The sequence below is a fragment of the Simochromis diagramma genome, unplaced genomic scaffold (assembly GCF_900408965.1).
Source record: "Simochromis diagramma unplaced genomic scaffold, fSimDia1.1 OVJJ01000822.1, whole genome shotgun sequence".
NCBI lineage: Eukaryota > Metazoa > Chordata > Actinopteri > Cichliformes > Cichlidae > Simochromis > Simochromis diagramma.
In genome coordinates, this window is record NW_024387520.1 from 8,852,494 (window position 1) to 8,993,723 (window position 141,230).

General features: G+C 42.2%; 7 protein-coding genes and 1 long non-coding RNA gene across 13 annotated transcripts; 3 read left to right on the forward strand and 5 right to left on the reverse strand.

Moving 5' to 3' along the window:
* The first annotated feature begins 5,365 nt into the window (after positions 1-5,365).
* On the forward strand, positions 5,366-13,688 carry klhl22 (kelch-like family member 22). Of its 2 annotated transcripts, none has more exons than XM_040019532.1 (8): positions 5,366-5,671; positions 5,932-6,192; positions 8,379-8,544; positions 8,637-8,948; positions 9,060-9,469; positions 10,925-11,117; positions 11,249-11,482; positions 11,794-13,688. In XM_040019532.1, the coding sequence occupies exons 2-8, from the start codon at positions 5,945-5,947 to the stop codon at positions 12,133-12,135; spliced, it is 1,905 nt and encodes a 634-aa protein (XP_039875466.1). In that variant the 5' UTR covers positions 5,366-5,671; positions 5,932-5,944; the 3' UTR covers positions 12,136-13,688. The 2 variants fall into 2 exon arrangements, with proteins under 2 accessions (XP_039875466.1, XP_039875465.1); XM_040019531.1 differs by having other exon boundaries at positions 5,367-5,671; positions 8,637-8,960.
* A 3,796-nt stretch (positions 13,689-17,484) lies between these two features.
* Positions 17,485-20,906, reverse strand: tbx16 (T-box transcription factor 16). Of its 2 annotated transcripts, XM_040019016.1 has the most exons (9): positions 20,319-20,906; positions 20,054-20,210; positions 19,858-19,960; positions 19,300-19,464; positions 19,065-19,211; positions 18,907-18,977; positions 18,697-18,779; positions 18,398-18,611; positions 17,485-18,303 (listed from the first exon to the last, which is right to left on the reverse strand). In XM_040019016.1, exons 1-9 carry the CDS (start codon positions 20,332-20,334, stop codon positions 17,871-17,873), a joined length of 1,389 nt encoding a protein of 462 aa, XP_039874950.1. In that variant the 5' UTR covers positions 20,335-20,906; the 3' UTR covers positions 17,485-17,870. The 2 variants fall into 2 exon arrangements, with proteins under 2 accessions (XP_039874950.1, XP_039874949.1); XM_040019015.1 differs by having other exon boundaries at positions 20,054-20,906.
* Positions 20,907-25,812: 4,906 nt separating this feature from the next.
* Positions 25,813-66,168, reverse strand: cabin1 (calcineurin binding protein 1). The gene is given in 40 exon segments (XM_040019098.1): positions 25,813-27,685; positions 27,768-27,970; positions 28,100-28,261; positions 30,717-30,978; positions 34,625-34,699; positions 37,321-38,007; positions 38,117-38,213; positions 38,300-38,463; positions 46,198-46,311; positions 47,968-48,145; positions 48,147-48,363; positions 49,273-49,452; positions 50,176-50,241; positions 52,564-52,775; positions 52,873-53,033; positions 53,165-53,254; positions 56,230-56,400; positions 56,633-56,894; positions 57,091-57,236; positions 57,404-57,610; positions 58,495-58,656; positions 58,817-58,932; positions 59,037-59,190; positions 59,306-59,548; positions 59,627-59,815; positions 60,073-60,210; positions 60,298-60,485; positions 60,750-60,822; positions 60,969-61,186; positions 61,278-61,411; positions 61,518-61,695; positions 61,796-62,103; positions 62,910-63,059; positions 63,175-63,304; positions 63,397-63,577; positions 63,672-63,806; positions 65,072-65,185; positions 65,305-65,397; positions 65,510-65,540; positions 65,992-66,168. Coding segments are annotated over 40 exon segments (6,786 nt in total). The 5' UTR covers positions 66,045-66,168; the 3' UTR covers positions 25,813-27,541.
* LOC120725963 lies at positions 53,758-55,866 on the reverse strand. The gene is made up of 2 exons (XR_005694269.1): positions 55,834-55,866; positions 53,758-53,880 (listed from the first exon to the last, which is right to left on the reverse strand). It is a non-coding gene; the product is annotated as an uncharacterized LOC120725963 (long non-coding RNA).
* A 2,753-nt stretch (positions 66,169-68,921) lies between the features above and the next one.
* LOC120726259 (neurofilament light polypeptide-like) lies at positions 68,922-71,563 on the forward strand. Its single transcript, XM_040019704.1, is given in 5 exon segments — positions 68,922-69,545; positions 69,547-70,068; positions 70,222-70,346; positions 70,466-70,869; positions 70,977-71,563. Coding segments are annotated over 5 exon segments (1,860 nt in total). The 5' UTR covers positions 68,922-68,930; the 3' UTR covers positions 71,171-71,563.
* Positions 71,564-77,947: 6,384 nt separating this feature from the next.
* Positions 77,948-116,606, forward strand: dock5 (dedicator of cytokinesis 5). Of its 3 annotated transcripts, none has more exons than XM_040019203.1 (51): positions 77,948-78,205; positions 86,196-86,279; positions 86,501-86,541; positions 86,659-86,714; positions 86,989-87,085; positions 87,251-87,399; positions 87,541-87,676; positions 87,768-87,925; positions 90,966-91,047; positions 91,626-91,755; positions 92,480-92,552; positions 94,677-94,819; positions 94,978-95,103; positions 95,235-95,359; positions 96,785-96,883; positions 97,112-97,184; positions 97,308-97,411; positions 97,669-97,849; positions 98,195-98,292; positions 98,374-98,463; positions 99,742-99,842; positions 99,974-100,108; positions 100,202-100,313; positions 100,726-100,796; positions 101,025-101,131; positions 101,268-101,404; positions 103,143-103,238; positions 103,423-103,521; positions 103,826-103,996; positions 104,108-104,208; positions 105,375-105,433; positions 105,686-105,840; positions 105,994-106,079; positions 106,469-106,625; positions 106,759-106,799; positions 106,881-106,971; positions 107,107-107,229; positions 107,559-107,648; positions 108,175-108,279; positions 108,561-108,702; positions 109,744-109,825; positions 109,937-110,021; positions 110,194-110,280; positions 110,404-110,580; positions 111,962-112,045; positions 112,127-112,264; positions 112,508-112,680; positions 112,855-112,978; positions 113,175-113,334; positions 113,544-113,662; positions 113,795-116,606. In XM_040019203.1, exons 1-51 carry the CDS (start codon positions 78,163-78,165, stop codon positions 113,894-113,896), a joined length of 5,598 nt encoding a protein of 1,865 aa, XP_039875137.1. In that variant the 5' UTR covers positions 77,948-78,162; the 3' UTR covers positions 113,897-116,606. The 3 variants fall into 3 exon arrangements, with proteins under 3 accessions (XP_039875137.1, XP_039875138.1, XP_039875136.1); XM_040019202.1 differs by having other exon boundaries at positions 77,949-78,205; positions 112,834-112,978; XM_040019204.1 differs by lacking the exons at positions 109,744-109,825; positions 109,937-110,021; positions 110,194-110,280; ... (6 more) ...; positions 113,544-113,662; positions 113,795-116,606 and having other exon boundaries at positions 108,581-108,702.
* Positions 116,607-118,955: 2,349 nt separating this feature from the next.
* On the reverse strand, positions 118,956-123,601 carry LOC120726007. The gene has a single exon (XM_040019207.1). It carries the CDS (start codon positions 120,495-120,497, stop codon positions 119,553-119,555), a length of 945 nt encoding a protein of 314 aa, XP_039875141.1. The 5' UTR covers positions 120,498-123,601; the 3' UTR covers positions 118,956-119,552.
* Positions 123,602-123,732: 131 nt separating this feature from the next.
* Positions 123,733-128,430, reverse strand: vsig8b (V-set and immunoglobulin domain containing 8b). Of its 2 annotated transcripts, none has more exons than XM_040019206.1 (8): positions 128,296-128,430; positions 127,939-128,018; positions 125,937-126,097; positions 125,610-125,808; positions 125,211-125,363; positions 124,973-125,095; positions 124,655-124,793; positions 123,733-124,565 (listed from the first exon to the last, which is right to left on the reverse strand). In XM_040019206.1, exons 2-8 carry the CDS (start codon positions 128,009-128,011, stop codon positions 124,313-124,315), a joined length of 1,101 nt encoding a protein of 366 aa, XP_039875140.1. In that variant the 5' UTR covers positions 128,012-128,018; positions 128,296-128,430; the 3' UTR covers positions 123,733-124,312. The 2 variants fall into 2 exon arrangements, with proteins under 2 accessions (XP_039875140.1, XP_039875139.1); XM_040019205.1 differs by having other exon boundaries at positions 127,939-128,033; positions 128,296-128,429.
* Positions 128,431-141,230: the final 12,800 nt, after the last annotated feature.

A 141,230-nucleotide genomic window follows, 5' to 3' on the forward strand; every position in this document is an offset into this window, starting at 1 on the left:
TAGTTAAATGCTCCAGACCAGCAATCTGACAAAATGTGTGTTTTTATAGCAGTGCTCACAGTTGGTGAAAGTAATTTGATGACATGCAGCATGTGGCTGATATTTACTGTTTTATGAAAGCATTAAAGGCATGCTTAGTTTTTCGCAGAAGTGCACAAAGTGGGATTGTATAAAGCTGTGACCTTCTGCCAAGTTTTAGATTAGCTTAAGCTAACCTAAAAAGCTTAAGCTAATATAAAAAATTCACTGTATATAAGACACATAATCCATGTGATGTCACCAATTTGTTAGCCACGTCAGTTGTGAAGCCTCAAGCTAAGAGCAGTTTAGCTAAACCCAATGTAGCGTAACATATAATATTTGTATATTTGTATCTTCTAATCTTTGGTATTTCCCTTACTTAGTTCACCTAATTTATCAGTCTCCAAGCCACAGCCATAATGGAAAGTTTGCAAATAAGGCAAGCTAAAAATAAAACTCATTTCAATTTTGATTCAAGCTACTTATAGAATTGCTTTTCATATCATGCGGTAACCTAATTTTAAAACAAATAGACTGAGAGGGAAAAGAGAAATAAATAGACAAGTGAGGAGCCCGAGATTGGGGTCTATTAAATCATAGCTGCATTAGCGGCAGGCTTTAGTCCCTCTGACCCTCTTCGTCTAATTCATATAAATGTTCTGCATGTCCTCTCTGCTTTCTCAAGCCACATATGTATTCTGCTCAGCTCGTGTCTGTGTGCAGCATGCACAGTCTTTCTTGCCGCCTGGCTTTCGCCTCCCTGTTCCTTGTTGCTGGTGAAGGATTCCTAATTTACACTAATATTGTCACTGCAAATAGAATGGTAGATGTCATACCTCAAAATAGCCCTCCCCCCAATGGCAAGAGGTGAAAACTGAATTCAGAGGCAGCATAATATGATAGCGGGGGGACAGCAAGTTGTTATTGATCCACTCAAGCATTTGTTCAATATGAGTCTGCTGACACATGGCAGATATGACCATCCGCCCACTCGGGGGTTCTTGGCCACTGCTACATCGCCTCTTTGCAAGATTCGGAGAGGATGCCAGTCATCATGTGTTGCTGTATGAGGCTGAAATGTTTAAAAGCATCATGCATCACTGATTGTGTGATTGTGCTGTGTCCAGCATGATGCAATCAAATCATATCATACACATGCAAAACCAGAGACATAAAGACTTTTTTATTTCTTAGATTTTCCATTTGCAGTATAGGCAAACTGTAATATGGCACACAGGCTGTGCTTCTCCTTTGAGAGCATGTGTCAGAGGACAGTCCAGTTGAGTTATCAAGCCTCTGCTTGCTGTCTTGTATAATGTTCTCCACAGGGAAATGCCCAGCTCCTGCTAAGTGTGGGCCATGTGTGAAAAAGCGATGATCCACCCACTGTCTGTCACTGCAAGACGTTATAAGCTATAAGGCTGCTGCCCTGCATTTTACGATGTCTGAGTGAACAGTGCAGAAAACTGAGTGACTTGTACTCTCTGTTTTCTTCTTTTTTATCGAGAGTGAGTGAAATCCTTCCACCCACAGCAGCAAACACAGTTGGGAGGCTTAAATATTTCACCATTATTAGTTTTCTCTAACTAACCCAGTGAGGCAGTGAAATATCTCTGCCTTTTCCAGAGCTGGCTCAGACCTCAGTGACAGACAAACCCGAGGAAGGTCGAGCCACTGCTTTAGCTGACTTCAGCAGCTAATATGGTCACTATTTTCCCATGCTGTGTTAATTCTAATCATTCCTCAAAAATGTGTTGTTGTTGTTGTTGTTTTTTCTTTGTATCCAAATAAGCCCACTACAGTGTCCAAATGTGATTTCTCACCACATGATTTCATAACGACAACAAAATACTGACACAGATCTGTCCAAATCTCATGGCGGTGTAAATGACCCTGTGCTGTTCATCATTCTGGGAGAGCCGTGCATCACAGAGCAGCCGTCGCCCCAAGACAGTTGGCTTCACCAAACAACAACCTGAAAAGTTTTGTCTTGCAGGATTGTGGTGTGGAGGAAAATTGATTGCTCGCTTCAAACAGCCAAGTAACCCTGGGAAAATTGCACCTGCCACCTCTGTCAGTTTATAACCACCCTTTCGAACAACACACACAATTCACCTGGCACTGCTCCTGCTCCTTTGTAAGCCGTCTAATTTTACAGTCTCGCCATGCATTCTTTGTGCTCTTACGACAGGTTTTAGCTCATACAAACTTTGCAGCTGTGGTTCTCAAAGTATGGGCAACTGGCCACAAGAGGTCCTCACTAAAATCTGATGTGCCCTCAAGGTTGACAAAGAAAGATTACCCTGTTGTGGATTTCATTCACCTGCAGTTAGTGTGGTACAATGAAGCAGGGCAAACTAAGCCTTCCTAACAAATGCATCTTGCGTCTAGACGTATGATTTAGTCGTAATGGATTACAAACACCATCAAGATGTTTTTATATGATGCATTTTTCCTTTGGTGCACTCAACCGTATGCTGGATCCCTAAATAAGCCCTCAGTCATCAGAACTTTAAAGCCGTTCCTAACGATGCCTGCTCTTATGGATTCAAGTCATGTGTGCAAGAAATATTCACTTTTCTTCTATTTTTATGTTTTTCTACCACATTTTACAACTCACATCTCCTGCGCCAGACTGAAGATGGCAGTTAGTTGGCATGGAAACCGTTTTAGATGGGGCGCAGGTAGAATGAATGGCACCACTGGAGCTCCACTGTCCCAATCTAATCAGCTGTATTGTCTGTTGGTCTGCCAGCTCCTTCTCTTATCAGATAAAGTATAAGGGGGCCACACCGTGGAGCATACCTGGTACTTTAACTTTTCTTTTTCCCTTTTTTTGTCCATCAGCCTGCTGAGATGCAGGCTGATGGACAAAAGACATGCTGTACCTGTCCTTACTGCAAAACAGGCTCAATGTTCAGTAACAGCAGCATAAAATGCCTTCTTCGAGGATAATTTTGATGAAGATTAATAATAGTTGCGTGATTTGCGTAACAGGGTTGCTAATAAAAGCTCAAGGTCATGGACTGGGCCAGTTTATGTCTTTCTAACTGAGTGTTTGTGGTATACATCCACAGTTAATTCTGTAAATGCTGCCCACTTTGTTTTCATTATGTTGTCATTTCTCTTCCTCTTCCTATGTGCGTCGTCTGCACGGTTTAATTTAGTTTTTTCCTGATGTGAGCAGATGCTGCTGTGCTGGTATACTGGAATGCTGTACTTTCTGTAATACCGCACTTACTATACAAAAAAGCAGGCTTTTGGATATTTCACACCACAAACTCTTTTTTTACTCAGTGTCCACCTGTTATTATGTAAATCCAATTCGCAAGACATGTGAAAATTATTAAGCAAATGCTTGTCTCTTTGAAGTGATAAGTGTGATCTGCTTGACACCGGATGTTAGGAGTTAAAATGAAAAAAAGACTTAGTGTTGCCGTACATTATCAGCCTGAAGTCAGAGGGCAAATAAAAGGCAATATTGGTTTTGTAAAAACTTCATTGCCTGGTGACATATTTTTATTGTGTGTGTGTGTGTGTGTGTGTGTGTGTGTGTGTGTGTGTGTGTGTGGTGGGGGGGAGGGGGGGTTGTAGTGATGTCATACCACAGTATCAGAGATCAGAGTACCGCTAATGAAATGATTTGCTTATATAGCCAATTAGCTGTAAAAATAAATAAATAAATAAATAAATATGAAAATGTCTTCTCACAGTTTTTTTTAATCAATTTGGTCCAATCAGTTCTGCAAAGCCTAAAGGCAGGAGAGAAATAAATGGAAATCTGCAACAACTAATTGATTAACTGAGTGCTGGAGTCTTTCAGGTCTAGCGGTTGAAGAATGACGCTGACAGAAATACAGTAGTGTATATGTGGTGCCTATGCTTGCTGTTCAGACAAAGGCAGCAGGATCTATTATAGACAGGACTGTGGGAGGGCACTTCTTCACCCAGATGGAAAATATATATGCAAACAAAAATTCATTTGGTGTTTATAAAGGGCATTTCTACACCCGGGACAGAAACCCCTCGGAGAAGCCCCACTCTCAATTTTCCCCGTGCACCGTGCTGCTGTGTACAGTGTATTGGACAGAAAAATACATCAAGTGATGGATTATTCCAGCAGTGTTTTTTTCCTTTCTTTTTTTGCAGGTGGGAAAAATAACTGCTCTGAGTGTCGGAGAATGATGTATGCAAAATGAAATGTCAGCAGAAGATGAATGAAACTGTAAAGCCCAAGAAACATGGAAGCCACAATAAATTAAAAACAAAAAAAGCATCATGACTTGCTCCCTTGGAAAATCTATCTGGTAGCACATGCTTCTAAAACTGTGGGAAATCAATCTGTGATGAAGGAGAGCAAAAATACTGGAGGCTTAAAAAAAAAAAGAACAGATATGGCTTGAAGAGCTTTATATTATCTTTTTGCATTGTGTAGCCTAACTACTGCTTTTTAATCGGTCAGTCTATGTAAGAGTTCCCAAAACACAATAAAGTAAATTGTATACAATTTTCCCTGAGCAATAACCTTACAAAAATAAACACAAAAGTGGGACAAATTAGTAAATATGCTAATTCCTAGCCTCTGGTGCAGGTGTGACAGGTAGAAGCTTCAAAGTTGTTTGAGAAGGAAGCAGCGCCATCTTGTGTCAGAAAATATCACAAGCATGTATTTGTCTTTAAAAGTAGTGTTAAAGAAATTTTTATTCATATCATTTTAATTTCTTTTTTAAACGGCTAGATTTAATATAATGCAGATATTTTCAGAAAAAAAAGAATATTATTGATCATTTTAAGAATAAAGTCGAAATTTCAAGAAAAAAGTCGAAATGTGCAGATTACAGTTGTTTTGAGACAAACTGCCACGGCTGCTCTATACTCTCTACAAAATGCCTTGTGTAGCTGAGTTAGTGAAGAAAAAGAAGCCGTCGTGTGATACAACATACATCCTCTTGTTATACTAAGGTGTGACCATTGATCGCATCTGTCCATTACCAGACATTTCATTTTGAACAAATCCACTCTTCTAAGCTTGTGTGTGGGTATGTCTGACCAGATGCAACTTTCTGCACCATTTTTTCAACTGTAATCTCCACATTTCGACTGTTTTTTCCTCCACATAGATTTTCGACTATAATTTCGATATTTCGACTTTATTCTCAAAATGATGTTTGTTTGTTTTTTCTTAATGTGGCCCATCGTAAAAATGATCATGTCTACACACTGAACACTCATTTTAAAGGAAAAGGTGGAGCTCTCGCTTTATTTCTCGGCAATGTGAAAGATTTCTCTGATTGGTTTGATTTCAGAAATGGGTGGGACATAGCGCAGCAATGACCAATGGAAGTTGATCTAATCCAAAATACCAAAAAGTAAACAGACTTTGTTTTTATGTATCAGGTGCAACTCAGTTCGCAGAAGTGAAGGTGTTCCTGAGGCCGTGTAGTATTAGACACCCGTCTGGTTTTGAACAATACGAGGACTCTTCTCTGTGCAGTCGCTTTGGTTGTGTTTTTAAGCGTACATCCTGCTGATACAGAGTGCGTTGCACTAGCTGGCGCGCTAAGTAGCCTCTAGCTTGTTTTGGTTGCTGTCTTTTAAACGAAAGTAACATTAGCTAACAGCTCTGCCGCGGAGTGACAGCTAGCCGAAGGTAGGGAGATTTGTTTGTAATTTATGTGCTTTCTAACAGTTCTTTGGGTTCACGTGTGGTATTTATCGGGCATTTAATGTGGTATGATTCTGTAATTTCACACTGACTGTGCAGTGCCATTTGCAAGCGAGCATTGCCACCCACACCGCCTGTTTAGCTTCTAGCTACATTTTTCATCCTGTTTGCACCACATGTCGCTGTGCTGTATGATTCCACTTTAGAAGTAAAGTGAAGGCAGCTTTGCGTGATGTATGTATCAGGCAGACAAACGCGATGAAGCCCGAGCGCCGCTGTGCTGTCATGGCTGAGGATGGAGCTCTGAGTCCAGTAGGGGGACGCGCCGGGTCATCAGGCCGCCTGCGCCGACAGTCCTACAGAAGTTCAGAGCATTTCTGCAGCCTGCTGGACGGCCTACTGTCTCTCAGACACAGTGGGACCTTGTTTGATGTTGTGCTGGTTGTGGAAAGTCGCCCAATACAAGCCCACCGTATAATATTGGCAGCCTCCTGTGATTATTTCAGGTAAAACCCACAGGAGTTATTTTTTGTTTTCTTCTTCACTTTGCTGTTTTCTCTCTGTGCACACGACAGTACTGTATGCAATCTTTTGTGCCTGTTTCCACAGAGATCCAAAATTATCATACAAGAGCATTCATATGCATGCCATTGACCATCAAAATAGTCAGCCACCTCCAGGCTAGTGAATGACTAAGTTGTTTCCTATAACACACACCACAACATATGCTAATGTGTTTACTAGCAAATCTGACCAGTTACTCTGGCACCCCCGTGTCACAAGACACAGCCTAGGCATTTTGCACAGTCCAGTTGAAACCAAATGTATCCTCAAGCTCAGCAACATTGTCATATGATTACTAGTGGTTTGCATATTTTGGGTTCTGCCACCAGTCACATGATTGCTTGAACCTCAGTGCTTTGCCCTCAGAGGCCTTGAATTGCACCTGTGATTTAGTCTTTCCCTGTGTACTGTAGTCACATCAAAACTTCTGTGGAGGTGATTTAACTTTTAAAAAAAATTAAAGCGTTCTTTCTCTGTGATATAACTCTGGTTTGTTTTTATTAGCGTCTAAAGCAGGGGTGCCCAATCCCGGTCCTCGAGAGCTACCGTCCTGCAGCTTTTAGATGCATCCTTGTTCCCACACACCCGAATCAAATGAATGGCTTGTTATCAGGCCTTTGCCAAACATGATGGCATGCTGAAGAGGTAATCAAACCATTTGATTCAGCTGTGTTGGAGTAGGGCTGCATCTAAAAGCTGCAGGATAGTAGCTCTCGAGGACTGGGATTGGGCAGCCCTGGTCTAAAGCCTAAAACTTGAAAACATTTACTGGTAATAAAACCAGTGTCACTTGTTCCTTTAAGTCCACTGCTTACAAGGTCACCATAGAGCTACTGTGACTGGAATACAAATGTCACCACCAGATAATTTCGAGTGTATTACTGTGAGCATAGTTACTGTGCGGTAATGCTATAGATTCAAAAACGTGTAAAAACCTAACTTGTTGGTATTTGTTCCTGGCTATCTGTTCGTCAGATCACAGTCAGTGTCTGAGCATAAGTGTTCTTATTCACTTGAGTTACTCCATAACAGCCTGGAAATGTTAACAACAATGGAAACATTGCGGATGTCTGTGTGAAGCAGAGATAAAAAGATGGACTCGTCAACCCATTCTTCTGTTCATTTTATTAACTGCTTATCCAATTCTGGGGCTGGAGCCTGTCCCAAATGTCATAGGGTGACAGGCGGGATACACCCTGGGGACGCTGCCAGTCCGTCACAGGACTCCCACAAAGAGAAATAAACAACTACACATACATTCACACCTGGAGCTGGTTTACATTAAATAGTTAATCTAACATGCATGTCCTTGGATTGTGGGAAGAAGCCACAAATTCACACAGAGAACATGCAGACACAACCAGCTGGCAGGTTCAAAGCAGGAACCTTCTTGCTGTGAGGAGTCAGCAGTGATTTGACTCACTCGCACTCAATGTAGGGCAGCTGGTTCAGCTGATTGCAACATTGCGCCTGATTTTGACAACACAATCAGGCCCAATGTTGCATCTGTGTTTTAATCTCCCCAAATGTTTCATCAGCTAGTTAAACCAGTCAGGTGACATAGCTGCAGTTCGTTTTAGGTCTGTGGTGAATTTTACTTTTACTTGCGATTTCTTTCCTACGTCATGTCTCAAACTAAAACTGTAAGAGAAACATTTTAGACGTTTCACTGAAAACGTCAGCCTGTAGTTTGCATAAGCCAAGAGTCAATGCAACATTTTTGTTCTGAATGCTTGTTTGTAGTCAGTGCAGGACTGCAGAATATTTTCAGGGTAATGCAACGTGTCAATAAACTCCCAGGCTCTGCTCTTGACAGGTTGCCCTCTAACCCCCTTACAGATAATGATTTTCCATTAAGCATTGTCAAATTCAATTTAATTTCACTGGTAAATATGACCTTAAAAGTGCGTATATAGAATAATCAGTTATATTAAAAACAGTTTGTTGGCTTATCCTAAAATAAGTTCTTTTCTCCCTCTGCTGGCACCATTTTTGCTTTTTCTCCTATACATTTGAATTCAACGTTCTTTGAGTTGCTACATCTCTCCCTTATGATAGGGTGTGAGTCTTATCATTACTGGGCGACCAGGATGACCCAGCATAATACTTTATTACCCTTCTCCACTAGGGGGATGTTTGCAGGAGGCCTCCGGGAAACACAGCAAAAGGAGATTGCAATTCATGGAGTGTCCTACATGGCCATGAAGAAAATACTTGATTACATCTACACGTCAGAGATTGACTTAGACCCAGAGTGCGTGCAGGAAGTCCTGATAGCTGCCACACTTGTACAAGTAGGTGGTTGTTCCTACTTATTTCTTATTCTGTTTTTTTTTTTTTTTTTTTTTTTTTCTCAGTTAACCTGTGCAGCTTTTGTGTTTTCCAGCTCGAGAATGTCATAGGCTTCTGCTGTGATTTCCTTTTCTCTTGGATGGACGAGAGCAACATTTTAGAGCTGTATCACCTGGCCGATCTCTACGCACTGCAACAGCTGAAGGCCAAAGTGCACTCCTTCATGCTCAGCAACATTCAGACGTTGTCCCGAACAGATGTGTACCGACAGCTGCCCCAGGATGAAGTGTTCAGTGCGCTGAGCAGCGACGAGCTCCAGGTGAACAGCGAGAATGAGGTGTACGAGGCAGCGCTTCACTATCATTACAGTCCCGAGCAGGTGGAAACTGACCAGGTGTACTTGCAGGTCAGTCCAAAGGTGTGTCTGCATTTATACTCATCTATCTAAATAAAGCACACATCTTAATTACACTCTATTAAAGTGTTGCATTTATGTTTCTGTCTCCCTCACCTGAAGGACAATCTCAAGATGCTTGACGCAGTGCGGTTTTGCCTGATTGAGAAGCACATGTTACAGAGATTGCACAACAGACTGAAGCACTGTCCACTGAAGGATTCTGTTTCAGCTGCACTGCGTTACCACGAGCAGGAGCTCCTGCAGCCTGTCCTCCAGACTCCTCTCACCCAGCCGCGGTCCACTTTCCACTGCATACTGGGCTTCGGGGGAATGTTTAGTTCCAGCTCCCTCGCATACACCGATCACCTGTTTCAGGTGTTTCACCCAAGCTGGGGGGAGTGGAGGAGTCTCACTGCAGCTCACACTCCCCGGATGTCCAACCAGGGCATCGCCGTGCTCAACAACTTTGTTTATCTTATCGGCGGGGACATGAACACCAGTGGATTTCATGCAGAGACCCGCTGCTGGAGGTGAGAGCCTATCATACGCCCTTTATGTTTCATTTTTGTGGTGGAGTTAAAGCTGCAGCTGATTAATCTCATTAATCAGTTTATTACTGAATTTTTAAATTAAAAATACAGGAAGCAATCTTACAGGAGGCTCTGGACTTTCATTTGCATGATTTGATCCTCGAGACGATAAAAGGAAAGGAAGGAAGGAGTTTGAGGATCTTTGCCAGCAGATGGAGTTTGCCTAGTTGTCATGGAAATGTAGATTTTCCAAGTTACAGTTATTCAGTATCTTAAAGAACTTTTTCTCTGTGTTTGCTTTTTAAATGATGTGTTCACAGTTTATATTTTGACAACATCCGTTTAGGTACATCCACACCTCCAGCATTCACAATACTGTGGTGATTTGGGAGCTTTGAAAGCAGACACAGCTGCAGAAATATCAGGGAGGGAGTTTTCTTCTGGACAAGCAGAAAATGACTGAAATCACACACCTTTTGTGATTTCATCCTTTTTTGCTCAGCAATCTCCGGTGATGTTTGATGCTCTCGGCTTGTCTCCATTATGTTGCAGAATGACTGCCTCATACTCAGGTGTTATTTTCAGTGACGCTTTCACATGATTGTGAGCCCGAGCAAAGAACTCTCTGGTCTTTCAGAGATGTTCTTTAAGTAAGCGAACCTGCTCTTCCTGTTTACCGGTCTGAATGGTCAATATGATGTTTTTACACTGCTGTTCTGGTGAGGGAGATTATCTTTACTAGTAGTTTGCCACAACAGCGACCAACATTAAAAGGGCTCAAGCATTAATTAGATGCAAATGGGGATACAGGTTTGATTCAAGTAAACTAGACACTGATATTTATAGTTTAATTTAGATGCTTTTAATTCAGTGTAAAGATACTAAATACATCGCTCCAGGGGTGTTCTCTGATTCACAGTTACTGTGGTGGAGGATTTCTGAGCAGCTGTCGGTCTCTGGAGGCGTTTCTTTGGCTGACACATTACTGATGTTACTTGCTGGCGTCAGATGTCTTACTGATTTGTGCACCGCATCATAAAGTCATGGAGCTGAATATTTGTAATTTCTGAGCTTTAACACCAGTTGACAGGGCTGGTGGGAGGTGGAGAAATGAAGTGGGGGGAAGAAAGTTGACTTCATGCTGAGACTTTGCACACAAACATCCCCAACTAAAAATCATTTACTAATGTTGCCAGTGCCTTTTTTATATGAACATTGGAAATTGGAGAAGTGAACTGAGTACAGGTTAGAGTAAAGGGGATTGGCTCATTGCTTTAAGATGAAAAAAAACAACAACAAAAGAGCTGCTAAATCCTTAAAGATTTTTAAAACAATATCAATAGAAGCCTAACGGTTCTGTTTTGTTTTAATAGAGTTTCCACTTTGCTTCCAAATGAGCTCATCTTTCTTATAAGGTTCTTCTTCACCGTTCTGAGACTCGTCTGCTCTTTCCAGATACGACCCCCGTCACAACAAGTGGCACACCATCCAGCCTCTGCAGCAGCAGCATGCCGACCACTGTGTTTGTGTTGTGGGCGGCCATATTTATGCCATTGGAGGACGAGACTACAACCACGAGCTGGAGTCGGTGGAGCGTTATGACCCACACAAAGACACATGGGAATTTGTGTCTCCTCTAAAGAGAGAGGTATGGAAACCTGAAGGTGTGAAAGATTGAAAATGAGTGCATCTGATTCTTCTACTGTCCACATGATGGCGCTGCTTACTCACATTTGTGCTGAGACCTACATCCAGTGTAATACTAGTCTACCCTTTCAGGTGTATGCCCATGCTGGAGCAGTGGTGGATGGAAAAATTTATATAACGTGTGGGCGCCGAGGCGTGGCGTACCTCAGAGAGACTTGCTGTTTTGACCCAGCAGCCAATCGCTGGACAGGGTGCGCAGAGGGCCCGGTGGAGCGGGCGTGGCACGGCATGGCAGCCGTTAACGGCCGCATGTACGTTATTGGAGGAAGTAATGACGAGCGCGGATACAGGAGGGATGTCCTGAAGGTATCGTCCTGAGTGATCGCAGCTGTTTATCGTTGGCTCTTTGCTTCTCATGCAGTTTAAAGTATTGCCTCTTTTTCAGCCTGCTCACCTCTGTTTTTTCCTCCTATAGTATGAATTTAAATGTAAAAATATTCCACGGCCTTTTCTAGACCGACATTATTTTGCATACTAATACAGGCCAGAAGCTTTGACTTCTCAAGCTAATTAAATTCTGTACGAGCCAGAGCAGCACGTTTTGATGCTCTTCCTGCTGTACTTTTATGAAATAAAAAGTCATTTATTGCTCGCTTTATTTTTTTCTTCAATTTCAGGTAGCGTGCTTTAACCCCACAGCCAACTCCTGGTCTTTAATGTCCCCCCTCCCTGCGGGCCACGGAGAACCCGGCATAGCTGTGCTGGACAGTCACATCTACGTCGTGGGAGGGCGTACGCACGACAAAGGCAACAGGATGAAATACGTTCACGTGTACAACGCCGACAAAGACGAGTGGAAAAACGGCACGGAGTTCAAGGCGCACGTCTCCGGCCTGGCAGCCTGTGTGGCGCTCATGACCCCCGCTGTGATTGCCCAGGCCAGAAGCTGGGAGCAACGCACCAAGGCTTCGTGGGAAGAAGTGGACATGGACAGCTCAGATGACTCAAGTGTGGACTGAAGCTGCCGTGTTAATTGGATTCCATCATCATCAAGGACCTCCTTGCGATCTCTTTCTTTCTTTCTTTTATTTAACTCTGCATGTTGAGTTTCAGATGTATTTAGTTTTTTGGGGGGATCACATGCATGTTGACAACTCGGAGTGCCTCTGAACCAAAGGTGTCATTCAGGACCTTTTTCTTATTTCTCTGATCTGACCTTAGATACTCTTGCCCCGTCCGGGAATCTCTTCTCTGAACAAATGTTCACGCTGCTGTTTGTTACTGATCGCTCGTCATAATTTCCTTAAAACCACCGGTGTTTCTGCGACGCTTATCACAGAGAGCAAAGGACGCTTTTGTAGCTATGCAATAACATGGTACTTTGGAGTAAAGACACGTATGTGGGCTTTTCCTTTAAGACTGTGGGGCCCCGAGTTATTACTGTGGGAACAGTATTACTGTGTGGCTAAATAAACATAAAAGCAACATGTTGCTCACTGCTAGCAAGGACAAGTCTGTGGCGAGACTGCCGGAGAAACTCAAAACCCGACGATGAATCTCCACCGAAATCCACAACTACCAAAACAAGAGAGCAAAAACTATGACCAGGCATATCCCAGACCAGAGTGTGCTCTGGTGTGACAACTTGAAGCTGAATGGGTCACAAAGCCACTTGGAGATTGGAGAAGTGACTTCTTCCTTATTTCTATTTTCTGCAATGTCACACACTGAAGTTGTATTCTGTAGTAATAACAGTTCCTGTTTCTCAAAAAAAAAAAAAATACTATAAAAGCAGTTTTGCAAAAAACAAAACACAAAAAACCCAAGCACGTGTTTTATCTGTGAAAAGAATGGCGGGGGTCACACAGTTAAGCTCTCATTAGTCCTCAGCTGGTTCTCTGCATTGTCAGTGCACAACAATAAACATACAAGAAGTGGGTTTTTGTCTCCATCCCCCAGACAGCTGCTCAGTGGAGCTATCATCTCTCCAAACCTCTGAATGATCGTTATGTTTTGCAAATATCGTGCCTTGTTTTCTTGCTTTCATTCACTCTTAGCCTGAGTTTATATGTGATCTGCGTATGTCTGAACAGAGACGAGCCTTAGCTATTGTGCCTCTGATATCATCATATAAATAATGAATAATTCCAAATAATAATTATTTAATTTATTTATGTCTGTAGCTGGATAGAGGAAGGGGTCTACAGATTGAAGTTGCCATTTATTTGTAAATGAAATGTGAAAATTAACCATTATTTTTGTGCATGTGTGTCCTTTCACTGATCCGCTCATCACTTGAGCTTAATCGGAATCCTCATGATGGTTTATTTCAGAATATTTGTCTTCACCGAATCGCTTTGCACTGTGTGTGTGTGTATGAGAGAGTGTGAGTGTGTGTTGCCATGGTTCATTGCAAACCCTGTTTCACACTGGACTCAACCACTGTTAACGCTTCATTTGAACCCACGTAATTGTAAATGTACCCATCTTTTCCACATGATTTGCTGGAAACACTGTCAAACATATGCAAACAAGATAACTTTTTAAATTTGATTAAAAAATATATATGTCCTGCTTTTGTCATGTCTGAATGTTGTATAGGGAAAAGTATTACATGGATTTAACAATGGACTGGATTTTGTGCCAGCGTTGAGCTGGAAGCACCATTTATATGTCTTGGGGAACAAACATCTACGGAACTGAAACTGACTTCTAAGAAAAATTAGTTTTTGTTTTGTTTTTTTCCTTAAGAAAAGAAGAAGTAATTGCTGAGAAAGTTACAGGAAATTGTCAGGCGTGTAACTAAGAAGCAGATGTTTAGGCTTGGACAACTCTCTGACTTGAGTTTGTCTTTTTTTGTTTGTTTAATTTAAAGCCCATTTCATAAATCTAACGTCAGCTCCCAACAGTTGATTGTGCTCCTTGTTTGAACTGCTGCCTCCTGCCTTTTATTCCTCCCAGTCTCTACCAGTTCCTCTCCATTTGGCTCTAAACTCCATCAGCTTTATGAAGGCTGACTGCTACTTTCCTTTCTGAGGCTGTTTCATCTACATCTGTTACCCCCCATCAGCACTAAGTGTGTGTGCTCCCTCCCACACACCCCTCTCTTTCACACTATTGTGCCAGCCCCCAGCAAGTAGTCTGGCAGGATCTGCTGACATCAGCGCTGGACATCCAGGATCTGTGTTTGTGTTTACGCATCAAATCTCTGTGTTCTAAAACTATACTACCACCTCGGGGCCACTTAAAACGTACAGTCACGCTCTTAACCGCGTCAGCGGCCGTTACAGACATCTGAGTGCGGGTCGATCTGGTGCTCTTTGCTGGACCATTATCAGAGCAATTAAAAGGCCCACATTAGCCTGTGATGTAGAGTTATGCAGATTAAACCCAGTGGAGTTGAGGATGTGTGAGCCGAGGGGATTTTGCTAAGTGCTCACTTGTATCCTCTACTTTCTCCTGCTCTGCAGGAGAGGAGGAAGTCAATTCAATAGAGAACAAAGAAAGTCACCTGTAGACGAAGATCTGGCCTGCAAAACATCGCCTATCATTGTGTCGCAGACGATTTCTCGTCTATATGTCTAGACTGGAGTGTAGACATATAAAGTCATAGGGGCCATAGGGGGGCTTTGTCTTTATATCGTGGAGCATAAAACGATGAGTTTATCATTTATGTTTGCACCAGTATCTAATAGGGGTGGGTTTTGATAATCGATTTATCGATTAAAATCGATTCTAGCTCGGATAACGTGATATCGATTCATTAAAATCCTGAATCGATTTTTTAATATAAATTTATTTTGCCCGAAATGCCAGAATCTCAGGTGAAACCTCACAAAATTTCAACAACCACCAAACAGCTAAAACAGTGAATGAGAGCAGGAACACAATACTTCAAGAACAGTTTCCCATCTAAAAATCTGTTTTCTGCATTATTCGCTTGCTTGTTACGCACAAGACTGCCGTTGTTTACAGGCTGTCGGCTGCTGTTTTTTTTCCTTTTACTTACTTCCGAAAAGAAAACCTAATTTCTGCTGTTCAATGGGCTACAGAACAAATTGAAACTTTTTTAAATTATGCAAAATGCAAAACGCTTAGCTGTGTCTCTAATAAAACCGCTGTAACTTCAGAGGAAATGTCCATATGTTGATTAACGGTTTTCTTTCGTTTTTGATCTACTGCAGAATATTTTTATAAAATCCCACGCCAGGAAAATCACCTTCAGGTTTTTCTGTGTTTTATCTTCAGCTACTTTGACACAAAGGCATCTGCTGTGATGCTTACACCTTTGATAAAGTCTTGCGAGTGTCAGCTTCCTTTTTATAGATACAAAAATATGTAAATGTACTGATCTTAATTATAATATTTCTGACTGTCTGAGGCAAAATTTCCCAGATACAAATCGAATTGACTCTAATCATGGATCGAATTGATTCGGGACCTTGTGAATCAGAATCGAATCGATTCTAGAAATCAGTGACGATACCCAGCCCTAGTATCTAAGTAACCCCTGTTTTTGCTTGAAGTCCTGCAAAAAGTTGTATTATGTATTTTGTATCACAAAGTTTTTTCATGCAGTTGCTGAACATTTGGCCTGCTTTGCACTTTCCTCGTGAACTGTTCCCAGGTGTAATTTGTATTTTTTTTTCACATGTATTCATTAATTTATACTTTAATTACTCAGAAAAGATTTTTATAAAGTAATAAAACTGACCATTGTTTCTCTCTTTTTTTACTTATTTGATTTTGCATGTCTAAATTACATGTGTAGTCCAGACCTATTTAACTGTATGCAACTTGAGGGTCTCATTAGTATGACACGCATGAAAGATGGGATTTTACTGTTGTTAACATGTTATTAGACAGATTATGAGACCATATTATGAACGGAGACCAGCTGTGACATCACCAGCTGTAAGCAAATTAACGTAATGCACTGACAAGTATTTTAGCACATGTTTTTGGCTTAGAACACAGGTTTCCTGCAGGTGTAGATGGCATGAAGACAAATCACCCTTGTGCATTCATCCATGCAGTATGAGCCTATATTCACCTAGTTCAACCCTTTAAAGTGTGAAAACCTCAAAGCCTGCATGGAAAGCAGCTGCACAGTTTGCAAGTCTCCTGATCTTTATCATCAGGTCAGACAGATTTTAAAAAGTTACCTTTTGTAACAATGAGTCGTGAATCTGTTTGCAAAACTCTCAGCTGCTACTGTAGATTAATTAAAATGCAACAGAAATGTTAGTTATTGTGGGCAGAGGTAGAAAATGTGGTGATGAAAGCAAAAAACAGATACAGTCCTGTTCCTGTACAACGGAGCCCAGGGTGGAAGAGGTTAAGCAAACTGTTTCTCTGAATCTGAGCTCCCTCTGCTCCGACCTGCTCACCGGGCAGTCAGATTCCTGTAAAGATCAGCCTCTTCTCGTCCTCATTAAAATGGGCAAATGAAGTGTGTTCAGCAGGAGAAGCCTGTGGGTGGACAACGCCAGTTCAGGGAAGCACTCGGATAATGAATTGCACTGGATAAAATCCACACTAGACTTGGGTTTCTCCTGAAGGATAATTCCCCCCCCCCCACCCCCCCAACCACTCTTCCTCTTACCCCCCTTGGATTTTACGAAAGTCATTAGCAGCCCATATCCCCCTAAGGGTGGAGACAGTGGGTTCTGCCTGTGTTTTTCAGTTGTGAAAAGGAGCCAACAGCCTCCCCCCCTTTTCATGCTTTTTAAGGCTCATTGACATGGAGAACGAGGGCCGTGGAGATGCTTTATGTGCCGCTGGGTAAACCACAGCAGGTGACCCAGAGTCGCAGTAACACAGCGTCTTTAATGCATGCTGTGCTTGTCGAAACTACAGAGTATAGCCTCATTAGATCAACAAAAAGGAAATACAAACAAACACCACCAAAGGCTGCGGCTCTTATCAGGGGTGGCCAGGTACAAAGCATGCAGATGTGCACCCACTGGGAGAAGGCCAAGGAGTTCAGGCACTTTTACAAACTCTTATCCATTCAGTCAGGAGACTGGCTGCATGCGTGAACATCGACTGGGAGGAAATCAAAGTCAACGGGCAGATGCTGGTGTGAGAAATAATTAAAGGGTCACAAGTAAATAAAAAGGATACGATTCTAGAGACACTCCACAACCTTTGTTGTCACAGTTTTGTTTGAATAGAAGAAAAATGCATATGAGTGAGATTCAGGATAGAAAAATATTTGTTTCATACCTCATATTGGTCTCTTTTTGTACACTTTCATATCTCAAGTTAATAAGACATCAGTGTAAAAATGATATGGATTCACACACAAGACTTCAAGTCCAGAGACTTTTATTTATTTTTTATGTTTTTTTATGTCACACCACAATTTGACAAACAATAATTGCACACAAATGATTAACTCTTACATTATTATTCTTAGCTTTTTACAAAAATATTTATTTACACTGGGAAATGAGGTGAAATGCAAAATAAATAGGTTTTTTTTCTTTTTTCAAACAATTAAACCACAAACTTGAGTTGCACTCAGCATTAAATGGCCGGTTTGAATCCTGCCAGTCGGGGCAGCAGACAGAGCCACTCCTTTTTCTTATTCTCTCCTCTCAGTTTTTCTCACTCTGGCTGCAGGGTTGGGGCCCTCAGCCTTGTATAGTCATGCGCTCTCACAGCTGTGAGTGCCGGGATCAGCTTTTTGTTAAGATGGCATCATAAGCAGCAGCGGTAAAGTAGCTCTCAGTTGACGGTGGAGATTCCTTCACCAGCACGAATAAGAGAACAGCGGGTACTGGCTCCACTCGGCCACGTTGCCATGGTGATAGCTGTGATGCACAGCTTGCGTGGTGTAGTCAGTGGTCAGATGATGAGGAGGGGGATACTGGGAAGGACCTGGGCCGCCCCACTGGCCCAGGGGTTGCTCGGTGCTGTAGGGGTTGTAGATGTGGTGACCGATGACCCCTGGCTTGCTGGCCTGGGCCACAGACATGTTGAGCACCCCCGTGTAGTCCTGGGGGCCCGGGAGGTGCTGGGGACCACAGCTGGAAGGGCCAACCTCACGGGCCTTTGAGGAGTCGTAATCAGGGACCGTGGCTATGTCGGGAACTCTGGACTCAAAGCTGCTGCGTCCGGATCCACTGTTGCTGCTGCCGATACTGGAGGAGGGGGACGGGGACTTTCCATACTCATGGAACCTGGGGAGTAAAAAAAAAAAAGAAAAGAACAAATATTGATTGGCATTCATCAAAACAACATGATTATAATATGATCCGCTGCATCGCTGTTTACCTGTATGACTGGTAGGAAGCTGGAGTAGGAACAAGCTGCTCTGTGCTGTAGAGATCTCTTGTGTCTGCCCCAACAGGAGAGTCAGTCCTCACTCTGTGCTCTCTCTCAGCATCCCAAGGAGAGTAGCGCTCCTCTTTGACACCATCCTCTTGTTTTCTTTTGGGCAGCTCTTCATCCTCTCCGTCAAAACCTTCATACGAAGACTGGCAGAAGTCTGAGGAGCCACAGATCATCAAATGAGAGGAAGAACAAAACAAAAAAAGCATCAACATGAAGAGAGAAGAGTGTGAAAGCGGTACCTGGTGGACTGTCTTCTTCAGAGTTCAAAATGTCTGATGCCTTGGTCCTCTTCTCAAGGCATGATGGGTCCTTGTTGGCACGTCTGCAGCAGTAGATCAGTTATATTAAAAAATTAATACAAACTACAATACACTGAACAATAAATGAGCTCAGATCCTTTCAAGTCAACGGACCAAACTGGAGCTTTTGCGTTGGCATTTTAACCTCACCTTTTCTTATTAGTGCCTTCATCCCGGAAGCCTTTTGCAAATGGGTTGTGATCGATCTTCAGCTTTGTAATCTGCAGGAGAGGGAGACACAAAGTCAAAGTTAAAACTTTGTGATTTGTCTCTCGGCACACGGCATACTTGCAGTGCTAGAAAAAGACCTTAGTGTTCTGGTAGGCAGTGACTGCAGTGAAGGAAGTCTCCGGGAAGGTGAAGGTCTGGAAAACACTCCAGCGCACACTGAACAAGTCGTCTGCCTGGACAATGTGGAAGCGCGGATGGTAGCGATGCATGGAGTGCAAAATGATCTGCAGACAAGGAGGCCATGATTTACAAGCACTGCTGAAACGTTCGGTCTAAAGACGTCAAAGTGTTGCAGATGTTGCTTTTACTCACATGGCCGTGCTGGTCGAGCGTGTTGTTGGTCAGCTTGAGCTTGAGGAAGGAGACGGACTGCTTCATCCAGTGACTCCCTGGTGCTGGAGAGTCTGGGTGGAGGTAGGTTCTGCAGGGAGGCTGAGGTTCTGCTTTTCCTGCCACCTCCCACTTCTTTTTATTCCACTGTTGGAAGGAGACACATGAGTCAGTCAATTTGAAAAAGGCGAGTAGCGGAAGAATTTTCAACTCCTTCCTTTTCCACCATAGACTGGAGAGCGATGGCTGGCCCGTACCACCCACAGAGATGGGGAGGGGAGCGGGGGGGTAGTACAGTGGGCTCACAGCAGGGGATAGAAAAACAGGAAGAGATAACATCCTTTGATGTACAATGTTGGAGGTGTGTGTGGGGGGGGGGGGGGTGGGGGTGATAAACAGGGGATGTCTTGTCTGGGGCTAGTGGCTACCACTTTGGGTTATCTACAGCCAAACCTATGACTCTAGTGAGGCCTTGGGAAGTGAATTTTCTCTCATGCATGACTCATTAATACACAAAGGAGAAAGCTACTGGTGTCTTACCTTATACCTGAAACCATCCTCTGGGACCATGTCGACCAACAACACGTACTTGGCACATGGAATAAGCCCGGATAGATTCACTTTGCAATGTGGAAACATTCGCCTGGTAAACATGGGAGAAAGAATGAGTTCTGTAAAAGGTGGGGGAGCAAGGTGTGAACATTTAACATTTTATTTTATTTTTCTGTTGCCCTACCTTCCCGGTTTAGTGATGATCATCTCTGTCCCTATTTCATGGAAGGTCGTCCACAGTTCAGTGTCCTCCAGAAACATCCTGATATTGCCCTGGAGATAGGCATCAGGTCCGGGAGCTATGTGGGCCGGAGGAGGCCCGCTGAAGTTGGACTTCAAGTCTAGAAGAAAAACACAAATAAGCATTTTTTACTGGAAAAACTGGTAGAAGAAGACACATGTGTGCTTACGGAGGCAAAGCTGATATTAAGAAGTAGTCATCAACTCACCTCTGATGGACTGCATCCTTTGGATTAAACTTGATATGTTTTTAACTCAAAAGGCTTAAAAAAAAAAAAAAACAACGAAAGAAAGAAAAGACAGAGAACTCAGTACAGGTGTGTGATATCCAAAGTGTGTCTTCAGCTCTTCTCTGTCTCCTGGGTCTCCTTCCTCACATGCAAAAGAAAAATCCAACAGCCCAGGAAGGAAGTCAGAAGGTCAAATCAGTCCTCGCTGCAGATGTTTCAGAGATGCTGAGTCCTTGCAGGATGGTATGACCATGACTTTTAAGGGTAGCCCTGGAGTGGGTGGGGCCAAGGAGGCCATCCTTTTGAAGTGGCACAATGATGGGTTGGAGTCCAACTGTGATTGGAGAGTGCTGGAAATCAAAGAGACTTAACAGAGGCTTGATACCATCCCCACAGGAAGGTGGGGGGGTGAAAGAAATGCATCTTTATTAACTGCTAAGAGACTTTAAAAACAAATAGAGATGGACTTCCGTGCTGCAGAACACATAACTCAGTGCAGCAAAACCTGTGTAAATATTTCCCACACACACACACACACACACACACACACACACACACACACACACACACACACACACACACACACACACACACACACACACACACACAGAGTCTGCTCATGAAAATGTCATTTAGTGTGTTTGTGGTTAGAAAAAAGTCATTATAAGTCATTTGGCACAACTGAGAGAAACACAGCTGAAGGTCTGTGTAAACGGGTTAATGCACTGCGGTCTGTGCGTGCATACAGGTAGGGTCTATTTTTTTTTTTTTTTTTTACATTTTTCAGAAAATCAGCAGTGTTTTCAATAGCTTAGTTAAAGTACACAGGCTTTTCTCATAAATACATTGCATAAATCTGACATATTGGTCTGGAAATGCACACATACACACACATATACGTATTTTCATATTTTATATATAATACATTTTTTCATGATCTCCTTTACACTTTCCTCACTTTCCATCAAAGGCACCCACAGCAGTGGGTGGGAAACTCTATGTAAACCCATAATGACGATGACAACATGCACTCTTTCTGCAGGTAACTTTCACCTGAGGGCTTTGTGTGAAGCCTGCCAGGTAGTGAAGACTGCAAGGAAGGAAGGGGTGGTGGGGAGGGGTGTGTGTGTGTGTGTGTGTGTGTGTGTGTGTGTGTGTGTGTGTGTGTGTGTGTGTGTGTGTGTGTATGTGTATTCAGGTGTCTAGACAACCCCTGATAGATAATCTCATTAAACTGGTTTCCCTTGAAATGAGCACGTTTCTGCAGCATGGAGAAAGCCCAGGCAATTAACAGCCAGTTAGCACCAAAGGCCCAAGTCAGCCTTGAATGGGACAGGAGGGGTCAGAGAATAAAGACCTGGCACAACAATCCAGCCATCCTCCAGCCCTCCACACACAGGACAAAATCTACTGCTGCGTCTTTGCTCGCAGGCCCGTCTCCTCCTGCGTCATGCCACTCGCTGCAGGCAAAAGAATTTATTAGAAAACTGCAAATATTTGCATAGAAGGGAAAGAGAGAGAAAACCACAGTTTCCCTTCTTGCCTCCACCAACACACACACTCACAAATTTGAATTAAGTGAGTTTCACATCTCATTGAACCTCTTTTTCTTTTTCCTAGCACAGACACATCACTTCCAGTCAGGTTTCTAATTGTAATCCCATGTATGTGTGCTGCATACAATGCCTTCTGTAGGCCCAAACCCTTTTACTCCCACACACCAAGGAGTCTTTTGTTCACGTGTGACTGTATGGATAACAGCTCTGGGCACAAAACTGCGTGTGATATACGAGCGGCTTTTACAGGTGAGGAGCGAAACACAGAGGTGGGTTTATGAGACAGCAGAATTGGCAGTTGGGTGTGCATAAAGAGGCGTGAGAAATAAAGTCTCCCCTGTGAAAGTATTGAGCAGCCTGTTTAAGACTTTTGTGGAGGGTCGATGTAGAGTAAAGAAACAAAAAGGAGGAGGAGGGGGTGACATTCAGCTTTTAATGATACACTTAAGAGATCGTGGTCTGATAATTTACCTATGTTAAATGCCCTGATGCAGGGCTCTCCACTCTCTCTATGGAATTGGCCCTTTCCCCCCCACCTTATGTGAAACACAAATACACTGTTGCTCTCCACACTTCTTCTCTGGTGATGTTTCAGGGGACCAGAGAAGGGGTCACGCAACTTTTTTGGCTGTTTGTCAGCAACGCGAAGGGCTGAATTCTCTTTAGATCACTTCAGCTTTAGCAGAGGAGAGCATGTCAGCTTCAGAGCGGAGGTGTACATTTCAGCAGCGGCAGTGTCAATCCCATTACGCAGTGGTTCTGAAGGCGACAGGTGTGACTGCTAAAGGCCTCGGTGCGGGGCCAGGCGACAAAAAGTCAGGGTGTACAGAGCCATGACAGAGAGCTTATGTAAGAGCAAGCCCAGGGGAGATTTAGGCTGGATGACAAATCAGGGAGCCTGTCTGGAGAAGACTGATAGAGGCTGCCAAAGCCCAAATATACTCCATGAATAAGGCTTTTTTACTAAAGAATGTTCGAGGGTGACAGAAAGGGTCTCGCGCTGCAAAAAAAGACTTATCAGAGATACACTGTGTCGCAGTGACTCCTACTCCCAGATCACCTTCAGCAGAGCTCTCTACCTACCAGGTGTCAGTCTTTGGCCATTTGCTTTAACTGCACAGATCTCCCTGTGCTCAGCATTTAACAGCTGCCAATATACAGCCAGGGCCGAGGGATCAGACGGCTCTCTGGCAGCCCAATAAAAAGCCCCCTTGAGTGCAATGACGAGAAATCTCACACCTTTTGCTCACATTAGCCATGCAGCGTAGTCCTTTTGATGCTAAATCAGCCACATTGATCGTTCCTCTCATTCGTCGTGTTAGTTGCCGGCTGCTGTCTCTACAAACCACTCAATTTACTTTAGATCGTTGGAGGTGCTGTGTTATGATTGGTCACTTTAAGAAAAAAGTTGAGGAAAAATGGGAGAGAGGATCCTTCCATGCCCCCTCTGACATCCCTGTCCTAAATGCAGAGTGGCCGTGATCTCATCTACACAAACTTGGGGCTGGGGGACCTCACATTTGGTCCACCACATAAGAAAACAAATCTCACATCTAGCTTGCCTGGCAAAGAGGGCAAATGACAACTTCACAGCACTTCATAAGAAACCCCTGGAAGTTGCTAATGAAGACTAATGGCTTCCCTTGTGTCGGAGATTTCACACCACTGTGCACAAGCCCTTTGACCGCAGTCAGTGTGGTCAGATGGCTGCAGGAGTTCAGAGGCTGTGCAGCTCCACCACCAGCAGGAGGACTGAAAGAGGAGAAATCCATCTTCACCAGAGCTGAGTCTTTGGAGGTGCACAGTGCCCCAGTTGTGAATCTCCTTAAGGCAGATGTGTGACATTGTACCAGATGAAAAGAACTCAATTTCAGCTGTCCTGAAATGAGTTTTGGGAGTTTTTGGTTTTAAGTTATTTGATCACAACAGAAAATAAAATGCAGACAACGGGAAATAGTGGGAAATCCAAGTCACCATGTGTGCCCCCCAAAGGTTTGTGCTTTCTTTAAGTGTGGGACATTTATACTGTCCAATGAGAGTTGTTTGTAAGGTGTCTTAACACTTCTATGCTGCTTTCCTCTGACTAAACAGAGAGTTGACTCAACATTAGAGCAACAGCCTCAAACTGCACTCATAGTTGTCAGATTGCTTAAACGTGACTTTGTTACAATACAATTTGTTAAATGTGTTACTTTGTCTGACGTGAATAATAAATGCTTATGTAATCTATTGTAAATGTATTATTAAAAGGACACTCATAGGCCATTTCATTAGGTACAGCAGCTTGCTCGCACCAATATCTAATCAGCTAATCACATAGCAGCAAGTGAATGTGGTCAAGATGACCCGCTGAAGCTCAAACTGAGCATCAGAATGAGGATGAAAGGTGATTTAAGTGACTTTGAATGTGGCATAGTTGTTGTTGTTGCCAGAAAATCTGCTGGGATTTTCACACCCAACCATCTGTAGAGTTTACAGAGAATCGTCAGTTTTTAGGGAGAAAGATGCCTTGATGTCAGAGGTCTGAGGAGAATGCTTTGAGCAGTGAGGCAACAGCAACTCAAATAACCACTTGTTACATTGAAGGTAGAAGAGCATCTCTGAATGCATGTTAAACCTTGAAGCAGATGTGCTACAGCAGCACAGGAGTGCAACAGGTGCCACTCCTGTCAGCTAAGAACAGAAAACTGAGGCTACAGTTCGCTGGGGCTCACTGAAACCGGGCAACAGTAGGCTGGAAAAACGCTGCCTGCTCTTACGAGTCTTAATCTCTGCTGCAGCTTCAGTGCGCAGGGTCAAAATGTGGTGTAAACAACATGAAAGCATGGATCCATCCTGCCTTGCGTCAGTGACTCAGGCTGCTGCTGGTGGCGTGATGATGTGGAGGAAATTTTGTTAGCACAGTTTTGAGCCCTTAGTACCAACTGACATGCCGCTGAAACCCCACATCCTATTGCTGCTGACCATATCCATCCCTTTATGACCACAGTGCACCCATCGTCTAACAGGATAGCACACCATGTCACAAAGCTCGGACCATCTCGAACTGGTTTCTTGAACATGACAATGAGTTGTCGTGTACTCCAATGGTCTCCACAGACACTAAATATTAACTCGACAGAAAACATCTGGGATGTTAATATGAACCAAAATCTGAGGAAGGATTCCAGCATCTTGTTGAATCTGTGCCATGAAGGTCCAAACCAGTACTAGCAAGGTGTAGGTAACATAGTGGACGATGAGTGTTTGTACTTGGAAATAAAACTAACGTACAGTTTCAAAAAATGTTGGGGCGCTGTGTAAAATGCAAAAGGCATATGATAAAAAAAAAAGAAATAAAACTGTTTATATTATAAAGAAAACACATCAAGAGTTAACACTGAGAAATCACCTAAAAAAGCATCTCAGAATGAATAAGGTTAATTAGTAACATGATTGGGTATAAAAAGAACATAAGACAGGCCGAGTCTTTCAGAGGTAAACGTGGGGAGGAGTTCACTGCTCAGAGTTCATGTGCGTAAAACTTGAACGTAAGCAGCAGGTTTGAGAAGGCACCATTAATATTTACAAGACTAGGAGTGACACATTCTATTATGCAGACTGCTTTCAGGGAAATCATCGTTTATTTCAGCAAGCCAACGCCAAAGCACAGTCTGCACATGTCACAGCAGCATGCTTGAGTGCTAAATTGGGCTGTCTGCAGACTAGACCAGTCAGCCAGTGAAAACATTTGGTGCCTTAAGAAATTAAAGATAGAACAAAGGACGCTCTGAAGCCTGAAACATTATGATGCAAAAGTTGGAAAATATGTCAGCAGTGTTAAAAGAACAAAAGAACAGGTGATGCAACAGAGCGGTCAACATGCTACAGTCTCCCCCAGGGTGCTGGCAAATTACAAAAAAAATTAATTTTTAAAATTAATTCCATTCAGCTTTTATTTACATTTTACACAGCATCCCAACATTTCTGACGTCACAACTTTTTCAACAATCAAGTGAAGTCAAGCAACAGCATGCAAGTACTTACACTGTATGATGAGAATCTCCATCCGCACCATATCAGTCTGCATCCACGACTCTTGTAAGTTACAGCTGGTTTCCCCAAACAAACCATCTAATTTGATGCACACATTGCACCTGATAACAAACAGCACACACAGTGCAGATCATGTGTTTCTCAAATATATTTTTGGTTTGACATCTATAATGCATTCAGTCCAGACACAGAGAACAGTTCCACTTCAGCAGCCTGCACCAGAGGGGAGCTGGGCGAAGCTCGAGCTCAAGCCTTCGACCCGCTCGCCCTCTTTAGCCGCGTTACATTCCCAGAAGCTCGGCAGAACAATAGAAAAACTATCTTACACCAAAAAATAATCGTGAAATAAAATACAAAACGTTTCTTCTTTTATCAAGGGTGATAGTTTACAATTATTCACTTGTACGCTTTCTTTGAAAAATTATGTTTTAGACAACTTTCAAGAAACATAATCAGTAAATAACTTTCTTTAACATCTTGTATAGAAAACAAAACAATCTTTAAAAAACATTCTATTGTCTTCCTCTGAGTTAAGCTAGATTGTGACAAATTTACCAAAATGGTTTCAATGGAAAGGCATCGGGATTAGAGAGTCCTCCTCGGGACGCGTCAAAGATCGGGAAAGATCACGAAAAGTGCTTCTCGAGCTTAAGAGTTGACCGCTGAAAACCAAAACATGTCGGAAAGATACTTGGATTTTGATACGTACCAAAAAAAAAAAAAAAAAAAAAGCAAATTTCCAATAACCCCTTCCCATATGAGTACAGATCAATGCTGGTGACATGGAGGTCCATCCTGGTAAGAACTGTTCCTCTTAGCTACAAATGCACATAAAAGGAAAGAAAGAAAAAAAAAATAGTACAAGGAATACAGCGAGTACAAAAATAGCGCAAAGTTAAGTGCAAACTGAAAAACATCCCGAATGTTAAGTGTAAACATTTTCAACCTGCTACATGTCATGAGGCCGCGTGGCTCGTTGGCTCCACGGGCGAACATCAAACGCAGCCGATTGTTCTTGTGTCCTTTGAAATATTTCGTGTAGCAATGCATTGTGTCCTGGAGATGAACGTCTCATGCCCAAGTAAACTATCAGAGTGGAGGACAGCAGGTGCATGCTGCTGAGCGCCCATCCAGACCGAGGCGCCTCAGTTCGGTGGGCTCGTGAGACAACTGGAAAGCTGCAGCTTGGCGATATAGTTAGCACACAACATACGAGAAGATGCATAAACACGGGACTGGCTCGCTTTAAAGGCTGATTTTTTTTTTTTCCTTTTTCCCCAAGTTGTCAAAGGAGAGCTCAAAAAGCTAAAGAGTGATATGCATAAATGGCACATTACAGACATGCTGTGAGACGAAAGCCATCATTGTCTGTCATATACATCATCACCAGAGCAACACTGCGACATGACAGCCGATGAGAATACTGCAGTGGGAGTGCGGGGTTTTTTGTTTTTGTTTTGCAATGCACGTGAGGGGACAAGAGCATCAACACAGACAGCTGCAGAGGTATGAACATCCTGGTTTTTTTGTTGTTGCTTTTAAGAATTGGGGGAAGTGGAGTTTGGCAAAGTCAGGCCTGGATGTGTCATGAGTTCAGAGGCCTTCCGAGGCTCAGATGTCCATGTAGTCGTCCTCCTCGTCCGACTCGCTCTCCAGAGACGACTCCTGGCTGGATGTCTCCTGCACCTCCAGTGCCGGCTGGGTCAGAGTGTCCTTTTTGACTGTGGCTGCGGACTGGGACGACAGGATGACGTTCTGTACAGGAGCAGACAGCAGGGGTCACTGTTGAGCGCTGGGACAACAGAGAGCTGTATGCGTGGTAATTGAGAGTGCTTACCTTAAGTCTCTGTTTGGTTTCCTCTGAGATGCTGCCTTTGGGGGAGAGAAGCGTGGGGGTCGGAGGCGTTACTGTGATTTCTGGCGGGAACTTGGTAACGGTGGAAGGGATGAAAAGCTTTGGCATGTTGGGCGGAACTCGGGAGCGGATTCGGCTGGGGTCTGGAAGCTTTGACTGGTCATTGCTGGCATACTGCTGCTGGTCTGAGAGAAAGAGCGTGGAAGAAAAAGAAAGAAGGCGTGCACAGTCACTAACGGTGCTGTTATGTGCATTATCTGTTGAATCCAATCTACGCATGTTTTTGTAAGAAACTTTGATTCTTAGGTAATGACCTGGGCAAGGTTGTGTTGTGCTACATGTGGCAGTTTCCCCCTGAAACCAGCCTGCTGCTGATTCCTGCCCCTGCTGGGACACAGTGGCGAGTTTCATCTGCTGGCAAAGGTGCGACTCCTGCTGTCGGTACAAAAGTCCCTCTGCAGGCTCCTCCCGCTCCTCTGCGAGCAACAAATAACATGTTAGGGATCGATTCGACCCAACAAAATACTTTGCAAGTGCGCAAAAACTGTGCTTTAAATTTACAAAACAAAACAAACAAATCAGTGTATAAAAAGAATAAATATTGCAGCAAATTGTAAAATGTCAGCTTTTATAGCAAATCAACTGGACACTGACAAGAAACATTTCTTTTCAGAATGGTTTCCAATGCTTTTGATTTAAAGTTGCGTACCATTTCACTTCCTCTCTGCTTTCCTTCTTTAGCACGATTAGAGGCTGCGCACGCACGCACGCACACACACACACACACACACACACACACACACACACACACACACACACACACACACACAGAGAGAGATGTGTTTTTGACTAGGGGTCCCATGAAAGTCATCAGGAACACTCACAAGCGACTGATTGTTTACAGGTAGCCGATGAATGAGGGGATTATTTCGTAAATAAATCTCCTTATATTTGGCATTTATTAGCAGACAATTGACAGTAACAAGTTTCCCTTTGATTGGGACCTCACAGCCTCATTCATTAGACAAGCATTTGTAATGAATGCAGGAACACTGCTGCTAACACTAACTGCAAAAATTCCCCCTGCAGCTCAGACACGGACACAAATATGAAAACAAAAATTATCTAATACGTTTTCAGTCTTCACCCATAATGTTGCCTAGGAAACCGTTACATAACACACATCAGTGCAGTGCTGCTTCATACCGACAAGTGTGTGTTTGCACGCACATGCAAACACACTTTTGCATGTGTTTTCAGACTTCAAAGGTCATGCAAGTTTAGGAAATGGACATGAAGCTATACAACTTCATAATATGCAGCTCCTGGTTACGCTCTCGCTAAATGAATGATGAATGCAATTCAATAAGTAATAATAATAATCACCAGTGTGTCACGGCAAGAGATATTTGTACTTCAAGGGCAATTTCTAATTCTCACACTAATGAGTCCATATGAAGTTCTGTTTAGGTGTGAAAGTCATGAAATGGACCCAAAAACCAAGATAAATATTGACATGTTGGGGAGCTGCCAGTTGCCAGCAATGGTCGCCTGAAGTTGCCTTATATTGTAAGACCAAAAACAAACAAACAAAAGAAATAAGAAAAAAATAACAAAAAAACAAACAAACTCCACTCTACAATATTTGTGTGTGTGTGTGGGGGGGGGGGGGGGGGGGTGGTGCTGTGGGGAAGAACAGGAAGAGACCTCCTGTAGAAGCAGGTTCAGGGTGGGGCAGCCGTCTGCTGCAAATGGTTGGACAATGATGGGAAGCAATGTTCATCAAAATGACAGGCATGACAGAGAGACGAGACACACAAAGAACCCTGATCTGAAATCTGTGATGGTGGTAGAAGTGTAATACCCGGTATTCTGAGACTTAATTCAGCTTTATTAGTCAAACATAAAAAACCCTAAAAAACTACTAAACTGCAAGTTGCCTTTGTCTTTTTATATTTCCGTTATTGCGTTCATGGTTGGTGAGTTGGTTTGGCCACATGTGTTTTCTTCTCTGTACACAGACACACATGAAAGATTCACTGGTTCTAAGCTGCCTGCAGGTGTGAATGTGAATGTGAATAATAGTCTTTCCTGTGACTGACTGGCAGCCTCCTTCACTACCACCTGGTTAACAGCTAATGAATGATCAAATGTTTCATTCATGTCTGTCAATGCAACTTAAACATCCCTATGTGTATTCATTTTCTGAAAACTGAATGAGTTCCAACTCGCAGTATCCATGTCTGTTATTCTACCTGTGTAGTAACCCTGAGGGAGCTTGCCCCTTGAAAATAAAAGGTTCGTTTAAACTACCTTTCTGTGTCTTAAGAGTAGAAACAGGTAAGAAAGGCAAAAGAAAACAAACAAAAAAAAAAACTTCGTCAACAACATCATGATCGTCGTCAAATGTCGTCAAATGTCGTCAAATGATTATTCTAACTAACTGATGCTAAATCTACTGACCACAAAGAAAAGGTTCACACACTGAATTTGCATACTACAGATTCAAGCTCTCAGCCTTTAGAAATGTCAGTTCTACTCATCCTAAAAACCTAAAGAGGAAAGAATGACATGTTTTGATAGCAAACACGAGATAAGCTGAATATTCATTATGAGATCTGCGGTGATTAAGCCAAAGCCTTCGAGGAGCTCACGTAGGCACACAGAGTCACAATCTGGAGGATGTGAATTTCTCAAACTCTTGTTGGTGGACTGACAAAACCCAAAAGGCAAAACATAACCAGGCCAGAGCTTGCTGTTATGTAACTGAGCTGCTGAAACCCACAGGCGCCCTCTGCTGGTCACATAGACACTGTAGTATCATTAGAAACTGGAGCTCCACTTAAAGCAGCAGAATTTAATGGAAAAACTGCATCGATTTTTGTCTGCAGAATCAGAAGATTTGATGTGTGTGGGAGGAGGCCGCTGTACCTGTCTGTGGCAGGAAGGCCATGGCTGCAGCAGAGTGGCTGGCTCCTCTCCTGTGCTGTGGCTGATCGTGGAAGCCTGAGGTCTGAGGTCTGGGCAGCTTGCTCAGGGGCTCGTACACCACCTTGGCTTGGCTGTCCTGGGTGGACAGCGGGTGGCAGGTGGAGTGGCTGACCAGGACGGGCGTCGGTAGGGAGGCGGGGAAGAAGAGGTCTCGTTGCTCCTTTGTGTACTTAGGTGTGGTCGGGGCATCGCTCGAAGCCTGCTGAAGACAGAAAAAACAAAAAAAAAGACAAAGCAGTGTTCATGAGGAGGTGTGACTGACCTTGGCTAACCACCCCCTACACCGGCAGACTTCTGAGTACTGTACATCCTCTCCCTTTGAGACAGATCTGCTGCGAGACTCATAGAAGCAGAGTCGATATTTCTGCACTTTTCAAACACACATCAGCCGTGCTAGTTTTGCCTCTTTCACACAACAAGTAATGAATCCTTTACAGAGTTTCGATGCCGCTCCTCGGGGTTTCACGGGCTGGCAGCACTTGCCCGCTGGACTGTGTGTTGGGTTATGGTGAGCTCAGATCTGAGCCACTTTGGTGGATGTCCTTTTGAGGACCACTTATAAACACAAGAGCTGCACAAACAACCTATGACAACAGCCGCCCTGCTCCCACAGCCGCTGTCATGGCAACACAGAGGAGCACAGTTAAAAGGAATGAATACACCTTCTCCTCTAGTTTTTATATCTAAATGGATAAAAAGTTGGATGAAAAACAGCTTTTCTAAGCACATGACACACAAGATGCTCGGTCTATTGTGCAAACCGAGCCAAAATGTGAGACATTCAGGAATGAATTCATTTCATATTGACTAGAAGGCTACACCGACATGTACAGCATTAATTATGCAGGGATGGAAAAGAGGCAAATATGACTTCATACTTGCAAAAGAATCTGTCAAAGCTAAACTGCATCTGCTACAGCTCTGTTAAGACATCTAGGGTCATAGTATATATTCTGTCATGACAAGTGGCCTTTGACAGATATAGTACGTTAGCTCAAGAAAATTTGGCAATAACAGAGCTCTCGTTCCAGTTCTCCCTGGGTGTCTGCAGGGACATGAAGTCAAATTGTGCTCGGCTTCACAGCTGCGTGCAGTGAAGCTTCCCATGGGATTCACACAGCAGAGAACAGGCAAAATTAAACAAGTAGAGTAGCCTTCCCAAAGCTTGGAGAGCAAAAGATCCTCCAGCCCAACGCAGAGCAGCACAGTAGCTTCAAGCAAGCAGTAGCTCCGTAGCCGGCTTTGATGATTCATATCTCATGAATTAAACATCCCCAATAGAGACACCAACAAGTCAGCTGGACTGTGCGCTTAGAAAAACATTAGATTGCAGCACGTAGCATGAAGCCAGTATTCAGGGTTGAGCGTTCCCGTGTGGTCGAGGTCCAACAATGAACCGAAAGACTGTTCTCTGTCATCACAGATCGGGCTGTCGATCAGATTAGAGCCGCGGCAGATCTTTCCAACACAGAGGAAACAAACTTTTTCCATTAAACTGCCCTCCAAAAATGAAGCAATACTGGCATTTCACTGTGAAGCAAACAAAACATATTTACTAAAGTAAACCCATAATGTTCCAGCTCAAATACAGGAGTGTTTTTAATAAAATACCTCCACCAATTCAGTGTTATCCTTATTTAACTTATCCTGGGCTTTTGTATAGCCCCTCAGTTCACATTCACCAGTTGACAGCAAATTGTATGGACTCCTCCAGTGAAAACAAGACAGAGGACAACACAGCTGATTTTCCAGCTCAGCACTCAAAGGACTCGCTCCCTTTCCCTCCCCCTCCCCCTCTATTTGTGGGGGCTTGAAGGAAATGTGTGAATCTGCAAGCGACAGGGAAAAATAATATTCCTCAAGCTACGATCTACATTACCCACCACATACAAATGTAAGCAAATGCAAACCACGACAGGTGATGGTGCCACAATAATTACACATTAACAGCAGTTAGATAAGACTACAGAATGAGCTTTGATGTAGAAAAGCACCCTCAGTTTTTCACATCCTGGGCATGCAAGGACACTCACCAGTGCATACAGGCCACCTATCAGAGTAATTCACTGATTTTCCTGGCTCACAATGGGCCTTTGGGCAGATGACTATGCACATAGTAAAGGCAATACGTCTGTATTAGCTTATATGGGAAAAAAAACTGAGGTGGTGGTTAAAAAAATAAATTACAATGCCGGTGATTTTCCTTTGGCTCTGGCAGTCAGGCGGCATGACTGTGTCTTGTTAAGAATCCATGTATGAGCTGTTAAGTATTAGTCATCCAATATAAATGATCATGATGAAATAAAGTGCTCAAATTTAAATTCTTTTTGAGTGTGGATGCATCTGGGTTTAGGCTTCTGCAACCGTAATAATGGCATTATTTAGACATCATTTCAATTTTCTCACATTTAAATTATTCTAAACTGAAATAACATAAGTCAGCATACAGTCCCCGAAGTGAGCTAAAGGCTCTTTACAGCGTTTTTTTCTACTCTTGGCTCTGTGTGATGTCAGTGAAATTGAATTTCTGTGGCATGCTGTTTATGAAGTGCAGCAAATCAGAAATAAAAATGTCTTAAAGGGACATTGGTCTTAAAGGGAGAGGATCCCTAGTTAAAAGACAGATGGTGAACTGAGGTTGCTGCACAAAGGCCCAGTATAAGTTAAATAAGGAATTCACTTCTTTATGCACATTATAATTAGCCTCTTTAAGGTAAAAAGAAGATAAACAAAATAATGTGAAATTAAATACATGTAGATAAAAACAAAAATATAATTTACTGCTACTAATTAACAACTGTAGTTTTTACACATGGCGTCTTCCAGCTCTCTGCAATCATCTATGAGTCAAGCGTCGCGTGGAAAGTAGACAAACGAATAAAAAGACCAAGATGAACAAAAGGAATCATGCAGAAAATAAGATGGTGCGATCGCTGAACTGGGGGAAAAAAAACACAGATTTATTTTGCTTACAACTGTGGTACACATGAGCCTGAAGTTCAGGGAACATCACCGTGACAACAGGATGTGGGCAGAGAGACCCTTGATGACTGTGTGGGCAGGAGGAGGGATGAGAGGAGGGGGGGGGACACTGAACCAGAGTAAGGCAGAGCAAGTAATGATTCGATGAGGAATCCGTGTACTGGAGGCAAAACTGAGATAACGTGCTTAGGCACTAGCTGATTGTCTGCGATTACACAAACACTAAGTATTTACTCATTTCTTTCACTTTATCTTAAAAAATGAAAGACGACATATGCATATTGCCTGTGCAAATAAATAACCTGAATATCAGTGCCACGCTGAAAATGATGACAAGTTTGGCAGCGACTGAGTGAGGCTGAAGGGACAACAGGGAGCATTCACACCACGCTTTGGGCTATATTTAGCACTGGCAGGCAGGAGCAGGTTAGACTTGAAGTCTGGGAATTACCAAGTTAGTCATCACTTTAGCACATTTTACTACAGATGCTGCACACTTAACCCCACACATAACACAGAACATATATTATAACAAGTGCTATTATGAGCTAAATCAGCAGACATGTAACACTAGAATTAAACTTCCTGGATTCGCCAGATGGGTGAGCTAGACGATTGTAGTTTATCAGACATTTCTGGTGTCCTGTTAATTTGTTTTGAAAGAAAACCTTAAAATTTGTGTTTTGCTATGCAACGCACATCCCAGGATTTTTCTTTTTTTTTTTGCATGATCTTTAATAATGAAGGAATAGACCCATAGTTAAGCACGTGCTACAGGGAGCTACACCACAAGGATGAGGGAAAATGTGAAGATGTGGGTGTAGCAGAAAGGTGGCAGATGAACATGCTGAGTTACAAAGGTTTACCTGTCTTTGGGCAGAAGTGGCCAACTGTATCTGACAGAACTTCACAGCCTGGTCCAGAGCCACATCCTCATCAACCTGAGACAGGAGAAAAGGCAGAATAAGGATTTTCGAGCAGAGGAACGCAGTGTATCTACAGATAATCAGATTCCACGATGTCAACTTGTTCACATACGTTTCCGTGCAGTATAAACACAGAAGCAATGATTATAGTACCACAAATTCATCAGATTTCTGAAGTGACCTGTCCTGAGAAACATACAGTGTTAATTAATCCTCATACACCAACGCCAAACCGACAACAACTTAATCTGATTCTGAGCCAGCACGATTTTTTCTCTCCTCAGCTTTCGCATCTGATCATTAGCACAAGTAAAGAAAGGCGTAGTTCAGCTGGTGGATGTGTGGGAGTTGGCAAGCTTAGCTAGAGAACAACACCGCACACTCGAAGCTGGAGTAGGCAGCCAGGTTTTGGCATCTTCGGGGACACAAATTGGATAATAACCTTTCAGCATATTGTAACTCAAGTACTCTGAGAAAGATCTAGAATCTACCACTGATTGTTTTCAGGTTTTAGAATATTAAACCCCGATTGGAGAATTGGGGCAATCACAGGTCTTTGTTGTCCAAATGTTTTCCAGTTTATAGGCATGTGTTAAAGGTCCTCCGTGACTGCGAGACATAGTTGTCTGTATGAGTTAAGCAGACAACTTTCACCCAGAGGAGTGGGCGTAAGGCCTGTGAGAGGACAAATATTTAGGGGGACTTTATTTTTCCTCTATCGAATTTTTGTCTGTGGCAGCTTTAACAGCTGCGTGAGCATGTTTACAGCGACGTTCGCTGTCTGCAGCAATTCAGGGACCCCCAAAGGGAGGGAATTTACAGCATCCTCAATCGAGTTTTCAAACTGCTTATTGTAGAACGAGACTGAGTCAAGCTTCAACATGTCACAGAGGACAGCCCTCTGCTTTCATCTCTAGCTCTCTGCAAACTCTTTACTTGTTGAACTTCCTCCCCACAAACACACAAGGATGCATGTGTGTGCATGCTTATTTGCCAGTTAGAACTTCTCAAAAATCCCTTATGTTTACCTTTAAAAAAAAAAAAAAAAAGGTTAATCTTATTAATGCAACACCCCCCCCCCCAATAAAAAAAAACAAAAAAAACAACAACCACAAAACAAAACAAAAAAGCCCAAAAAATATCTGACAGTTATGGAGGACCAACACCACTTTCTAGAGATCTGTAATGGCATCATTAACAGACAGTGTTTGCAAACAATTGAGAGCATTTGAACAAATTCTGAACCAACGCAATGTTCACATGATGATGCGCATTTGAGGATCTTTTTTGAGGTAATAATGAGCAACCAGTATTCTCTACTCGTCAAGCTGGAATACTTTGATGGCAGGAAATGCTCAATCTACATACACACTTAGTGGGTTTTTGTTTTAACACCTCAGCAGAGAGGTTAGAGACTGAAAAAATGTCTTGAGTGTGATATGCAGCACTGCTGACATAAACAAAAATGAAAAAAATCAAAAGGTACAAAATATAACCATGTGCAGGTGTGTTTTGGGGGGGAAAAAAAGAAAAGAGAAAACAAAGCATTTGCAGTTTGTGTAAGTAGGTACACAACCACAAGATGGCTTTGGAAAATGTCCAGGCTTATTAATTGCGTGATTTGGTGACAGGAAACATGTTGCGTCTGGCTCTGGCTTTTAGGTACGGCTCTGAGAAAATTATTCTCTAAGCTGTTTCTTAAAGAGCACAGGAAAAACAATCTTGCTGCAAAGCTAAGCGGCCAGAAAAACCAAGCAAACGATGCAGACAGTAAACCACTCGATTCAATTTTTTATCTCATTCTTGCTGTATTTTCAAAGTTTATATTTTTCCAATGGAAACCACATGGCTATTCTATTTTAACTATCTTAACATAATTCATTAAAAGAAGCCTTCTGTTTCTAGAAATATCCTACAAAGTTTCTATTTCTGTGTATGCACTTTGTCACGGCACACTTTGCATCAGTTGTGCTGGCAGTGTAAAAACGATCTTTCATTATCAATTATACTTTGATGGCAAAAACTAGCCGGGGCTGACATGAGAAAACAATTTGCTTTTCAGTGCAGAACCTGATATCAATATATATCAATGTGAAAAGTTAAGAGGCCAATCACAGGAATTCATAAAGTGAAATGTAGTGATAAATTTCACTGTATCTTTAAATCAGCAGTGACTGAGCCAAAGTGGTTTTTGCATGCTTTAGAGATGGATATATATAGCATGAGAGAGAGAGAGAGACAAGCCAAAGAGAGAAAATATGGCTATTCCTATTTAAAAACACCAAACTACATTTAGAGTCAGCAATCTATTTTAGAAATAACAGCAAAAGGACGGGAGACACCGAGGTTGAATTTGGGTTACTCAGAGTAAAAACAACCGCACCTTGAGCTGTATTTGCTGCAGAGCTCGAAAACTCAAAGTGGGAAAGTCCCTGATTGTCAGTAGGAGTACTGTTACTAATTCAGTTAGAAAAGGGGTTTCCCGAGTCCAAATTATTTTAGGAGGATTCTCATTAAGAATGTATGACTTAGCAAAATATCATTTACAAAAAATGCAGTGCGGTTATTGCAACAATAATGTTACCTATATGTGCACAGTGAAGACATGTGGTGTGGCACATCTGCAAGAGGTCTACCTGTTTTATGAGCATATAAGTCTCTGACATTATCTTTTCAATGCGCCCCAGGTCGTAGGTCATGACTTTCTGGCCTTGTTGCCACACTCTGTAGGCATCAAGCAGGAGGGTTTTTCCAGACTCTACATCCTCTAGAAGTTTCCTCTTCCTGTTTGGCTTTCGTAGTAACCCCTGATCAGTCCCACTCGCTGCCACGGTGATTTTGGGTGCTGAGGCTTGAAGCTGCTGCTGTCTGGAACTGATACTTAGCTCCTCCAGAGAGAGTTCTGGTGTCCGGCTGATGTCAGTGACTTTCTGCTGAGGCTCAGTGCCACTCACTGAGGTCTCAGCCTGTGTTTGGGTGCCCTGAGAATCTGTGGCATTAGAGGGTTTCCTCCAGTGGCAGATGTCCAGGTCCATGGGTTCTGCAGGCCCTGCTTTATGCCCCTCATTCCCAGGAGTCTCTGCCTTCCCAGGGTAGCCCTCCTGAACCTTACTCCCTTTATCTATTGACGGTAGTGGTGATGGGGTGAGTTGCGCCTGGGAGGCTTCTCTTGGACCTGGATCAGTAGCACAGGCGCCCTCTGTGAGTCCAGGCTTCTTAGGCACGGTGTGTTTGCTGTCATCTGAATTGGGCTTGTTGGATGTGTCTGTTGTGGTCATCTCCCCCATGGAGGGCGCAGGCGCTTTCTGAAGCTGCTCAGACACCTGAAAAAGAACAGAACCTGTCAAAACATGAAGTGGGTGCATGCCAAATGGGTAAAACACTGAGTGGCTCTCGGCCGTGCATGTGTACAGTGGGCTGTAGTAGTCTTACCCCAGTGAGACTGTTCAGATTGTCCTCCAGGACTTTTACAGTTAGGAAAAATGCTCTCTTGGCCAAAACCTGGCGATCAACATCCCGTAAATACTTCCTTCAGAAAGAAGGAATAGAGATGTCATGGAACGAATAAAAGACATATGACAGAATTAACATCATCACACAGAACGTGGTGCTTACTTTCCCTGGTCAGGGGTTCTCTGCAGCATGAAAGAGACTTTCAGCAGAGTATCGTGATCCTTGAGCTGAGACAGCACCTCCAGCAAGAGGACAATGGATCGGTTCATATGAGATGCAAAACTACCCGGGCGATCAATCTCATCTACTGGAATACGCCAGATGCCCTGGACAAGACAAGGAGAAAACAAAGGAAAATGCACAGTTAGGTTTGACTATTTTACTCATCATTGTTGCTAGCAGTTGGAGTAGGAACAGTCAAAAGAGACAGTGCAGTTACCCAAGAGTATTTCAAACTTCCCAGTGAAGCCAAATGATCTCCAGCAGCTCAAACAAAAGTTACCGCTCAATATTCCAAAAGTCCAATTTGTAAAATTCTGAAAGTTTGTGTTTTTATAAATGCTCTCTGCTGCTATTCTAAGTTCTCAGAGGCATGTGGAGGGCATGACACAACGGAAACAATTAACGGGGACATGTGGAAAAGCTGAAAGAAGGTAGTGGGGAAAGCAAGAAAAATTAATGTGACTGAAACACATGGCTTTCAAAGAAGAAAGCCCTAATGAGGGGATGGAAAGGCTGCAGGAGAGATCTAGCGGTCTAGCTTGCCATGTAGGAGATATTAAGAGAGAGGGGGGCTTTCTCTCTGGGTGCACATGATGGGCAGTCTCATTAGTGCTCAGTTCTGTCCAAGCAATGAAACAGACCAACAGACAAGCTGCCAACAAACACCGTCCTCTTTTTTCCTCCCCCCCTTCTTTTTTGTTTTTTTAAATGGAGCACTCCACCTTTTCAGTGAGCACATGTCCACTCAGCAGGTAAACTGAGGAGAGGATCTGCACTCTGAAGCTACTGATGCGAGTGCAGATGGTGGCCTAGGCAGCACACAGGCTTCAGTCGCAAAGCACATGGCACATAGTACAGTTACAGATTCAGTGTGTGTGTGTGTGTGTGTGTGTGTGTGTGTGTGTGTGTGTGTGTGTGTGTGTGTGTGTGTGAGAGAGAGAGAGAGAGAGAGACAAATAAAGATGACCATATCAGGATGGAACAAAAACAAATGAGATGGCTCTATCAGCTGCTGGAGGCATGGGGAGCATGGCGCTCCTCCTAACAGACCGCTCCAGATTGTCAGATGACATTTTCAAATCCACCAGAGAGGAACAAAGCAGGAGAGATAAACCTATCAAAACAAAATCCATGCTTGAAGATGCACCTAGAGCCTTTTAACCTAGAAAATTAAATGAAATGCAAATGAATCCCAGAAAACCTGATACATGTTGTTTTTAAGCATTCCTAATTTCTGTTAATACTTTTGTTGTACATAGGAATCTTTTTGGACTGTTTTGTAAGCAACTTTCGTGATGATAATTAAAAAAACAAAACAAAACAGAGGTCAGGAAAGAAATCCCACGAACATTGCTCAAATGTCTGCACAAAGACAAGAAGATTTATTTATGATGTCATGCGACGCAATCAGGCCAGGCTTGGGAAGGTTTTTAACCTTTCAATGCACAGATTATGAAAAGCCTCCAACATTTCATGGAGAAGAGTTGTTCTTTACAGTAGCATCCAACCTCAGCAAATCTGTTTAGGGAAGCAGAGCCATGGGTTTACACAGATTATGAAGCAGCACAGCATCTAAAGCAGATTTGTAAGACTTTAACTGCAATAATTTTAAGCATCTTTTTTCCCCCTTTTTGCTGCAGAAAATATGAACACTGCTTGATATCTGGAGCTTAAGCCCAGACGTGGCCAGTAGATCACGTAAGAATCAGGCAAGGGGTAAGACGCACAGCAGACAAACTCATTCTTTAGATGTGTTTTTCCAATTAAATAATAAGCTGGTTAAAAGGGAAAAGCAGAAAAAAGGCAAAAAAAACACTATTGGACTTTACAGTTAAACTGAACTGGGGAATTCTTTGTTTGCAAGCCAAATAAAAAAAAACTGGCTGTCTTATCTGCTTCATCTTCTCATGTGTAAACATGCCATGGACAAGGAAAGGCACGAAAAAAAAAAAGTAAAAAGGCAGGAAAGTTGCACAAATTAAGCGTTGCTGTGTCTTAAAGCAACCAACAGTCACTATCCCATGTTACATCAACTACAGTTTCACTATAACCAACTACAACTTTAGATTGTACGATTTTGAGGGGTGGGGGGGGGGATCCAAGATGGCTGGTCTCCTGCTAAAGCCATGAGCATTTGGCAGGTTGTTGGTGTAATTTTATATCTTCCTAAATTCTTCTCTGCATTAGTCCTGACATGAAGAAATCAGAAGAATCTAAAGAATAAAAGACTCCAGGAGTGTCCTTTACAGTTCTGTGCAATCTAACAGAAACATCACAGATTTAAAAACAGCTCTACTCCAAGGTACAGCTACTATAAACACAAATTTGCGCTCGATTTTGAGAAAAAAAAAAAAGTCAGAAGGAACGAGAGGAGGCAACTCACCATCACCAAAGAAAGCTACTCCACGACGCCTGTGTTAGTATTCTTTTGGACAGTTTCCTGTTGGTGGTGGCAGCACCAGCAGCGCCTCCACCCTGAAAGAGGCTCACGCTCTCAGAGCCAGGGGTGGGCTGCATTTGGGTGCTAGGGCAGCACGAGCTGCAGAAGAGGAGAAGAGGGAAGCACAGCTGCACATGGCAGAACAGGAAAAGAGAAAGAGAATGGCAAGAGGAGAGACTGTGCCGGAGTCACGGCCTATAAGCTCAGTACGCCACTGACAGTAGAGCTGACTCGTTCTTCTCCTGATTTCAAACCCTGCCATCTCAAAACAAAAACACCCACGCACTCCATCTCCGCTTTCCCCCTGACCCCAGCCTGCTGGAGTTCTCCACTCCCCCTCCCCTTCTCTCACTCACTCTCTCTCTCACTCTACATAGCATACATCCAATCCTCGTAGGTCTACGCCAGCCAATTGGAGGCTGGTGGAGAAACTCCCGCCCATTAGTGCACACCCACACAATACACACAAACAGGGGAGTGCCAGAGAGAGAGAGAGTAATGAGGAAGCAGAGCAATAGAGTGAGGAGTTGAGTAGAGTGAAAAAGAGCCAGGGGGAGGGGTAGAGCGTGATCAGCCTGAAGACAGAGCAACAGGAAAAGAACAAGAGAACATAAACTGGCTGAAAAATGAATTCAGTGCTACCTCATCTGTGTAGTGTGATGCATCAAGAGGATGACAAACCAATAGTGAGAAAGGAAAGGCAAAACTAGCAGAAAAAAAAAAAAAGTCCCTCAAGGTTTGTGTAAGTAAAGCCCTCCCCCCCGCAATCAGCCACACAAAACAGTGTGAAGAACGGTGCTGCCTGAACAGATTGTGTTGCGTACACATATTTCCTCAGTCAGCCAGCAGCACAGCAACAGCAGCCCTCACCTTCTTGTTTTCCTCTCCTTTAACTCTGGTCGTCTCTCTCCAGCTGGCCACCAAAAACATACTAAGGAAACACACCTTGTTTTTCCCGCTTCCTGTTGTGAGTGTAAAAAGAAGTGCTGAAAAATATCGAGCTCGCTCAATTACAGAGCAGGAGAAGGCAATGAAAAACAGACTTGCAGCCAGAGTTAACCCTCCAACATGCAAATCCAAATATCAACTTGTACAAAATGAATTCATTGGGCCAACACGCCTCCTCTAAGAGAGGCAGAAAACAACCCCAAAAAAAACCCAAAACACACACACACAACAAGGTTCTCCTAAGTGAGGCTCCACCTACAGCACGCTGCACAGCTGAACACACAAATGTTTGAGTCATACATCAACTGACTCAACTGTGTTACCCTATAATATAACAAGACAGCGAAGCTCACCTATAAGCAAAGTTAGATTCAAGTGGTTGAAATAAACGTGAATGTTCACCCGACACACACGCACAAAAAAGGGTATCATTTCAAAACATGACAGAAGCGGAGTTACGTCTGTCTGAAATATAGCAACAAGGACGCCCATTTTCTCTGGAGCTACGTGAGTGGGTGGAAGAATATGCAAGTAAGATGAGTGCGTGTGTGTGGCGGGGGAAGGAAGGAGGTGGTAACTGTGCCTGAGTGAATACTCAGGGACTCCTCACGACTACTCAACAGTAGTCTTGTAGCTAAAGCCGCCTGCTGTTACAACAGCATTACAAGAAATATCATTACAACTCAGTTTTCTCACTCTGTAAACCACTGTGGAAATAATGGCTACAATAATCCCACTACATGCCTGTAATGACGACACTGAAACCAAACAGGGTGATTTGGAAATTCAGAAAAATCTGTATGTGATGTTGATGTTACATCACATTATCTGTATAGTTTAAAGGGCTGACATAAGATATACTGAATCCTGTTACTAATGCGTCTTTGGTGGCAGCCGAGTCTGAGTTTATAACATGCTCACTGGATTATAAACATGTGACATCACTTGGGTCATAAATAACAAATTGCAGACTAAAGAGGAAACATTTCTGCTTTGTATGAAGTGTGACAATACACACATCAATAATGTAAAGCTAAATTATATATTGGTATCTGCTACCAAATTTAATCATTATTCAACAAAAACATATAGTATGTTATACTCCTTGTTTGAATGAAGCTTCCGAGCAATGCGTTTGGGCTAATAATATTTTCAAACCCAATAAAACTGACATGGGACTTAGTCAAAACAAAGTGTACGTGTTGCTCCCTTAAAACCAAACTGCATTTTATATCTATTCCCTGCATCTGAAAAGCCAAACATTTTAAAAATTAGTTTAATTTAATTTATACAGCGCCAGCAACACCAGTCGTCCCAAGGCTTTTTATATTGTAAAATAAAGACTCTACAGTAATACAGAGAAAACCCCAACAATCAAACGACATTCTCTGAGCAAGCACTTGGCGACAGTGGGAAGGAAAAACTTCCTTTTAACAGGAAGAAACCTCCACTCCCTGAGCCTGGTTCTGCTGAGGAGAAGAGTAAAAGAGCCAGAGATGAATAATTAATGATTAAATGCAGAGTGGTGTATAAACACAGAGGTGAGGTGAGTTAATGCATCATGGGAATCGCCCATCAGTCTAGGTCTATTGCAGGATAACTAAGGGAGGATTTGGGGTCACCTGATCCAGCTCTAACTGTAAGCTTTAACAAATGGAAAGCTTTAAGCCTCATCTTAAAAGTAGGGTGTTCATCTCCCAAATCCAAACTGGGAGCTGAAGAGGGGCCTGAAAGCTCAATGCTCTGCCTCCCATTCTACTTTTCAATATCCTAGGAACCACAAGTAAAGCTGCAGCCTGAGAGAAGTGCTCTGTTAAAAATAAATGAATAAATAAAAGAGAATCTGTCTAGACAGACATTTATGCTTCTTATGTATGATTCTTTCTGCAGATGTACGTGCTTTATTAATGCGTTTCGCTTCTTCTTTTCTTTCTATCACAATTACTTTAATGTCATAATCACATCCCACCTTATACTGGTTCACTTGTGCTGACAACCACACTGATAAATTATGCAGCATAACTTCATCTGGATCATTTCTTTACAGCAGTATGTAGGTTACTTTGTGCAGTTAATGTAACCCTGCCAATGCGAGAGGGAAAAGTAGGGCATCATGACCTACATTAGGGAACTTAGTATTCACCAACAGGCTCAATGAGGTGTGTACTCAGCTGAGAGTCAAGTCTCTTTGACATCAAGAGGCGCCACGCATCATGCCACATGTTTGATGTAATCACACTAGCACATCAGACCTGCTGCAGATGAAGACATGGCTTGAACACACAGAGAATATTTAAGAAAAAGTCACACTAAGTGATTAGTTTGTCTCAAATGCAGCTGTTGACTGTCTGCTGAAAATTACTCACCTAAAGGTATAGTTTTCCTGAACGGTTCAAATCCACTTCAAGCCAGCAAATCTGTGTGCGCCTAAACTTAAAGACTAGGGGAAAACAGGCATTTCTCATTCATATTTAGAAAGGTTTAGATTGTCTTATGGCAGATACAGAGTACTTGGTTCAAAGTGAACAGTAAAGCTCCAACAGTTGGTATGCTAGGGTGGCAGGTTTGTCTACAGAAGGGGCTCTGAAACAACCCAGTGGGAGCCAAAGAGCAGCAAAGCTTTCCTCTAGCTCAGACCTGGCCCTCATCGTTTCCACAGTCAGTTAACATTCTGTAGCCGACATTTGACTCTACGGCCCACACAATCAATTATGTCCAAAATAAGGTTCACTGCTAAAACGTGCCTGACAACTGAATGATACAAGGTGCTGACATGACGTAACATTCTGTTTGTATTATCTGACATGTTAGTGAGTCTTTACGCTTTGACAAATCACACAAAGAGCAAATAAAAAAGTAACCTTTTTTCTGCACATGCTGAGAAGGCATAGTATGTGCTTCAAGTGAAAAGAGGTAAACAGACTGACATGCAGAACAGATGACAGATTCTGACAGTAATCTCCTCCTCTGGTACCCAACAGAGGTCTCATAATTCTGAAAGGCAGATAATGCAGTGATGGCCCACTGTGTGACTCAGATTATAGTAGTGCTTGTCTTTAGTGATCCATATATAGGGCTGATTTTTGTGAATCCAATTGATTCGTGTGTGTAAACCTAACTATGGAATGCCAATTATTCACAGCAAGCTGCACAGATCACCGAGTCCCAAATGATCTGAACACTTAATGTCAATAAATGTTCTTACGTTCTTATGCTGAGGCTAAACTTTATACAGATGAGACAACAACCACCTGGGTATGCATGCAAGTAATTTGGGATCTCTTATGTGACATGATTCTGCGCCTGCACATTGTAGATTGTAGTTGTACAGAAATGTGCTTAAAGAAGCTAGCTGTTTGCCATCACGTCACCCATCGGTTTCTAAAGATTTTCATGCCTGAACACAATACTATAAAATACTAAAAGTTTGCTCAGCAAACCTGAAGCACAAACCTCTTTGACAATCAATACAATAAGCCATAATTGTCAGATAACGGTCTAAAAAAACACCACAAACAATTTAGTGATTGATTAAAAGTGTTGCGATGATATTCCCAACCTGAAGCCTTAGCAAAATCCAAATGGATTAGTCAATTTAAAAATAAAAGTAAACAGTAAAAACATGCAGTGGATATGTAAGGGGAAAGTACCCATAGCAACAGAAACCATTTAATTTTGTACCTGGCTGTAAAATATGCTTTTTAATGCTTTAGTTGGTGAGTGGGATTGACTCGTTTTTGGCGCAAGTCTTACGTGGCCGCAACAAGAACTGCAGTTTTTTGCACTTCTGTGTTTTCAGTTCCAGAGGCTGCTGCTTGTTTTAATGGCATAATAATAACCCTCTTATAAAACATGCTCACATTCAGCAAAAGGCAACAACTAAATGCCAAGTGTTCAAAATGGAGTATTAGTGGTAGATATGGCCATTGTTTGTATATAATCTACAGCTACACACAGGTGCTACAGTCTGAAAAGCATCTTGGAGAAGTCTGTTTCGTATTTCTCTGATGTGTTTATAGCACTCAAGTTTTTCCTTCTCATTTGTAAATATTGTAAAAGATAATGACTGTAAATTTTGTGGGTTGTTCAAAATTTTAGGTTATATTTATTAGAATACGATGTGGAATATTCACTAAATTAATTTCAGCATGCTTGTACAGTCATAACCCGGCCCCATTATTTATGCAATATTGGCCTTGATAGCCATGACTCACGTAAAATATTTTAACTTTAAAATAAAATAAAAAAAAGTCTTTGGTGCAAATGCTTGATGGTTGGCAATAAATCGAGTGATGAAATGGCTGTTCAAAAACACATTAAACATGTGGTGGCTTAATGACATATTAAAGGAGGAAGTGTGTGTGTGTGTGTGTGTGTGTGTGTGTGTGTGTGTGTGTGTGTGTGTGTGTGTGTGTGTGTGTGTGTGTGTGTTTAGTGAACTCTGACTTACATTGAACAGGTTTGTCTTGTTTCTTTCACAGAAAAGTCCTTGTGCTGGCATGTGCTTCAGCTGTTGCCATGGGACACTGCTTCCTAGCAACACATCTCTAGCCCACTGTAGGTTCTGTGTCGGGAAAAAAGCAACAACATACATTCGAATGTACAACATTTATCTGTTTTTTTTAAAATATATATACACACACACACACACACACACACACACACACACACACACACACACACACACATATATGAATAACGCATGAAAAACATTTGCAATGTAAACATCTTTTCATATCGAGATGACTCACAAACTAAGCAGTGCCTAACCAGTGCTCTGTTGAAAACAAGATTGGAAACCACCACCACTTCATGCTACCTGTCACAATCCCACTGCCCATAGCATAAAATTAACAGGCTTCCCCTCTTTCCAAGTTTGAAATGTGAGAATAAAAATGACCAGCCAATGTAAATGGAACAGAGGCTTTTAATACTCAGTGTGTCACGTTGTGGAGGTGTCTAAGCAACCTGTGGCAACAGCATCAAGTGACTGTCATCCACTCAGTGCCGGGGTACATTTGCTTTCCTCCATGTTAAACCTCAAGGAAACCTTACCAACAGTTTCCTTGAGCCTAATACTAACTAGGTAAGCCTCAGTCAAAAGTTATTGTACACTAAACTGAGTCTAATGGAAATTTCCTTTACTGAACTTGATTTCAGTGCTTGTTTAGACTACCGAGGTCAAATGAGGATATAGAAAACACCTAACACTTTACCACACCCAATTTACCTTTATTCAGTTTGGAGAAAGACTGTATTTATCTAAGAAAACAAAAACTAAAGTGGTAACAGAAGGTTGCCATCTCAAGTAAAGCTCATTGCAGTCTCCTTGTGCCAAACTGGCTGAGAGAGCACTGCGCACCACCCACACACACCTCTGCCCACAAAGCCTCATAGCCAACACAAGCTGTTTCAGCAGCTCATGTATCACTGCAGAGCTCACAGTCCCACAAGAAAACCAAAGAAAAACAAAGAAATGGAAATCACAGCTCTGGTGTAATTACTATAGAAATACAGATAAATACATAAGTAATTGGAGAGGAACCTCATTTTTTTATTTTCATTTCATTTTAGTGTCATCTTTAATTACAGCTGTGTTGTCTGTGACATCTTTTCCTGAGTCCCACATTTTCCCACAGGCTTACTGGACAAAGCAGCTTCACTTTCAAACCTGGTATGTTTTATTGACATTTCATGGTGTTGGCTTGAAATGCTGAAGTTGCATTCACTGATTTTCACAAGAACATGTTAAAACATGGTGTCTATTCAGGTGAAGGCAGCCATCCAAATGAAAAAAACAAAACAAGCCTATCAGTGACATGAGATGTCTTAGTAGAACCTGGAAGACCGCCAAAGATATAAAGACAACTAAGGCGCAGTTCTCTGTTACAAGACCAAATCAGGCACATTCTTGAAGAGGTAGTAGAATAATACTGAACAGTCAAAAGGACCCTAACCCTTTTATGAACGTAAATAGCACAAGGTTAACCTCAAGTTGTAAATAACTGTTAAAGATCAAGAAATTAACAGCCAAAGTAGACTGGAATAATATTATTTTGACAGATGAGACTAGATTATAGGATCAGAATGAGCAGAAGAAAAGAATATCTCCCTAGGAGAAGGAACGGAAGGGCTCACGATTGAAATCACATGACAGTATCTGTCAAAACTGTTGGAACAGGCATGTGGCTTGGCCATCAGTTAACAGGGCTGGACTGACCTGATGGGTCTTGCTGTTTGCATAGAAGAAGGCCAGGCGGTAGAGACTCTTGTAGTGCTGAGGGAAGCGCCCCAGACAGAGAAACAGAGCCCGGACACACATCTCCACCAGCATTCGTTTCTGATCAGGATGATCTGGAGGCAGGGCTTTGGGCACTTCTATCACCTCAGCGGGGGGGCTCGGGCTTCTTCTTACCCTCGCTGGCCGGGGTCTGGGGGGTGGCCTGCTGAGAAGATGCTGGCTTTGGAGGTGTGGCTGGCACAGGCATCAGGTTAGGACAGGGGTCCGAAGAGACTTTGGGAGCTGAACCCTCAGACACAACCACCACCACTGCTTCGACTTCTTCCTGGATTACTTTCTCTTCTGTCTGGATGCCATTGTGCTCACCACGTGAGGCTAAGATACAGCACAAAATCAAAACTTTAGACCCTGAATTCAGCGCAAAAGTCTCAAAGATTTCAGTTCTGGGGCATTTGGTTAGGTCAATGTTGATAGAAACAAATGTGGTTTTAATGCTTGGGTTACACAATTCTTTGGGCAGGAAACTAAACTTTGATTGTTTTAATAAATAAACTGGCCAATTATTAGCATTTTTCTTTATTATGAGTCTCAAAACAACAAGCTTTCAGTGTTCAAAGACATTCACAGTCCTGCAGTTTGTTTGCATTTGTTTACCTCTAAGCTGAGATTACGGAAATTTAAAAAATGCAGCAGTTAAGTATCCATGTTGTAGTTTCTGACATGTTTATGAACTTGAAGGGGAAAATATCAAAATTCTTTCTACCCAGAAACACCTACATAACCTAAAACCTTCACAAGCTAGAAAGAATTTCCCCCTCTTGCAATGTCAAAAGCAGATAACCAATAGGCTTTGACCTAAAAAGTCCCACCCCTTCACTTCCTGCTTTATCTGAAGTGAAATGAGTGAAGTGGAAGAGCAGAGCCTTTTGGGATCTCTGCAATGTTCAGGGCATAAGTGTTGCTTCCTTTGGATTCTGGCTGAATTTTATAGCAAATTCAACTCTTTCTCACTGAAAGTCCACAGGCTGTTGGCTCGAAGTGAGAGAAGGAAGATGTCATTTTTAAGTGATGTTATGATCTATTTAAACAACGGCAAGAGAAAACAATAACTTTCAAATAAAATTTATTTCATATCAAACACTAAGTTTGTGTTTTTGTTCCCTCATTTGGGAACCTTAACTACACGAACATTTAATTGAATAAAAATCTTCAAAATGCTACTTTACGGAGGAACGGGCCAACATGTGCCTGAAGCAATAAAAGGCTCATTTAATCTCTGATTACCTGTGTCCTCAGATGCTGGCTGGCCATCCTTTACCGGGGTTGTACTCTCTGATGACGATGAGCTTGCTTTCCCGGAGGCGAGTTTGTGGCTGCTGTCTTGTGAGCTAGCAGGGTCTGTGAAGGCATCCTGAGTGGAGTTGGAGTCAGAAAGCAAGACAACCTCACTGTCCTGACTGCGTTCTGGCAAAACAAACAAAGAGGGGGGAGGAAAGGAAAAAAAAAAAAGAAAACAAGGGTTATGCTGCCAGTTGCATGGCCGCAGACAGATAACTTCAGTATTTGGGATAAAAATGGAGAATTATACATATTTGTGAGTTTTTGTGTACAAAAAGGTAATTCTGGTGAAGTGATCTTTCATAAAGATCAAGTGAAAATACTGTACAGTGAAAACTTTCATAATAATTCATTATATGTAACAGCATGCTGTGGATGCCTTTTTGGAATTGGTGGTAATGTGACAAACATTTCCTGTTGTAATGTGGGGAGGAGGGGGGGTATATACATATTTAGGAGAAAAAAAACAACTCATGAGCCAGAAATTCTTATTAGTGCATCGCACAAAGAGAGATGGTCTGTTTTTGTAAGTAAAACAGTTTTTTGTTTTTGTTTTTAAAAGGCTACAGTTCCTCCTAATTACGTTCTGCAGTCTCAGGAAAAAATAATCCTGGGCTGAGAACTGTAAATAAGAATCAAGAGGGCAACAAGCTTTAGCTATTTCAGAGAATAATGCACACAAAGGGCTTTTCAAAAGATCCAGTCATGAGTCAACAGCCAAGTTACTATGGTACTGTAAAATTTGTGTAAACTGACAGCTGTGCATTCAGCGCTTCCTACAAGAAAGCACTTCACTCTAGATTCAAAATATAGCCTCTTAAAAGGTTTGGTGGGTTTGAAGAGCAGTACCATTCAGGGAAGCCAGCCATATTGAAGACCTGGGCAGGCAGTAATCATGGTCAAACTCTGGTGAGGCTGTTGAAGATACGGGGAGCTGGTTTTAAAATATAATCAAGCAAATATTGCACCTCTTAATTTATAGAAAAGATTATTAAAAAAAGAAAGAGAAAAATCAGTCATTTATGCTTCTAGACAACTGAATGCAAATTTAATGCCACTCCCCTTGAAAGTGTAGAACCTGATTCAGACACACATTTCTTTCTATAAGAAAATCTGCAGGTTACAAATTAAGTCCAGAATCTGCAATATGAATAAAACCAAGAATAAATTTTCTCCCATTTTACTATTAGAATTTTAAAAATCAAATCAAATCATGGGAGTAGTCCAGGAAGAATTCTTCGAAAAGTGTCGAAGAGTCAATAATGAACATAAAGATTTCATAAATGCATGTCTGAATCTGGTCCTGCGGTTTTACCACGCTGATGCACTTTAAGCAGGACTCAAGACAGAGAAATTGGACACCTGCAAGCAGCAATGTGCATAGTGGGGCATTTTCTGGCTTCAGTCTCAGTTTTGAGTGCCAATAACAGGGCAGCCACATTCTTTCTGACTTGACATTTTCACACTAATTGGCCCTAATTAGAAATTAGATCCAATTAGTGGTAAATAGCAAACATGACTCACGCAAGGTTTTGAAATCTCTCCCAGAAGTTTGACTTTCTGCAAAATTACCCCCCACACTGAGCCCACATAAAAATCTGACCATATGATACACCAGACAATTTAGTGGATTGTGATAAAAGGACGGACTTTGTCCAGTTGTGAAGGCATTCACCCCATTAGAACTACATGCATATAAATGGCAAAGCAGGTGGTAAAAGCAAGCAGGCAAAGAGGTAGCAGGCAGGTAGGTAGGTAGGTAGGTAGGTAGGAAGGAATCTGGAAAGGGTGACAAAACTGGCAACATGGGCAATATGGCTGCGTTATTTGCACATTCAAGCTCAACATGATACATGGGGTGGGTGGACAGATGTCACAGTTCTTGTCACATGGAAACAATGTCCAAGACTCTTTGGTCCAAACAGCACTCGGCCTTTACAGTTCAGGAAATTGAAATCAGCTCTGCTGCACAGTCATTGTGTAAGTATGCAACAACCACTGGAATAAAAAAACAAACAAACAAACAAACAAACAAACAAAAAACAAAAAAACAGCCCATCTTGCAATACTTAAAGTGTCGTCCCTTAATTTAAAAGAAAGGCAGTTAGGCTTACAGTACACACCGCAAGAACATAACAGATGGTTAGTTCGCGTGAGTCAGTAAGGTCTCTTATAATGTTAACTGTACACGCGGTAGTATATTTACATTGCTGAAAGCAATATTGTGCTATTAGCACATTACTACATAGAACTATCAAATTTTTTTTTTTTTTTTAGAATTAAAATTTTCTACTTTCATTTCCAGCTTCATGAGAAAAATCACATTTCACAAAAACAATTCTGTTTATCAGAGCTGACATGTCGAGCACATCGAGCGTTCTGAACATGTTAAACTAGATTTTTATCTGCATAATAAAATCCAAACACCATCAAGTTTTTCTACCTGCAGACCGAACTAATCTGACCTCTGCCGTCTAAAAATGTGTGTGTATAAATACTGAACTTCCATTTATTTATTTAATACTAAATGCACTGAATTACAGATAAAAAACCCTCATATACATCATCCAACTTAATCAATCTAACCTTTCACTTCTGAGCTGTGCAAGGCATGCATAAATATTTATAGGACTTTAAATTCAAGAATCTACCAGGTTAAAGTAAACTAACTGGTTATGCTTAGCAGCAGACTTTGAACAAGTACCAGTCACAAGTCTTAATAAAAATCCAGATCACTGAGAATTTTCAGCTTTTCCTGGTGTGATAAACAGCAGCTCATGTATCCAACCCCTATATCAGCAACAGAACAAATGCTGGATGTTACAAGCCTGAGGAAGTTGCAACACAACAACAACTATTACATATTAGGAGGGGCAAAGTGATAGTTAGGAAAGAACATGGGGCCAGCAATAAAGAGCCACAAGAGAAGGATATGCCACCAATACACCTACACACAGATACATGCAAACCCACAGGCCTTAATGCTCTGTCATACCCAACCTTGAAATCTGTCTCTTTCCACACTGCTGCTGCAAATTAGTCAAATAATCAGTAGCCATATTGCCCATTTCACCACATCCCAATCACCCAGTGCACAGGAATCATTGTAACTGAAACCAAAGCCATTAAGCATGGTGATTAGCAATCGGAACACTCCCCAGTGGGCGTCCTGTCCCAGCGCAGAAAGAGCTCCAAAGAGCCCAACCCCTGAGACAGTGTCTAGGACTGGGACTGTACCATCAGCCTGCCGCTCCTCATGCCGCTGCTGCTGCCACTGTTGCCTTCGGAGTGTTTTGCGTTTGGCGTAATCGTGGTCAAACGGCGTGGCCACATAAGGAGGTGATGTCAGACCTGGGGTGACAACTGATGGAATGGATGAGTTAAGGACATTCCCTATACAGACTGAGGGACAGTTAAAGTCTTCATCCATCATAGAGGGCGGTTTCTCCCTGAAATAAATCAAAAACAAGAATAAGTTCTTCTGCATGATTTTTTTAAATTTGACTTTTATATCACACTTCTTGTGTTGTATTTTTTATAACTTACTTCTCATGGGCCCTTGGCATGCTTGGCATACTTTTCTCTTCTCCCCTCGCAAATGGTCCTGTAGCTGCTTCAACCAGTAAGTTAAACAAGAGCTCGTGTTCCAGATCTGGCTCATCAGCCTCTAGTAGTTTCAGGATGGTAGCACTCAAACGGAAATGCAGCTAGAAGAAGTTTAATATATGCAGAGAATGTCTTTAAAATGTGAATGTTTCCAGGCAGTAATCTTACATAACACAGCACTGATGTAACACAACTAGAAACTATTGGGAGCCACATGTCACAGATAGCATACCTCCAGGGCTTCCATGGCCAGGTCAGGAGGATTATGGTAATGGATTTTACGGGGGTATCTGGCAGCTTCTTCGTGCAGATAGTTTGCTGCCTATAAACACAGAAAAGGTGAGAGTCACCAACCTGACAATCATCTGCCAAATGAAATTAACTCCTAAATGCATAAAAAAAATGCCTGCTGAAATCACGGTTCATACAGTTCATGTGCTTCCAACAATCTAATCAGAACAACACAGTTATGACTAACTGTTCTGCCAAAGGGAAGAAAGAGACAAGAAAAAGAAAAGAAGGAAACATCTTGCAGGAGTGGAAGGGCAATGATCTTTGCTTCTGTAGGTGGATTATGAAACAACACCAGAGAGAAGAAAAAAAAAGAATACATCGGCAATCAAAGGTTGATTACAATGACTGGAACAGTCCTCGTGGTTTTTGTGTTATTACTTAACTAATATCTAATGAAACTGAAAGGAATACATTTAACGTTGTGCTATCCTTAGAAAAGTTCCAGGCAAGTCACACCTCAATACCAATGTTTATTATTAAACATCAATTATTTAAAGAGTTCCTGACACACACACTATGTAGGATCATTTAAACCATAGGTGTCAAACTCTGGCCCACGGGCCAAATTTGGCCCGCAGCCTAATTACATTTGGCCTGCGAAGCCATACAAAATTACCATTAGAGCTGGCCTGCCAGTATTATACAGTGCATGTACTGCTAATAATACAATTCCCAGAATGCTCTGTTGGTGTTTTGGCACGTCAGTCATGACAGGACCCATTAGCACCCTCTCCTCTGTTGACCATAGTCATAGCAACCATGCAAATACTGCCATGCTACCTATCCCAAAATGGCAAAAAGAACGTCAGAAAACAGGAGCTTTCTGGACAGGTGGGAGAATATGATGAAAATTTGATAAATGATAAAATGATCAAATTTAATTCAGAAGGCTGCAAATACAATTTTTATTTAAGAAATTAATTCCATTGATGTGTTATTTAATTGGAATTTTGATTTTGCATGTGTGCAATATTAAGTTATATATACATTTATATAAGTTATATACAGTGGGGCAAAAAAGTATTTAGTCAGCCACCGATTGTGCAAGTTCCCCCACCTAAAATGATGACAGAGGTCAGTAATTTGCACCAGAGGTACACTGCAACTGTGAGAGACAGAATGTGAAAAAAAAATCCATGAATCCACATGGTAGGATTTGTAAAGAATTTATTCGTAAATCAGGGTGGAAAATAAGTATTTGGTCAATAACAAAAATACAACTCAATACTTTGTAACATAACCTTTGTTGGCAATAACAGAGGTCAAACGTTTACTATAGGTCTTTACCAGGTTTGCACACACAGTAGCTGGTATTTTGGCCCATTCCTCCATGCAGATCTTCTCGAGAGCAGTGATGTTTTGGGGCTGTCGCCGAGCAACACGGACTTTCAACTCCCGCCACAGATTTTCTATGGGGTTGAGGTCTGGAGACTGGCTAGGCCACTCCAGGACTTTCAAATGCTTCTTACGGAGCCACTCCTTTGTTGCCCAGGTGGTGTGTTTTGGATCATTGTCATGTTGGAAGACCCAGCCTCGTTTCATCTTCAAAGTTCTCACTGATGGAAGGAGGTTTTGGCTCAAAATCTCACGATACATGGCCCCATTCATTCTGTCCTTAACACGGATCAGTCGTCCTGTCCCCTTGGCAGAAAAACAGCCCCATAGCATGATGTTTCCACCCCCATGCTTCACAGTAGGTATGGTGTTCTTGGGATGCAACTCAGTATTCTTCTTCCTCTAAACACGACGAGTTGAGTTTATACCAAAAAGTTCTACTTTGGTTTCATCTGACCACATGACATTCTCCTAATCCTCTGCTGTATCATCCATGTGCTCTCTGGCAAACTTCAGACGGGCCTGGACATGCACTGGCTTCAGCAGCGGAACACGTCTGGCACTGCGGGATTTGATTCCCTGCCGTTGTAGTGTGTTACTGATGGTGACCTTTGTTACTTTGGTCCCAGCTCTCTGCAGGTCATTCACCAGGTCCCCCCGTGTGGTTCTGGGATCTTTGCTCACCGTTCTCATGATCATTTTGACCCCACGGGATGAGATCTTGCGTGGAGCCCCAGATCGAGGGAGATTATCAGTGGTCTTGTATGTCTTCCATTTTCTGATGATTGCTCCCACAGTTGATTTTTTCACACCAAGCTGCTTGCCTATTGTAGATTCACTCTTCCCAGTCTGGTGCAGGTCTACAATACTTTTCCTGGTGTCCTTCGAAAGCTCTTTGGTCTTGGCCATGGCGGAGTTTGGAGTCTGACTGTTTGAGGCTGTGGACAGGTGTCTTTTATACAGATGATGAGTTCAAACAGGTGCCATTCATACAGGTAACGAGTGGGGGACAGAAAAGCTTCTTACAGAAGACGTTACAGGTCTGTGAGAGCCAGAGATTTTCCTTGTTTGAGGTGACCAAATACTTATTTTCCACCCTAATTTACGAATAAATTCTTTACAAATCCTACCATGTGAATTCATGGATTTTTTTTTCACATTCTGTCTCTCACAGTTGAAGTGTACCTCTGGTGCAAATTACTGACCTCTGTCATCATTTTAAGTGGGGGAACTTGCACAATCGGTGGCTGACTAAATACTTTTTTGCCCCACTGTATATTGTTTAGTATTAAGCTTTGCTTGTTCCATATTCAGTTTTTCAGCAAAACTTGTTTGAGTCCATAAGAAATGATTCCTTGTTATATTTGGAGGAAGATTTTTTTTTCAATGAATATTAATGTTAGCCTGCGAGTTTGATCCACTTTTGAATTTTGGCCCACTGTGTATTTGAGTTTGACACCCCTGATTTAAACAATGTGTCTAGCCCTGTGATACTCAAACTGTGGGGTAAGCAACCTTGGTGGGGCAAAACCAGGGGAAAATATGATGGTAAGATTTTCTGATGGAACATTGATGAATTGTATTGAATGTTAGCGATTTATATTTTAAATTTTTTTTTACAAAATGGGAGAACCACTGGTCTAGCTTCTTCTCACCAAACCACTTCACCTTTTTATAAAGCTGCAGATATCCCGCCGGAGGCTGTCTACGTTTCTCTGCTATCTTTCCCAGCATGTAGTGAATCAGCCACTCTTCTTCGTCACTGTCACCCTCACAACGGGAGGCGCCCTGAAAACACTGAAAGGCCGTCTCCAACATGGAGTCTCTCCTTTCTTCCATCTGAAACACCACAGACACACAAACATGCACATGTTGGAAACATCATGAACGTTGTAGCTCAAGAGGGTAGATTAATTGACTCTATAAAGACTGCCAGTATGGAATGAGCAAGAAGTGGCTCAATGCAATCGGTGAGTTAATGTCTAAAAAAAAAAAAAAAAAAAAAAAGGTGAACGTTTAAAACAAAAAGGATAGGAAACACAGGTGAGTTGTATGTCAGAGCATGCCTCACCTGTTTAACCACCTCAGGGGGAAGCTCACTGCGCCACTGTTTGAGCTGCCGTGAAGCAAACGAATGCAGCGCATATGACATGGTACCATACTCTATCCACAATGACAGATTGGAGCTGTCGATCTCCAGAGCCCTCTTAAAGCAGTTAAGCACTGCTTGGGAGTGCTTCCATATGGGAACGTCGCTTTTCAGCTCATTGGAGTTGAGCTTGTCTTGGATACGGCTGGCCCTCGCTAAAGCCATACCTGCCCAGGAGTCAAACCTAAAGCAAGACGAGAAAAAACACTTCAGTATTCTCACTGCATTTAAAAGTACACTATGTTACTTTATAAAAACAAACAAATACAAACAATTCCTCTGCACATCCAATTTTGTGCTTTTTTCAAACAAAAATTACAGTAAACCTTAACTTTAAAACATTAAGAACAAAAAATGGATTACTGTGTGCAATGAGCTACCTGTTAGGACAAACACATATGTCATGCATATAGAACTTGATGGCTTTGGATTGCTCCTTGTTCTTAAAATGATAGTCCGCCACAAGGTAGTAGATCTCATTGATGATCGGAGGTGCAGGAGCACTGCCCTCGGGAAGGCATGGAGCCTTAAAGAGAGAAACAAAAAAATCTTAATTAGACGAGACTGTTACTGACTTCAAGGCTTTTAAAAATATATTAAATATATATAAATATTATAGCAAGGAAGACCCTGTTTATAACGTCCAAGTCACTTAGTGCTTCTCACTTCTTCACCATGGCCACACAAACTGACCTTTTCTGTCATGTCTTCAATGTAGGCTGCCACTTCATCCATTGTGAGGACGGGAGTGTCACTTGGGGGGGCGATGCTTGCAAACCTCCTCAGCAAATTGGCCAATTCTGCAGACACTGTACTCGTCTTATAGCTGTCAAACTCAGGCAGCGACTTTGGTTTGAAATACTGAAACATGAAGAGGGCATCGCTCCACAGAAGCTCAACCTTAAAGCAGAGTAATACCACGGGAAATTAATACCTGTGTAACATACATGGTTACAGCAATTACTGCTAAAAGGTCCCAATAAGACTATTCTTTCATTAGTTACAGTGTACAGTTAGGACTCCAGCCACTGAAAACCAATGACATAGAACTGTGGGAATGACCCCCACCTGGTGGCTAAACGCAAGTACTACAAAAATACAAGAGATTGGGTACTTTACACACAAAGCTCCTGCTGAGTCACTTTATCTCTTATAATATAACACGAGTTTACCTTTTTCGCTCCCTTTGACTCTTTATCTTCAATCAAATGTAACTATTTACAGAGAACTCTGTCAAGCATCTCCTATAGTGACAAAGCAATAAAGGAAGCATGCTGTTATATACTAAATATTTCATTATCCTGTGAGTTACTCAAAGACGATTTCACTAAATTACGGTAAAAGTCTAAAAGCCCACAAACCACAATTCTGCTGGTAAGTCGTTAATCTAAATGTGGTTCCATTTTTCCTCACACACTGAATCAGTGCCATTAACGCTATTTCACCGGTGCAATTTATTTCAGTGACATCAGAAGTGTATTCCTCACCAGCAAAACAACATTAATGGATATAACAGACTTTTTCTGTGTGTCGTGAGGGCCTGTCTGAGTCATCAGCCCTCAGCTAAACAACTCACTATTTATGCAGGTTTGTCAGTACCACTGGGAAATCACACAAAATAGTCCGACCTTAAGTTACCTCTCAGCAATTCTGCCTGTTCTTCAGGTATTGACTTTTGGACTATGTCATTAAATTAATTAACTTCTGCTTGGCAGAGCCGCTTGTAGATCAAACACCAAACTATAACACGTTAAATCAAGCAGAGTGTTTTAAGCATCTATAACCTGTGGAGATGAATGATCTTCAAGGTAGCGGGCCTTGCTCTTCTTACTGGGGTAGGCATATAAACAGAAAAAGCACTGTTCCAGGGCCATTTCCAACTCCTCCTTGTAGGGGTGAGAGTCACTGCTAGTAGAGGCTGCAAATTCTTTTTCCAAAACTCGCACCTAAACCAACAAAAACAAATATTTAAAAACATTTTCATATGTTTTTGAAAAAAAGAATGAAAAAACAAAGTAATGTACAGCCTACATGTCAGGCTGTACATTACTTTGTTTTGTTTTTTTTGGTGTTGATGTAGCATTTGCAGAGAGCAAACAAACTTACAAAAAATTTGAGAAGGGCTCCGTCTGAGCTGCAGCACAAGGACCGACGGCCAAGATACTCGTGGGCCGTGTTTAGAAGCATCAGGGAGGAGGGCAGCATGGGGGTGTCTGAGTCATCTAAAAATTAAGACTTGACAGTGTCACTCAGTGTAACAACTGACATGGCATATACAGTACACTGAAGGAAAACTAAAAAGCATAAAAGCAAGATGTCAACAAACCTTCATCATCCCCTACAGACATATGCTGTCGAAGCATACAGTCAAAGGCAGCCTCTTCGTGCTTGATAATGCGATACAGGATAATCCAAGGCAGGACTGAGAAGAAAAATGGCTCCTTGGGATCATCAGAAATGGTCATGCTAAGATCAATCAGCTGAAACGCAAACCGACAGCACAATAAATTAGCAATCTAAAAATTAAGTGTATCGGTACCTTAATGTTGCGTGAATTAAAGCATTACTTAAGGTGAACAGAAACTCTCTTTGAACCTGGATTAGGTTGTTTGCCAGTCGAGCCATACTAGAGAAGTGGGGGACATTGCTCAGAAGCTCCGCCTCTTTATTGAAGCAGACCTCGATGCCATCTAGCAACTTCACAATGGTGCTAACCCACTCCTCCTTGCTAGGTGGAGAGCTGCTTGGAGCAGAGTTGAGCTGCTGGAGGGCTTCATTCAAGGCCAGCTCGCTGCACTCCAAACATTGCTGGTAGTCCTGCAGCTTCAATAGTGAGTTCTAGGACACAGGGTTAGAAATAATTACGCATTTCAAATCGTTTAGCGATTCCACTGATATCACTGTAGTTTGTCTAACCTGCAGTAACGTCAACTGTGCGGGACGCTCAGGTGTTGAGCTCACAAACTCCAGAGGTTTGCTCCTGCTCCCATAATTAAGGGTGGGCTGCAGCAGACGCACCACTGAGTCGAAGTCCGATGACTCAAAGAGGCGCTGGATCTCTTCCAAAGATTGACAGCGCTCCAGACACTTTAGCCTTTTGTCAATCTGTGTGTGGGAACAGAGAAAACCCACCAAAAACACAGTCAAAACATCTACAAAATAAGCACTTCGATATTTTCAAGCTTAAATTGCTATGAAAGAAATGAATGCTTAAAAATTCCCCTCTCTCTTTTACATACGCCATATATACATACATTTATATATTACATAATTAAGTATTTTGATTCTGATAAACCCCATAAGAGAGAAATGGGAAATATATTAATAAAAGAGAAAATATATATACTGGCCAGCACACAAACCTCCTCTACAGAGATTGCTGCATCTACACGAAGGTTAGGCAGGTTGATTGTGTACTGTTTCCCATCTGGGCTCTTTGATTTGCTCTGCAAAAGGCCTACACAGACATCATAGCTCTCCAGAGCCAATTCCATGTCCCCCTGTCAAAACAAGAAATGCACTGTTACTGAGTGAAAAAATAACTCAATAATAATCAAGTAAAATATAAATAGACATATAAACTTTACCTGCAGGGCCAGGAATCGTGCCTTTAGCCAGTATACTCGCACCATGACATCCAGCCAGTCATCCTCAAACAGATCTCTTTGAGATGCACCAAGAGCGAGAAGTAATAAATCACCCTGGAAGTGCTGCCCAGGAAATTCTGAGTCAGTGGTATTGTTTCCAGAGCCACTGCTGCTTCTTCTAGGAGTAACTGGATAAGGAATTAAAATATGAATGCAAGCCAAAAATAAACAATGAATTTCCATAGTAAAACAAATACTACATATCATCATGTTCAACTTCAACAGTGACTCCAACACCTTTTAGATGATTTAGCCAAATTTAAAATGCTAGATAAATGGCAACACATTTCTCACATTCTTGAATGCTTTGCTCAGTAGTGTTATTTGTCCAAATTGATCTTTTCAAAATCTACTAGGCTATGAGAAAAATTATGAAGCTCACTCAGACTTACCAGCCTTCCCTTTGCTGTGTAACCATTGCTCCAACTGCAGTTCCATACAGGCCAAGCTCATTGTCAACATCCCCTGCATACGTTAAAAAAACAAAAAACAAAACTAGATCCTTAGAGAAAAGCCTTAAAGGGCTTAAAGTAAATTAATGTTAAGCCATAAACATCCCAGTATGATAAAAGACATTCAAGCAACCATAAAATTAACCAACTTTCATTTACCCGGATATGCTGGTTGCTGCAGTCCCGAAGGAGAGGATTAGGAAGACCGTTACTGTGCTTCCTCCAGGTCTGATAGACCTCCAGGACCACAGCAGTCAAGCCCCGGGGCCACTCCTCCATGAATTTCTGACCCACTGCTTTCAGATAGCGCATCATCAGGTCCAGTATACCACCATTGGCCATATTGTCAAGTAGGAAGTTGTGGACATCTTGTTGTTCTGGAGGAAGGCGTGGACAGTGTGTTAATATGATGGAAACACCAAAATGAGATATGATATTGTGAATACACATTTAGGATGCACTACATACCAGACTTCATGTATTCAACTGAGTCCACAGGTAAGCAACTCCCATGCAGAGGCTGTATGTCATCCTTGCCATCACACTGTGTCTCGAGATTACTAAGGCTCTCATCGTCATTATCAGGATCAAATTTCTTTAGCCTAAGAGAAACCAGAAAAATACTTTTACATCAACAAAACTATAATTGACCTGTAAGATTTACAGGTCTACATAAGATCTACATAAGGTTCAGTAAAAAGCGGCTACCTAGAAGGTAGGTATTTAAAAAGCAGTTCCTGAAAATCAATCTTCTCCTCCTTCTTGCATTTAGTGTTTCGAACACGTGCAGAGCGCCGCTTTGCCGTTTCCCCGCTATCTTCTACCACGCGTTTCCGTTTCGGCGCTTTCTTCACCTTATCTGTGAGCGACACTTCCATTGCTGTAGCTGTGAAGATTTGAGAACATTTAAATGGCTACAATAACAACAATAATACTTTTAATTGATACAAATAATCACATTGAGAGGCAAGACAAACAGCACTGACCAACAGGTGGAACAAAGGTGTTGACCTCTACAGTGGACTGACTGGTGGCAATTTGAGGTTGATTGCCAGATTGAGCCATCACTGCTGGCTCAGTGAAGACCACTGGAGGCAGGGATGAACTGGGGCTGCTGCTTAGCACTGTGGTCTGGCCCATACTGACAGGGCTGCTTGGCTGGGGGATGTTCTGGAGGACATTTGGGTCACGGTACTCTGACAAGTCAATTCTGCGGCCAAGACTTGGGCGTGGTGGCTCACACGTGGTCTGATGTCTGTACATTGCAAGGAGACTTTCACCCAGATGTTTCCATCTGCAATAAATACAGAAGATATAGCAAAAAATTTGGTCCGGTGATAGGTTTGTAGCATAAACCTATTCGCTGGAACGTTAAGGACAATTTACTACACGGCAAAAGCAAGACACAAGTAGGCAAAATTCTTTGTGTTACTCATGCATGAGGGAGAGAACCACGACAAGCGCCGTTCCTTCGCTTGACCCCAGTCGCTCTCGTCCGCTCCCCCATAACATTGTTCTTTTATTGAGCTCACATGAATATAAATAGGTTCATTAACATAAGACGTCTACATACACACAAAGAGTACCTTGCCTGTGCGTTGTGTAAGTATGTGTGTGTGCATGTGTGTGTGTGTGTGGGGTCAAGATGTGACTACCCAAAGCTGGTGCCAGGAGTCTAGCGGTCCATCTAAACAAAAGGCTCTTACACTCAAACAGATATACGTGTGTTTGCTATACCATATATCACCAAGAGAAGATACGACCTCTCCTAGGAGGTGTGTGATCTATGCCAGAACACTCTGTAGAGGAGTGAACGCACCCCCCTCTTCATGCTACACAGAGTTGTTACAGACCTCCTAGGATGAGACATTCTTTCAATCTACAAATGATTATATACTTCTAAGCATATATGAGTAAATATTTCTAAGCATAAATGACAATAAACAATACAAATCTAACAGATTCTGCATTTTCTGCTGATGTAAACCATAGCATTGTAATAATTAACAATAATCTGTCCTCATTAAAACAAATAATCTATGGTTAAATGCTGACTGTGTGATGAAATGACGCAGACAGCAACAACAGCAGAGCACTCACGAGAAGCTGTGGATGGGCTGAATGAGTACAAGGTCAGGTTTTGGTTCAGAAAGAGAGAGAGCCTGCCTGCGCCTCCTTATCTCTAGTGCCTCTTCCATAATGGATTTGCGTTCCTCTTCTTCTACTTCCACATAGTGAATAGAAATATCACTGAGAAAAGTAAAAAAAAATAAAAAAAAATAAGACGGAGACAAGTTTGTCAGTCATGGAAAAGTATGGTGCAACTCGTAAACAGATTAAGAACTTAAAAGAAAGTTGCCTTTACCATTTCATGAACATCTGCATCGTATCCCTCTTCAGACAAGGTTGTTCCTCAAATATTTTTTCCTTCAACACCAGACCTTTGGTGTAACAATGGTCCTTCTCTAGGGCTTTGGAAATGAAGTACAAACAGCCTGGAAATACATAGAGAAATGTTAGCTACTTTCCCCCCCATACATGAGCTCTTAACCTGACCATGAAAAGCTTATGATGACATGTTACATACAGCTGTAGTCACTGAGTGTATAGAGTATAGTTATGAGGTTGTCCAGGCAGGGCCAGTGGTCAGGGTTACAGTGCAATCCTTCCTCGAATGCATGACGAGCCAGAGGAATGCGCACCAGTCGCACAGCCACCTGACCAATTTTGTACCACATGTTCACATCAGTGGAATCCAACATGACAGCCTGAGAACAGAGCAGAGCAGAATATATAGTAAGAACACCTGCCAGCGTTATTCATTCGGTCATTGAATTTAATCAAGTTAAAGTGACACATTACCTCCAAGTAAAACTCCATAGCGGTCTCCAGGTCATCCCGTAATGCAGCCATACTAGCCAGATTTTTAAAAGTTGAATATTTCAGCATCAATCCGGGGTGCTTGAGGCCCACTCTCTGATCATCAGAGGGCATGGCCTGAAATATTAAGAGGATACATTAGATTCAACACCAAACCCATGGGGTCTTGATAAGATCAAGCAAGGTAAATAATGTCAACATGGCCAATTTTATTTAAGCAGTGAAACTGAATTCTACACAGAAAATGGTTAACATGATATGTTCATAATGACACAAAGTATGAAAATGTATGTCCTGAGAAACACAAATGGAAGAAAATCTGCAACAATGTGTGAAACTTTAAATATCACAGATCACCACTTTAGTCCTCATGATCAAATGAGCCTCCAAGCTGGCTACGTGTGGTGTTTCAGTTTGAATGTTAAATGCACTGCACTGGTTCATTGCAATTCACAAACATGGGATGCAGGATGAGCTCATCAGGTAGGGTGCTTAGGATGAGTTTCAGAGCTTGAGCCCTTTCATTCAGCTCCTGGAATTTTGGCACTTTCCTGTCAATTATCAACTCCTCCATATCATCTGCAGCCATGCAAATTATAGCCTCTTAATAGTTCATTTTTAAGTTTTTCTTTTCCAACATTTTGATAACAGCATCCTGGGTAGGTTCAGGGTCTCCTTCTCTGCCTTTATAAAAGCTGTTGTTAAGGTCGGCGCTGCTGATAAATTGATTTTCTCCAGCTCTTTAAAGAGAAACATCACAGCGTAGAGAGCCAACGGAGCAAGTGAGGCAGCGTCTGCTTCATTCTTTATGTCTCCCGTGGTCATCCTTGACGAAGCGATGGACTTCTGTGCGTGCACACATCCACTGATGCCGGTTTCACCACATTCAATCAGTCATGGAGACTGACAGAATGGGAGCAGACAAGGATCTTGGGTGAGATGGCTGTCAGTGATGAGAATACCGGCGCACTGTTGACTGGATGGTGGAATTATAGAAAAAAATAAATGACCTCTATAGGTAATGCGCTAATTTTAGAACAGCTTTAATTTAAGGAGCGCCACAGTTGTTAGCACTGTTGCCTCACAGCTACTACGTCCTAATTACGAATCCACCATCTGATTGGGGCTGTGTTGCGTTTGCATGTTCTCCCCATGTTTTTGTGGGTTCTCTCCAGGTACTCCGGCTTCCTGCCAGAGTTCGTCTCAATGTGTTAGCCCTGCGATAGATTGCTGACCTGTTCAGGGTTTACCCTGACTCTCACCCTGGGATAGCCGGGATAGCCCACCCACCCCCACAACCCTGAAAAGTGTAAGAGAATGGATGGATGGATGGATGGGATGTTCTGTGCAACCATATTATTCGTTTGTGTTGGTGTGTTTACCTCTTTGAGCAGTGGAGTTTTGAGAAGCTCATGGTAGGCCTTGGCGGACTCCTCAAATTTATCATGTTTCTGCAGATCCAAAGCTTTGTGATATAAAGCGAATGCCTCTGCTTCCTATTGACAGAAACAAACGGGGGAATACAACTGACTTAATGGGATGTACAGAGATGAACGACTGCATCAGCAGATAGAACTAATATTGCTTATTCATCAGCATATAGTATGTAGCCTACTTGAGCCTCTTTTGTCTGACTCTTGCTGTTTCTCAGGGGGTCTTGAGACTCGTCTGCAGCTGCCGAAGCAGCATTTAGTGCTGCTATGCGAATCTGTGTAAAAGGGCAGAGAGAAAACGCTTTACCATGCAGTAATCTGTCTTAGGCAAGGGAGTGTGCGCAGTTACAGTGAGGATGTAGCTGACGCTGTGATTCAAGGTCTTACCATTTTAATATTTGAAAAGCAGCTCTTCTGCCTTCACGGTTCGCAGATTTCGTTGAATGCAAGAAAAACAAAAAATACACTGCAAAGACATTTAGTATGTCCCCTGTGTCTTTTCCATTTACTGTTATCTATTCATTTGAGTGTATGTGAGAGCTTTGGGCGTACACAACCTACAACACAGAAAAGCAATGCGAGCCGGCGTTTCTATCACGCCACGTATTTGCTCTTTAAAGAGGAGATTACGACCACTTGGGACCGACTAGCTCACATTACCGACACGCCATTCAAAACCAAATCTGGTTAACTTAGCTCTCTGTAATAGAGATTTCGCTCTTAGCAAATAATATACAGAACTCTGGAGAGTAGATGCTAAACGTAGCTCACAGTTTCTCCAGCTAGCCGAAATTAGCAGAGACGTTTGTGAGCTAACTGTAGCTTGTGGTCCGCCGGGCGACCGTCACTTCCAGAGCTCAGCGACTTACCATTCATTCTCAATTAAACTGCACCTGTAAAGTTTCAGGTACTCGAGCAACATAACAAACCCTGAAAACTCCGCGGCTACAAAGCACGAAGCAATTTAGAAACTTAACCTATACATCATCCTTTGTTGTTGTCAAACATGGATGAGACCCTGAGAATGTTTGCGTCACTGGATGACATTTGCCACCCGCCAATCAGTAACGTGGTCACTGATTGGTCAATACCCAGTGGGCGTACTCTTATGACCAACGATACTGTATGATATTGGGTGACACCGTCTGGGTTCGCTTTATTACTACATCGCCGTACGCCTGCCGGAGGGGCAGCGCGACAAGGCATTTGAAGTGTCGGATATCCTGAGTTCCGACAAGGAAAAGAGCACGCCGACTGAAAGAGCATTTATTACATAGCTACACGCTACCCAAGGAATACACTAAGGTGGCCCAATTGTTGGAATTAAAAAGAATATTGTATATTATCCTAATCTGTGCAACAGAAACCCAACCTGCCAAATGCGTACTCTTGCATAGTGTTATTTTAAACTACATCGGTGACCAATCAGGAACCTCTATATATAAAATTGCAAATTAAAGTTTGGGGCAAAATCAGGTCGGTCAGAGGGATGCGCACTTGTTATTGGTTATATCTTTATTTTCCAAATGTGGATGCTCCGCGAAATAACAATATATCTTTATAATAGTGTCGTGCGTATATTTTAGTAGTTAATTAAAATGGGAAGAAATTATCCTGTTGCTGGTAATTATACTATCATTGATCATCAATCATACTAATTGAATAGACCGGTTTTCTCAGCAAGTAGCCCATTAAAAAGGCCCTCTGCGGTCTTAAAGCCTCACTGGGGCAGCAGGCTATTTAAACAGCACGATGTGCATGAGTGGCTCGTTACAATACCTGTGCCAGCTTCCTAAAAACGAATACGAACTTTTAATATGCAGAGATATGCTTATCCCCTCTTGACCAAAGTTAAAATAACTTCATCAGAAGCTAGGCTAACAGTAGTATGTCAAGTCTGCGCAGAGGTCCATTCGTTAGTGTGTACTAGTGTCATGGTCCACAGTTAGATAGGTAAGCAAGTGCACAGATTTGGTAAAGATAACACCGAGGGATTTGGGAACAGCCTATTGCAACAAATACTTTGAGCAGAAAAATCAGTAGCCTTATACATGTTTGTTTGTACGTTTACTTGTTGTCATCAAAGTCCAAGCTATTAAATCTTCAAACAACTGTGTACAATCAGACAAAAAAATGTCTAAGCAAAATGTTGTGTTTCTCCTGCACCATTACTAACTTATCAATTATGCATTAATAATGGCAACATTTATTAATTAAATTTTTTTCTTGATTTGCGACACTCCAAAACTGTATGTAAACTGCAAAACTAACAGAAATACACGCAAAGTTTGTAGTAAAATACATAGCCATCTCATATTTTTTTTCCAAGTACGTCTTTAGACCGGTTCTGTAGTTTGGCCTGTGCACTATAAAGCTGACTGCCCATGGATGGACGTGCATATGTTCTTGAGAATCCAATTCCCCATATTTACAAGATAAAAATGCAACCCTGTTTCCTGGAAAGCGTGGATGTTGCAGCATAAGCAGCACGTGTGCATAACATATAAAATGTTGAAACTGAGACATGTTGTTTTATGAAAAATATCGCTTCATTTTGAATGTAACACCAACCACATACAGCCCATGAGTATTACTGAATTAATTTATAATATATTTATTTATTCACCAAATATACAGTTCATATTGGCTAAATCAATTCAATTCAATTCAATTCAATTTATTTATATAGCGCCAAATCACAACAAAAGTCGCCTCAAGGCGCTTCATAGATACAGAGAAAAACCCAACAATCATATGACCCCCTATGAGCAAGCACTTTGGCGACAGTGGGAAGGAAAAACTCCCTTTTAACAGGAAGAAACCTCCGACAGAACCAGGCTCAGGGAGGGGCGGGGCCATCTGCTGAGACCGGTTGGGGTGAGAGAAGGAAGACAGGATAAAAGACATGCTGTGGAAGAGAGACAGAGGTTAATAACAGATATGATTCAATGCAGAGAGGTCTATTAACACATAGTGAGTGAGAAAGGTGACTGGAAAGGAAAAACTCAATGCATTATGGGAATCCCCCGGCAGCCTAAATCAGGAGATAACAAGGTGTAAACGTGAACATTTGTTATAGATTAGTGCTTAAATATTTATAACCCTGTTTCCATCGTGGGAACTTTCCTCACGTACTAAGAACCATTCGAGTGACTCGTTTTTTTTTTTTAAGGCGTGGATCAGGGTCTAAATGAAGTTCTGGAAAATTAAACATTGTGATCAACATTGTGACATGCATGGGAAACAATCAACCACTAGAGGGCAAACTTTTATCTATAATCATGAGAAGATCCAGTGTGGGGGGGTTTTCACCCTTTTTTCAGCACCCCAAGATGCTGAGCTGATTACCTTAGCAAACGTTTGCTGTGATAGTTGGATCATAATAGAAATTTCACTGATACCTTTTCAGACACTGCTGACAAATTGTATAAAATTATGCAAAGCAGTGGCTAAAAGATGGTTTTCCCTTTCTTCTGTAGTTTGCACAGATATGTGATAGAAAGATGAGGTCTTTGTCAGGGTTTCTGATGACGAACTGCAAGAAAACTGCAGCTTCTAGGTGTAACAGTATATCATCTTTGTCCTCACTGACCCTGTCTGTTGCAGTCCCTTGTTGCTCTTTCGTTGCTTCTCCCCCGCCTCCTCCATCCCTACACTCATCCTCACCCACCCCATCTCTTCCTTGGCTGAGACCGGCTGGCTGGCACTATTATCAATTCTTTCTGTCAGCATGCCTGCAACAAAAAAAAAAAAAGAAAAAAAAAAAGCTTACGTCACAGTCATTACTGGCCCTATAAAAGTCAGAGTGATGCAGATTCACTGTGCAGTCGGCCCGGCAACATTCACAGACACAGAGCAGCCCGTCTCACTAGTCATGGCTTCCGCAGGCTTTGACCCTTACTTTTCTTCTGCTTACAAGAAGAGGGGAGTTGTGCGCAGCGGAGGATATGGGACTGGTGGAGGGGGAGCAGCTAGGTCTGCCTACTCCACCCACTCTGCCCCAGTAACTTCCTATGCATCTTCACGCAGAAGTTATCCTGCATACGCCCGAGCTACTTCCAGCTACTCCAGCATTCTTTCTGCTCCTGTGCTTGCACCTGCTCCTGAGCTGCGCCTTGACCAAGCAGCCCAAGTCAGCTCTGAGTTCAAAGCAGTAAGGACCCAGGAGAAGGCTCAGCTGCAAGACCTGAATGACCGCTTTGCAAGCTTCATTGAGAGGGTCCATGAACTTGAGCAGCAGAACAAGTTGCTGGAGACTGAGCTCCTGCTGCTTAGGCAAAGGCAGACGGAGCCATCCAACATTCGGGCCCTGTATGAGCATGAGATCCGCCAGCTCCGCGTAGCTGTGGAAGAGGCCCGCCATGAGAAGCAAGCAGCCCAGGACCACAGGGATCAGATGGAGGATGTGCTGAGGAACCTGCAGAAAGCAGTATGAGGAGGAAGTGCTTGGCAGAGAGGAGGCCGAGGGCAGGCTCATGGATGCCAGGAAGGGAGCAGATGAAGCCACACTGGGCCAGGCCGAGCTTGAGAAACGAGTCGAGACACTGCTGGAGGAGCTGACCTTCCTGAAGCGTCTCTGTGAGAGTGAGATTGCGGAGCTGCAGGCCCAAATCCAGTACAGCGCAGAGGTGTCAGTGGAGATGGAGGTTGCCAAACCGGACCTGTCTGCTGCCCTCCGTGACATCCGAGTGCAGTACGAGAAGCTGGCACAGCGCAACCTGCAGTCAGCCGAAGAATGGTTCTGCAACAAGATGAATGTCATGACAGTGGGCGCCACTCGCACCACGGAGACTGCACGCAGTGCCAAAGATGAAGTTGGAGAGTACCGCCGGTTGCTTAAAGCCAAAATGCTGGAGATTGATGCCTGCCGCGAGATGAACCAAGCTCTGGAAAACCAACTACAGGAAGTGGAGGAGAAACAGAGTGGTGAGATTGCTGCACTGCAGGTGAGGCATAGAAACAAAGGAAGTGCAGTGACCTCTGTCTCTTTCCTGTGATAAAAAAAAAAGAAGAAGTGATCCTTTGTTATTTTCTGTTACTCAGAGGAGTCACAGAGCAGATATTTAACTTATGTACATATAACATTTCTCTTTGTACAGGATACAATATGTGAACTGGAAGAAGAGCTGAGGGCAAACAAAAATGACATGGCTCGCTACTTGAAAGATTACCAGGACCTTCTGAATGTGAAGATGGCACTGGATATCGAAATTGCTGCATACAGGTAAGTGTCTTATACATAGTGTCCCACTGTCTTGTATACTGGATGGTAATTGTGGAATACACAATAAAATGGGTAATTAGGCATCTCATCTTCTTGTAATGTGTGCTTTATCCTATCAGGAAGCTTCTTGAGGGAGAAGAGAATCGTTTGAATGTGGCAGGACCGATTTCTGTCACTGGGTACTCCCAAGCCATGTTTTCTGCTCCGTCCTATGGAAGAACGCAGATCTCCATGCATTCTCAGCTGAGCTCTGCAGCTCCATACCTGCTGAGCTCCCGCCTGTATACTACATCGCTGCCCACAGAGGAGACAATATCTGCAAGCCAAGCACAGCAGGCAGAGGCTAGCCCTCCCGAAGAGGAGGAAGAAGAGCAGGTGGAAGAGGAAGAGAAAGCTGAAGAAGAAGAAAAAGAGGAAGAAGAGGCAGAGCAGGAGGAAGGGGGGGAAGAAGAGGAGGAGGAGACAGCAGAGAAGGAAGGAGAAGAAGAAGAGGGAGAGAAGGAGGAAGAGGCAGATGCAGAAGGTTAGTGTGGTAAATTTCCATGTATGCCCCTGTGCGTGTCCCTGTGTGTATGTAGTGGGAAACTAATGTGACCTTTTATCTTTCTTCACCTCATTTTCATCGTGAAGAGGCTGAAGCAGAGGATGGAGAAAAAGAAGATGAGGATGAAGGAGGAGAGGACGGCCAGCCTGAAGACGAGGAAGATGCCAAACAGAAAGAAACAGAGGGCGATGAAGAAGGTGAGAAGGAGGAAGAAACTGTAAAAGAAGAGGAAGCAGAGGCTGAAGAGAAAAATAGGAAAACAACAGATAAAAAAGTCTAACTTTACTCATTTTAAAAACAAAGTGCGAGCCTGTAGCTAAAAGGATGTTCCAAATCCTCTGGTGCTCCTATTTGCTCTGATGTCTCATTCAAACCAAATGAAAATATCTTAAAAAAGTGCTGGTGACCTTCACCTCTGTGTGGTCGACACGAGTGAAAGCTTGTACCTGAAAGCATGTATGCACAGGTACACTCTGCAAAAGATTAAAAAAAAAAATATTTACAAAGACAGGATGTGTCAGGAGTAGGAATTCTGCTTGGTGGAGAAATGTTTGCTGGTGCTTTACCTTAACCAAAATATGCTTATGTAACTGCCTTGTATGTGCAATAGCCTTCAAGTCCATCGTGTGCTGCATTGAACTCCAATAAAGCCTTGAAGCCTTCTTAACCAGAAGCTATCTCCTGGATTTTCATTTTTCCATACAAAAACAATTTGCAATGGTGTGTTAAATCGAGTCACATTTAGCATAAATAAAACGCATAAAAAGAAAATCATATTCAGTGTCCAAGTCCTGTGACTCACTTGCACATGTCAGGATGGAAATTTTTCGTTCCTAATTAGCCCCTGAGCTTCTTTTTCTTTCATTCAGAGTCTTAAAGCAAAATGCTACTGTTGCACTAGAATGTTAATGGAGGTTAATGGAAAAGTACAGAAATGGCAGCCAGAGGGCCTTGCTTCTGTTCACCACGATAAATCAGCTCACAACTGACTGAGAGGAGGAGGGCTGCAGCAAACCAGCACGGTCAGCAAGTCTGGATCATCTTGGGTCTTATTCAGCAAAAAAAAGAAAAAAAAACACACACCAGTCCACAATTAAAATGCATGAAAAACAACACACGACACAATAAATTTTCAGTGTATCGGGCAAGCATTAATCTTTTAGCTTTTCAACATGACAAAGCCAATAAAGTCTCCTTAGATTTCCAGTAACTTGTGAAACCAAAGGCTGGTGTTAACGAATTGTGTTAAGCTGGCGTTTTAGGCTTTTTAAGTCAGCAGGTCGTCCGCTGTCCCGTCTGTGTTTGATCAGCGAGCTGACACCGGTGTTTTTTTCCTGCTGCCTCACCCTCATCCACATCACTGTCCATAAATCAGGGCGCCCTGAAACCTTTATGACTCAGCTAGTCTGCTGCACCAAAGAATCTGGCAAAGTGTCAGCTCATGCAGAACAGCGAGGAGTGGAGGAAAAAGAGAGAGCAATTTCATTATTTCATTAGGGAGAAAGACAGACAGATTGAGGGTGGACTCGGGGGGTGGGGGCATTGGAATAGCTTGCTGCACTAAAACCTTGACAGAGGACAGACTGTCTTTATCCAGCAAATAGGTGGAGGATTTCAGGGCTTCCTTTAGGCATTTGCAGAGATGCAGTTCTTATCACTTAAGTAAACCCCAAACACACACACACACACACACACACACACACACACACACACACACACACACACACACACAAATGAGCATACACACAGATGCATACTTTCTTCCTTCTTCTTCGTGTCTAAATGGGACACACAAGTGGTTAGAAGTGCTGCATCATATAATTTTAAGCACATAATGGCCCTTTTAATTCATTCAGCAGATTTCCTACTCAGTGTCGCATGTATAAAGGCAATGCCCTAAACACTGTGCAGTATCTTTTGCCACTCTCTCGCCATCCCCCATGTCCTCAATTTACCTCACTCGGTGCTACACACACCCCCATCCTCCTCGTTATGTTGCTCTTGGTTGCCACAGTAGAGTCGGTCCAGAGGAGCACTCCGTTTAATTATTAGAAATTCCACTTTAGAGTGAATTTGGCTTTGTGTTACACACACCTTTCACCACTCAGACAGAGCAATACAGCAAATGTTTTTTTACTGGATTAAAAGACCACTAATTACATACCACTGGGTGGATTATAACACACAAACCACGCTGCACATAGAATGCTGAAAAGGGTATAAGGCTCCTCAGAGCAGAAATAGTAAACCACCAGTAGGATGTATAGCTATTCTCCCACTTGCCTTCCATACAACTAGGGAGCCTCGCAAGGTTTTGTGCATGTGTGTGCCTACAGCTTGTGCGAAGCAGCTCAGGGCACAGTGGGGCACAGATCCCCTGTAAATGCAGCATATCAAAGCAAGGCTGTATTATTTTTATCACATTTCATCTCTCAGATACTGACTTTCAGCTCGTGTTTCATCTGTCACATTTGGGCTGTGAACGGACTGGTGTATAAATCTTATGGCTCTCTTCCTCTTCTGGGCATAACACTATGTTAGAGGCAGGGAGGCCTATCACCGGGGCCCACCGGAGACCTCCAAGAGTTACATCCCTTTGATGAAAAAAAGAGAGAGAGAGAGAGAGAGAAAACAAAGAGCTGGAGGTGCAGCAGGAGATATTGACAAAAACCAAGCTAAAAAAGTGTCAGGATTGTAGAGTAAGTGTAAACTCTTGTTTTATGATGTAGATGAAACTAACTGATTCAACTTTGTGTCAGATTTAGAAAGAAATTACTAGCCAATAGATATACATCCACTCCCGTGTAAACACCCTGGATCATTTGACATAGTCAACATTAAAAATTGAATATAGACCTTCTGTTATGATCACTATCATTATAATTTCCAAAGGGTAAAAATCTCAGGAGTAATAGTGGTTTGTAGATTGTTACAAATATCATGAAAGTATCGATAATTTCAATATCAATGCCGATATTGGTATCGGCTCGATACTAGGGTGACTGATACGACCAAAATTTGCAGTCTGGCACAGCACTAATCTACAAAGCAGAATCCCAGCATTGCTAATCTTTTGTGGTCTTTTATGGAATATTAATTAAGTTGTTTTGTTAAAACAAAAAGCTGCACTTTGATACACTCTGGTGTACATGCATAAGAAAACATGAGCATGAACTCTTTTTTTAAAAAAAACACTGCAGGAATGAATGCTTTCCATGTCTTTGGAAAGATGGTGTTTTCACCTTGAAAGCAGCACTTGTCGTCCAGATTATGGGTTTTAAATTGTGGGTGGGCGGGCATGTGCTCCCAGGCTCCGGTCCAGACAGTGATTGTGGTGGCACTGCAGTCTGTCTTTTTCTCTGTTTTTTGGATGGATGTTAAACACAGAAATCTGGATAAGAGTTGCAGCTCCCTCTGCTGATCTGAGAGAATGGTCTAATTAAAAAGCCTGTGTCAAAAGTGCCCTCACGCTGGCCTGGAAGGCAGCAGGCAGAGACCATTTCATTTAAAGAGGTTGCAAACTCCAGTTCTATAAATAGATTCTCATGTGTACATACAGCTTAGCTTCAATTTTCAGATGGCCTCATGCACCCACTTTCAGTGCTACAAAGAATGCTTCAGTGAGTCAGATGGAGACAAATGGGAAAGCCTCAGGGTGCATCCCTTCTCTTGCATCACAACCTGAAAATGAGATGTTAGGCATGTGGATACAAATGTGCTGAAGCTTGCTTAGACTATACTTGAGAAAGTGGAGGGTGTGATCACATATATTGACTGTATATTTCCTTAAGTCATGTGAGGGCTACATTTATCGTCCTGTGGAAATAACACTGTTTATCTAATTAGGATCTTTGCACAGGAAATGTGGTGACACGTCAGCAGGCTTCAAAAGCATGCAGCAAACATGAGAAACAGAAGCTTTTTTTTTTTTTTCAAAACTACAAATGTCTCAGAAAAAGAAACAACAGAGAAAGTCAACAGGAGCCTGTGCCCCAGGATGTAGAGTTGTCATGCACTGGCAGGGCATTGACCTATCCTCAAAGAGCTGCTGGACTGAGCAATTACCTGTATCTGCAGCCTGACAGCCAGGTGGATGCCCAACCCCAATTTGCCTTTGGCATCTTGTGGTTCTGGCTGTGGACCTATAAATCCATTAAGCCTTTTTTGTCGACTTGTGTTTCAGGAACTGAACCGCCCTCTCTCAGAGGGGGCAGTGCGACTCTGTGCTCAGATCCCTTCCACTTAGAAGTCTCTGAGGCCTCCGTGCTTTCCTCACATTATACTAGAAAATCAGAATTCACTGAGTTTAGTAATTCCCGACGCTGAGGAAAAGTCAACTCAGGTCAAGCTTTATAACACTTCATACATAAGGATGCCCATTGTGCTTCATCTTTGTGCATGCCGCAAAAAACAAAACAAAATGCACACACACGGGCATATGCGTTCAAGCTTTTCCCTGCAGAAAAAAACTCATCAAATGCAGCAGAAAATAGCAAGGTGGACGCTGGATTGAGAGCTTATTTATTATTATTTCAGCTGTCTGTCATACTAGATGCACATTCATCTGTCCGATGATACACTGAGAAAGCCCGAGGCAATGTAAACGGATAGTGTATCCCACAATAAAGACAAAAACATTACTGCTAGCTCTGTTTTTTTTTATCTACCATATCAGCAGCACATCCTCATCACCAGGACAACTTCTTTGCTTTCATGTAGGAAGCTGAGAACAAACAGTGTTTACGTCCCAGCTGTTGTGGCTCTGAGCTGCTTGTGCAACCTGTTTCCATTTACTTTGCACATGTGCACACGGCTGGATTATAAACTGTTTTATTTCCAGAAAAAGGAGGCTTTATTATCAAAATACTGCACCTAGTCAAAGAGTAGCGCAGGCGTCTGCCTGACCTGATCTAAATGAGACAATGAGGGCAAAAGGGGTTTCTAGTAAGGAACAGCCTGTCTCCTTCTATTGCTTATGGAGCATTAAACTTCAGGTGAACTCTGGGGTTCAGTCAGCTTGTAACTCGGTCTCTCGCGCTCTCTCTCTTTCAAACACACACACTAACACACCAGTGCACGCAGACACCCATCTAAATTTCATGATTTCTCCTTATGGAGGAAGAGCAGAAGTAGATATTAAAAAAATACCATGGCAGACCATAAATGTGACTCAAGAATGAGGCTTATCTATAGTACTGCAATAGCAGACAGCAGTCAGGTGATGGCACTGTTGCATTCCTTTTTGCAAGCTTGATTGTTTTCTTTATAACTTCCCAAAAGCAACTCTTTACATTTCATATGAGAGATTTTGCCCAAAGCACAAGAAGAATCAGAGGCAAAAAGGGCAGGAGCAGATGCGAACACCCTCCTACAATGAACTCAGCGAGCACCTACGGCTCAGCCAGAAATAGGTCACAATAATCATCTGTAACGGCTCAAGTCATAACCTTGAAAATTCAGTTACAAAATACATCCCTGGTCCCCAGTATTCTGGATGGCCTCAGTCAGTGTACTTAAACCATTTAGCTCTGTAAAACTGGTTAAACTTACAGCAGAAAGAAAACATGCACAGTCACTCAAAATCCTATCAACTAAGAGCAGAAATGCTTTCCGGCTTTAATTAATTACAGTTTTGTCTATAGGCTTATAAAGTGCTATTTTGTAGTTCCCATATGTTTAATAGTCCCCCACACCACCACCACCCTTTTTTAAATAACAGCTTCTAATCAGACTGCTCTGCATTAGTAATAATTCATTACAAGCTGTGTTCAAAAAAGAGACACATCACAATAGATGGGGGACAGAATAATGGAAATTGTCCTGGTACAACAAAAGCACCGCGGCTGAACATTACTGACAGCACCATTTGGTTGACCAGTGGCAGCAGAAAAATAAACACATATGACCGGCAAACAAAAGACTGAATGGGCTACCAGATCTCAGAGCCAACAGCTGTAAATTACTTCAGTGGGTAGGGGATGGGAAGGCAATGGGAGGGGAAAGGGTGAAGTCTCATCTCACTGATGGACAAATCAGCAGTTGTGTTTTCTGGCATTGCCTCCATAGGCTTCTCCTAATTTTGTGGCTTGCATGGAATGGGCCACAGTTAAATCAGATATAGTCTTGACTATGAGAGCATAACTAGAGAGGGGCCGAACAATCCAAATATCAGTAGTACCAATACCAACGCTGATATTGGTATTGATACTAGCATGACAGGATCGATATTTTGTTTCTTTCCCAAAGTCAGTATGCAGCCCACAGGATTGTGATAAATAAATATTTGTTTTTTGAAAATGAAAAAATATGCTAAATATACTATTAAAATGTCTATAGCCTATAACACATTTAAACAACAGAACTTGGCCCTAAGTGCTTTAAAGACAGGCTCATTTATATTCCACGTCTCCAAAAAACACACCTTTCAAAAATAAATGAACATTTGAAAGGTGTGTTTTGTTGTGCTAATTGTTGTGGAAAATAAAAATTAAAGTGTAATCAATAAAATTGTTCAAATGTGTGAAGAACTTGCAATTGGATGATAAGTCATGACACAGTGATCTCCCTCATGTAAGCTGCCTTTAAGGTATAAGTATCATTCTCGGTATTGGTATACCGATACTGGTACCAACATTTGCAGTATCACACAGTGCTGAGCACCACCAGCTGCAGCAGGGACTCTGCAGTTCAATCTCATTTTGAATTAAAAAACAATAACCTGGCTATCATTTATTTATTGCTCATCAGTGATTTATAACTCTGTCTTCAATTAATTATTCCTCTGTAAGATTGTCAACTTGTGAGGCAGTGGCCTCCTGAAACCGACACTATCGGGAGTCACTGGAGCAAAGCGAGAGATAGTTCAGTCTTCTCTAATTTCCCCGAATTCAATTTGAAGCTCATTTGAGGATTTATGAGGAACTGTTAAAGTTATCGATTGACTGATGGCGAGAGCAAAATAGCTGCTGGGACTAAGGTTGCCTGGGACAACTACCTCCCCTTGATGAAATAAGTCCCTGCGGTGTATTGTGGGACTGCCCTGCGTTGTATTGCGCTGGGGGTTGGGGGTTAGCTCGTCAAGTGAATGGTTCACGCCTATCCCGCTCTCTCCTCTCTCGGCCGTGTTGTGCCCTCCTCTCCCCTCCCCGTGAACAAGTTATGATGGCGGAACTGTAGATCTCGGGACGAGCAGGAGTGCACCGCCCGCCCTCGGTTAGCAAGTGTATATACTTATTTATTTATCCACCCAACTTCACGTCTTCCCCCTCAGCTATGACCCGCTGGATTCCTACTAAAAAAGAGAAGTACGGAGTGGGTAAGTGTTTGTATTTAACTACGTGCCCACCACCCCTCTTTATTATTTTCTTTTGCTAGTGAACAACTCTCCGCGTCAACTCCCAGAAACTCCACCAACTTCAAGAGGGACAAGAGTCGGGAAGTTGGGAAACTCAAGTTACTGGCGACTTTGTTGCTGTTGTTGTTTGTAACCTGAAGTGATTGTTACCACACTGTTGCCCAACTTGGTTTCACAAGCTTCCCTGTGGGGGCTTGTTCTCCCGTTTGTCCCTCTGTGCAGTTTGGTTTTAAGTGAGAAATTATTTACAGTTCAGTTACTACAATGTGCGAGGAGAAATGGGGGAAGAGCCGGGAGTTCAGTGAACGTATCAGCCATTCTTGAATTTATAATCCCGCCGAGCTGAAGCTGTGCTGTAGTTAAGGTGAACTTGAATGAATCGTCATTTTGCTGAAAGGTCCTTTCCTTCAAGGACTCCTGTCGGGCCCCCACATGGGATCCGCTGCTGTGACTGCATGCCTCATGTGAGATAGTGGAGGAATGTTATTTGCATAGGCACGAGAGGAACTTTGTGGACAAGTGGCATTTGGCTACATTTACATAAGACTGTAATGTGTCAATGCAGTGGACCATGACCACGTAGCATATGTTTGTGGTCCTCACGACTGTATTTTACACTTAAGTTTCTTAAACTAAGGTGTGGCCCTTCCACCTGTGTGTGTGTGTGAGCTTGCAGTTTACTTTGCATGTATGAATGCATACACGTATGCTCATGCTATCAGGTACCAGTTATCCACGCCCTCAAGGCAAATCAGCACAACTGTTGTCTCTGTTAGGAATCCCTTTGATGTTTACTGTAAAGATTTTATAGCCTACACAGGTTGTCTGGTCATCGGTTTCTTCCCTGAGTCACTGCTGGATCTTTTGCTTTAAGCTACAGACACTTACCAATATCGCTTCCTGGTGTACTACACACATGAGAGTGAATATATCTGGTGTCTTTTTTTTCTTCTTCTCTGGATGAATCACAGCTTAGGACTGAAATACCTTGGCTGTGTTCTCTAACCTGGATCCCCCGCCCATGACTTTATTTTGGCTTTAAATAAAATGTTCTGTGCTCGGTTTGCTGTTGTGACTAAAAATATTTCTAAGCCAAAATTCTAAGGCCGCATGTGTTTCTCTGCGCACAAACTCTCTGCCTTTTGGTTTGCATGTGACCTTGTTTTAGCAGCTGATGTCGAGGAATATATATATATATATATATATATATATATATATATTAAATTTAAATGTTAATCCTTTTAGATCCCAGTGTGGTTTTCAAAACCGTATCTCTGATTGATTGTGTAGATGGTGCCATTCTCCCGACATTATTTTTCTTACCCCAGAAACAAGGCAGGAGTCACTAACGTTGTACGTAATCCTTAAAATGCCATCGGACCCCCGTACAAGGGCTTACATTTTTAATCCGATTAGTTAACCAAGGCTGTGCTCAAATACGGGAAACTACACTTTTTTGGATGAAAGAAGAGATTGTAAGGGTTCTGATCATATCAGTTATATCACACTAGTTAATGGTGAAATGTGAATAATAAGGAGCTTAAGAGCTGTAATGGTGAATTTGTGACACTGTCATAATAGGATAGCTTCATATTTTTTATATCCAGACGAGAAACTCTGCCCTGGAGGCTCAAAGGCATTGAAATCACCAGGTCTTGGGGAGTGATGACACATGTGTGGCTCCAGAGGGAGCTCTGGAAAATCCGGTAAATTACCTCAGGTGATGTCAGTTGAGTCAGCATCAGTCGGGACTTCATGTCTGAGGAAGAAGAAAAAAACCTGGAGGTACGGAATACAGAACGACCAATACATTTAAATTCCCGGCTAATATTAGCCTGCTTCAGATATTCCACTGTTGGTGTGTATGCTGTGTATTATGTGCGCCGACAAGGAAATATAATGCAGGAGAAGATGCTTGGGGTATTTTACGAATGAAATTCACACAGTTTATCCAGTAGAGCAGCGTTGACTTCATTGTTTTTATGCTAATGACACATCGCAGCTGGTGCCTGCCTTTTTATTGTAAACTGTGACCAGTTTTTGAAGTGACCCTGTTGTTACAATGACTCTATTATAATTTTTTTCTTCCTGTTTCAGTATAAATGCTGTGTGTTCAGTACAGCGTAGTACTGTGATAGTTTGCATGGAGATATTTTATCGATGCAGGGACACGAAAGATCTATGTTTTATAAAGTAAATGGAAATACTCATGGAATACTACAAACAAGAGGGCTCATCTAATGCACCACCACGCTGAGAGAATGTTAGTGGAGCTGACGTACACTAAATTGACTCAAGTGAAAAATTATCTATCACTGGACACACTTACAGAGCAACCGCCTAATTCAGAGCACGCTAATGGCTCAGTCACACAAATGAAAATAGGACACTAGCCTCCTTACGTCTATGAAGTCTAGCTTATGGCAACATTTATGGCAGGTTTTAGTGACAGTGTTGGCACGTTTGACTCATTTTACAACAATAAAAAGACTGGGGTGAGATAACTTTATCTTATTGGATGAAACCAAGTTTAATCGTGAGGGCTTAATTTGCAGTTGTTAATTCATTTGCATATGTCATTGCAATATTCTGTTAAAATGTTAAGAAAAAGGTAAAAATTCTCAATAATATTGTTCTTGAGTGAAGTATTGTGAGTGTATCTGTTGTTTCCCCATACCTACTCTATGCATAGTTAAAGAATATAGGTAGATATGTTGATAATGGAATTTTCCATGAAATCCATCAAAGTCTTATCAGCACTGGCTGGTAAATCCACTAATATAGTGTGCAGCATGAAAGAAGTTTCTTCGACTTCTGAAGCTGTAGCTCATCTCTGCTTGGAGGTAGATTGGTTGCCAGTCTACACAAGGCTCCTTTAGATTTAGAATAGCATGCCTTTATTGCCTCTGCAAAATGTTGCACAATTAAATTCTGATGTATCTCCTGTTAGCCGTGCATACATACAGAGGAACCACTACGGGGAGAACAAAACCGCTGCATCAATGCGCCTCCACCCTTGTCAAAGCAGACCTCTCCCACTAGTCGTCTGAAATAAGAACATGAATTTTCTGGCTGTGCTAAATCGAACCTTATCCCTTTTAAGAACTGTCCATTGCGACGCTCACAGTATTATTTGATAACAACACTTAGTCGCTGGCGGTATTCATTAAAAGGGCCCCTTCAGAAATGTTTGAAGAGGCTTAAAAATATCGCCTTGAATAATAATGTGTCTGAGAAGGGCTTACACTCTTCAAGAAAATGTAATAGACCATCTAAAAATTCTTAAAAGCCCAATGTGAAAGTTAGTTTCATTAGAACCGTGATGTCTCCCGATAAACTGAGTGGTGCGCTATCGTTTTACGTGCCCTGGGTGCATCAGGTGTCCAAATCAGTCTTGTGTAAGCAGTTTGTTGGCCCACAATGACTGTGAAAATAGCTGTGTCACAGTTATGCTTGTTCACATACATACAAATTTAAGCTGAACACCCTTTAGTGCAGGGAAGTCGAGACAGTTCCAGTGAAGTAACAATAAACATTTCTGAGTAACAATAAGCGGCTTGTGTGATAATTGAGTCATAATTGTAAAAGCTGTCTTACAGTTGCTTACAAGCAACACTTCTGCCTCCTCTTATTACCTGAAGTTTTCCTCAGAGAACTGCCATTCTAGCCACCACAACTTCCACTTGATGAAATTAGGCAATAAATAGCATGCAGCATTTTCTTTAAAATGATGAACCGCTTACTTTTGTTCTCTCTGCTTGCCTGTGGCGGGCGGGGTTGGAGGTTGTTATTAACAAAATCCACTGGCTTTGCAGCGTAAATACATCACAGTCATTACATCCCCCAGTTTGCCAATCTTGCCATGTCAAACCTAACTGCAGCCGGTGATTTGGAGATAAGTGCTGCCTTCGTTCTCAGTTCGGACAGACTGAACCAATACCTGTTTGCTTTTAAAACGTAATAGCAGATGAATCTCCTTCTTCTTTTACAAGCTGGTGAAAGAAGTCTGTACTTCTAAGGTTTTTTTAATTTTCTTTTTCTGTTTAATGTTGCAGCAGGGTTTTTTCCCCCTACCCAAATAAAAAGATGAACCCAAGCTGCTCTAATCTTATCCTTTTTTGCACTTTTTGCTTTGAACTTGAGAATTAACTTTCTGATTTATGGATAACATAAAAAGACTTATTAGCTGGAGCACAGTTTTAAGATCATTTCTGGCTGTCTAGACAAGGAGATGGGAGGCTCGAGGCTTTTCTTGTGAGGCCTTTACCTTTTGAGAAATGCTGCCTGGGGAGAATTGGCTCAAAAGCAAACCTTAATAGACTTACTTATCTAATGGCTTTTTGGAGAGATACTAACTGAACCTGTCCCTGCTTTTGGTAGTGTATGACATTTGTATGCCACAAGAGATACTGGATGTGATACATCACTGAGTGGTAGTTTATAGGAGGAAATAATAATATTTTAGTAGTTGCATCTGAAAAGTGATTTGATTTTGTATAAATGAATATGCTGCCTGTGCATCAAACCCCGTGCAGTGTGGCACTTAGTATTTCTATCCCATTATGGACTTTATGTTATATATTTTTTTTTACTGCACTGAAGGCTTTTCTACATTGAATGCAGAGGATTGTAGTACATTTCAAGGATTTCTTTCAGAAATTGATTCTTTCATCATTTAAAGCTGTTTTTTTTTTTTTTTCTTTTCTTTTAATGCTGTGTTGTTTTATCTTGGTCATGCAATGGTCCTTTCATGCCCAGTCAGCACTAAGAACAATAGATTCTCATTGTATTGTGTTAACTTTGATGAGCTGCCAGCGGCTGCCCAAACTCTTCGACTGGGGTGTTCTTTAATTGTTGGCTAGTGCACTTCTATGGTAAATCATTTAGGGGGAATCAGGCTGACTCTGATTTAACATTAGCATGCTCATTAACTTGAACTTGTGCCGATAGAGCTTTATTGGACTTTACAACAGTAGCTACAGGCTCAGCATTTGAAGTTTAAGAGGAAGACAGGGTGCCTCAGAGTGGCACAGATTAGCTTTGCTGCCAGAGCCCAGACTGATGCTTTTGCTTTAGACAGTGTGGCTCTTGCCAGGCCCAGACACTGTCAAATTGGTGAATGGCCCATTGTCACTCTTGGCTTGACTAGAGGCAGATGTCATTTTCTTCAGTGCACATATTCTGGCTGCATATATAATTAATTTCCTGGTGATTCATAGTATGCCTGTAACTTCTTTTTAAATACAAAGACGATTCCAAAAAAGTTCAGACTGTAAACTGTAAATGAAAAGTGAATGCAATGATTTGCAAATCTCATAAACACACATTTTATTTGCAATCGAACATAGAAACCACATCAGTTGTTTAAAATGAGAAAATCTACCATTTCAGGAAAAACAAATAAGTTATATTTGTATATATATGTATTCCTAGTTAAATTTACCCTTTTTAATTTTTCATATTTATTTCCTATCTTATTCATAGCCTTTTCCTTTTTTGTTTTCTTTAGGTCACGAGCAGTTGTCCAAGCATTTCACTACATATCGTACTGTGTATGACTGTGTACGTGACAAATAAAATTTGAATTTTGATTTATTTGAATTTGATGACAGCAACATGTCTCAAAGTTGGTCAGGGCCATGTTTACTACTGTATAGCGTCCCCTCTTCTAGTAACAAAAGTCTGTAAATATCTGGGCGCTGAGGAGACCATTTATTGGACTTTTGGGAGAGGAATGTTGTCCCGTTCTTGTCTGACAGGATTATAGCTGCTCAGCAGTCCCCCATTTCTCATTTCATGATGGGCCAAATGTTTTCAGTTGGTGAAAGGTTTCGGCGACAGACAGGCCAGTTCAGCAACCGGATTCTTCTATTATTAAGTCATGCTATTGTAATAGATGCAGTATGTGGTTTTTGCATTGTCTTGCTGAAAAATGGAAGCGCTAGGCTCAAAAGACATAATCAAAGCTCCCAATTCCATAGACACTAATGGATGCCCAGACCGTCAGAGATACAGGCTTTTGTGCTGAGCAACAGATCGTCCCTCTCTTTTTTTTAATCGGGAGGACTTACAAGAAGAATTTTAAATTTGGATTAGTCTCACCACAGTTTTCCAGTTTGTCCATTTTAAATGAACTTGGCTCAGAGTAAACAGCAGTGTTTCTGGATCATGTTCACATACAGCTTCTTCTTTGCACAATAGAGCTTTTCCCTGCATTTGTCTATGCCACTTCTGGAAGTATTCCTGAGCCCATGCAGTGATTTGCATGACAGAATCATGTCTGTTTTTAATGCAGTGCTGCCTGAGGGCCCAAAGAGCATGGGCATGCAATACTAACTTCCATTGTCCTTGCGCACAGAGATTTCTCCCCATTAACCTCTTTAGCTGCAGTTTTAGCAGCTATTTTTTTCTTCCCCTTACATCTCCATCCTTTTGTTTCTGCATCCCAACTTCTTTTCTTACAGTGATACATTTTCTCACTTTAAACATTTGATACTTTGTTCTGTTGTAAATAGAATTGTGTTTCTGAGCTCTACAAAACATTGGAATCTGTTATTATTTACATTTTGCACACCATCTTTTTTTTTTTTTTTTTTTTTTTTTTTTTTTTTTTTTTAGATTTGGGATTGGAAAACAACATCTGTCGCTTCTGTTCATGTTCATGTTCAAAAGCAGGAAAAGTTGAACTATTATTAGGTTGCACTAGCTGTCTATTTTGTTGACACAAGGAAGAACCTCACACCTGTCCAGGTGCTCCTAACAAAACAGCCGTCAAAAGCCAACGTGATATTCCAGGAGCTTTTTTTGTGCAGAAATGCAAACAAAGTCTCAAGCAAAAATGTGTTTTATGGAAAGCCGATGAGGAGGAAGTCAAAGAGAAGGAAAAGCAGTCACATTCAGTGATTTGTCAAGTTTTGGTATTCAGACGGAGGTGTGATAAGCTGAGCCAGTTGGAGCGTGCAGTGAAATCTGGCCTCCAGCAACAAGCATTATCACCATGCAAGTCAGGGCAGAGCTCTGCTCATAGTTCCTCCATCTTACTGTGAGAATGAGTGGCTGCGCGTTATTGCAGCTCCCTCAAGTCGTGAATAAGACCTTTGCTACAGTAGTGTTTGCCAAGGTTTCTCTTTTGCAGTTTTATGCGCGCGCGCATGTGTGTGTATATGAGTGAGTGTACATATGTTTTTACGCACAAGCATTTTCTTGTATTAACCCCTCCAATGTCTGTCCTGGTAAACGGCTAAAAAGGAAAAGATAGGAGCTGCCTCCAGGAAAGCTGCAAGGTTAAAAATTAGCGCAGGGAGGGGCAGCGCTTGCAGGTGAGTCACTTGGCAGAAACACAGGCTGCAAGTGTAACTGCCGACCAAAGGTCACAGCAGGCATGTTATCGGATATAGGGAGATACTGATGCTATTGCTTTTTTAGCGGTACTCCTCACGTTTGACACTGCAACTACCTGCTCCGGCGCGGTCTATTTACTGGAACGTTAATCACAGCCCGAAGGCATCCAATTCAATTAAAAATAGCACAAACGCTTTAGAGGTTTGAGTCACACAGGCGTGCTGCACAAACACACTGCCTGCTTTTAGAAAACGCAATAAGATGAAGAATAAATCAAAGATCAAGATCCTCTCTGCTGCGCGTGCGTGCTCTGTGACATGGAGGTTGAATTGGTTTCTTTTTTCCAGTGAGAAACTGCGAACCTCTGATCCAGAACTTCTTTTAAAACAGACTTGCTCCTCTGTGCAATAAGTGATTGAAAAGGGATTTGGGGTTTTTGCAGTAATCCACCGGACCTTGAGGAGGAACAAAACTCGTCAATCAATCTGTCTGCCCGAACCTTTTTATTTAATTTTTTTTTGGTTAACAGTTTTTGGTGTGTGTGTGTGTGTGTGTGTGTGTGTGTGTGTGTAAGATTCACATTATGAGACAGTCCTGCTTTGTCCTTCAGTGATCTACAATTATGATGCCAGTGGCGAACAGGAGCTGTGTCTACAAGTGGGGGACACGGTGCACATACTTGAGAAATTTGAAGGTGAGCAAGCATAAGCACACAGCAGGCCCCGACACATCCCTCTTTCCCCTAATCTAAAGCAAGCTGACACAGGAACTTAAATGAGATGTTGAACTAACTGGCAATCAGTGTGTTATGCATAGTAATGTAAATGAGTCTATTACATTGTCCTCCTGACATCACTCCTATCTCGCTCTATCCCTCAGTGTAACGTTTTTGTTGGGTAATTTATGTCTCCTTAGGCTGGTATAGGGGCTATGCTCTACGCAGGAAATCACAGAAGGTATGGGAAATAGTGCTATATTATCATCATTGTCTTGGTGTGTGTGTGTGTGTGTGTGTGTGTGTGTGTGTGTGTGTGTAATTTACTGATCACTATGAAATTTTTCTTTTTCTTCAGGGCATTTTCCCTGCTTCCTACATCCACTTAAAGGAGGCTACGGTTGAGGGAATAGGGTGAGATCACATATCAGTAAACAGATCATTTTGATGATAATCTGCTCTGCTTTTGGTTTGCTGTCCAGCCTTGTGTTTTGCCAGCAACATAGCAGTGCACTTACAATTATCATAAGTGAGGACTCAGTAATGCTTTTCTTGGCTGTGTAAGGAAACCATCCACCTATTTATCATGTATAGAAAAGCACTTGAATCTATCCAAATTATATGACATGATCTGTGAGTGATGAGCCACTTTTCCAATGTCTTTCTATTCTCTTTTTGTGGCTGGTAGCCAGCAGGAAATAATTATTCCGGCCGATTTACCCCTGGTACAAGAGCTCGGAGCTACTCTGAGGGAATGGGCCCAGATATGGCAGAAGCTGTATGTGGTATGTGGAGACTTTTTTCTTTTATCTGCCACTTTGACTTTAGTACACACAGTTCCGTGCACCTCTGTTTTTCACCACTTTGACACACTTTTGTTATAAAGTTGCATTGCTCTTCATTCCTCTGAAGGAAGGTATTACTTATAATAAAACCTGTTTATCTGGCAGGAGAACAAGACAATTTTGTTCAGGACTGTGCAGCAGATGGCCTACAGCCTCATCGAATATCGATCTCAGATAGTGTCAGGAACGCTGCCCAAGGATGACCTTGTAGAGCTCAAAAAGAAAGTCACAGCAAAGATTGATTATGGAAACCGGTATGAATCCTGCTTTTTTTTTTTTCCTTTAGGAACTATTATTGTTGTAAAATCTCCTCAGGAAAGGGTTGTATGGGTGAGCCTTTTAAAATTGCTTCTGTAAACTTATTTGATGCTGTGTTGATCCTCTGGCTTGCTCAGGATTCTGGGTCTGGACCTGGTGGTGCGGGATGAAGCGGGAAACATGCTGAATCCTGACAGGACTAGTACGGTCAGCCTGTTCCGGGCCCATGAGACCGCCTCCCGCAGCGTTGATGACAGGATACAAGAGGAGAAGGCACAGTTCCGATTTGTTGATACTATCACTGGCTGTCAGTTTCATTTAATGTTGTTGTCCACTCACTGTTTCCGGCCTTGTTTTCATCCAGACACGGCTACAGAACCTGGAAATGAGGCGTCAGACTCTTTTCAGTACAGTGCACACCTACAGCTTGTTCATGAACTTGAAAAACTTTGTGTGTAACATTGGAGAAGATGCCGAGCTGCTAATGTCTCTGTATGACCCGGATCAGTCTGAATTCATCAGGTTAGCTTGCTTTTTTTTGTTTTTTTTTTCTCTTAACTCGACAACTAAACAAGTTTGTCGTTTGATAGTTTGCGCTCGTCTATGCCTCTAAAAGTCTATAGAAATGTTCACAATGTTTATATAATTGATCAGAAAACTTTTAAAGAAGTATTAATGGCTCGCAATTCTACAACTGCTAAAGTGAAAAATTAGGAATTGCAATTATTTATGTAATGCAGTGGGGAAAACAAATGTAATAATGGCTGGAGGTTGTGCATTATCGTCAAATAACTCAGCACAGCTCTGCTTTAAATTAGCACTCAAGGCTGATCGTTGTTAGGCATTCATCTGCTTACTGGTGTAGAAAACTACAGTCTCTATTTGCTGTTAGACATTATACCCGCATAAATAATGGAAGTGATTAAAGCAACCTTTAAAAAGTAAACATTTTGCTAACTGAATGTTAGACAAATTAGTGGTGCAAAACCTTGAAACAGTCATACTGCCGATGCTCATATCTGACCCGCCACGTACAAACGCAACGAGTGGAAATGACACTGTTTTCACTTTACGCTCAGACGTTGAGATCTTGTAGATGGAACATTTTAAGTGCAACAAATAGCTTTAGATCTGGCAGGGCTAAAGCTGAAAGAAGTCAGACTTGGCGAGAAAACCCAGGCTGACCAGCTGACCTCAGTGCCTCACTACATCAGCAGATGGCTGGCAGATATTATTCGTGGTTTGCTGTTTAAGCTGCTGGCCTGCAAGCTCTTATTGCTGTCTCTGCAAGTTGCTTTACAACCCACCTCCATCGTTTCATGCTACTCGTGCTTTGTCTCACTGAAGCTGCCGCCACACACGGAGTGATTCGAATGTTAAGCATCGCATTGAACTTCACAGTTGGTTGCTAGTTGAAATTCCGGTTGCCTAGATAGTCCTAAAATGTAGCCTGTCATGCATCACTCTTCAGTATTCAAGGTTCAAGGTTCTTTATTTGTCACATGCATAGTTATACAAGTATAACACACAGTGAAATGTAGCCTGACACGCTCCTCGACATGTGCAAAAATGGGGTGGGGGGGGGATAGAAGCTCCCCTTGAAGTTTCTCTGTCCTTGCCCGGATGATGCGGAACCTTCTACCAGATTGCAGAAGTTGGAACAGTTTGTTGCCATGATGGGACGGGTCCTTCAGTATCTGCGCTGCTCTAGTCCGGCATCTCCTGGTGTAGATGTCCTGAAGCAGGGGGAGAGCAATCCTGCAGCAGCGTTCTGCTGTACGGATCACTCTCTGGAGAGCTTTTTGGTCCTTCACACAGCTGTTCCCAAACCACGATGTCATGTTCTGTGTGAGGATGCTCTCCACAGCACCTGTATAGAAAATCCTGAGGATCTTTGGAGAGACCCTGAACTTCCTCAGTTGTCGTAGTTGATACAGGCGCTGCCTAGCCTTTTTGGTCTGGACCTGAATGTGGGCAGACCATGTCAGGTCTGAGGAGATGTGGACACCAAGATACCTGAAGGACTGCACCCTCTCCACTGGAGCTCTATTGATGATAATGGGCTTGTAGTCTCTGTGCTGACTCCTTCTGAAGTCCACCACCAGCTCCTTGGTCTTGCCGATGTTCAGCTGGAGGTGGTTGTCCTGGCACCACGATGCCTGATTCTTCGCTTCGTCCATGTAGGCCGCCTCATCGTTGTTGGAGATGGCACCCAACACCACTGTGTCGTCAGCAAACTTCACAATGGTGTTGGAGCCATGGGTGGCCACACAATCTGAAGTGTAGAGGGAGTAGAGCAGTGGCGAGAGGACACATCCCTGAGGTGCTCCTGTGTTGATTGTGATGCTGTTAGAGACGCATCTACCCACCCTCACCACCTGAGTTCTGCCAGTGAGGAAGTCCAACACCCATGCACACAGACGGCTGTTAAGTCCCAGATCCCTGAGCTCTGTGAACAGTCTGCAGGGCACTATTGTGTTAAACGCTGAACTGTAATCAACAAACAGCATTCTCACATAGTTACCCTGTTTCTTGTCCACGTGGCTGAGGGTGGTGTGCAGGACGTGGGCGATGGCATCCTTTGTAGATCTGTTGGGTCAGTAGGTGATCTGCAGTGGATCTGTGGTGTCTGGGATGGAGGAGGAGATGATGTTCTTCAGCAGCCTCTCAAACACCTTCATTACTACCGAGGTCAGTGCAACTGGCCGGTAATCGTTCAGGGATGAGGGTTTGCTGTTCTTGGGCACAGGGATGATGGTGGATCTTTTGAAGCATGTGGGGACCACAGACTTCGCCAGGGACTCGTTGAAGATGTAAATGAACACACCTGCTAGCTGGTCAGCACAGCAGCATAGCAGACGGCCGGTGATGCCGTCTGGCCCCACCGCTTTCCTTGTGTTAACTCTCCTCAATGCCGGTCGGATGTCATGTTCCGCGATGCTGGTCTATTCTGTTATTCTGCATTCTTATTAGTATTCACTTCACTGGCTTGCCAAGGAGATGACCCACCTGCTTCGTGTTGACAGCATTGCTTAAAGCCACCCTGAATGACATTGGCTTTCCATGGTCACCACGTTGCTGCGAATCACTTCCTGTGTAGATGCAGCTTTGATGTCATGTGCATTGTTATGGGTGCGGGATGCTCTGTTCTGTGGGGGCGTCTCGCTGCTGTCCAACCTGCATTTTTCCATATTTGTGCGTGGAAATGCAGGGATGTGTGCTCTCAGGGAGGTCCCAGAACAGGGCTGTACTGCCAAATATAATTTACTGCAGATGGAATCAGTCTTGTTTTGACTAAAATGGTCCTGACAGAAATACCAATAATGACCGGCTGGTGATGATTCTTTTAGGATGGCTGCATCCTCCTATGTTTGGTAAGGCCTACAGGGATATCTAGGCTCTTATAATTATGGCATTTAAAATATGCAGACACTTGAAATTTTTTTTCTGGAAACTTTTGGATTTTATTGGGTGAGACATAAAATAATGCTGCTTTTACATCACTGGCTTTGGTTTCAGATAACGCCGTCTCTAACTGTTACTTTTATTTAAATTCTTGCAGTGAGAACTTCCTGGTGCGCTGGGACAGTACGGGAATGCCTAAAGAAATTGAAAAACTCAACAACCTGCCAGCGCTATTCACGGTAACCGAATCCCTACCCACCACAGTGCGTTCCCTCTCTTTCAGATTTAAACAATCCAAGCGCCGCCTGAAGTCTGTGACAAAGAAGACAATTAGCGCCTGGATTGCTCCTAATTTACTAAAAGTTTCACTGAATGGCTCACTCACAGCACATCATTGAAAATTTGAATGCATTCGCCTCCATTATGTTGCTTCTGCTTAAGTTAATAAGCGGTGCTCTGTAATCAAGTCACTGTGTTAACCTCCTTGTGTGCCATCAGGAGCTAGTGGTTTGGAGTGTGATAAAGCCACATTAATCAAGGTGTACGGTTTAAGATTATAGCAAAGCACACAAGTGGATGGTCCTTTGAAAAGTAAAAACCTTGAGAAAAATAAGCATATAAACATACTGGGAAGGCGATGTGTTTAAAGCTTTTACTCCACTCCTTTATCATGGAAATATTTTCCATCTGGTCCTCAGCTCCAGCTCTGTGTGTGTACACAATGACTGGCAAGTAGAGTCACTGCCTTTTGTACCTAATGCACCTTATCTCTCGCAGTGCCATAATAAATAATCTTTTGTGTGTCTTCTGTGTCCAGGACCTGAGCAGCACTGACTTGATGAGGCAGCGACTCTTCCTGGTGTGCCAGATCATCAGAGTGGGCAGCATGGAGCTGAAAGAGGGCAAGAAACAAACAGGCGGACTTAGGAGACCGTTTGGTGTGGCCGGTGAGGGACTTTTTTATGTCCTAATATTTGTAAGAGCAGTATAAAAGTTCAATTTAAGAAGGAAAAAAAGAAAAAGCTAGCCCTCTCTGGTGGTACAGATGCATGAATAGTTTTGTTGAGGTGGAGAAATGAAAGATCCATGTGTCGAAACGAAATGGGAACACCTGCTTCCTGACCTAGAAAATGCCTTCACTCTGCCTTGGCAAGGCAGTCGGAGGAAAATTGGTTTAGCAACTGTCTTTTTGTTTTCGGCCAGATGATTAGTGGATTTGATGGGAAATGGTTTTCCTCTGGTGTTCCAGCAAATGGACTGAAACCGGAGTCAGAATGAACATTCAACTCAGAAGTCATATTATTCTTAGCCAGGGAAAAAGCGTTAAAAAAAAGCATTCTAGGAAAAGATCCGGGTGAAATGAACAATTCAAAGGCAAGATCAAGACCGCTCAATATATCTTACTAAGCTGGCTTTCTGCTGCGCCAGGCAACAGGTGAGCGAGATCCAACACCTGGCTCGGCTTCTTTTTCAGACGTGGAAAATACACTTTCCAGACTTATAAGTTAATTAACTTTCCGAGCTCTTTAAAAAATAAAACAGAAAAAAGGTGATTCCCATTTTGCTGTCGTTTTGGCATTTACTAGAAAACGCTGTTAAATTTAGTTAATTAGCTCGTCCTTTTCAGTTTGCAGCCTTACTGTGAATGTGTCAATGTGTTTGTCATTGCAGTTATGGACATAACAGACATTGCCCACGGCAAAATAGATGACGAGGACAAACAGCATTTCATCCCCTTTCAGCAGTGAGTCCTCTAATGTTGTCATATTTCTGCTGTTTACAGGCTCGGTCTTGTTTTGTAACGCAACTCAATTGAGCACAAATAATTCATAAGAACATGAATAGCTCTCGAGTTATACTTACTGCCAACTGTGTTCCATTACGTTTGCTTTTTTTTTCTTTTTTCCAAGGCTGCAGTTCGACTTTTCCTACACTGTATTTCAAGGACAAAACACTTTTTGCAGTTCTAAATGAAAGAGAAGCTTCAAGATCATGTTTTTAGGGCACCTACAAACTGGAGGGGGAGGGGGGAGATAAACAATGACAGTCATATGTTCACAGGGATCGTAGATGGAAGAGAGCCAAAAATATCTCGACTCATTTCTGGCTTCTGTACAAATTTTACCAAGTTTTAACCTCAGTTTTTCTTTTCTTTTCACTCTAGAACAGATCATTCTGTCTTTTTGAGAAGGTAGAGACCAAAAAAAAATACTGATTTAAATTTTCAATTCGTGGCATCCTTCTTACCTTGAAAGACTTTGGCCCTATGTGCTTTGTATCTGACAGGAAATATGCAAGCCTTCAGATAAATATTAGTTTTTGTTTGGACATATACAAAGGAAAGATTGCACCGCTGAGCGTTTTAAGCTTTCCAGCCTTGACAGGTTAATGATTTTTTTTTTTTTCATTTCATTAACAGAGTAAATGTTTTTGCACTGTACGAACAATTAGGTAAATATAAATGGACCAGGGTAAGTAAAATTTTTAATTGAACACAAGATAAAAAAAAAAAAAAAGAAAAATAACTACAACGAGACACTGTTACATTTTTCTCCTGAGCATTGAACGTGGTGAAAGGCTGTGAGATGGAACCGATTGAGATCACCAGTTTTGGCAAGCTGTCTGTAGCAAACTCTAGAGTTCACCTTACATCTTGGGACACACATCGCCCAGTTTAATCTGAGCTGGTCTGGTGAAGTAGAATAACTAAATAATAACCTAACATATAAAAAAAACGTTCATAGATACATAAACGTTCATATTTAATAAACTTTCCATTTATAAAACAGCATGAGATGCTGCAAGAAACATGCAGTTGCAACAACACGTCTCAGTTTTTCTACATTCAGTTTGCTGTCAGCACAGTGTGTCGGCTTAACTGTCTTAGTCTAATATCATTATGTAAAAGCCTTGGGTGATGTCTTTGTCGGCAAGAAGGCTGTAAAAGTGATGATGATTCAGACCTCTGTCTCAGATTAAATTAATGGTTTGGACAACAGCTCTCGTGATGCGACTCGTCCTTAACAGCCTGTAACACCATGCTTTGTGGTGCAAAATAAAGTAACCCCTCCAAAAAAACAAAAAAAACCATTGATTTTCTTTCTCTGCTAATTTTACACCTTAAAAAGCTATCCAGTGGGCCAGCTGGGACCTTTTGCTGGGCCTATTTTGGCCCTTGATTACACCCTGATCTGCTGTGTTAACCTGCAGTCACAGGTAGAGCAGACTAGCCATAGCATGGTGTTGGAGAACTGAAAGCTAATCCAACATTGTAGAAGAGTAAAAACACAACATTTCATTGATTTAATGTGATATATGCTTTTGCAGCACACAGAAACCTGACAGTGAAACCTTAGCTGACACGTTTCTGCTTTCCTTGTTCCTTGTTACTAAACCACTACAATAGAGTTTTGTGATTATTCCCTTCTGTATAATTACAGCGTCGGCACTGTGTGATTCTGTTTTCTGATACAAAGATGTTTGGCTAACCTCGCTGAGTACTTCCATAGTAGTGTAACTGTAAACTAAAAATGTGGTCAAGTGCTTTAAAGTACTTTAAAGATCAAAACTGATCGATTCTTTTTTTGGAAATCTATAAAGAGATTTCAAATTTATACACATTGGTGTTTGTCTTATTAAAGGTTAGAGTAGTGCTAGTATTTTAAGCAGATTTTCTCTGCTGTAGTCACTCGAGCAGAGCAGCAGGGATCTGGGAGAGATGGTGCGTGTTGTCAAAAACTCCAGAAAGCCTCACAGTGCCTTCGCAGCTCTTCTGTCCATTTGTTTGTCACCTGTCAAAGATGCTGGCAGTTGATTCTTTTTTTTTTTTTACTTTCATTGTATTGTCACCTCTATATTTCCCTCTCAGGATAGCTATGGAAACCTACATCCGTCAGAGGCAGCTCATCATGTCTCCGCGCATCCCTTCTCGAGTCATAGGAGAGAATGAGCCCCTCACAGCTGTCTTCAACAAAGTCATTGCCACGCGGGAGGTCAATCACAAAGGCCAGGGTAAAATGAAGTGCTCACAGACAGTGTGTTCCCCTGTGATTTTAGAGGGTTGCTCTAAATTGACCTTTTTTTTTTTGCTTTGAGGAAAATAATTGATGTGTGAGGGGTCTGCAAGGTGCAGTCTGCCTCATTGAATTTCTTTACATGTTTGCTGGCAGGGCTGTTTGTGACCATGAAGCTTCTCCCAGGGGACCTTGCCCAAGTCAGAAAGGACTACCCCCACTTTGTGGACCGCAGCACCGCTATCGTCAGGAAAATGGGCTTTCCAGAAATCATCCTCCCTGGTGAATTAAAGCCTTTGTTGATGGGCAGTTCTCACGACGGTCATGCTCATTTTAATTGCTCACGAAGCTGTGAGGGGCTTTTTTAAAATTTCTCAACACAACCTTCTGATCGTCTTTTATCCCTCATCCAGGAAACGTGAGGAATGATATTTATGTAACCTTGCTACAAGGAGAATTTGACCGTGGTAAAAAGAAGACCCCCAAAAATGTAGAGGTCATACTGAGTGTGCACGATGATGAAGGCAATCCCATGGAGGTAAAATAGACCAGTGAATGACATTTAAAAAAAAATGTACTAAAAATAATGTAATTTAATTTGAGCTTAATGCAGCTTACTGAATGGCATCTTTATATAAGTCATATAATTGTGACAGTATACATGTGGCCGTGGTTGTGGACAGCCCTAAAGATAGAAAAGTGTTCTATTTCACTTATCAACAATCAGAAGTTCTGTTTTTTTTTCTGTTTAGTAAACACTAGTCTATAAAAACTGGAAAGCACAGTTCACTTACTCAAGTTGCCCCATACCTCTCTGTTGGAGATTATTGATGAGATTCACCAATAAATATGCCCTATTGTGGATTTTGTAAAACATAATTTGGAGTTGAAGCTTGCTTTGTTGCTTCCAACTATTTGCAGAATTCTTCCCATTGGTTTAATAAATACCTGCAGCTTTATAAGATCCATATGAGTGTCTCCAGAATGAGACTTGTCTTTCCAATCCAATGATATCCATGATAACTTCATAACTAGCAGCAAAGTGTGGAACTGTTGGAATGAGAATCAACACCTTCAAAGTCTGAGGCCACTCAAAATAGGGTGGAGTGCTCACTCCTAGACCAGGATGAATTACTACCCCAAATGGAGGATTTGAGTCGCTTGCGGTCTTGTTCAAAAGTGATGGGAGAGTGTAGCATGAGATTGACAAACAGATTGGCGCCATGTCCTCAGTGAAGCAGACATTGTAATAATCTGTTGTTAAAGCAGAGCAGACGACTTATTGGCCAATCTAAGTTCCTACCCTGACCTCTGGTCATGAGCTCTGGGTAGTGACTGAAAAAATTTGGTTGCAGATAAATGAGTTTGCTTCAAAGGGTGGCAGAGTTCTCCCTGAAGTGATAGGGTTAGAGTTCAGTCATTTGAGAGGGACTTGGAGTAGAACTGCTGCTCCTTGACATTGAAAGGAGCCAGTTGAGGTGGATTAGGCATCTGATTAGGATGCCTCTTGGAAACCAACTAGTTTCGGGCAAGTCCTAATAGGAGGAGGCCCCAGGGCAGAGCTAGGACTCAACAGAGAAATTATATCTCTCAGCTGGATTGGAAACAACTCTGTGTCCCTTGAGATGAGCTGGAAGAGGTGGCTTGGGTGAGGGAAGTTGGGGCTTCGACTATGACCCAAACTCAGATAAGCGGCAGTGGATGTTGTGAAGGAGGGATCTACCAAATTATTCAAGCTAAATTGTTTCTTAAAATCCTTTGGCAGGAGACCATCCGTATTGCTGCATCATTATCTAACTGATAACTGACATTTTGTAACTCTGTATTGATTACATGTAGCAATTTATGTGCTTGGCTGTACTTTAACCAAAAAAGAAAAAAGTTAGAGACAATTGAAAACAGCAGAAAGAACATTGAAGATGTTCCTGTCATGTAAAATAATCTCTTCCTTTAATGTCTTTAGAAAGCCATATTCCCTGGAGCCGGTTATGATGGCATAACGGAGTACAAGTCTGTCATTTACTACCAAGTGAAGCAGCCTTGTTGGAATGAAACAGCGAAGGTAAGCTCACAGCAAGCACCCACATGAGCACCTCTGTGCCGTCATGTTATCTAATGAGATTTCTTTTCAAAATGGATTTGCTGTGGCTCAATTATACAATAATCTGTTGGGACTGCATTGGTTGAATGCGATATATGTAAATCTCCCAACTGCATTTGTTCCATATGTATAATCCTGTATTAGCACATTTCCTAATTCCAGTACCTTTTTTTTCCTTGTCCTTGCAAGGTGACGATTCCCATTGAAGACGTGTGCCGCTGCCACTTGAGGGTGATGTTTAGACACAGATCCTCCCAGGACTGTGAGTGACTGTGCCTTATTTGTATGACAAACACCCACGTGTAATGCTGCCACCATGTTAAACACAGCTAGTGTGAGTGTTCTTGGATGAGTTCCCATGTTTATGCTCCTGTGTGCCCTTCAGCTAGGGACAAGTCAGAGAAGCCCTTTGGCATGGCCTTCGTCCGGCTTATGAGAGGAGACGGAACCACGCTGAGAGATGGCAGACACGATCTTATCGTCTATAAGGTATTGTTGCGGAATGATGTATAGGACAGGATGCTTTTCACATATTTATGCTGTGTTAAAGGTAATTCATTGAGCTTTAAGATAAGCAAGAGAATGTTTATTGCTTTTATCTAATTATGCAAAAAGCCTGTCTTGAATAGCTGACAATGGGTAGATGGATTATTCATGAATCTCTCCAGAGTCAATAAATATGAAATTAGATTTCCATTGATCAGTGAAACCTCATGATTCATTCCCTAGTTTCTGACTTTTCCTAGGTTGACGTGAAAAAAGCAGAGGATGCAAAGGTTTATCTCACCTTGCCAGCAACCTGGGCGGAAGTGGAGGAGAAGGAGAAGCAAACGGGAAAGCCGTTCCACCATTCAGGAGTCATTCCTGTGACTAAGGACAGCTTCCAGCTTGCCACACTCACCTGCTCCACTAAACTCACTCAGAATGGTACCATCTGGCTCATCTCTTATTTTTTCTGCCACCCTTCCAGCCTGTCACAATGAAAAGATGTCCTGTCACAAGTGGTGTTTTAAGAAATGAAACAGCTTTGTTGATGGATAGCTAAGCATACTGTCATTTGACCTCCCCGCTGATGGCTTTGAAATTAATTAAAGTGATCCATGTTGCCAATATTTTGCTGATGTGTTGATGCTGTCTGATGCATTTCTGATTCAATTAATGCTGAAATTTCTGCCTTTTAATGTGGATTACATTAAGTGATGTGGCAACAGAGGAGACGTTGCTCCTGCTGCTTTTTGTGTGTTCATTTGTTTTCTCCCCTTTCTCCTTTAGTGGATCTACTCGGCCTTTTGAACTGGAGGTCTAACACTGAGGATCTTGACCAGATTTTGCAAAGACTCATGGAGGTGGAAGGAAGTGAGATAGTTAAAGTATGCACAAAAATTATCTAGAGTGTTTTAGAACACTGTATTTAATGGCATTGTTGTAACAGGTTTTTGTTTAATCCACAGTTCCTCCAGGACACTCTCGATGCCCTGTTCAACATCATGATGGAAACCTCAGAAAAGGACACCTTTGACACTCCGGTGTTTAATGCCTTGGTTAGTCACAGGAGCTACAATTGCATATAGCCTAATATTAGGATTCTCATCAGTTTAAAAGCCTAAACACAATTAAAACACTCCATAATTGGGATCAAACCATTGCTTAATTGCAGAGGTGTGGAACAAACCTTTTCATAATCCCATCAGTATAAACAACAAATCAAATGTAAATGATTTAACCTGATTAGTGTCTTGCTGAGCTCTTCCTGTCAATGTCCTCTGGCTACCCAATGACAGGCACTGTTGTTGTTGCAGTGAACAAACTGTACAGTATATATGCCCATTTTCAGTCAGCTGTTCAAAACACATCAAAGACAGCTGACAAAAAAAAAAAAAGTTTACATGCAACAGCAGCCAGTGTCAGTATGTGTTAAATCCTACTGTTGAGTTTCAGTTTGGGTTCTCTCAGGCTGAATCAGTTCACAGGGATGAAAATGAGTCATAATAATAAAACTGAACTGATTTTACAAGTTTAGACTTTTTTTTTTTTTCTTCCCAAATTTAAATTCATTCTGAAATTTACAAAAATTGGGCAAAAGTTGCTGCGATCACCAGCCTTGATGATAAATGCAGTTCCTGTGCCTGCTTCTTAAAAGCCACCCAGTGTTTTTGGCTTTTGAACACGTTTAATGCCCCAGCGTAGTCCATCAGAACTGCTTGTGAGATGATTGATCCCTACCCCCGCAAACACACACGCACTTTGTTTTTTTATGCCAAGATTGGCAAGATCCCACTGTTTATTATTACTATGACTCCTGAAAGCAGCAATCTGACTTTCACACCCAGGCTGTGCGATGGTGACAGAGTAATCAGGGTTAAAACTTTCTCGTCTCTCTGTTTTCTTCCGTTTGTAACATAACTGAATCTGGCACTTCTCGTGCAAACAGCTAAGTGGAACGCTGTGAATGCCTTCTAGGACACGCTGTATGAAAATGTGTGTTGTCATCTCTATATTTAAATCATATCATGCCTCCCTCTTGTCTGTGATGGCAGACTTTATGAAATATAGCCATTCATAGCAGCTTTGAGCGCATTTGCCTCTTGATGTTTTTCCGATTGTTTGAACTAATACTTTTTTACCAAAACCTGGCACTTCGTGTGAAGTAGTGACTGTGTGATGCTCTGTTTGCATTAGCGCCTACTTAATACAGCCTTTCTATAACGTTAGAGGAGTGAACAACTTTTCATTTACATAAAATGATAACCTTTATGAACTGTTTTAATCTGCACAGACTTTAGTTTTATTCCCTCTTTGTTCCTTTTGCTTTTATCCAGGTATTTATAATTACTCTTATTGGCGACATCAAATTCCAGCACTTTAACCCCGTCTTGGAAACCTACATCAACAAGCACTTCAGCGCCACCTTGGCTTACGTGTGAGTCCCCGTTCTATATTTATACTTTTAATAGCTTGTGCTGTTTATTCTTAATTCTTTCAGCTCTTCTTCTCCTCCCACACCATAATTACCCCCTTAGACCTTAATGTCTAACTGATTCACTTTCTCAGGAAGCTAACCGGGGTGCTTAACTACTATGTGGGCCATGCTGAAGAGCCTGGCCTGACTGAGAGACTCTATGCCGCACTCAAAGCTCTCAAGTACCTGTTCAGGTTTATTGTACAGTCCCGAGTCCTCTATCTCAGGTATGAGAAGCACTGCAACACAAGAATCCACTCAGCATTTCCATCATTCGGAGGGTGACTTCTTGTGTTTTAATGGTGGTGTTTTTACTGCAGGTTCTATGGGAACAGCGAGGACGGAGACGCTTTCTTCAACTCCATCCGCACCCTCTTCCTCTCTTTCAACTCTCTCATGGACAGACCGCTGGATGAGGGAGTAAAGATAAAGGTACATTGAAGGTGTTTGTGTGTTTAGGAACTAAATATATCACGTGGAAGCATTTTATAATTGTATTTATTTATTTATTTTTAACCAAAAAGCCATTTGTCTAGCTTTACAATGGAACTAAAATGCAGCTGGTCAGACTTTATGAAGATATTATTTTGGTTTTTGGTCTCTATTTTTCTGCTGCTGCTGTTCAATAACTGCAGCAATCCAGCTGTGAAAAATGTGTTACACTGTTGTACACAAGTTATGGAGGAAGCTGTACAAATTAACTGCAAAATAATGTGAGCTCTTTGCTGGCCGGCTCGATGAGGTGAGGAAAAAGCTCAGTTAAAAAGCTTGTTTGACTAGAGAATAAAAATCGTCTTCAGCCTGATGAGACCTGATTCTTTTCTTTTTTCTTTCTTTTTTTCAGGGGGCTATATTGAAATACCTCCCCAGCATCATTAATGACATCCAGACTGTGTTTGATCCTGTGGAGCTCAGGTAACTCTCCAGAGAGTTTGCACAGCGGGATATGATAATTGCCTGTCTACGTGCAAATTGTCATATTTACTTCTGAGCAAAGGAGGCGTTTTTCCTCAATTCTTGCCGCAGTAAAATCAACCCGTCGTGTGTGCGGCTCATTAGTCCTCTGTGACTATAATTACTGGATGTGAAATGTGAATAGCATTAAAATTGTCACAGCTGCTCTTTTGCCTCTTTTTCTTTCAGCGTTCTCCTCGCGAAGTTCATCGAGAGCATTCCCGACTCTCAGCTCGTGCGTCAGAAGCTTGGTTGCATGTGTAAAATGGTGGAGAGTGACCTTTTCAGGCAGCCAGGTAGGAGTCCTTGAGGCTCAAAAAAAAGCCTGTGATGACATTTCGTACGAGATGAAAGAGGAAAAACAACTTTTACACTTGTGTACAAGTTTATTAGGTTAGATCCATTAACGGGAAATGTGCTGTGTTCCCTCAGAGTGTCGAGATGTGCTTCTGCCGCTTGTTACCGATCAGCTGAGTGGGCAGCTGGACGACCACTCGACTAAACCAGACTACGAGGCCTGCGTCCAGCTGCTCAGCACAGTGCTGGACAACCTGGACCGCAAAGACGTGGTGAGGCAATTACTGGTTCACGTCCAAATTACCGTAGGAATTATCTCGTCAGAAATGAGGTGGTCGATACGAGCTGCCAAAATTCAATTTATCCACAGAGAGTGGGTAAAGAGCTTAGGTATCCATGGGGATCACAAAGAAAAACTGCTACTCTTTACCATCACAAGGAGCCAGTTGGATTGAATTGAGCCTATTTTTAGATTTTATCTTAGTACTTTTAACTGGAGAAAAAAGCCTTAGGCAGACCCATAGCATGCTGGAGGGATTATAGATCTCATCTAACCTGGAGGAGTCTGCGATCCTCTGGAGAAGCTGGAGGATGTAGTTAAGGATAGGAATGTCTTGGCTGCTCTGCTTACCCTGCTGCCACTGTTGTGCTTATCCAAGATAAGCTGTTCAAAATGGATGGATGGATGGTTAAGTGGAACATCTAGTTATCCCAGTTTGAGTTTTACTTGCCTAGGTTTTGAAATATTGCTCTCTAGTGACTTTTCCTTCACGAGTTCCAAAAATAGAGCTATGTCAAAGGATGATTCAGCACAAGCATGACAGAGTAATAAAGTAGAAAGCAATAAATTCAACAAATCCCACTGCAGTATCTTTTTACTGTTTAGATGAGAGAGCAGGCTTCGTGTGTAGCTTGGTGATATGCAAACTGCTGCTGAGTTTACACTCAGCTTTGTGGTCAAAAATGTAGCCAAGCTGACAACGTGGTGTCAGTAAATTTAGAGCTGAATCCATTAAAACGCTAAAAACCTTAGAGCTGGCAGTCTCTTATAGGTTGTACACATTTGTTTGTATTTTTGAATTGTTTCTAAGTTTTCTTTCCATTGCCAGAAAGCATAAATTAATCCTGATTAATTTAGTTTGCAACTGAATGGGGTCAATTTCATGCAATCTGGTAAAAATCGCAAATCTGGAGCCTTCTGCATGTACACAAAATGTACAATAACTATTCATATTCATAATCCAGCCAGAACCACGTGGATTTGTAACAGGATTTCAGACATTCCCCCACAAACAGGGACATAATTGCTGCAGGACAGCAATTCAACTGCAAAATGACGTAGCCTCTCTTTTATAAAGGATTATAACCAGAATACAACCCGATGGCAACCAGTTGAGTTGAGTTCCAGCTCATTGGAACAGAATGACTGTGATTAGCTGGAACGTGCGGCAGCAATCTGCTATTATTTACAAGCCTTCGCCAGTTTGTCTGAGAGTGATTGCAGTCAGCACGAATCAGACCGCGATGGTTTAGAGACAGATTCCACCAGGAAACCAGAGGTCACACAGAGGTTGAGGTTGTTGCACTCTCAACCACCTGAGGAGCAGTTAGTTGCCACAACTACTTGTTAGTCAGAAATGGGGGGGAAAAAATGGACGACCACAATTTTTCTCTTGAATTTTTACTCTAATATGACTAAAATCCAGACATGTCTAGTTTCTGATACAGAAATGCTTGACAACTGGAATTAGTGAATCAATCCACTAATTGATTGAGTTATTATATTTTATGTGTGTATGTGCGCGTGTGTGTCTATTTTAAAATTAAATACTGTGGGCACCGCAAAGGGAATTTCATTCATCTCCACGGGGACAAACACTGTCAAAGCTGAGTATTTCAAAAATAATGAAAGCGCCCCTGTTAACAGTTTAACAAAAAGGGATTCTGTCAGTCTGTGACAGCACGTCTACGTCGCTGGTAACGGTGCCTGAAGCTGTTCTGTCTGCACAGGGTCCAACCAGGGGGCACGTTCAGCTGATAATGGAGAGGCTTCTTCGCAGGGTTAATCGCACTGTCATCAGCATGGACCGATCATCTCCTCTCATTGTAAGACACACTCGTATTACAGCTGAAATGTGTCCTTGACAACCACATTGTCAGCATTGGTTTTAATATTAATGGCACTGACATGAACAATGGCTATATATATAGCTGAATATGTAAAATATGTGCTGAAAGTGTCTTTTTTTTTAAACTTTAAAGATATTTGACTGTCTCTCTCTTGTGGCAGGGTCACTATCTCGCCTGCATGACGGCGATCCTCAAACAAATGGACGACATGCATTACTCCCACTACATCAGCACCTTCAAGACGAGACAGGATATCATTGTAAGTGTCTTGGTTCCTCCCCTCTTGGCTACAGCTTGTCCTGAAGCATCTCATCAATAATGGGCTTTAAACCACACAGGCCACTTACTGCTCCTTAAGAGAATATTGATTCTAGACATTTCATGCAGTGGATTAAGCACGCATGATGAGGATGTCCGTGGGCCTTAATTAAGCCGTGGGACCATTATGCCTGACTGACGTGTAGTTGCAGTGCTGTGAATTTTTGGCAGGTTTTATTATATTTCTTTAAAGGGCTGGAGAGTAAACCCATGCAGTAATGATTTTATTGTACTTTTGACCCAAGGACTTCCTCATGGAGACATTCATCATGTTTAAAGACCTCATGGGAAATGTCTTCCCCGCTGACTGGATGGTCATGAACCTGGTGCAAATGGGAGTCTTCCTCAGGGCCATTAACCAGTACTCGGACGTCCTTAACAAGTTTTTCCTGGACAAGGCGCATTTTGAACTCCAGGTTAGTCTCGTCCTCCTCCTGCTTCAGTAGAGGTTACATTCTTTATTAAACACAAACTCAAAATCGGTTAATTATGGTATTAATATTTGAAAACCCTGCTTCCCCTCGCAGCTGTGGAATAACTACTTCCATTTGACCGTGGCGTTTCTCACTCACAAGACGCTGCAGCTGGAGTCCTTCTCTCAAGAAAAACGAAACAAGATACTGAACAAGTGAGACCATTTACTATTCATCAGACGGGTTATTAAAAATAACAAACAGATTGTGCGTTGTGTAGAATGTAAACAAAAATAGAGTACGTTTTATAATTGGCTAAATATGGAAGAAAAGCATATTAAATGCTGAAGAATAAATGTGTTTTTATTTTTAATACACAATACAAGAAAAAAAAGACTGGCTTTTGTTTTAAAAAGTCCTCATTTTTGAAAGCACATTTGTTTTCTTCTAATGTAACCTGAAATTGATTGGAAATCTTGTAAATGGCAAATAATGATTAATGGAATAATTCATCATAAATCATTTATGAATTTTTTAATGGAGTATCTACAAAGGCATACATTGGGCCTCATTAGCAACCATTACTTCTGTTCTCCTGTGGCACATTGTGCTACCGAACTCAAGTTCATCACATTAAAAGACTGATTAATCATTTGAAAACCCCATTCCTATTACGTCCGCTGTTGCATTGATTAAAGAAGTGGTAAATTTGGTTAGTGGAGCGGGTGAAGAATCAGGCTCTGCGGGTCAAATTATAGTGCTAAAATGGACCAAAAAAATTGAAATCTAATGTTCTTCTCAAGTTCTAAGAAATAAAGGGTATCCTGGAATTCAATAGTATGTACCACTCCATTTAAACAAACTGGTTTTAGTGGGAAGCCAGAGTACCTACCGGAGTTGGACAGATACCTCACAGGTCCTTATTTGCCAGCTTCTCAAACTAAAAGAACAAGAGAGTTTTTGATTCGATTTTATTGATATAGCGCAAATAATAGCAACAGTGGCCTAAAGGTGCTTTACATTGTACAGACCATACAGTAATACAGGCCCAGCAATCAGATGACCCTTTATGATTTACCGAATCCAAACTGGAAGCTGAAGAGGTGGCTGAAAGCTGAAGGCTCTGCCTCCCATTTTACTTTTAAATACTCTAGGAAGCGAGTGAGCTGCTCTATATGGGGGATATGGTACTACGAGGTAGGATGTGGTCTGATAATTATTTGTTCTATTTTTGTTTTCCTTTCTTCAGTTAAATATAAGATTTAAATCATATGCAAATGACTGCATTTTGTCATCATTTCCCGTTTGCACACCTCTTATGCCACTTTTGTTGTGGTTGTAGAGCATATTTTAACAACGCTTTGATTGAATTTTGCTGCAGATACGGAGACATGAGGAAGACTATTGGATTTAAGATCAGAGATATGTGGTATAATCTCGGTGAGTGTGCTGGACCATCTGGTAATGCTTCTGTTATCACAGAGTTTGTGGAACTGTGTATTCATTCCCTGCAAGTAATGCAAAGGGAATAACAAGACAATATTTTTTTATTGTCCGGCTTCATATTTTGTTGTTGTTTTGTTTGCCACATTATTAGATTTGTCCTCTCTTTGTTGAGAATGAAGATGCGGTTTATTGCCTCCTCAAATAACACTATGATGTTTCTGTGTGATAATGTTCGTTGTCCCTCAGGCCCCCACAAAATGAAGTTCATCCCAGCTATGGTCGGACCCATTCTGGAGGTCACATTAGTGCCTGAGCCCGAACTGAGGAAAGCCACCATCCCAATCTTCTTTGATATGATGCAGTGCGAGCACAACTTCAGCCCTGGACACACGTTTGAAACGGTGAAAATCTGCCTCAGAAGTTCGCCACTTTGGTGGTTTTTGTTTGAATTCTGCGAAAGCTGCTCCTGGCTAAATATGACATTTGTGATGCTTGTGTGATGGTGGCCTTGGTTACTTTATTTATTTTTTTAAATTCTCTTTTCATCTTTGCAGTTTGAAAATGAATTGATAACAAAATTGGATCAAGAGGTAGAGGGAGGCCGAGGGGATGAGCAGTACAAAGTCCTGCTGGAGAAAACGTAAGCCAGAGGAGCAGATCAAACAGCAAAGATTTCTTTTACCCGAATCTGTTTAAGGAGTACACCGCACTGATGAAAAACACTGATTCTTTCTCAAAAAGGGATTCACATAGGATTGCTTCAAAAAAATAATACAAAGGCCTTTCTGATTGTATTTTGATTCGGCTCTCAAGGAGCCAGAAGAGTGAGGTAGTCTGTTAGAATTGTAAGCAGTGTCTAATAAAGCGATGTCTCTCAGGGACAGAATGTACCATTCTGGAATAATAAAGCAAATTTTATTGTGTTTGTCAGAAAGAAAGTCAGGCTTTAGCAAAATGATGAACTAGAAATTTACCTTTACAATTGAAGAGTGGTCTATAAATGACTTTTGTTTTGTTGGGTATGTGTAGATTATTGGAGCACTGCAGACGCCACAGATACCTGTCCCAGTCAGGAGAAGAGCTGGCTCTGCTGCTGAGCAGCCTGCTGGAGAATCTACTGGCGTACCGCACCATCACACACGATGAGAGCCCCGAGCACCGCATGAGCTGCACCGTCAATGTGCTGGTATGCCCTCTGCCTATATTAACCAAAGGTGTAACGCTATTTGCAATATAAAGCAATCACCTGTGCAAATAGCTTGAAAGAAAATGTTTAAAGAAAAAGCATCAAATTTTCCCTCTTTTTTTCCTTCCTGCAGAATTTCTACAAAGAGAAGAAGAGGGAGGACATTTACATTAGGTGTGTCAGATTGAGATGTAAAGCCTATTGGTTTGCAGGCTAATGGGCGAGCTGTGTCTAACCGCTGTGCTCTTGTAACAGGTACTTGTACAAGCTGCGAGATTTGCACCTGGACTGTGAGAACTACACAGAGGCGGCCTATACTCTGCTGCTGCATGCCGAATTACTGGAGGTCTCTGACACATCAAAGCCTTTTTTTTGTTTGACAAAGAGATCTTTTTTTAAAGTCTGAGCTGTTTAATCTTTTTCAAGTGTGCTTCTAAATGGTGAACTGAATGCTTATTTATGGTTATTTGCTTTAACGCAGTGGTCCGACAAACCTTGCGCAGCTCATCTGATACCTCGGGGAGACGGGGAGCATGTGTGGACCCAGCAGGAGCTGAAAGAGAGGCTCTTCCAGGATATTATATGTTACTTGGACAAGGGCAAGGTGATTATTAGCTGCTCTACATGTGAGCTGTTGTCTTAGCATGAGGCTTAAACCACTCCAGAGAATGTCTGTTCTGTAAGTCAACATTGGCAAACTTCTCAGGAAGTTGCAAAAGCAACAAAAACACAGACCCAGCCACAAGACTTTTGAGTTGTGACAGTGTTTAGGCTTCTCAGTAGTTAGCGCATGAAGCATCAACTGTTATCCCCCGAAGCTGTGAGGTAGGGGTTTTTACCGAGAACAGCAGGGGGAACCAGATGGCGAAGTATACCTTGTGTTATGTTTACAGTAGTCCCTCTTATGACCGAGTGGTGCATGTGTCTTCTCAGATGTGGGAAAAGGCCATTGAGCTGGGCAAACAGCTGGCCAAGATGCACGAGAGCCACATGTTTGACTTCATGGAGCTGAGCCAGCTACTGGTAAGAAGAGATGCTTTAGAATTGAGTACTGCAAATAAAGCACTGTGATTACTGAAACCTCAGAGAAAGTCACCTTCATAAACAGATAGGGAAAACAACTGATATAAAGTGCAGACTCTCATTGTTTATGGCCTCATTAATACTAATTTAAATGAGCGTGATGACAAGAATTATGTGCCAGCTTGTTCGAGGCTGCAGCCGGTTCTCTGGGAAGGAGAGAAGAGAGTGTGTGCGGTAACCTTTTGCTGAGCTCATTTTCACTCCGACAGCGTCTGCTGATAGTGTGGAGTTTAATTTGATTATGTGCAGTCTAGTTATAAAGTCTCTCAGCGTTAGTCATTTTGTATATTTGTGCTTCAGAAGTCTTTTCTTGAAATAGTAAAAGATAATGAAAGTTTTGTTGCAGTGATTTTTTTTTTTTTTTGAATACTGTTATAAATGGTTTTATTTTTGTAACTGCTGTTAGTTTAATTTCAAAATACTGTCTTTGAACTGTATTTACAATCTTGTTTGGCTTGTGTTACAGAAAAAACAAGCTGAGTTCTATGAGAAAATAATGCATGCGATGCGGCCGCAGCCAGAGTATTTTGCTGTTGGATATTATGGCCTTGGATTCCCGTCCTTCCTCAGGGTAAGAAAATGAACACCTATCTCAATAAATAGAGACTTAGGAAAAACCCTTATGTACCCGTTGCTTATGCAGTGAGCTGGCTTTTTGAAAAATGTCTCGGGGCAATGTGCAATAATGCCGATAAAGGTTATTAGCTTTCTGATGACACGAGAGAATGTCAGCACAAATACAGCATCACACATGCACACCTCTCGTATATCATGGAAAATGAGGTTGATCATAATTCTTGCTGCTTATTGACTTTCATTTGATGTGTTACACAATTACACTTTCTGCTGCAGAATAAAATGTTCATCTACAGAGGCAAAGAGTATGAGTGGCTCGAGGACTTCAGCTTAAAGCTGCTCTCTCGGTTTCCAAATGCCGTGCGGATGACCAGCACAGCACCCCCCGAAGAAAACATTAGCAACTCCCCAGGACAGTGTATCCTTTAATGATAAGAAAATGCTTTTAAATCATATGTCAGCATTTTTGGACATGGAGTATTGTGACCCACCCCTTATTTCTTCATATTTTGCTTCCAAGAAGCCAGACTTCCTTGTGATTTTCTTTTTCTCTTTTCTTTTCCTTTCTTTTATGTGGTCTTCAGCCATAGTTCTGCAGGCCTTATAGATGTCTTTCAAAGTTTTTTCTTTGGAAATTGGCTGCTTTTTCACCCATTACAGTCCAGTTCTTGTATCTGACCCTTTTCAGAGGAATGCTAGTTAAGCTACTTAACCTATGAATTATTTAGGCATAAAAAAAAGGCCACCTAACTCATGAACCATTATTGTGGGGCTTGATTTCAGCCCTTGGTTATGAGGATCTAGTTAACATTGATGAAATTATGAATGCAGAAAAGTTTCATCAGAACAGGAACGGCATCATTTTTAGCATGGAAATGATCTAAAATAAACTATCAATTAAGTAAGTGCAAAAATCTTCATAGATTGGCCTCCTCAGAGTCCCAGCCTCAATATCCCAATATTAGTGAAGCAGTGTGGGATCGTTGTGACAGAGAACAAAAGGCAGTAAAATCCAAAGAAAAGGAGAACTATTTTACTATTTTACGAAAGCTTACCTAAGAGAGTGAATGTGCAAACAATTTTTTGCCTCACTGTATCTATTCTGTATTTCTGTAACAAAAAACCCCAACCCCCCAAAAGATCAAAGCAGGTCTAGCTGAAGATTCACAGACCAATGCAGATGTAAGAACCAATGTTTATGTCTGATACCTTCATTAAAGCTTTAGCTTTAGCTTTGGTCCATGGCTAGTTAGCACATATTAGCATGCTAAGAGAGTATGTTAGCACCAGCACTGTGAGAGTTCTTTTCTTACCTCAGGAGTACAATTTTAAAAAATAAGAAGGCACTTGCTTTTTTTTGCCAATTAAGGAAACTCTTAAAACCATACTGAGTTTGACTTGTGTTTGTTGTCTCTGCTTTTTCATATTGTCCCTCGTCTTATCCTTAGCTGAACTTCAGACATCCAGTGCTTTACTGTCAAGCCTGTTCTCACTTTGCCGAAGCAGTTTAAAGACAAGGGGGTTCCAGAGCAGATATTAAAGTGCGTAACAGAACACTTAAAGGCTGATTTATTTTCCCGTGGCTATCCTGGGATTTATGGTTCCCTGGGCAAAGCGCTAACTCAATGCTGTCCTTCCCTGTTCTTTTCCAGCTATTACAGAACCAATGAAGTGGACCAATTCCAGTATTCCAGGCCCTTCAGGAAAGGTGAAAAGGACCCAGACAATGAATTTGCGGTTAGGACTTTTTAAATTTACTTTAAAGCAATGACTCATATGTAAGCATACACTCATAAATTAAAAGAAGGCAGAAAAAAACCCTGTGTATGCACATGCCGCACCTCAAAGATTGATGAAGACATGAAAACGTCAGCCTTTATATTTTATTGTTATTTATTCTGCCCTATAGACCATGTGGATCGAGAGAACAACATACATTACGGCCTATCGCTTCCCAGGGATTCTCAAATGGTTTGAAGTCAAATCTGTCTCAATGGTAAGAACACTGGACTAAACCTTGACGCTCACACTCTGTGTTTTCTTATGTCGCATCGTTTGGTTCACTAAAATCTGTCCTAAAATACACTTTATTTTTAATGTGTGTCTTTTTAATGTGCAGGAGGAAATCAGTCCTTTGAAAAACGCCGTAGAAACCATGGAGAAAACCAACGAAAAGCTGAGTAACCTTGTGCAACAGCAAGCATGTGATCGCTCACTGTCCGTCAACCCACTGTCCATGATGCTCAATGGCATAGTTGACCCCGCAGTCATGGGTGGCTTCTCCAACTATGAAAAGGTCATTTAAAAAACAAAACAAAAAAACTAATATGACATTTTCTCTTCAGATTGCTTTTTTTTTTAACAGACAAATAATTTAAAAGGGATTTTTTTTGTAATTGGGTCATCTTATTAGGCTGGAAGCTTTGTGGAAGTTCTCAAAGCAAACAAAAATGGTTTCTGGACAACAAGCAGATTAAAAAAAAAAAAAAAAAAAACCATCTCGCACTTCACAGTGAAATACTGATTCCCGACAAAGACGTCCTCAACACACATTCACTCATTTTTGTTTCAATTATACCAGTGTGTATAGTAACTTTTGGCATGGATTTCAAAGAACAGCTCGTGCAGTACTGTGAATGCAGTTATACGGTCATTAACTAAAGTAACGGACAGATTCAAACTCTAATCTGATGATTGAATTAAAGGAACAGCAGTGCTCATGGAGCATACAGAGATCACAGAGAACATACTGTCCTCTGAGAAAACATGGATTTTGATGCATTTCACCTTGTTACAATACTTCTCATTGTTAGGCTCATCTCTGCATGAAAGGGTAATTATTTCTGTGTGTTTTTGAGCATTCCTGATATCACATCATCAAATGAGAAGTCAGTAGATGGAAATAAGCTTTGTCATTGTGGCTTTAGTCGCATAAGAACTCTTGAAGATTTTCACCATGGGAACAAAAAAAGAACAAAGAACAACAAAGTCATCCGTGACCCAGATGACAGCGAACAGAACTTCATACCAAAAATGATCTTTTGAATTCACCTGTGTTTTTTGTATTTCTGGTGTAGGTGGTGGTGTAGAAATACTGCATGTGGACATGTGGACATGCCAAGTGTTTGGCAGGCTGTACGAATTGATTATTTACTGCGACAACAGCAATGTAAATTGTACAAATGGGAAAAAAGGCTCCTTTTTTTCTTTTTCAAATTGAATATGTACAGTGCACACTAGAAGCTACCCTTTATATCTATTAAACTATAGTAGAACAGTGTCTCACTGCTTCTCCTTGCAGACTGCATTGTTTGCTGAATTGGTTTCATGTCGCTTGCACAGCTCTTAACTTTTTTTTTTGAGCCAGAATATAAAGCATTCAATCGACCAACTACTGCCAAAGCCCTCTAGTAAAACATAATTAATTCAACTCCAAACAATAATGGTGAATTATAATTTCTAAATCCTTTTTTTTCTCCCCCACTCAAAACTTCTGGCTGGCCTGTTGCTTGTTATGAGCTACAAGATTGTATTCATAAGTATACCACTGTGGCCTCTTTGCCACTCTTTGGAGCTCTATTCAATGTAGCCAGTAGCTGTATTTTAAGTGACAATGCTTTGACAACACAAAAAGCCCCCAAGTTGCCCAATTTTCATTCTGGTTCCATTCTCTGCAGGCTTTCTTCACAAACACCTACATCCAAGCGCACCCAGAGGACCATCAACGCATTGAGGAACTTAAACGCCTCATCGCCCTGCAGGTAAATCCTTCGCTTGTCATTGCCACGGTATCCATGACAGCAGCCTTCTAAAACACTTAGGTACTCCTCTCCCCCCTCCAGATCCCCCTCCTGGCAGACGGAATTCGCGTCCATGAGGAGAAGACAACGGAGCAGCTGAAACCCTTGCACAACCGCCTGGTCACTTGCTTCCAAGACCTTCGGGAGAAAGTGGAGAAGCAATATGGCGTCATAACTTTGGTGTGTTGCCAGCTCAAAAACTCAATTTAATGTAAGAGGGTGCCAACTTAAGCTATTGGCCCTCTTGCCTTCCTATCAAATGGTTCTCATTCAAAGCAGAGTGTACATTATATTAGTGCAGGACCATAAATCTTCCTTTAGCCAATCTATTGCGACCCGTGTTTTGCCTGTCATTGTGCTCCTCCCCTGCCAAGATCTCCTCTCCTCCCCCCAGTGACGCTTAATCCCATTTGTGTGTCCCAGCCCTGCTCTCTCACCGAGCAGAAGAAGAGTCGCGTGGGCTCGGTGGTGATGCCCTACATCCTGCCCTCCACCCTGCGTCGCATGTCCACTATCTCAACCATCTCCAACGCCTCCTCGGGCCTCTCCAGCGGCTCTGCTTCCTCAGACGGGCCCTCCTGCCTTTCCTCCCAAGAGTCAGTCCCAGCATCCTTGTGCTGCTTATTTTATCTACCTTTCCATCCTGTCTAGACATTGCTTACTTTTAAAATGACTTTTGTTTTCCTTGTTTGGAAAAAAAAGTGCACCGTCTATGCATCTGATTCTATATCTGCTTCATTCACAAACAGTTCCTTGTTGTCCCGTCCCAGAGATCGCAGGGCGTCTGTTCTGTCCCGCTCAGATGAAGACAATAGGATTGCTAGAAAGAACAGAAAGGAGTGGAGTGTGAGCAAATCCCAGAACCTCCTTGAGAGGCAGTCAGATGGAGATGAGGTAAGGCCTTATGCCCAAGAACTGTTTACACACTTCATATTTCTTCTGTTATTCTTATTCCCCTGTAACGTGCACTAAACAAAGGTACTTAAAAAGGCCGTGTTGTTATTGTGTCAAGTGTTTTAACTGTGAATCGGGAGCAGTCCCGTTGTGCTTAAATGGTTTTGCATTGTTGTGTTTTCCACTTTCATTCTAGACTCCTCCAGAGAAGCAGCAGAGGCCCAAGAGTTTACAGCTGGGAGACCGCCGGCTTACCCTCTCCCTGTTTCAGGGTGTTTCATCTCAGCTCAGCTTGTCTAACCCGCTCAGCCCTCTACCTGCCTCTCCACACACACCGCAAACACCACGCAGCTCCAGTATGTTACCCCCCCACCTCCAAAAAAAGTCAAACACTGCATGTCATCGTTTTATTTTCTCTTAAAGTTATGCCTTACACACGCAGAAACAGGAGGGCTCCGTTGTGTAAGCACATTCTGGTCTGAAGCCCTAATCAGGTCACACACACACCTCGTATTCACTGATGCATGTGGCCTGAAAAGCTTTTATTTCCTCTCTCCTGTCGTAGGTTATTCATCACTTCTCACTGACAATGATGTCAGAACCATTGACACCCCAGGGACTCCTCCACCCATGCCACCAAAGAAACACCCGCATGAGATTGACAACTCCGGGTTTTCTACAGAGGTACGTCTGCTCAGAGAAAATCTCACACACCCCCTTACAAATACATATTTAATGTCATGTAAACGCTAAAATATTCCGTTTTTATTTTTATTTGAAGTCCTAACACGAGCACTCTTCTCTTTTTCCCCAAAGTTTTCGCCTCCGCTCCCGATGAAAATTGAGAGCAAGCCTCCTCCACCGCCTCCAAAGGCACGGAAGTCAATGTTCCCGTCCTATGAGCACCCCCCCCAGTAAGATTATTACCCCCTAATTCTATGATTTGGCTGTGATTTATAAACATAGCTTCATTTGTGGCAGAGTGGAAACCCCACAGCAAGGGCCATCAGATTTTCAATGGGAAGCATATTTCTGATGCAAGTCGATTATAGTTCCAAGCAGTCCTTTTAATTTTGTTGTTAAGCTGCGAGGAAGTTTAGGTGTGGGATTACTGTCACAAGACTGTCATAAGGGTACTAACGTGCAAAAAAAATGGATATATGATTTTCAGGTACAGGTTTTAATTCTCTTTTTAGAAAAGATACTTTTTTTTTCTTAACACAAAGCGAATGTGGTGAACAAGGAATGATCAATGTTGTAATGTTATATTTTATTTGTAGACTAATCAGCCACAACATTTAAACCACACGCAGGAGAAACGAACACTGATCATCTCATTATAATCCAGCATCGTCCTGGGAAGTTTGGTCTTTCGTGTGGATGTTAATTTAACCATAAACACCTGCTAAAGCTGCTGCAGACCAAGCACAGCTACCCATGGGAAAAGCAGCTGGTAGCAATGGGCTCTTTTCCTACACCACAAAAAACTGCTCAGGACCTACTTGAAAGCATCCAAAACAGCCCAAAGCATTGACCTGGCCTCCAAACTTCCCAGATTTCAGTCCTATGATGCTTCCACAAAATGCACCAAACCCTCAGGGGACAAAGGATCTGCTCCCGATGTCCCAGTCCCAGACAGCACAAGACATTCTGTGTGGTCCCCTATCAGTGGCCTGTGTCCGAGTGTCATGAGAGGAACCTACTCAGAGCTGGTGGTTTTAATGTTGTGGCTGAACAGTGTGTGTGCTTATAGAGTGACACTGGATGACTCATTTCCCCTCTAGCTGTTTACCAGCATTCCATATTTGAACAGTAAAAAGCTGCATTAGATTCATATCGAACTTGATTGAGAGCAGGGAAAACAATGTACAGAATGTAGTTATTGTTTGTTGATGGTGTCTAAACCACAATGTTTCAGAGACACTGGATGGCATTATTGAATGTGCTGCAGATTATGCGTTTGTTTTGATGTTGATGATGAACTGAATACTGTAACCCGTGCATCCAAACTAAACTACATCATGTTGATGGTGAGGTTCAGTGAAAGGACGTTTTGGAAAATCTGCTTATTTGCATTGGTTAGGAGACAAGATCATAGATGCCACTCTTGTACCTTTTTAGTGGGCATGTAGCATGTAGCACAGACTGTGTATAAAAGACGAATGACATCACTGATTGGTTTGTGATTTCTGTATTTTTGAAGCCTCCAATTTAGCTAAAATCATGACAGCTTGCATTTCTGGAACAGGAAGTGACCATATTTAGGCCACTGAGTGTAGTGCTAAGTTATCAGCTAAGCTGCATCCATGGGTAAGATGAAACTATTCCAGGAAATTCCAGTAAAAAAACAAAACAGCAACAGCAGGTCCATGTTTGCATTGGTGCCCAGCAGATATACTAATGGCAACATTTGGTGATCTTATATTCTAATAGATCAGCTGACATAAACAGATTTGTTTGTTTCAGTTTTGGCCAACTCTTCTTGGATCAGCTGGTTTCATTTTTGTAACAGTTCAAATGACCTTAACTTTGAACCATGACTGAAGCTAATTATACATACAATCCCAAAACAAGTATTGTACCTGGCTATAAACATTCACTTCATCTCTGGGTATTTTTACACAAGAGTCTACGGGGACTGACTCACTTTTGGAGCCAGCTTCAGGTGATCTGTGTTTTTTGCACTTCCAGGTTGTTGCTTGAATTTAAGCCAAAAGGTTAGCTTAGCTTAGCATTAGACATAGAAGACACAAAAATACACCTGCCATCTGTAAAGCTCACTTAATAAATCAAATCACGAAACTATAAGAAACCTTTAGTTTAAAGATGACATTGTGTGGCAATCAGAAATAAGATCAGAAAGTTACTGCTCTTGGCCAAGAGATACTCATTCTGCCACATGTAAAACACAACGTTTCCCTCTTTTGTGAACAAATTAGGATATTTTATTAATCCCAGAGGAAATCATGAGATCTGAATTGTTTCCAGTCGGCAGCTGTTTTCAGTCCTAATGCTAAGCTAACTGTAGGTTATGGAGTCATCATTTAGACAATGATGTAAGTGGTATAGTCTCTTTCTCTTGTCAAGAGAGTAAATTTTCCAAACTTTCTAACTGGTCCTTTAAAGAACCCTAAACGCTATGTGCTACAAGCATAAATACCTCTGGAGTTCACTTTAGTTTGATATTTCAGGTGTGGGTAGATTTTCTTTTTTATCAATTAATTTTCAAGTAAATTATTGCTATTCGTTGAATTGAGTATTTCCTTAGTTTTGCACACCCAGTGTGTACAGAGATTGTTTATTTTGAGTGCAGTGTAATTTTTAGTATGATTTCAATATACACTTTTTCCTGTGCGCTGTCAAAATGTTCTAAAAGAAACAGTATGTGCAAAATCTCTGCATGTAAAAGTGCTTTAAGAATGATAGAGTTGAATCTTTTGTTAATTTGCCAGTGTTTTATTAAATTTACATTGTTTTTACAAGGGATTAACTTCTTTTGTACAGTGGAAATTCCTTAACGTGCATCAAAGACGTTTTATACAAACAATGCCTCAAGAGATATATGATGATCTTTTTTATGAACAAGCTGTTGTTGACTTAACAGAAATAAAGCAGTTTCTGAAATGCCTGCAGACTCCCTATTTTTTTCCCTTTTTACCCCTATGATTATTTGAAAAAAAAAAAAAAAAAAAAAAAAGCCTTTTAGCTGCAATCTTACCTCCATACAGAATACAGATTACCCTCTGTACCCTCGGTGGAAACGCAGCACTCACACAGACAGTTATCGGGATGCTGTTGATGGCGTGAAAAAAATTACCCACTCAAGCTCAAAACATCAACAAACTAGACACAGAAGTGGTGACCTATGCATTTCAAACACAATTAGAGTTGGTGTAGGTAAACGATACTTTACTTTAGCTCACTGGTGCATAGGCTGGAGAGGCTTTTTGTGTGAAAGCAGGGAGGACTTTACGCAATTCTTCTAGGAATTGTGGGATGGTGCTGGTGTTGCTAATCTGTATTGTTAATGGCCTCTTCCTTCCTGTTGGATAGTGAGGTGCGGGGGTATCTTTCTCCCTTCAAGTCTCATGGGCAGTGGACATTTAAAGGGATGTTCACTCATGCAAAGGAAGCAACGTAATAACTGCCAACTTTAGCTGGATACTCGGGAACATCTCCATGGAAACAACCTCATAGTGTAAGAGGTTTGCGGCTTAATGCTGTAACAATTCCAAGGGCAGAAATCACAACAGCATTGTTCCTTTCTGTTGCAGACGTCTTCCCAGTCTCCTCTCACCTGACTTACAAGCAGGTGGCACATCAGAGTGTCTGAGTCATTCCACAGTCTGAGGTCACTCACACAATTTCCATTTCCTTGAGACAGCACTCAGTCGAAGTTTGAAACATTTTTTTCCACAACACAGTTGCAAACTCTTACACTTCATTTATCAGACATAACAAAGTACTTAAGTACAATTCTGAGATACTTCTCTTAGATATTTCTGCTACTTTAATTCTTTTATTCCAGCCCACTGTATTTTAATTTAGATCTTACTGCGGAAGCTTGGGCGGCTGCTTTTCAGAATATTTACAAGTCATTATAAATTAATTTGCGGTATAAAATTCAATATAAAATTCAATAATTTATTTTATTTTTCAACCTGCAGGATTTTTTTGGTCACTTGGGGTCAGCAGAAACAAGCTGTGAATACAAAATAAGACATACTGTCCTCCTTAGTTCGTAGACAACATATAAGTTCCAGGTGGAATATTTATTTTTCATCCATCCATCTGATTTGGGGTTGCTGGAGCCTATCCACAGGGCAGGACACAGGGTACACCCTGGAACAGGTCATCGATCTGTTGCAGGGCTAACACACATTCACACTTGTGGCCAATTTAGGAATCACCAGTTAACTCAACCCCATGCATATGTTTGGACTGCAGATTGAGTACCTGCAGAGAGGGATCATGTAAACTCCATATGGAAAGGTCCCAGCCTGGATTCAAACCCAGCACCTTCTGTGCTAGCCACTGCACCACCATGCCACCCCTGTTTGTTATAATTTCACTCATTTAAAATGATAATTATCGCATTTATTGCCTTTTGTCTTTTAAGTCTTAATTTGCATCTTTTTTTATCTTCCACTAAATGCAGTGTAGTTTTAAAAAACACAAGTATTTATTTATTTATTTATTTATTGCTTTAACTGTCAAAGGAAAAAGTCCAAAAGTGATCAATAAAACAGCTTTAGTCTACCGTATGTGCATATGGTAGTTAAGACTGGGTCCAGTTTGAGCAGCTACAACTGTAGCCATTTCTTTCAGTTAATCACTGAAGAAATGGCCATTTGTAGCCATATTAGCGCTTTTATTTTTTGGTTCCTTTTATTGTATTGAGCTGTTCTTGGCCTCATCTTTAACCTAACTTGCCCCTGTTATGTTGAATCCAGCTCCCTCCAACAGGGAGAGGGGAAGACGACAGGAATGGAAGCGGAGGCCTTGGTACGACTTAACTCCCCTGCATCAAAGGATAATACGCCCTTTCTTACTTTGTCCGTTTAACAGCTGGAGGGATCCCGAGTCTCTGTGTGTAGTGGGATTAGCTGCACTATTGTATCTCTGCTTTGAACCTCACTAGGTGGTGCCAGAGGGTGTGAACTAATGTAGCATTGCAAGGAGGTCTGCTGCATTTTTTTTTCATTTTTTCCTTTTTATAAAAAAGCCCCTCTATTTACTCAGAGTAGGTTTGCTGGGCATGAGTGCACTTTTCAGGAACACCAGCTTCATATCCACACTCTCAGCAACAGCTACATAAAGTCACACCTGGGAGCTGTCGAGTGCAGGTATACACGATTCTGTCGAGGGCCAGCGAACACATATACTAAAAAGGAGGATGTTGGGGGGGGGCTTCTCTTCATCAGGTTTGTGTTTTTTTTTCCCCCTCATATGGTGCGGGGATTTGGCCTGGCATCCTTCCAGCTAACGTGCAGGTTACTCCAGTCCCTGTGTGCAGCTTAAACTATCTGCAACCTGAGTGAGGGGGGGAAAACTCTTAAAGCCAGGTTCTGCATACGTTCCTGTTTTATTAATATGCTCTGTACTCTTACCTCAGTCACATGTATTTTTTAACGTTTTCAGATGGGCCCCGAGTTACATCATGTCTAAGCACGCATGCTTTGGGATCTGTTTTACAGGCCTAACTTATTATTTGTACTACTGAAATATTAATATTCATAGGTACTGGCCTGGTCAGCTGGTTATATGGCCCCGGTGTGCGTTCACTTGCAGAGCTCTAAGTGGCCAGCACAGCTAAAATCCCATTCTGATGCAAGAAACTGTAATTAATGGTGATGCAGCAGGACAGTAGTCATTACTGAAATTGCTAGCACAAAAGATAAAAGAATACTTCAAAGTTTTTTAATAAGTTCAGACAATGACCAATTGATTTCAGCACAAAGACCTCCAGCAGAAAGCAAATTGGCTTTTTTTTTTTTGTCCCCCAGTTTTTAACTTTTGAAGGAAGGCTGGCTTGAGTCTTTTGTTCGGGCACCTTCAGACAAGACAAATACAGTTATTCACTAAGCCAGAAGTTAAAATCATGTATCAGCGTTTTCCAAAGAGTCCTCTTGCCGTAGATGAGCACCACGGCAGCAACGGTCGTGTAGAGCGATGTGAAAAAGATTGTGAGAGAGAGGGTGCTCTCTTGGTGCACCACAATTTTGTAGTTGACATACAGGTCAACCACGAGCAGGACAAGGAAGTTGGCCACTAGACCAAGAGCCATTTTGATGACCCTTATCTGAGTGCCCAGCTTTGGAGGGTGGGTTCCATTGGTGCTAGCTTTCATGTGCTGGAGATGGATGGCCAGGTGAACAGAGATGGAGATGCAGCATTTCACCATGACCACCCCTGGAAATACATCAGAGAGGAGCAAGTACATGACTTCATAAACCTTCACAGAAGTGGTGTCAGAGAATACAAGTCCACAGTCTCCATTTGCTTTGTAGGTGATGTTGCCAACCGCGTTTCCAGCAGTGCTGCTAGCTGCGTTGCCAGCGTTAAACAACACAAGCTTTGGCAAACAGGTGGCAAAACCAAACAGAGGGATGAGAATCACAGCTATGGTCACGTGCTTGACGATGACATCTTGGGCGTGTGTGTAGCAGTGGTTGGGTTCGTGAACCAGTTTGGTGCTGTAGTAGAAAGTGAGAAAGCTGCTGTTCCACATGATGATGAACTTGAAGCTGAAGGTAAGCACCAGCAGGATAGCGTAGCCTATCTGGGCAATCTGGCAGTTACTGTCCACCTCATCCATGGTCATCCAGAAGTAGCAAGTCATCTGGTGAGCAATACTGGCCACCGACAGAGCCATGGTGATAGTTTCACAAGGCGTCCACTGCTTTTTCTCCTTGTAGTTCAACACACTCATCAAAGAGATATAGGAATTAAAAAAGACAGTGGTGATGCCCAGCACACCCGTCATTACCCAGAGGGGATATTTAATTAACACAAGCATAACCCCAAACTCTTCTGTGCCTTAAACTTTAACAAGGATACCGTAGTCTTTAAGTCTCCGTGCAACACTCAGCAGTCTGTGTGGGCTTCTGAAGTGCTTTGGTTTTGCTGCGTTCAAAGAGATGACAAGAAGGGGGGAAGAGGAATAATAAATTATATACACACACTCCAAAATCAGATGATTCTTCATTTCTGTCACAGAATTGAATCAGTCATAGCTTGTCAGAAGGGCCCGAGGAAAAGATTCACACATTCAGCATTTGAAATTCATTAAACAGATACAAACAGGCCCAATTAAAATCTTTGGTCAATGTTTGAATTTTATGCCAATTCTGAAATTTAAGGTGGTCACATGCAAAGCGAACAAGTGAGGTAAGAAGGTTAGAGTAATTAGTGTAGGAAATTCCTACACTAGCGAAGCTCACCTGGGTCAGATATTGTGTTTTTTATTGCCGTGAATCCAACTGAAGGTTTCTGCTTACGTTCCCTTTGCCTGTTAGTCGTGACAATACCCGGTCTGGCTCAATAACTTTGGTAGCAGCTGAGGAATCCTTTGTTTTGTTTTGTTTATTCAAGCATTAATCCTTGCCTGGAGTTGTCTGCAGGATGCACACGCAAGGTGAAAGTCTTGGATCTAAGTTTTCTTTTCATGGGGATTTATATGTTCACATTGGGTACAATTTGCATCATCCCTGACCACAGGTAGTGGCGACAGCTGGTTTGCATTGACATGAGGTGGACAGGATATGTGCTCATTATACACAGATCAAAAAAATAAATAAATAAATAAAGGGACAATTTGAAAACATCAGATCTCAATGGGAATCGATGAGCTTCTGGACAGTCTGAGCTGCAACCTGGCAGCATTGGATGGACCAAAACACAATTGTCCAGAGATTTACATCCATTCAGGGGTATCAATTCTTTCATTGTCATAGAACTGCCTGCATACTGTCATCACATCACCCGAAGGAACTTTAATCCTGATACCTAAAGGCAGTTAGGGCGCTGTTGTCAAGCTTGTAGAGGTCTGTGTGTCCCTGATTGAAATGCCTTCCCAAACCATCACTGAACCATCACTAAACTAATGATGTTACAGGCAGCATAACATTCTCCACAGCTTATCAAGACTTTTTCATGTCTGTCACAAGTACTCAGGGTGAACCTACTCTCATTCGTGAAAAGCACAGGGTGCCAGCGGTGGACCTGCCAATTCTGGGATTCTATGGGAAATTCCAATCGAGCTGCACAGTACTGGGCATCATGAAGCCTATTTCTGGTTGTTTGGTAAGAGACATTCACACCAGCAGCCTGCTGGAGGCCATTTTTTAGCTCTGGCAGTGCCCATGCTATTCCTCCAGATACCAGTCCTACTGATACGGGAAGAACCTTTTATGACCCTGTCCAGCTCTCCTTAAGTAACTGGCTGTCTCAAAGAATCTCCTCCATTCTCTTGAGACTGTGCTGGGAGACACAGCAAACCTTGGCACCTCATGCTGCCAATAATAACGCTGACTTCAAATTCAAAACTAGTGAAAAAACAGTCAGAAAAGACGAGGAAGGAAAAATGTCAGTGGCCTCCACCTGTAAAACTGGTTCTGGGAAAAATTCCTGTACCTTTGGGTATTGTCTCATTGTTGCCCCTCTCGTTTCATTTCATGACCAACAAAGCAGCTGAAACTGATTAACAACCCCCTCTGCGACTTAACTGACCAGATCAATATCCCACAAGTTTAATTGACTTGAGGCTGCACTCTGATTAAAAAGTCCTTCCATTTTTTTTTGAGCAGTGCATATTGATATCCAATGACTTTACTGTACGTCTGTCAGTGCAGCACAGCAGCTCAGCCAATCCACAAACCACAATCCAACACGCGCCGCATGCAAATACTTATTCCTGCTGTCCGCCACATATTTACAAACACCAAACCGCCCACACGCCCATTTACCTGATAAGAACAGCAAATCACCTTTAAGTCACCTTCACAAGCCGTGCTCATGCAGCACCTTATCACTTTAGCTTGTGCTGTGGAGCACCCCAACTTTCTTTTTAATGAGGTGCTGACTTAAATTATAGTTCAACTCTATTTAGATTTCTTGTTTACTCCATTTATCCAGTCAAAACAAGCAAGATGCTGATTTCATAAGCACACAGTATGGCTTTCCCAACAATCTGCAGTCACACTTTTCTTTATAAAAAAAAAAATCACCTTAAGCCAAATTTCAAGGACAGATTCTGCCTTTTTGTTGCACAAGAGCATTAAAAAGCAGTTTTCCATACAAAAGCTCTTTGAAAGCAGACTGCGGTGGTAGCCTTTTCTTTTTTCTAAAAATAATAATAATAAAATATTTTTTACTATGCCAACCCTGTTAAAACTTCTGCCCTCCAAAGCAAGACTGCGATTTTCCAACGAGGCTTCCAGAACAGTATTTGTAATTAATTATTGTATCCGTTTTCCTGCTTCTTGCATGGATCAAAGGACAGGCTAACGTGTGAGCACATGAGAAAGCTTGACGGATGTACATTTACTGGGAAAGAAAGGGGGAAAAAATACTGGTTAGAGCAAACAGAAAGTCACAGACATTAACACGGACCCACAGAGGATGTGTTTGTCTTCTTGGGAAGCAAACAAACGACAAAGTCAAGCACAGCAGAGGCACATTAAACACTGTGTTATGCGAGTCTGTTGGTGTAGCTGTGTGGTGGGTTGGGATGGGGTGCCCCTTGCCCTGAAGGGGACTGGAAACAGAATTACTGACCAAGCCACACCACTACCAGCAGCTTGTATTCATTCAATATACGCACCTTTTGAAGATGGGATCAGGAGGAGATGTGCCTACAGCCCCACCTCTCTTCAAAAGAGAGGTGGGGCTGCAGGCACAGTGCTGACTCTGCTTACTGAAGGTGTCAGCTGCAGGTCAGTACCTCCAAAGTTAGACTAAGAGCTAGTTTACCTTCTTCCTACCCCCTCCCCAAAAAGATCAGACATGCATCCCTGCACAGGACATGAACGAGGCAATTCTGCTTCGTTTTGCTCTACAAATTATTATATATATTTTTTTTACCAGAAGGCAAACTGACATAAAGAGGGTCAGAGGTAAAGCTAACTATTCTAAAGTGTCCCCAATTATCGAGCCACTTACACCCCTGAAAATAGCAGCAACTGTGAAAGCTGTGAGAACACATCGAGCATATTAAATGACCAAGATTTTGAGGGTTTTTTTTAAACAAGAACTTTGCACTAGATATTTATTTTAATGGATTCTTCATTCGTTAATCTCTCTAATTAAGTTACATTTGTACACATGTGACCCATGTGGACCGACAACACAAACACCCGAATGCCATTTACATTTATTGTTCGCCTTGACTTGCCAATTAAAACATTAAACTGTACAAAATAAAAAAAAATAACAAGAAGGAAAAAAAGCACCATAATAAAAAATAATTGCTATATACATTTTACATACAGTTTTAAAAATTTAAAAAAAACAAAGCAAATCTTATTTGTGATTATGAAAACCTGTTCTTGTGTTTGCTTTACACTAGCAGTGATGTGCTAAAGTGCTTCATGAAAGTCAGCTGATACATATAATATGTCACATGAGGGTAGGATTTTATGAGTCAGTAGCTATGCAAACACTCCCATTGTTCCCTGGTTTAAAAAACATGTATATATTATTGCACCTCTTGGCCCTTATATACTTCAGACACAGAATATTATTTAAAAGGTGTTGAGTCTTTTTTTTTTTATCATAAAGTGTAGTTGAGCACTAAAAATAAAATTAAGAGCCTGTTAGGCTTGAGGTTTGTGGTCACACGGCGTATCCATATTTAGGGTCATATGTGAGGTGAGCGGGTATCTCCCCGCCTGTGGTCGACCCATTGCTTCCATTTGTGAAGATTGGGCCCGATTCATTGACTGTAGGCAGATTGCCCCTTATGGAACTGTAGATGACGCCTTGGTGAGTGCGGTATCCCATCACCGAGCGGAGGCTGGAGTGCCGGCTGGAGTGCATACTGGAGTTCCTGCTCGGGGGCCTGCTCTCCGGGGCCTGCGCATCCTCCCTGGGAAAGCAGAGTCACGCAGGTTCTCAGTTAAGCTGCTGCACCGATCTGAGATCGTTTGACAGATGCCTCAAACGGCCATAAAATACCTTATTTCATTCGCGACCTCCTTCTGGTAGCGACGCTTGTGGCAGCAGCAGATGAGAAGCCAGATGAGAAGCAGGAGGAGCAGCAGAAGCAGCAGAGCGCCTATCACAGCGCCAGCTATCACACCTGCTTTATTGGTAGCTGGAAGAGGCAATGTATTGCTTAGAAATCAAACGTGTGCAGCTCACCTTCTTGAATTCCAAATCCAACAAGAGGATTATATGTGATTTTGCATAAAAGCAAGTCAAAAAAGGTACCTTCAGGATATGAGTGTTCAGAGCTGTTAAACTGAAAATAAGATGATGATATTGTAGACTTACGGTTGTATGCACGCAGTACGTATTTACACTGCCCTTTGCCCACAGCGTTTGCTGCCTCGCAGACATAAGTTCCAGTGTTGCTGTCTGTATGGTTCTTTATCAGAAGCTCCCCACTCTGTTGGTCTTAATGAAAGAAGACAGCACTGAGTACAAGCACATTACCTACACAAACACAGCCGCATTAGTGTTTAGAGAAGAGCATTCTTAGAAAAAGGCATCCTGGTGCTAAGTTGCTTACTTTGAGTAGCAGTGGATGGAATTGCAGCTCCGTTTTCTCTCGTCCACACATAGCTGATGGGTGAGGATCCTTGACGGGATACGCAGCGGAGGGAGACTGTGCTTCCTTTCTCCTCACCACCTTCAACCCAACACTTTGGCGTTGATGGGGGAACTAATGAAAAAAAAGAAAGAAACAACCCATATGGCACAAAAACTATTTTAGTGCAATGCTCTGATTCAACACTGAAGCATCTGGGTATGGCTGCAGTGAGGTAATCTACTGAGACAGAAAGAATGGAGGAGCCTTTGCATTCCATGTGAAAGAGCACATTTAAAAGCAGACGGCTGAGAAATGAAACAAGTTAGACCGGTTAAAAAGAAAGAAAGAAGCAAAACAAAAAAAGCAATTTGTCCTCACCCAACACAACCAGTGTGATTTTTCTCATGTCAATGCCTGGGAGCTTCTTGACTTTACACTGGTATGTGGCGGTGTCTGAGACTGTCACACCAGTGATAGAGATTGAAGCATCTCCCTGGTCGGGGTTCCCTGTAAAACTGAACCTTTTGGAGACGCTGTTGTCCGTGTAGTGGGTCTGGCCACCTGAATATGATAAGATCTGAGAGGCAAGATTTGCACTGAGTAATGTCTTATTTTTTGATTCAGGTTTTCCAGCTAACTGAGCCTAAATGCAATATTTTCTCTGTCTTTCTATAATTCCTCTCTGTCATCACACATGCAACATACCACTGTGTCCTTCTGTGTCATGTCTGGACTGACGTTGGACCACTCAATATCCAGCGATCCTGTGTCTGCTGCGGCTGGAGTATAGGTGCATCCCAGTTTAACAGTCGTTCCCGTTGCATACTGAATGGTCTGCGGCCCCGTGGATGTTATCTGCATCGCCTCTGTTAACATGGGATGAAACCAAAAATTCTATTAAGCTCCGTCTAACTTAGAACAATGCTTTCTTTCTCCATTGGATTCTTACAGTCGTGTACCCAAGTTAAGAGACAGAAAGAAGACAAAATAAAATGAATTTCGCTCTCAAACGTATTAATATTTCTCCCACTTAATGGCATTCAAGCTCTGGGCCTGCGCTCCTGTGCCGTCTCAGGGAGGAGAAGAAGTGCTGATGTGAGACTAATAGGCCTTTTAAGTCAAACTGAAGATTTTGAGGGCTTGGACATGAATTAAAGTAAAAGTTTATTTTGATTTTTGGGTTGGGGTTGCATATTAAATTTAACTTATTAAACTCTGAAGGCTTATTAATTGTCTGAAATATATCGGCAAATAATGATGAAAGCTGAACACATGAGCTAGTTACGAGCAGTCTCTGAGTTGACACACACTCCCCGCTAACTCACTCTTTTTGGCCTTAGATTTTTATTCAACTGTTGCCAGAGTCAACACTGATAGCGTGGTGACACATTTCAACAGATCAGAGTTATTTATCTCGATAATGTTCGACTCTATCTTCTCGCCATCCCTCCCCCTTCGTTCGGGTGTCCAACCTTCAGAAAATATCTAAATGGAGCTCAAATCAAATCAGCCTCTGTTTTGACATCGCTCATCATTAAATCCACTATAACCCTGTGAAAGCACTCGGAATGCACTTTAGTGGCACCACAACAAAGCAGAGGATGTCAGGGGTATTTATGAAAGCGTATACAATGGCAGATGTGATGAAGTGAGTGTGGAAAAAAACAAATTAGTCAGTCAAATGTTTACACCGTGAAAGCCGCCCTCCCCAACTCCCAGCACCCCCCAAGGGCAAAACACTGGGATCTAAAGAAGATGCGATTTCCACGTGAAGAGGCCACTGAGCTAACTTGCCAGTAGGTTCAGCCACTGAGCTCAGTACAAACATGCACATCCCTGTGCCCTCCCCTCATTGGCAAATACAAAGGTTCCTCACAGTTTTTGTCTTTGTTTTGTTTTGTGTGTGTTTCCTCCTGCTCACCCCTACTTCTTCTCTGGAATAATTTTTTGACTCGTCATAACAGCAGAAGCAGAAGTAGAAGTGTTTACATCAATGATGCAGAGGAATTTAAAGGAATTGCCATGTACAATGCTAAACCCTGGATGTCGCTCATCGTAAATAAAATGATGGTTGGAATACTGCCATCATTAATGTTGTTTATTTCTCCTGTGAATGGAAATGCACACGCCCAGGTGCTTTCCTCAAATAGTCACGATAGAGCCGAAAGAATCAGTCATGGCTCTTTATATAAGGCGGTGAACTTTTGGTCTAATTAGGAAGCATTATCTGAATAATGAAGGGGACGTTGAGGTTTGAGGGTTTTTTCTGGGCGTATTTGATGTAATTTTTTTTTTTTTTTTGCATTTTTATGTTGCTCTTATATTTAATACAGACAGCTTGGATGGGGGCCTGAGGCTAATTACTCCCCTGGTCACAATAAAATCCATCAGGGTCGCGCTTTGCAAATGCACATAGCTGTTTGACCCTCAGCCACAATAATTTAAGGTATGAATGATATGCAGGGTGCTTCTCAGCCATCCCCACTACAAACGCACCCTTCAGTGAGTACGTGAAATGGTCAGATCATCAGCTGAGTTACAGTGAACTGTATCTGCTGTGTGGATCACAAATCAGATTCAGGTTCAGAATTCCTAAGAAAAACAACTCTTCTGCTCGTGATCATTGTGTTCCCTGATTCAACATGCTCAGAAACCTGAAACAAACTCCTTAGATGTAATCAAAAAGAAAGAAAAACCCCACACTCACCTGTTCTTAGCTGAATTGTCACCAGAAACAGCACAGCCACCTTTAGCCTGACGCTCGTGAATGCTGGCTCCATTTTCAACCTGAGAGCAAACACACTATCAGGAAAATAAGAGTTTTAATCTAAAGGCTTGTATTTGGCATCAAAAAGCAAAGATGTCTGCCATCATTTACCTCTCCCCCAGAGCCTTTATCACTTTTGCTTAGTTGTTTATCTATAAACTTACATCACCTGAGAACTCAGTCGTGACGGTTTATTTTGTGTGTGTGTGTGTTTGTCTGTACAAACTACCAAGAAAATCAAATGTTGATCGATAAATGCTATAAAGGGAAGAAATAAAAATAACAGCTCTGACATACCTTAAAGTGAAGACACAATCCACAACAAAAGTGTGTCCTTGAAGGCTAACCGGTGTGACAGTACAGGTGTAGCAGGCTTATTTTGTCCTCGGGTGAAACTCAGGAGCAGTAACTATGGCCACACCCTCTGTCCATAGTGCACCTGTTGGCCACTCCTAGACTTGGAAACACGCCAAGCCCCCTTCATACTTGTTTTTATTTTTTCTTGTTTGAATAAAAGATAATCAAAAAATGTGAAAAGAGACTTTTGCTAGTTTAGGTTTCCAGTCTCTGTGTGTGTCTTGGCTGAAAACAGTTTAATAAACACCTACATGTACTTTCTTGCTTTTTTCACAGTTTTATCTATCATCTATTTATCACATCTATCATCTGTTATTTCATAACAATGCAAATTCTCTCTCTTCCTAAAACTACGGTATGATAAGTCTGCTGCATGCTGTAGAGTTCTTTGTGGTATGCTTATTTTTAAGGTAAGAGGAAAGTTATGATACTTGTTTAAGTCTGAATGGGCCAGAAAAAAATGTTGCCAGTCCTTGTGTAACCCGTCTTCCTGACACTCCCATGAACATACACTGACTGGTTTTTGTTGCTCTGCCACACAGGGCACATAGTGAGATCCATGCTGATTTGGGACTAAAAGACAACTTAACGTGACAGAGCGGCAAAGCGCAGTGCGGCAGCTGCCACTGCCGTTCATGCTGTTAGTGAGGTTGAAATGGCTTATCAGCTATGAATGATTTACCAAAACACAAATTTTTTTGATTTAGGCCAGAAATCAATTCCTTTTATTTTTCTGGCTCAACTGTGGTATCTTTTATGATTTTCAGTTCATAAATGTGTTATTTTTCTTATCCCGGTGCTCCTCAGTTCATCCACCATCTGAAAAATGCTATTTTAGCTTTTTCCCCATTTCTTTGAGCCATCTTACTTCTGATTGCATGCTCTTAGTAAACAGAAAGTTTGAGCAGCAGGTACACAGTCCTGTGCTCACAGCCTGCAATGACCATATTAGGAATTTCCACCCTCAGTGACTTCTAAGACCGAAAAAATCCTTCTGAAACCAAATGTTCTAGACTAAAGCTTGAGCTGTTGGCTCACACTAAGTTCCTTATACACAAAAGCTGATCTTATTATTTGAAAGTTTGCACGTGTTTAATACACTATATTACCAAAAGTATTCACTCACCTATTCAAATAATTGAATTCAGGTGTTCAAATCACTTCCCTGCCCACAAGTGTAGGAAATCAACCGGGGCGTGCAGACTACTTCTACAAGAATTTGTGAAAGAATGGGTCACTGACTGCACACCAGTGCACAAAGGAAGGTCCATAAAAACATGGATGAGCGAGGTCAATGTGGAATAACTAGACTGGCATGCACAGAGTCCTGATTTCAACCTGACAGAACAGCTTTGGGATGAATTAGAGTGGAGACTGTGAGCTAGACCTTTTCATCCAACATCAGTGTCTGACCTGGAAGAATGGTCAAAAATTCTCATAAACACTCCTAAACCTTGAGGACAGCCTTCAAAGGAGAGTTGAAGCTATTATAGCTGCAAAGGGTGGTCCGACGACATATTAAAGCCTATGGATTAAGATGAGCATTCCTGTGAAGGCAGATGAGCGAACACTTCTGGCAATATAGTGTATGAGCATGGACGAGTAACAGAACAAATATATCACAGAAAATAAGGAAAAAGCATAATGGAGGCTCATTATGGTTTATTTAATTTGTTTTAACATGCAATATATCTGTCTGGCTAATGATGTAAAAATAAAAAAAAAGATCTTTTCAATGAAGTGAGATGTGCCGTTGGAATCATTCAGTACTGACTGAATGACATCGTACAGTATGATGTGAGCGCGGAGCGTGACCTTAACCATTAGGAAACTTAAGTGCTGGGTTAATGTGATCCTGCCAATAACGTTCATTAAAGAGATGGACAAATTAGTAACGCTCAGTATGAAACATGATCAGAAAGCAAATCTGAAATCAGCACAACCCTGTTCTCATTTGGTGCTTACTGTGTGTTTGCAAGCTTTCTGCTAGAGCTTCACGCAGTGCGCCTGAGTGACACCACACCCATAAGTCTGGGTTTGAATGTGTCCATGAGTGATCCACCAAATATCGGGGTATGTGTGAGGCTGTGCGGTATGGCTCCTTTATCAGCAGGTGGTTAATTGCCCCACTTCCTCCCCCTGGTGTAAGAGGAGGTTCTGGCACTGGCTCCGAGTTGAGCAAGCTGTGTGACAGGGCGAGGCGGGACCGAACAGACAGTACTAGGACACTGACAAGACCACCATTAACACTGCAGGAGACCGTGTAGACAAGCATGATGAATACATTTGTGATCACTGACCTGAATGTTCTCGACTTGTTGCATCTCTTTCACAGCATCTTGATCGCCCAGTGCTTTTGTAATTATCCCGCTAAACTTGGTAGATGTGGAGCAGCCATGCTGTGGCTCTGTCTTTAGAGCCAAGGCTCGCTTCAACCCACATCTCTCTTACCAGATTTGGCACAGGTAGCCTAATCACACCACAGGGTTGCAAACAAACCACCTTGACAGATGTCCAAATTACAAGAAAACAGCATAGCAGGGGAGGCAAACAAATGACCAAAGCAGGGAGGGGAGAGGCTACAGAAAGGCTTGGCTTGCCAGCAGCCATACTGAAATAGCACAGCAGCGTGACTCACGGTGTGTCAATGTCAGGGAGCCAGTTGGGCACACATATTCCTCTTTTTAAGGTGGAACGCCACTGGGACAAGGATGGCGCTTCTGGCAGAGGGGAGCAGTCACTCAACCCCTCAAAGAGCAACGTGAGTGGAATACAGCCAGCACAATCTGGGCCACACACTTTATTTATGACCTCCTGAAACTCAGCAATTAAATGTCCACTCTGACAGTGAAATTGATTTTTTTTTTTTGGTCTTTTTCTTTTATACCAATCAGTCTGTATTTGCAGATGTCCTGCAGATCATAAATACACTCTACAGCCCGGCTGGTGTTCGTTAGGCTGTGCAGTAATGGGACCAGAGCTAGCATTGCTTTTAAGGGTTTCCAGTCGTCATCCAATTCTAACTGTTGTCTTGTTATGCTGTGAAACTGGCATGATTAGTCCTGCTCTCCAAGCAGTTTTTTTCCCCCTGTTGCTCCAGCACCGCATGCTTTCCTTGTGCCATGCTGCCGAATAAATAATAAAAAGGGAAATGCAAGGATTCCTCCCAGCATCTGTGATTCATCCTCTCAATAAGTAACTCACTAAGGAAAGGGCATATCTACCATCAGAGCGTACTTGAATGGCATTATACACAGCACGATGAAATCCCATCAGTTATCTGCTATGCTTTCATTCTCATATATTTATGATTTTGAAACTGGTGCAGACAGTATTACCATTATTTTTATGTCTCTTGCATTTGTTATGGCCCTCTGCAACCTGTACTGGCGGTGCAGTGGTACTGCATATCTTTCTGTGGTGCATGTGTTTCATTGCCTAAGGCCTCAGTCATACAGGCCTAGAAACCAGCTGGCAATTCTCTGGAAACCTCCAGTCACTAGAACAAAAAATCTATAATCTCCAAGAGGTCGGTGAGTGATTGCTGGAGTTTGGTGGCTGTTGCTGGGTGAAATCTATCAGGGGATATACCAAAAACCTCTTTGTGATTGCTTTGGTTGCTGAAGTTGACAGTACTTTGCATGGAAATATGCCAGTTTGTCTGCAAACACTTGTCAAGATCCAAGATGGTGGCGCGTGAACAACGCGAGGCTCAGTGTCTCTCCAGAATCTGCTATTTAGCGGTTTTTTATCTACTTTTAACCGGATTATTCGTCCAGAATTGCTGTGCGTTGCTGACCTACAGCAGACAAGAGCTTCTGGACATCTGGACTCACAACTCCAACAGTTTTATCGCCGATCTCCGACTCATCCCAGAGATCTCCAGAACACCGGAGGCTGCCCACTCTCCCCGGCCGGGCGGAAGTGCACGCAGACGGCGCCGAGATCGTAAACAAAGGCGAGGTAGGCGCGGAGGGCTACGGGCTAAGCTAAAGCTAACACCACACCGGCTGCCTTTACCCAGTATTTTTGTCGCCAATGTCCGTTCTCTGGCAAACAAAATGGATGAGATACGGCTCTCCATCACTAACAACAGACGGATTATGGACTCAAATGTCATGTTTTTCACCGAAACATGGCTGAACAACAGCTGCCCGGACAATGCTATCGAGTTAGCAGGACGCCACACACACCGAGCCGACAGGCTAGCAGATGACTCCGGCAAGACCAGAGGTGGAGGTTTGTGCATTTATATTAACAATGCTTGGTGCATGAACTCCACTACTACTGAGAGTCACTGCTCACCTAATGCGGAGTTTTTAATGGTCAAATGCAGACCTTATTATCTCCCCAGAGAACTCACTTCTATCATACTCACTGCCGTGTATATACCCCCCGACGCTAATGCTAGGTTGGCCATGAAAGAACTTTCTGCAGCCATTAACAAACACCAGAATAAACACCCCGAGGCTGCTTTTATTGTTGCTGGCGACTTCAACCACACCAACTTAAAGACAGTCCTCCCCAGATTCCACCAACATGTCTCCTGCCACACCAGAGGAGACAAGACTTTAGACCATGTGTATTCCAACCTGGCTGGAGCCTACAAAGCCACACCCCTCCCCCACATTGGACAATCGGACCATCTCTCCCTGTTCCTCACACCTCGGTATTCACCACTCATCCAACGTGTGAAACCTGCTGTGAGGACAATTAAAGTGTGGCCAGAGGGGACAGACGCAGTGCTCCAGGACAGATTTAAAAACACAGACTGGAATATGTTCACCCACACAGACCTGGACCAGTACGCCTCATCTGTACTGGATTACATCTCCAAAACCACAGACAGTGTCACCACCCAGAAACGGATCACCATGTACCCCAACCAGAAGCCTTGGATGAACCGGGATGTTCGTCTCCTCCTGAAGGCCCGCAACACTGCCTTTAGGTCAGGAGATGCACACGCCTACAGTACAGCCAGGGCTAATCTAAAGAAGGGCATCAAAAAAGCCAAACACCATTACAAAAAGAAGGTAGAAGAACACTTCTCCAACTCCAACCCCCGACGCATGTGGCAAGGACTCCAGACCATCACAGACTACAGGACCACCAAACCCTCCCCCGCATCCTCTGATGTCTCCTTCCTCAACGAGCTCAACAACTTTTATGCTCGTTTTGAGCGAGGGAACCCCACAACCACAACCAAAGCAGACATGACGCCAGACCACCAACCTCTGACTCTCTCCCCCACCGATGTAGGAGCGGTGCTGAGCAGGATCAATGTCCACAAGGCTGCAGGCCCTGATGGCATCCCCGGGCGTGTTCTCAGAGCGTGTTCTGGGGAGCTTGCAGGAGTGCTCACAGACATATTCAATCTGTCCTTGGCCCACGCTGTGGTACCGGCCTGCTTCAAATCCACCTCCATCGTCCCGATACCCAAAAACTCCAACCCATCTTGCCTCAATGATTACCGCCCAGTAGCACTCACCCCCATCATCACTAAGTGCTTAGAGCGACTGGTCCTATCACACTTCAAATCCTGTCTCCCCCCCACCCTGGACCCCCACCAATTCGCATACCGCCAGAACAGGAGCACAGAGGATGCAGTCTCCATCGCAATGCACTCTGTCCTCTCACACCTGGACAACAACAACACCTACGCCAGAATGCTGTTTATAGACTTCAGTTCAGCATTCAATACAATCCACCCCTCACAACTCATCAGGAAACTGACAGACCTGGGCATCAGTTCCCTCATCTGCAAATGGTTACTGGACTTCCTGACCAACCGCCCCCAACATGTCCGGCTGGATAACCACTGCTCATCTACCATCACAATGAACACCGGTGTACCACAAGGCTGTGTGATGAGCCCTTTCCTCTACTCCCTCTTCACCCACGACTGCAGACCTGCTGATGGTTCCAACACCATCATTAAGTTTGCAGATGACACCACGGTGATTGGCCTCATCAGTGACAACGATGAGGCCGCCTACAGGGAAGAGGTGGATCGTCTGGCTGAGTGGTGCGACACAAACAACCTGCTGCTTAACACCGAGAAGACCAAGGAGCTCATCGTGGACTACAGGAGGAATGCTGACCCACATCCACCCATCCACATTAAGGGGACGGCTGTGGAGCGTGTGAGCAGCTTCAAGTTCCTGGGAGTCCACATCTCCGAGGATCTCACCTGGACGACCAACTGCTCCAAGCTGGTCAAGAAGGCTCACCAGCGCCTCTTCTTCTTGAGGACTCTGAGGAAGAACCACCTGTCCTCAGACATCCTGGTGAACTTCTATCGCTGCACCATCGAGAGCATCCTGACCAACTGTATAACAGTCTGGTACGGGAACTGCTCTGCCTCGGACCGGAAGGCGTTGCAGAGGGTCGTGAAAACTGCCCAGCGCATCGCCGGAGCACCACTTCCTGCCATAAAAGACATCTACAGGAAGCGATGTCTGAAAAGGGCTGGGAAAATCATCAAAGACCCCAGTCACCCATCGCATGGACTCTTCACCCTCCTGCCCTCTGGGAGGCGCCACAGGAGCCTCCGGACTAAGACCACCAGGTACCGGAACAGCTTCTTCCCCACAGCTGTCAGACTCCTGAACTCTGCCTCCTGACATCTGACCCACGTTAAACTCATGGACTGAACATACACACACCCACAACCACCTACACACACACACAATGGACAACTGTACCCTCAAACACACAATAATAACATGGACTGAACCACCACTCACAACCACTAGCACTAGCACCTCTGTAGAAACTATCTACACCCTCACTTATCTTAACTGCACTACTGTATAGCTCTGTGTAAATAATCATTCTGTACATTCGATAATCTTTAATCCTACAACTGTTTACAACTTGCATAGTTCCCATTTCTGTATAGCTGTATATCTCAGATTCTATAAAGTTATTTATTTCATATTCTGTATAGTTTTTCATATTTATATCCTGTTCATATCCTGTACATAGCTTGTACTCACTACAGCCTGTACATACTTATAGTTATAGAATATTCACAACATACTTCATACCGTGTACATTATAACATACCATAATGGACCCATTTCTGTAATATACTCACATATCTATATTATTGCTAATATATATTGTAATATATCTATATCACTAAAGCACTTCTGGATGGATGCAAACTGCATTTCGTTGCCCTGTACCTGTGCATGTGCAATGACAATAAAGTTGAATTCTATTCTATTCTATTCATTGGCTATCCAAGCAAATAGTGAACATTAAAAAAGTGACTCAAACCACTTACAGAGAACATTCACCTGCAAGGTATTTGGAAACCTTGTGCTCCCCACAAACACTCACTTTCTTTGTGATCAATTTCATACTAACAATTGCTAGCAACAAATCAGTGAATCCACATCTGTCTTGGTGCCATACGTGCAGTAAATATACATAAATTTCACATAAGCATCTACTAGCAACTTCCTGAAACCACCTCCCACTGCCAACTATTTGAGGAAATGGGATAGATGGAATCAAAATGTAGGGAAAATCTGGATACATTTTGATACTATGATCATGGCCTAGCCACGCTGTCTCTGTGCTAATCTTATATGGAAAATCCCACTTGCTGCTGCTTACACTAATCATCCTCTGGTTGTGTTTTTCTTATGTCTTCCCTGCATTTGAACTTTTATGGAGCTGTGAGCGAGGTCATGACACACTGAAAGAGGATATAAAGCAGAAAGTGGTTTAGAGCAAAAGAGAAAAAGAATAAGATTAGGATTAACTTCAGCCTTAATGATACAAAATCCCTACCTAGGCTGTAATCTGTTAAAGCAGAGCAGGGTTACTACATTGAATAAGCACCATAACTCTCTTCATAACTAGATAGACATAGGTCAGTTCCTTAGCAACATTGTTTTACTCTGATATGCCCGTGCCTTAGTCACACTGTGGGAACTGTATTTAAGAATGAGCACAGCGCTGCTAATACGTTAAGACGATATTAGTGCAGTTTCAAAACATACAATAACTCACTGTGTTATCATAGAATGTAATGCACATTACAGCAATTAACCATAAAGATGATTTACTGGAGATTTACTGGGAATCTTGTGGTATATAACTAATTTTTATAGCAGTCTAAAAGGATGCAGTTCCATCTATGCATCAACTAGTGATACAGTGCACAGCATGAAAACAAAAAAGATGAATCAACCATGAAACAAAAGGCATTCTACAAGTAGAACAAAAGTATTTTATAGATCTATTTATTAGATAAAATTATGGACTCATTTATCAAGCAGGCATCATAAACACAGAACATTTATGCAATGCGATGCTACAGCAATTACAGGCACCACAGACACAGAGAGTGTGCCAGTAAATCACTTCCACTGCAAATCTGCATGTGCACAATTATGCAGCATTCTATCAGCAGCCCCAGAGTCTATCTAACTGAGGACGAGTGCCAAAAACCTTATCCTGTCCAGGCAGACACAAAACTTCTCGAGGAATGAAATTAGACAGGTGCGGTTAAATCCACGTGAAACAAGAAAAGCCTTAACAGTCCCGCTTCATTTACAGTACGGCCCCCCTCTGGATTGTTTACCGGCTAACCTGTGAACATGAAAAGGCAGGGCTCCATAAAGAAATCCCACCTATAAAATGGGAAAGTAAACGGGAGTTTGTCGTGTATTTACTGTTCCATCTCTATCTTCACAAGCTGCCCACCCACATACAGCAATGGCGCGCACACACACACTAACAGCCTCTAGCAATATGAGCATAAACGCTGGACTCCATAATCCAATAAGTTGTGCTTCTTGTGCTAAACCCAGTGAAGTCTGGCACACAGAGAAAGTCCACAGAGACCAGAGTCCCCTAAGCCTCGCTTGCAGGAGTAGGATGGAAACCGTATTCTCTGATAAAGAACTTCAGATCTGTCTCTGCCCTCTTTGCTTCTGTGATAGCTCATTTTCCCCGCACACACTGGGGAATTATGATATAATGATGTACTTTAATCCTGAAATTTCCTTTTCTCTAAAATGACCAATTAAGGGAAATGTTCCTCGAATAACAGCCTCATATAACAACTGTGTTGGAAGGAAGGCTGTTGAGAATGATGTTATGCTGTTGTATCTTCAGTCAGTGGTGTACTAGCCTCCAGGCATACTTCCAGTGAAAATCCCAGTGGACCGTTGCATTGGTGGACTGTCAAAAAATCCATAAAGTTTTCACCAGCCCTGTCCGTCTCTTACCGGCCCCCTCTGTGTGTGTGTGCGCCTGCATTCATATGAAATCATCCCTTACTGACCTGACCTGGGCTCATCCCAGCAGATACGACCAGGCCTCAATTTCTTTCATGTGCACCCTTTCCCTGGGTCAAATAAAGAAAAGAAATGTATTCATTTGGAAAAAAAATGCTTTCTGCTGAAATGAATGTCATTTGAATGGATTTATATACACATTCTGCAAATGTTTAAAATGAGAAAACAACTGCAATGGCAATTTTCTGTTAAACAACTAACAGTTTGAGGAGAAAAATTTGCATCCGTTTGATGCTGTTTGCCCTCGTTCCCTGTCACAGCTACAAACGAGTGAACCCGGCTTTGTTCGGTTGCTTGGTAGTAATACAAGCGTGCTTTAGAAAACACAAGACTCATGCAACGATTACACAAGCGCTCATGCATATATTTCACAATTTGGTAGGACACTCTATCCACTGTTATCATCTACAAACTGCTTCTGTGCAACTTAACCTTCCGTATTACAAATTCAATCTTAGACTTGATCTAAAACAAGTTTGGCCTTAGACATTATAACAGCTTAACACACACACACACACACACACACACACACACACACACACACACACACACACGGACATGCCATCAGTGGCAACGAACCATGCAAGACCTGACCATCAGGAGCAATTTGGGGTTCGTTCTCTCGCCCAAGGACACTTTGACATGTGGAAAGGAGGAGCTGCAGATTAAACCCCCAACTCTGTGATTAATGAACAACCTGCTCTAACTCCTAACCAGACAGCCACCCTCTATTAACTTACATGCCTTCAGAGTCTAAAACAAAAGTAATCCCTCATAAATCCACAAATTCTTCTCCTACGCTTTGATTTCAGATCTAATAAGATATTAAGTGTTTATTGGTGATTTTTTTTGGAGGTGTCAGTCTTTGTGCATAGCAGCTAACTGACTGCTGGCTTTGGTTTGATATTTATGAGACAGGAAATTACTTACCTACCTACTTTACCACAGACATGAAATAGGTATTACCATAATCCTGTCATCTAATGCTCACCAGCAAAATGCAAATTCCTCACTATCGCTATCACCGTCCTCTGTCACACCAGCCCTCTGTGTGTCCTCTTTCATTCCATCCATGAATCTTCTCTGTAGTCTTCCTCTTTTTTCCCTGCTTGGCAGCTTCATATCCAGCATTGTATGTTTAGTTCATCCACTATCACTCCTCTGCACACGTTCAAACCATCTCAGTCTTGCCTCTCCAACTCTGTCTCCTCTGATGTACTCCTTTCTACCAGTGTTCATTCTGGTCACTGCCAGTTAAAATTGAAACATCTTCAGCTTTGCCACCTGTCTTCTTGTTAGTGCTACCATCTTGTAAACCTTCCCTTTCAGTCTGTCACAAATCACCCAGACTCTAGTTTCCGCCCACTCTCTTTTCTTTACCTTGTCTGGCCACAGGTATTTAAACTCATCTATTTTCACTACTTTTACTCCTTTACCTTTCCACTTCTCTCTCTCTCTCTTTCACTGACTGTCATTCCTCTTCCCAGCAATGTATACCTCCAACTCTTGAGGCTCTCTTCTACTTGCTCCCTACTTTCACTACAGATCACAGCATGTCGTCTGCAAACGTCACAGTCCACGGACAATTCTGCCTGGCCTCATCTGCCTGTGGTATCTGTCCACCACCACTGCAAACAAGAAAGGGCTCAGAGCAGATTCCAATGACCCGTTCTCAACCTACTCCTACATCCTACTCAACGAACTCTCTTCACTCTTTAGTACATTTCCATCTCTACCCTTAATCACCATAATCTGCTGCACATCCCTTCCAGCTCGATCTCTCTGTGCAGCCAATTAATACAGGTCCATTTCTCCTTCCTTAGTGTCCAGTCTAACATACAACTCACTATATGCCCTTTCATTAGCGTTTGCCACATCTCTCTTTGCTGTATGCCTAGCCTCCCAGCACGTCTTTCTACTTTCTTCATCTACCCGATTATCCCACTTTTCTTTGCTGACCTCTTCCTTTGAAAACTTTCCCGTACTTTGTAATTCCACCAAGTCTCCTTGTCTGCTTGCCTCTGTCTAGAGGATACACCTCAGCTCCTCTCCATTTGCATTTGGCCAACAGTAGCACAGTTTCCACTGGTACTCTGTTGGCCAACAGCACCAGAAGTGGTCAGTGTTCATTATGGATAGCAAGCAATTTCCACAATTTCATTGTAAATGTACAATGACAATAAAGGGGATATGCTTCCTGACACAGCCCTCCTCATTTAACCAAGCTTGGGACCAGCACCAGGAACACACTGGCTTGTGGGACCCACTATGACTGGGTTATCACAAGACATCAGCGCATTAAGCTCTGCATGTGTTCTCCGACTTCATTAAAACCACCAGTGGTACAGTTGTTAGCACTGTCACCTCACAGCAAGAAGGTTCCTGGCTCGAACCCGCTCTGTGCCAGCATGGTTGTGCTCCTGCTTCTTCCTGTATGTGAGGAGGTACACAATGCACTGTCTGAATGTGCAGTTAAAATGTGACTATGTAAATGTTGATCCATTACCAGTCAGAGGTTGGGTTTGGCTTCCTGAATTGAGTTGTTTTCAACTAAAACCGATTTAAATGATATCATGAATGATCTACTGTTTCCTGTCTTCTGGTGCTGTATTACATTGCAGTTTGCACATTGTGCAGTTGTCTGAATACAGTTTTTTGTTTAGTGTATAACTTGTGAATCCTACTAGCGCTAGTGTAAGTGCTGCTCAGTTGTATGCATTTTAAAAGCTCATCTAGGGATGGGCATTGCAAATGAGTCTAACCTATAAAAGCTGTGGCGTGTGGTGTGGTTCATGTTATCTTATCCCTATACAAATAAATGCTATTAATATCGAAAATCTAGCCTGCAACCACACAACTGATTTAAATGTCTGAAGAATCCTGGATTGATGCAGGTACAGGTTTTTGGAGCTGTTTTCAGAGTAGCTGTGGCTGTTTTGATAATTATGGTGGGAATGACCCAAAACGGTGAAGTTGCACTTTGTAAAATGAAAGCAGTGACCTTAAAGATGCTAACAATGGAAGCCTGGAGAGAAGCCAAGTCCGGTGATAATTCTGTGTTTGTTTAGTTTGTTACACAGAAAGTAACCTTTGCCATTACACATAATGATTTCATCCGTTGCTATTATAAAATATTGATCAGAAGCCTATCCATTTGTCCGCCATGGCCCTTAATCTGAACCAAGCCTAACCCTGGCTCTAACTGATGATCTATAAACGAGCTTGTTAAGAAGAAATGACATATATAGAATGGCCTCACATTACGCTTGTGTGAAGATCAGGACTCTCTCACATACATGTACACTCCCCCACAGGGCTTTCCAGATGAAAGTGTGATGAGTGAGATTGCCCACTCGGAACTGAGCAGCTCATTTCCGCAGAAAAGAGAGAAAGGAGAGAAAAAAAGTGTTTTGACACCAGCTATTGCTTTTTAAGACACACAGATGCCGAATTGCACACAATTCGATAAAGATTAAGTGAGCTGCACCATCTGGTCTGAGCAGTTTCTCTGTGCTGTTCTGATAAATTAGAAACAACAATGTGGGCTAACAATAAGAG

Coding starts and splice junctions, on each gene's coding strand:
- klhl22 (XM_040019531.1), top strand. CDS start 5,945: ATGAAGCCCGAGCGCCGCTGTGCTGTCATGGCTGAGGATGGAGCTCTG. Junction 8,545..8,636: donor TAGCTGCCACACTTGTACAA/GTAGGTGGTTGT, acceptor TGTGTTTTCCAG/CTCGAGAATGTCATAGGCTT. Junction 11,483..11,793: donor ACAGGAGGGATGTCCTGAAG/GTATCGTCCTGA, acceptor CTTCAATTTCAG/GTAGCGTGCTTTAACCCCAC.
- tbx16 (XM_040019015.1), bottom strand. CDS start 20,235: ATGCTTATTTGTGTTTTTCTTCTAGACTTGAAGTCCAACTTCAGCGGG. Junction 19,465..19,857: donor AGGATGGTTTCAGGTATAAG/GTAAGACACCAG, acceptor TCCTTCCAACAG/TGGAATAAAAAGAAGTGGGA. Junction 18,780..18,906: donor GAAGGCACTAATAAGAAAAG/GTGAGGTTAAAA, acceptor CTACTGCTGCAG/ACGTGCCAACAAGGACCCAT.
- dock5 (XM_040019202.1), top strand. CDS start 78,163: ATGACCCGCTGGATTCCTACTAAAAAAGAGAAGTACGGAGTGG. Junction 101,405..103,142: donor ACCTGGACCGCAAAGACGTG/GTGAGGCAATTA, acceptor CTGTCTGCACAG/GGTCCAACCAGGGGGCACGT. Junction 112,979..113,174: donor GGCAGTCAGATGGAGATGAG/GTAAGGCCTTAT, acceptor CTTTCATTCTAG/ACTCCTCCAGAGAAGCAGCA.
- LOC120726007 (XM_040019207.1), bottom strand. CDS start 120,497: ATGCTTGTGTTAATTAAATATCCCCTCTGGGTAATGACGGGTGTGCTG.
- vsig8b (XM_040019206.1), bottom strand. CDS start 128,011: ATGGAGCCAGCATTCACGAGCGTCAGGCTAAAGGTGGCTGTGCTGTTT. Junction 125,364..125,609: donor AATCACACTGGTTGTGTTGG/GTGAGGACAAAT, acceptor TTTTTTCATTAG/TTCCCCCATCAACGCCAAAG. Junction 124,794..124,972: donor CGTACTGCGTGCATACAACC/GTAAGTCTACAA, acceptor TGCCTCTTCCAG/CTACCAATAAAGCAGGTGTG.